Genomic DNA, 144179 nt, shown 5'->3' on the forward strand with positions numbered 1-144179 from the left:
ATCTGACTTCTAGGACAGTATACTTACCTTTATACAAGTTTCCAGTTAAGTTTCTTCCAAGAGCTTGCGAAGTCCTTTTTAGCATCTTTAGTAGCTCCCTGCCATCATTGTGCAACCATATCGTTTCTCGTCCACACCAAACTAAACCCTTCAGCATACACCTATGGTCTAAACATCTCATTAAAGCCAATAATTTTTGGTCTCTCTTAAGAGCGTGTTTGATCTTCCCCTTCGTCTACTTGGAACTCGAAAGGACCGTAGAGAATTAGAAATGTTCTTTCAACTGTTTGGGTTCTAGAAATACTCTTTCAGTATCTTCAAAATGGTTATTTTCTTGTATTGGATGCTGATATTCTGAAGCATCTGGCTTCTAAATTTCGAATTGCTGTCATATTCTAGTTGGAATATACATTTTATATTGGTTCTGATTTTTGACCGCCATGATACTATAATTACTGCTAACTGAAGTTTGTCTTCTGTTGCAGCTGTTGTATTTCGAACAGGAGGAGAATGGTGGCATAAGTCTCGCACTACAGGTAATTTACATATCCTTTTCAACTCAGATTGTATGATAATACCCCCACGTCTTTTGGAGTTCTAAACTTTAGCTTCTTTCAACACAGGAAGACAGCACTAAGAGTAGAAAAGTTACTTCTGCTGGAATGTTTTTTCTTGGCTTCCCTGTTTATCGGTTGGATCGCTCTGCTAGTTCGGTGAGCTATTATTTGAATTACAGTTTTCCCTTATTTGCTTGAATTAAGACATGCAGTTGTTATTCCCAGTATTGTGTATATTTTAGGTGGCAGCTGCTAAGGATCCAGATGCTGCCTTCTTCAAAAAGCTGGATGGATTTCAACCATGTGAACTGATTGAATTGAAACCTGGAACCCATGTATTTGCAGTCTATGGTTCGTTGATCTATTTGCGCTAACTTGGCTCTTGCTTCTTTTTATCTGCATAGGACCCTCCTTCCCCTATCAAACTTCACACTTTTCATTTTGGAATGTCCCACATAAATTTCACACTACGAATTCAAGCTAAAGTAAATGATTTAAGGTGCTCCCGTCGGGCTTATCTCCAATCCTCGCAAGTGACCCCGACTTCGGTGCTGGTCCAAATAATTTAAGGGAAGTTTTTATGTGAGAGACCAATCTTTTTCGGAATTTACAAAATAATCCTACTGTTGCTTAAAAGTCCCCCCTCCCCCTATTTTGTTTGGACCACTTAATATTTTTCGTACCCTGTAAATGCTGAAAATCGTGGTTAAAATAACATATTACCATCACTCTCTCTCGTTTTTCTCCCCTCTATTTGTAACCTTCAATTTGGTTGGTTATATTGAGGCAGCTAAAATTTGACCTGGGAATTTCCGAAGTTATATGTCAGAGTTTGATGTCGTGAGGGTCTTGTTGGAATATGGATTTTCTATTTCCCCTTTGCCTCATTTTTTCTGTTTGGATTGGATGAAATTTTGGAGGATACTTGTCAGTGATCTCTGTCCGTTGTTATTTTCAAGTGAATTCTTCTCGTCTTTGATTTATCCTTGTTTTTTATTACTCGTTGTAACTTTTGTTTCTGATCGATTTTTGGGTTTGAATATTGAATTCTGGGTTCTTTGTTTGATTTTAGTCAAAATTCGACGGATGTTTGGCAGGGGTGCAAGGGAGTGTATGGGTGGGGGGGGGGGGGGTTGATTTTCTCCTTTGTTCTGTTGGTTTTTCCCTTTTTGTTTACCGCATACCAAGGAAAAGTAAGGGTTATCTAGGTCATTTGAATCACATGGGAGCTCTTGTGAGAAAAACAAATGCAGGAGAGATAAACAAAAATACTCACCCCCCCCCCCCCCCCAAAAAAAAAAAAACAAAAACAAAAAAGGAATCAGAGAAGACAAAAAGAACGGAGAGTATTTTTTTCCTTTTCCTTCTCAACACTTCCATTTTATCCCTTTTTCTCCTGCCCACGTCAATTTTTTTAACCGAATATGTGGTGCACCTTGTGAAGTTCATTATGGGACGGAGATCATAATATTTTTCTTTTGACTCTGCATTAATTCATAGATGCAGGTACCTGACCATTTTTTGGTTGTTGTATGCTAATAGGTGACAACTTTTTCAAAAGTGTGAGCTACACAATTGAAGCTCTTTGTGCTTCACCTTTTACAAAAGAGAAGGATGACCTTAGAGAGGCGGAAGCACAATTATTATCTAAAAGGGCGGAACTCTCTAAGTTTGAGAGCGAATACAGAGAAGTACTTGCTTGAACTCTTCCTTTTTTATTTGTTATTTTTATCAATAATGATGCAGGGAAAGAAACAGTATGGTTTTTTAATTTTTTTTTGGGTGGAAAAACAAGTAGGATTGTTAAAACTTACCAAAGAAGTGAAGATAGAACATACCCTGAAAAGAAAAGAAAAGAAAACTAGGGTATTGTATGAACTTGCTCTGCTTGTCTTACATGTTGCTGTATATGCAGGTTCTTACCCAATTTACTGAGATGACAAATAGATACGCAAAAGAAATGCAGGCGGTAAGTTCATCAACACTTGGATCTTCTCTATGAATTACGCTTTCAATATAAAGAGTTGCAACCCATCCATGCATTTGACAACATGGTTCTGCAGATTGATGACCTTCTAAAACAGAGGAATGAAATCCATGCTTCATATACAGTTGTTCCTCCAATGAAGCGTAGCTCAAGTAAAACCAAGAGGAGTTCAGCCAAAGAGTCTAAAGAAGAGGGTTACGGTAAAGAAGAGGGATATACTAACGAAGAGGGATACTGTAAAGAAGAGGGTTACTCGAGCTCGAGAGAAAGGAAGTCTGTTAGGGAAAGACTGAGGAAGAAGAAATGGTTTAACATCCATTTAAAGGCCGGTAAAAGGAAATCATGTTGAAAACCGTTAAGATAGACTGAGAATAATCTACGCTTATACATCTCAGAGTTCGGGATTCTTAGATTTGGGTGTGCGTGATGATGAGAATCTTTAATCCAGCTGCTTGGATTAAAATGGAGAATCCATGTCTGTGACTGTGATTTTATGCAAAAGGTTCAAGATGCAGCAGGCTGTTCTTTCTCATGCAATTGCCAATATGAATTAACATATTGGTTTGGCAATTCTCTTGTAAAGCATTAGTCATTCATTTTTATTGTAAAATTTATTCACCTAGTTCTTTTTCCTTTTTTTTTGTACTCTACTTTTTTCATGAACTCAGAAAATTAGCATCCATAAAATGCATAATTTATTCATTACATGGGTATCCTTAATCCAGGGTTTTTTTCGATAGAAAATATTTGTACCAATAATCCCCATTTTTATTGTGCAGCAACTCGGCTCTGAGCTTGCAAGTGTTATGGTTAGGGACATCAGTGCCCCTGAGTTAATGGGTTTGTCGACAATTTTTAACTTGATATTTACTTACAAAACAGGGGAGGTTATATTACTTTTATATATATATATATATATATATATATATATATACTTTACTTTTATATAGTGATAGGAGAATATGACAAATGAGTAATGAAAATTCTTTTGGGTTACAACTTACAATGTTACATTACAAGAAATTAAATCAAACCATATAAACAAGAAAAACAAAAAAAAGAACAGAACGAAATCGAATACCCTTAACACTAAATCACCATTGCTTAAAACTTGTGTAAATTTTCTTTTAGGTTCAACATTCATTTCATTTCTAGGAAAATAAAAAGACTTTTTTGTGTTTTGGAACTTTTCATCCTAATTAGAATTCCTTCTGAAATCTCATATTGAAGTTGCTGTTTATTCGTTGAAGGCATCACACCTGTGTCTTACCTCTCCATCCTTGTCAGTTCTAATCTTGTAAATACTCGCCTTTAACATCGCCTTAGCAAAGTCGTTAAAGAAAGCTGTTTCATTAGCTGCATAGAGGTCTACTGTAGGCCTGGTTCGCGGGTCATCAGCCATGGCTTGATCCGAGGCAAGGAGTCCTAGCCCGCGCTGGAGGTTCTTGTAGTACATGTTGTCAAACTTTCCAGGGGTCATAACGTCGTTGAAGGCTGCCATGGTTGGGTCTGTGGTGTAGTTGGCACACAACTTCTTGAGCCCATCAGCATATTTTGGGTTCAACTTCGGGTCAACGGGTTGGGTTCTGCTGTAATGGAAGAGCCGGTTGCTGAACTCGGTGCAGTGAGAGAACCCAATTGTGTGAGCACCTATTAGAGCCACCATCTCTTGTACTGTGAACCCTTTGATCTTGAACATGTCTATGATATGAGTCATGGTCATGTTTGGAAGGGCCAAATTGCCAAGCACCCTTGATGCCTATCATCAATTATATGCAATATGTTAGCAACATGTGTTTAGACTATCATCACAAATATTGTTGCACGTAACGATCTTTGTATATCCAACGTTTAGATGATGAATGTACGTATGAGAATAGATCATATGACCGGATTTTCTAATAAACGACAACCATATAGAATCACCCGTGTATGATGTTGTAAATTTTTTGATGAAACATTGAAACCTATAATCATTACATTAAATAATCAAAATAAATATTACTACATTAATATATGTTCTCGCGTCAGACGAATGAGATCTTGCCTTAAGGGGTGTTTGTCTTGTGGGAATTGATGGTTGGAAATGAGAAGATGGGAATTGAAACTACCTTGTTTGTTTTGTGGGAATGCGAAATGAAGGTGGGATTGAGAATGAGAAATAAAGGGGTGTATTCCCTTGTTTTTTTATTCCCATAGGAGGGTAGTGAATTGAAATGGAAATCAAGATAAAAATGAAATGACCAATTTGCCATTAATGAAATCGAAAGGGAGGAAGATTATCAAGGGCTTTTTTAGTATTTTTGTCCAATCTATTTTCATTACCAAACAAACAAGAGAAATGTCCATATTTCTTGAATTCTCAATTGACAATTCTCAATCTATATTCCAACCTCTATTCCCCAAATTCTCATTCTCATTCTCACATACCAAACGCCTCATAAAGGTTAAAGACTTAAGACTGATAACGTGTATATGATAGGTCACATGATTGCCGTGCATTATACTATATATAAAAAGAAATGGTTTGGAGATCGAACCTGGGAAACAAGGCCATCCTTACGTCCAAGGGGAACCTCATAGAAAGGACCACCAGTCATCATAATAAGGTTCCTAGTCGAAGTAGCCAAAATATCCGTACAAGAAACAACACCAGGGCACTCCAACTCCATGGCCGTCTTAACACGAGTGACGAGATCAAATGCGTCACCAGGAAGAGAAAGATTGACATCAGCATCTCTTTCAGCGGTGCCATGAAGATGGTTCGATGCAACGAGGGTCGAACCATCACAACCATCCACCATGCAATCATGGAAGAATACTCGAACCACCGCAGCCGCCGTTGTTGGTGTCTCAGCCTGTTTGGCTGTCACAATGCGGCTGATTATGTCGTTAAAATGAGGGCATGTTTTGTTGTAGTAGTCCAATGTCAGAGTCGGAGGAGGACGAGGATGCCCCTTCGATTCGACTACTACCAACACGAAAGAGATGATCAGGAAGGTAATCAAAACAACGTACAATTTGTTGATCCTCATCTTCTTATTATTGTTATTTGATGATAACAACCCCGCCATTGTAAGAAATGGCGTTTTTTTCTGGTCTTTTGTATGTCTTTATATTTATTATTATGGTTTTTTTTTTCTTCCTTTTGTTTTTTCTAAGGTGAATATTTTGGGTGAAGGGTGGAGAATTTTTCGGACAAGAGTTTCGAGAAAAAATAGATAAGAAGGATAATTTTTTACAATTTTATTTTTATTTACGATTGGAAAAATAGAGGGGTTAATTCGTGGAGGAGAGTAAATAAAGGGAGGGGGTTGGATATAATTGGAGTTTAATTAATTCTTCTTTAGAAAACTAAGACCAAAAAAAACAATGATAGTTAAAAAAAAACTAAGGTGTTGTTTGGTTGGCATAAAAAAATGGGAATTTAGAGTTCTTATGAATTGTAAACTACTCCGTATGTGAGTAGAAAATCTCATAGGAAGTTACTTCCCATATTATTAACCAAATAACTCTAGCAAGTTCCCATTAATTTAATTAAGGAACTCATTTCCTATGAATTTGCATTTCATGGGAAATTCTATTTCCTTTGTGAACCAAACAACACCTTAGATGTATCCAACTACGGTCGACAATTTTTTTCTTTTGTTTTTATATAGAAATTAGTCCCTGCAATAAAATAATGGGTACACTTATCATTTGGTATCACCGCTCGTTACCAGTTTTTTATTTTTTTTGTTTTGTAAGTCATAGAATTTAAATTGAATCATGAACTACAGAATAATCACACATGTAATAATTATGTTTATTTTGAAAACTGACAAAAAAAAATTAAAAACAACATTTTATGATTTTCATATTTTGATTTTTAGTTTCGAAAAAAAAAACAAAAAAGATTCCAATACTTAATTACTCCGTAAGTGATAAGTATATATTGATCATTCCCATGGTAATGCAAACGATCCCTTGATAGATCATTTTATAGGCATACAAGGGCTTTGACTTTGACCATTCATATTCTTATAAGCTAAGCTAGCTTTGACTTGCTACCTTGTTGGAGTACCGGAGTACGGATCTACGACTTTTATAAATAATAAAATAATCCACATGTGAGTTCGAAATCCCTTAAAGAAAGCAGAAACTTATTTCACTATAGCTTTATGAAAAATGATTCAATTGGTTTTTTGGTGCAAATGTGAGAAATGATTCAATTGGTTGGTTATGTGGAGCAAAACATTGACCTTATTTGACGACGTTTTTTCATCAGAAAACAAAAGAGTTAAATTGAGATTTGTACACATATTTTGAACTTTATTATTTATGTATCTTAAAATCAGAATGAAAAAATAGGTAGTAGTACAAATACAACAATCAGAACATACATACATACATAAGAAGCATAATACATTCTCCTTCTTAACCTCTGTTCAAAAATAATCATCACGTTAATAGTGTAATATACTAATATGACTGCACAACCTGCGGCGTGAATATATGAAATCTAGACAGAGGGAGTACAATTTATACAAATAAGGAACATAAAAGTGCGTGCTTGTTGATGATCTCCATCTCCAATTACACCCAAATTAAATAATAAGAATTACAAAAGACAAAACAAAAGAAGCCAACTTAAATGATGGTTGATGAACAGGGGAGCTCCGGGAGCTGCCTGTTGTTCCGCGGTTGCCGGTAAAGGTTCTTCCTCTTGATGAACTCCTTCCACCACCACCGCCGCCACCACTTCTCTGCCCTTCAACCACATGTAGTGTTAGAATAAGATTCATAAGAATAATGCAAATAATAACCATAAAAGTTGCTCCTCTTCTGTGAAAATAAGACATTTTTATGAGCTTTAGTTTTTTTGTATGTGGGTGTTTCTGTTTAATCGTTAATTACTATATATAATTGGTTAACTTAACATAAATAAAAAAATTGAGATTAACTAGTATAATATGCTAAAGGCATTATAATACATTATCAATAGCCTCCTACTTTGACCAACTTAAGATAATATTTATTTTAATTATATATACGGAGTAATTGGAAGCGATAGTATGTGATTACGAAATACGAGTAGTTTTTGCTTGATGGACTATTGAAATTTGAAAGTGACATGACTGACATCCCCGCCTTTGTGGCTCATTTTTTATATATATATATATAAAAAAAAAACAATACCTCAATTTTTATTTAATCTAATACACAGTTTGATTTTCACGATTTCCACGCAAACCTTTGACCATAGATATATATCTATTATTATAGTAGGAACGTTTTCTCTCTCTAAAAACCAATCCTCCCACTTCTCTCTAAACTTCGATCACAAACCCTACCGCCGCCGTCACCCCAAGGCGGCTCGCTGGTGGCCGAAGCGATCCTAGCTCGCTAAAGGTCGCCGGTGAGCCGCTGTTGCCGCGTCCTACTCTATTGTCTCTGTAGATCGGAGGCTCGTAGTTTTTTCGGCGAAGAAGAAGACGGAGCAAAGCTTGACCTAATAAAAAGCTTCAAACTCCTCTCGGTTAACACCTTCTCACCGGATTGTTCATAGGATTAGTTAGTGGAGCCAATTTCAACCGACGTTTCAAGCGAGAGGATTAATCGGATCTGAATTTCTTCAACCTTGGGTGACCTAATTCCAAAGCTATCCCGAGCGCCGCCGCCGTTAAACACGCCGGTAAAAGTTAGGGTTAGAGTTTCTAATTTGGATTAGGTAGTGTTAGCTTAGGGTTGTTGGGTCTGATTTCTTGCGGGGTTTTAGTGTTTTAATGGTATTCCTAGTCGTTGTCGTCTTGCGGTTTCGGTAACCCCGATCTTGACGGTTGGTAAAGACTAGAGGTCTGGTTTTTAGGGGTTTTGGCTATTTTCATCGGTGCTTTCCTAGTTGCCGTCGTTCTTGCGGTTTCGGTAACCCCGATCTTGACAATAAAGGTGTAGACTAGGTTAGGGTTTCTGTGTTGGTGTAGTATAGCCAAATTCGTTGTCCCTTCAGACTTTGTGTGCCAAGGTTTTGTCCCGCTATCGTTCTCCTCGTTGGTGTCAGGTTGTTGTGTGGTTTAATTAATTATTTTTTGTGTGGTTTCCTTCAAATGTTCGGGGTTTGCAGTAGCATTTGGGTAGAAGTAATGATGTTCTTTTCTTTCATAAGTAGTTTCTCTTTTAATATGGTCACTTGTTGTTTAATTGGACTTCCAATGTGGGGTTGTCCATATTGGTTTGTTGTTGAGTTGGGATTAGTTATTTGGTATAGAGAGATGTTGTTAATTGGTATGCTTCCCTCTTCTCAAGAATGGTGTTTGGGTGTTGGAGGAGGTGTGTTATGTGTTAAGGAGGAATCAATTTTCCTTGTTTGTGGTCTTGGAGGTAAAGTTTTGAGTTTCATGTCAGGGATAGGAGGTTTATGTGGGAGGGGGTTTTGGTGTCCATGGATTTTGGTTGCTAGTTGGTCTTTGAGGTTAACTTATGTTAATTCTCAATTTAGGTTAGTGATTAGAATGTTTCTCATCACTTTTAAAAAATCTTATTTGAACACTGCTCTCCTTTCGGAGGTTCATAGTATGCTCCCCGAATCACTTATAGTGATTCATGAGGCTTGTGAGCAATTCACAAGTCATATGCAACCAATTCATGTCATTACTTCTCTTCTTTTCCTTTCTTGGCTATCCAAGTTTCACAGGTGTTCAAGGGAATCTCTCAAGGTTTACCAACCCAGCTATGACTCAATTTCAAATAAGGAAAACAGAAGCGGAATTGGCTTTGGCACGCTATGCATAATACGGCGTTGTAAACAAAGTCACGACAACAACCAGGAGGCTACAAGCGAAGAACGTGCTACCCTTATGGCTTTTAGAAGCTTGTTGTTAGTGTTTTGTGTAACCCTGATAGTTTGTAGTGGTAGTTTGTAATGTTTGTTTTATTTATGCAAATTAAGCCAATGTCAAAAAAAAAAAAAGATATATATCTATTATCAGTAATTTTTTTTAAAGTTGATATTTGGATATAAATAATTGGAATAATTCTAACAAGATTTTGTGTAACTGTTTTTGTTCTTATGTATAGATAACCATTAGTGCTAAAAGCAAAGTGTTGTGATCAAAAGAAAGCGAGGGTGTAGTATATAATTATTACTTAATTCAAATGAGGTTGTTCTACTCCTATACCAGTTTTTGTGAGTGTAGAGAGAGCCATGAATTGAAACTAACCTAGTTGACATTCACACTTTTACACGAATATGCTATTAGTCCGTGCGGAAATGATAAAGGTCGCAACATGCGACCTTTAAGCTGTGTCACAATGGTGACATGGCACGCTTATGTGTCATAAATGTATTTGGAAACTAAAATATTTTGATTATGTAACCTATTATACATGTTACAAAAAAGGTAGGAAATCTTAATATTCTAATTTACAAATTGAATAATGTAACTTTTTATTTCAAAAAAATATTTCTAATTTGTATAGGAAAGTAGAAAAAAATATTTTAATTATTTATATGATATAGGAAATTAAAATAAAAAATACGTTTACTAATTTATACTTAGAAAATAAAAAATACAGTACATTAGAAAATAAAAAATTAGGAAAAGGTTTTCATCTTTATTGATTTATTGGATTTGTTCTTCACCTTCATCTTCCTGTCTACCCTGGCGTAATTCCAATTGTTGATTAGCCTTAATTCCCATTGTTGATTAGGCTTAATTCCCATTTTTTATTGGCGCAATTCCCATCAACAACAATCAGCAATAAAGCATGTTTTTCAATCTCTCTTTTATTGTCATCAATCAATCATCAGCGAGAAGTTATCATCAAGCTAATCAATTTTTTTAAAAAAAATGGGAATTAGAAATTTGTGGGTGAATTGACTTGAAATTGTGGATCGGATTGGCTTAAAAATTAGCAATCGATTATTAACATGTCTTTGTTTTCATATGATTCTGCTTGTAAATTAATATGCTAATCCTTCTTTTAGTGAAATATTCAATAGATGTTACACAGGGCAATAACTATAAGTCTATAACCGTATTAGCCTAAAAAACTTGTCTGCCTAAAAATCATACATTCAGTTTGGTGAGTTGTAATCTGCAATGTAAAACAAATTGAGGATAAAAACGAGTCACATCTAATCATTAAAATTAAAATAATATAAAGTAATGTATAATTATGAATTTATATTACATAAAATATATTATTAGATTATAAATTAGGGGATTTTTTAAATTAAATTGATGTATTTTTTTAATTGCACAAAAATATATTATTAGATTATAATTTTTATTTTTTAATTTGTAATTTATAAGATAAAAAGAAATATATATTTAATATAAATATAATAAATATTTATTTCCTTCTTTGTATCGACTGCCTTATTTATATATTTTCATAGTAAAAATATTAAATTGATAGTAAAAAAAATTTGATGACATGTATCCTACATGGCACCTATTTGTACCAATGAAATGGCGACACGTAAGATTGCGACAACATAATGTTGTCGCAACTTGCGACCTATATCATCGTCCCCGTCCGTGATATCACTACAAGAAATTGTACTATTAACGACGGGAAATTCCGTCGCGAAAGGCCAATAATCGTTGATTAACGACGGGATTTCCTGTCGCGAACCCGTCATAAAAGGGGGCCGTCGTTTTGTCGTTAACCCGTCGTAAAAGACATTTTGCGACGGTTATTCCCATCATTGTTTGGTTGTTAGCCCCGTCGCAAAAGGCTTTTGCGACGGGATGTATGACCCGTCGTAATTAGGTTGTCGTTAAAGATACAAATTCTTGTAGTGTATGTTGATAGAGTGAATAAGTTTCATTAGCTAAACGAATAGAAAATCAAAAGCTCTTGAATGAGATGTATGCACCATGATTATTGTAAGGTGGATATAAAATTACCTAAAAGTGAACAAAAATTACTTTGATATAAAATAAAAGTCGTTTATTTTTTCCACTAGATACTGATAAAATATCTTTATTTACAAAAAACAAAAAACAAAACTTAGAAACACCATAATGTATAAGATGACCATATAAGTATATAATCCTTTAACAACTTACCATTAAAATAAATTTCCATCAACAAATTAATCAAAATTGGTTAAAAGTTACCTGCCAATGTAGAACAATTTTATTGTTAAACGTAGGCTCGTGGCACACAAGACCTTTTGTGAGAAAATTCAATACGAAAACAAAAGAATTAATCATACCTTATTTCATATATTTTATTCCAAAATAGGATTAGGTCATTACATAAGCGTGTTGGAGTTAGTCATAGATTGGAGACCAAAATCATGCATTGTAGACTTCAATTCAATAACATAAGCGCGTTAGGAACTAATTTGGCACGAGTATCCCTCATCTATTACTATATATCTATCTATACTACTCCGTAATATATTAAAAAAGCATTGTGAAAAATGTGGAGACCTCAAATGTAGATGATAACTCTCATTACCATGCATCTTAACCAACCACCAATTGTGTTTTATCTCTTCACATTAATTTATAAATAAAGTTTATGTGAAGTCTAAAACAACTAAAATTTTTGTGACATTTTATTTACTATGGACCATTTTGATAATAAAAGAATAATAATTAAAGCATTATATTAGGATCGACAACCATGAAAAAACATGATGTTGTAAGTCTCATAAATATCAACTATAGAAACTCCCCTAATTTGGGGTTCATTAATTTGAAACACTTAGTTCCACTAGAAAACAAATTATACAAATTGTAAGATGATCTAATTGAAAAAAATATTTGGCATGATAAATGGCGTAGTGCGTCTTTGTAATTGATGAACTTAATGGATGTTATTGACTTTATGAAATACATGTATTTTGGTCAAATACTAAACTCAAGAAAAATTTAAAATTTTAATTATTCAATGTAGCAACCGGGCCATCGCCCGGGCCACACACTAGTTTACATAAGCGTGTTGGAACTAGTTTGGCACGAGTATCCCTCATCTATTACTAAGTATTTTATACTAAAACTGATACTACGAATGACACATGCCATCTTTTGGTGCAAAATTTTTCCAAACCTCTTTCCTAAAAAAAAATATTACTTTTATTTTATTTTCTCTCATTTTTTATAAATCATTATGTATGGAAAAATCATTGGATCACAAAGTATGACAATAATAGATGATATTGGTAATATTATAGTCAAAACACCATATCAATGACAAAATTTATTTTTATTCAATATTTTGGTTAAATTAACATATTAAGCATGTCGAATATTAATTTATATCTTGTGCAGTTGTGTATGCAAGACTTTTTGTATCTTTTTAGTCTTATAAAGTAAATAACTCTGTACGTGGGCATATAGGTAAACTCTTGTGTTATTTAGGAAGACTATATTTCAAAATGGTGAGACATTGATCTTGTGATACGATGTACGAAGTATAATATTTTTTTAATGGGAAATCAAAAGAGTTAAATTGAGATGTGTACGTGTTAACTTTATTATTTTGTAGACTGGAATTGAAAGGCAAAGTAAAAAAAAATAAGTTTCAAGCCAAAGGCAAAACCAAACATGTTTTTTTTTTTTTTTTTTTTTTTTTTTTTTTTTTTTTTTTTGACAAGTGCTAAACAAACATTAAGGAAAGAAAGCAAAAGAAATAGAAGTTGCAGCTGCAGAGGTTGCAATGTCGTGAGCACCTTGAACTTGATCTCGACCTACCTTTTGGATGCTGCACCAGTCGAACATTCTTCCCAGACGCTTAATCTCAGTTATGGTCCAAAGCAGGTTAATGTCAATCGTGCTTTGTTGGAGAAGCATTTCAACCAACATATGAGAATCCGTTAGAACAGTAATATGTCGAACTGTAGCTGTAATGCTCCATCTAAGTGCAAACAAACATGCAAGGACCTCCGCTTGAAGAGCTGACTTCGCTGTCCCTACAGAAGCTCCACCTAAGATCCTATCCGATGTTATCAGAGGATTACTAAGCACCCAACCCATTCCAGCTATCCGAGTATTCTTCTTCCAAGATCCATCAACCTGAATGAAAGACATTATTCCTTGTATCTCTGAGTCAGCAAGTATCACTCTAAAAAAACCCGGCGGATAAACCAAACATGTTAGTAATACTAAAAGTTGAAAACTGCTGAGTACAATAATCGTCATGCATGGCCGATATATGTCTATTGCATAAGGGAACTCTTATGGTAACGTTAAAATTTGGGAAGTTTAATAAAATAGAAAAAAATAAAAGAATAAAATTATTAAATATTGCTTCTTAGTGTGGAGTAGATGGACCATGAATGATATTTCGTCCGTTTCTTATTAGATGACACGTATAATTTGATTTTAATCATATTCACGCAAGCTCACTTGACTTTCTTTTGTGATTATTATTTAACAAAAAATATACGGAGTAGTAATGTTAAGTCTTATTAGATTCATCTTTAATTAATATTTTTTAAATATCAACTTTTTATAAGTTTTTCCGGTTCATAATTGAAGATAATAGCGTTTGAAATCATACATTGATAAATGTGTCTAAAAAATTATATCATCTAAAAAAGAACAGAGAAAATTAACATTGTACAAGTAGGAAGAACATTTCACTTTTTCTATATATAATACGGATATTTTTCTTTTCTAAAAAGAGGAGATCTATACATTATATTTGTGCTATTATTTTAAAAGGAGAAAATTCTTATTTTAATATGGAGTAATATTTATGCATTTATTTATATGTATATTTTATACAATGCATTTTATTGACGCAATACATCGCGTGTGACTAGCTAGCTAGTACGTATGTAAAATTATACTCCTTTTATCTAAAATTGATTGTCACGTTAATTGTTCAATCCGAACAAATAATGTGACTGAATCGAATTTGGATGGAGGGAGTACAAATAGCGAACATTAATTACCCCAAATAATGTAAAAGTATAAAAGAAAAAACAAAAGAAACCATCGTAAAGGATGGTTGATGAATATGAGAGGTGCCTGTTGTAGTATGGTTGCCTGTTGCTGTACGGTTACGGTTAATAATATAGCTTCTTGGAATTGCTGAACGTCTTCTACCATTTCTCTGCCCTTCAACCACTTGTGTTATTAGAACAAAATTCATAAGAATTATAAAGGTAATTACCATAAATCTTGCTCTTAAAGAAGACATCGTATTTTGGTTAATGGCCGGGACGCAATTACGGGACAGAGGATTTGAACTCGTTTATATTGAAGTTAATTTTGTTGTTGTGTTTTTTATTTCGATCTTAATCTTAATTCCTATTTGGTATATATAATAATTGGTTAGCTTACCTTAAATGAGAAAGTTCAATGTTGGTTGGGCCTTTGTATATTATAGTATTGTTATAATTGCCTCCTACATTGACCAACTTACGATTTTTGTAAAATTAATTATTGAAAGTTAAACGTAGTTTGTTTGATGTTAAATATAGTATATTATTCTTAGTCAGACGATCCTTAATTTTTTATATTTTTTAGAACTTTTTGTTACAATGCCAAGAGGCCGCATTGTGCGCCAAAGGCATTTTTGCTAGTGATTTTCTTACCGAAAATTGAGTTGCAAGTGAGTTAATATTTAAAAATATTAATTGGGAGGTTCCCTTAAAAGTTTGAACGACAAAGGAGAGAAAGATAAGAAGTACTCCGTATATAATTTTGACTTGACTCAAAAAGGTAATTTGATCATTTTAATTTAAAATCATAAAAAAAAAAAAAACGGATTTTTAAAGCGTAAGAGGAATAAACTTGGGTCTTTAAACATTCAATCAACATATACGACAAATATGAATTTAAAATAAACAAATGTGTAAAAGTAATATAATGTCGAAAAGTTCATTTAGATAAAGAACGAATAGAAAATCATAAATTTCGTCTTACTCTTACACATGTTATATACTTCGCGTTTCTTAAAAAAAATTCCATTTAAATTATTAATTAATTAGTACTTCATGTCTTCGTGTCACTATTTGTAGATAGAGTGAATAAGTCCGTTACGTAAATGAATTAGAAGATATGATGAGAAAGATGAATACGCGGTTATCTTAGTTGGAGTTGTGAACATGCTGGGTAGAAAATAGATAGAACGTGGACTTATTTCTAACTTAGGCTTGGTTTAGTTTACGAGTACTTTATTTCAGGAACTTATTATTTATTTCAGATTAGTTTAGACTAGATTTAAAGCCCGTGCGATGCACGGGTTAAATTCTTTTTTTTTTTTTTGAGTTTTTTTTTTCAACTTTAAGCGATAATTAAAATAGTGATGGTTTTTATAATCAATGAGTATGACCGTTTAACGGGTCTTTATTTATCTATTAAATTTTTAAAAAATTATCTCTTATCTATTTTATCTTTTACCGGTTCTTATTTTTCTCTTATTATCTTTTACTGAGTTTTATTCATTTTTATCGGGTCTTTATTTATCTATTTTTATTTTTCTCTTATTATCTTTTACTGAGTTTTATTCATCTTTATCTCTTATTATCTTTTACCGGGTCTTTATCTTTTAAAGAGTTACATGCATCCTAATTCAATTCTAGTACATCTGATGTTAATCTCAAACACCTCCATGAGGAGGTATGCTGTGTCTAAGGCCTCAACATGCATCCTAATTCAGTTCTAGCACAAATACGTAACAACAAAAATGCTAAAAAGTAAAATAATATACATAGCCTTGGATTTGCATTCTTAATAGCAAACTGTTCAGTTGTCTATCAAGAATGTCAAGGCTCGAGAAATTAAAATATAGCCTTCTAAGTTTAAGACACTGTGATTATGCAAAATCCCAAAGTTGTAAAAAAAAAGGAGAATAAAAATTGGATGGAATTCTTGACATTAAGCTAATTGAAATTATAATAACTAATTTTAAAAAAAAACATCTAATATCTAACTATCCATGATATTGGGAGATCTTCGGGCCGGTGTCTTTCTACATGTAGGCTTGCAAACCCGGTTATATCAACGTGTAATTTTCACACCTAAATTGTAGTTCGTTGTGTCGGATAAATTAAAGACAATCTTGAGATTGTTTAATCATGTGTGATTAAACGATAGTAGGGGTGATAAGAGGAGGCATAAAAACTGTTAGTAGGGTGGTACGGAGTATTTGTTAATTACCATTAAAAACAAACACCGTTTTTTATTCTTCTAGGGAGTCTAAGAAGTACCTAGACAATGGAATTGAAATCCTCAAAAATTAGTGAATTTAGGGGAGATAAAAGATGTTGAACGTTTGGTGAAGGTTGAGATTATTTTGGTGAAGGCCGTACGAAATATATATATACAAAAAGATGGTAGAAGTTTGTGAAATCTATCTTTATTAAGTAGTCTATTGTGGCAAGACTCTAATATTATTTATTTATTTATTTATTTATTTAATTAGTTAATAACTTAATTATATGCAATGACATGGAGATCCTACGTGGACGCTCTAAATGATCTCCAAAAAACTCCCCTTTATATATATATATATTAGATTAGATGAGAAAAAATTAGTTCATATCAGATTAGATATTGATGATTACTATTATTATTATTATTATTATTATTATTATTATTATTATTATTATTATTATTATTATTATTATTATTATTATTATTATTATTATTATTATTATTATTAAAGATCAAAACAGGTCTGTACAGATCATATTTGGATATGAACCGATATGTCCAAATCATGTCTAAATCATAACGATATGTATAGATCATATCTGATTAGAACCGATATGTCCAGATCAAAATCTATATGTATAGATCATGTGTGGATTAGAACCGATATGTCCAAATCAGAACATATCATATATAAATTAGAACCGATCTATACAGATCATGTCTAGATAACCGATCTATCCATGTTAGAACCAGGATGATCAAATCATGTCCAAATCATAACTGATATGTCGAGATCAGGTCCGATATGTGCATATCAGAATTATCTATACAGATCATGTGCAAATAAGAACCGATATGTCTAGATCAAAAATGATCTCTCTACATATCATGTCCATATTTGTCAAAATCATAATCGATTTGTACACATCATGTTCCAAATCGGAAACAATATGTACAGATCATGTCCAGATCAAAATCGATCTATACAGATCATGTCCATATCAAAATAGATATGTCCAGATCAGAACCGGTCTGTACATATCATGTCCATATCAAATCCGGTATGATCAGATCATGTCCAGATCTTAACTGATTCGTACATATCATGTCCAGATCAGTACCAATTTGTACAACTCATGTCCATATCATAACTGATCTATACAAATCATGTCCAGATCAAAGCCGATCTGTGCAGATTATGTACATATCATAATCAGTATGTGCAGATTATGTCGAGATCAGAGCTATTATGTCGAGATCAGAACCATCATGTCCAGATCAAAACCATTATGTCCAGATCAGATTCGGTATATGCAGATCATGTCCAAATCATGTCTAATTCAGAATCGATCTATTTAGATCATGTCAAAGTATATCTAATATCCACATAATTAAATAATGACTAAAGACAAATAAATAATGTGTAATTTATAATAACAATATTATAAATTTGAATAATATTTATTTATTTGTAAATCATTTAATATTAATAATTGTAGTTTTCATTTAAATCTTAATTATGAAAATTAGATCAGTTCAGATCAAACCAGATCAGATAAGAGAAATAAGGTGAACTAAACGGACCTAAGCTTGGATATCAAATCAAATTTAATGGGAAAGAATGATAAAGGTTACCTATTAGGCTATTACTACACAAAACTTCTACAGTATGTCAAAAAAAAAAAAAAAATTACACAACTTATTCTCCAAATCTTAATCTAATGTAAAGATGGCTCTGGACTCATAGAATGGGCCGGCTCGAGGCGCAACATAACCCAATACAAAAAAAAGTCACGACAGGGGCACGAGAAAAGTCTGACAGGAGCACAAATTTATGGGTTATGGGCTTGGCTTGGGCTTGGGTCGCGTTTTCTTGGAAAAGCATGACAAAAACATTTTAAATTGAGTGAAGTTAAGCTTTAATTACGAAGGGACGACACGAGCTGAGGGCAGTAATCCGGGTGGTGCCTGAGTCGTCCTTTTGATATTTCCAGCACGAACACAACCAAATGCGATACAAAGTGAGTTTAGCTTGGGCTAGACATAATCACGACCTTAGGCAGACGAGTCTGATACAAAGCACAACCCTACAAGACCAACTACCATCTTTAACCTGCTCACATGATGTACTGGTTATTAAAATAACCTACTTCGTATAATGAAAATAACATGCTTTGTTTTCTTTATTTATATATTTATTCGAAATTAGGATAAGTGTGTTGGCGTCAGTTTGAAGCAAACAATGATGGATCAGATATTCAGATGATTATATCTTTCACTCGAATTCAAATCTAGTCAAATTCAGATATGTATACATTCTTAAATTTGATCATTGAATTTGTGTAATTGGAAACAAAATAGCAAATGTACGTAAAGGAAGTAGGATCATATATGCCTAGTCCATTTTCTCTCTAACAAAAGTCAAAACCATACGATTATCCACGATTATACATGACTGCATCACAAAATTTACACAATCTATACAACCAGTTTTACATAGGAAATTGCCATTACTGTGCATGAGGTATCCGAGTACATATGTTACATACAATATATTTTGTATATATACAAAAAATGAACATAATTAAACTCTTTTCTTTCCATGGTAGAAGGACTATTTCCTTGTATGAATGAATGAATCTTCCATCACCAACAAATAGTTAAAAAAAAGTATACAAAAGATGAAATAAAAGAAATGAACTTAAATGATGGTTGATAAATAGGGGAGCTTTGAGATGATCCGTGGCTTCCATGTGTTCCTCCTGTTGTAACAATCACCGGAGTTCTCCTTACTGTTGTCCTTCCGCCTCCCCCTCTTGAACCTCCACCACCTCCACCACCACCCCTTCCGCCGCCACCACCACCACCCTTCCCTTCAACCATATTTATAAGAACAATACTAAGAAAAATACAGATAATAATCATAAATGTTGTTCCTTTTCTCTGAAAAGAAGACATCTTTAAGATTTTAGTTGATATTGTCTTTTTTAACTTATACATTTAAGAATATAAGAAATTGAAATTTATATATGTCTGGAATTTCAATAAACCGAGTAATTGACATTGTCCTAGTTTGACCATTTTGAAAGAATTCAATAAAATATTTTTTAAAATAATTAATTAGCTAGTGATATATAATTTGTGAGGACTTGAATGATTGTATAATGGTCTTAATTATTGTTGGGTTGGCATAGTTGACATAAACAACAATTGGACATGGTTGAGCTCAGGACGCCACTTATGCCAGCTAGGCTACATTTGAAATATTCATATGCATTATTAATTGGAGTTGAATGGTTATAACATACGATAATGAAACCTCAAGTCTCTTCATGATTGAAAAGTTTCATTTCGTGGGTTAATTCTATGGTTATCCTAGGAAATACTCTGTAGCTAGAAGATATTTTGTTGATCTTTCGTATTTGTATCTTATGGGAATTGACATGGGAATTTTGGCGTATTAAGAAAGTTTTGAATCTCCATTACACTCTTTTCACGCGAACCAAACAACTTAATTGTTGTACTTTTATATGAACTTTCTACGTACTCACATTCTTTTTAACTTTTAATTGCAACAAAACATCCGAGTTAAGAAAAATTCAAATATGTTCAGATAAGATAAAATAGATTCAAATATGTTAAGGTAAGATAAAATAGATTAAGTCAGCTTATTCCCTCCTTTGCAATTCCTTTTCTGATTTCCCTTACAGCTCTAATATTAAAGTATCTTGGAAATCTCTGTGGAAAATTCCTTCACCATTCAAGTATAGAATGTTGTTATGGAATTGTGTACACCAAATCTTGCCAGTTGCAGATACCTTATCAAAATATATGTATTCCATTTCCGGACAATGCTGTAGATGCTCTTTTGCTACAGAAACTCACCTGCACTTATTTCGTGATTGTGGGGATTCTAGCATCCTTTGGAATTTCATTTTCCAACGTATTTCAGTGGCCAGGGAAGTGTGCTTACATTCTTTTTTTAATTCCAATTGGCAACGGTGGATGCAGTATAATCTTAGTTTAAGCAAGGACTGGAAAGTTGTTTTCATTGTGGCTGTGTGGCATATTTGGAAAGCTCGCAATAGAGCAGTTTTTTACTTGAAAATGATCAAGCCATTCTCTGTTTATAATGCCTTCTATGTGGACTAGAGGGAAACTAACTCAATGGTGCAGGCTAAGGTTGCAGGTAACTGGTTGTAGAAGGCTCCAGCTTGGAAGCCTCCAGCTCCTGGTTTTTTGAAACTTAACATTGATGGCAGTTGGAAAGAGAAAGATGAAGCTGGGGGTGGAGGTGTTTTTAGAAGCAAAACAGGGAACTGGTATATTGGATTTGCAAGCAAATACAATGCCATTACTCCACTTGCAGCAGAACTGTACGCATTAAGGGAGGGTCTTCAGATGGCACTAGATTATGGGGTGCAGAAACTCGAAGTGGAGACTGATGCAGAATTGTTGATTAAGCTTTTGACAGCTATGGAAGACTATTATCATCATGAGTTAGCTCCAGTTATCAAGGATGTGGCTTGTCTTATGACAAGGTTTAGTTCTTTTTCAATCACTCATCTCCTCAGGTTGTTCAACAAGCTCGCACATTGTTTGGGACAATATGCAATATCTATGGCATTGGGTCATAAAGTTTTTCTCAATCCACCACCGTTCACAGATGTGGTGTATCAAACACAACTCAAACAGGCAAAGGACAGTTTGAAGGAGATGGGTGAATCTTCATCTGGAGCACAGAGCAATACACAAGTTATTGATTTGGAGATCCCACCACCACCAGAGGCAGTGCCGTCCACAACAATAACAACAGAGATTATGTTTGGTACAATCCCCACCAAATTCACAACCCAGTTGGTCAATGTCAAAAGGAAATCGGATGCACAACAAGGACAGTCGTCGAATGTTAAGGAATGAGTTGGGTGTTTTAGTGTTCCTCCTTTCATCTTTAGATGAAATCGTTTAATGAGCAAATAGTCAGTAAAGGGGGAACTGTTTTTTGAGTAGGAATTAGGGTTTATAATCTATCTAGCTTTTACTACTACGGGCTACAAGTTTTTTGGTGTTCCGCCCGTAGCTTTTGTAAGATGGGATTGTGCTTTCATGTTTTAATATAATATAATATCTTCTCTTTTGCCTAAAAAAAAGATAAAATAGATTTAAAGGTGTTCATATTAGATAATTTTAGATAAATTAAATAAGTTCTATCAAACAAATTCATACTAAAATTTGTTTAATTTAGACAATAAATAGATAAAATAAGTTCATGCAATTGTAGACAAATTTAGTCTATTACTAGTTCAATGAGAGCCTAAGTTTCGGAATAATATTAAGACGAATAACCCACATGTGAATTAAGACTATTTGTCCCACGTACATGTCGAAAAGAGAGAATAAGTAACATACTCCGTATAAAATTAGTGGGATACTCCACCTATTACCAATCTATACCTAGTATTTAAAAAGCAAAACCACATTTGATTAGATGACACGTGTCATCACATTTGATTAGATGACACGTGTTATCCATTGTTTCCTCCATCAATTTGGTTTTTTAATTTTATTTTTTCTTTGTTGTTTGATATATTATGAAACTCCAACGGCCTCCCTCATACAACATCAATTCACCAATCTATTAATTCTGCATCTTCCACTCCATCTTCCCGATTAACACTCAATATTAATACACTATTTAATTTACATATATTTTTTCAACCTTCAAAATTTACCTCTATTGAAATCATATATACTCTCTAAAATCACAAGCTCAATAAAAGAACTTAAAAAAATACACTAAATAACCACTATACAACCGCCCGTTCTTTGAACGGGCTCAAAAGCTAGTTGGTGTTAATTACTCCCTCCGTACTTTAATGATTGGTGCACTTTCCTTAATCGGTCGTGCTTAAATGATTGACGCACTTTATATTTTTGGAAATTTCTCCCCTTATTTTATTATATCTTTCTTACACCAAATACCCCTCTATTAATATTTAATTATTTAATCCACACTTGTCCAAGTTACTCGCTTCCATTATATTTTATTTCAAATATTTAATTCACATTTACCCCAATTCTTTTATTATTTAATAAAATTAAATCACCTTCATTAAACTTTGTACGGTCAAAGTGTATCAATCATTAAAGGACGAAGGCAGTATGATGGAATTATGTTAGACTTATTATATTTTCCATCTAAATTTAGCTATCATACTTTGAAACAAATAATAACATTACTCATAATATATGGATTCTTTTGGAAGTAACTAAGAGTTATCTAAGGCTCCGTTCTATTGGACTTATTTTAACTGAACTTATCTGAACTTATTTTGTCTGAAATAAACTTATTTGTGTGACAATGTTTGAAAAATACTTTTTTTTTTTCTAAACTTATATTATTTGAACTTATTTAAACTTATCAGAACTTATTTTATATAAAAAAAACATATTTTGTCTGAAATAAACTTATTTGTGTGAAAATGTTTGAATTTTTTTTCTTCTTCTAAACTTATATTATTTGAACTTATCAGAACTTATTTTACTTAAAATAAGTCAGAATATGTCGACTAGGACAGAGCCTAAATCTAAAAGTCGTAAAAATATTTTTCAAAAAGCCCACATGACTACATGAGGGTTGAAAAGTGCCATAACCACTAAGTAACTACCATCAGAATTTGGGAATGGTGTAATGTATGTTTGGCCATCACATTTGAGCCCATTAGCGCCGATAAATTCGGGCCCCACACCATCCGAAATCTGCTTCATAACACGGCAGTCTGGCCCAAGAAGTTATTGTGAGGTTTGGACAAACAGAACTTTGTGGCCCACGAATAGTAGCCGTTAGATCTGGATGTGCTGCCACAAAATTAATGGCCGATATTAAATATTCAATATCATCCACTTTTTTTAATCTCCTCATGAATCTTACTCGCAGCATACCACAGTGGTTTGCACGCGACATCTCCTGCCTTTTCTACACAAGCTGCGTAAAAAAGAGTGTTACCATGCGCAACATGGTGATGTGAGCTCGGCGAGACATCATGTTGTGATATGTGAGCAAACACATTACAGATTTACATCGCCATTTTGATAGAAACATGTACTATTTCTTTAAAAAAGAGTATCGTTTCATTAAAAAAATATAGTACCATTTCAATAAAAACATGTACCATTTTGTTAAAAAATGTGTCATTTCATTAAAACAGAGTATAATTTCGATCAAAACATGTATCATTTCATTGAATTTCTTTGTTGTTATGCATTTCCAAAAACATAACAAACTGCGATGTTTACTTCCTCCCCTAAATACTCCGTAGTAAATAGTCACACACGAGGAACACCACCTTCCTATGTTGAGAATCCGGCTTTATGCAATCCCCAAATCGACAAGAGCATGGGTTGATTCTGCCTCGATAAACAAGGCTCCTTTTGCATTGCTATCGATCTCATAACGACCATTAACGTCGTTGCGTTGTACTTTAACCTTCCCGCCATTGGATAGAACGGGACTAGGGCTTTACCCAGCACCTTGTTCAAAACGTTGGTGTCGAATTGTTTCAAAGAAGATATGGCCTTTGGAGAAACAAAAGGTCTTGCGTGCACAAGTTGTACAATAAATTTATTGTGCACCAACATAACTTTTATCCAGTTTTCTCTAACTTTTACTCAGTTTTCTCTAACTTTTATACTTTAAAAAAAAGTTAATAGATAAACATTTTAAAGTGTTAAATGATTAGTTTTATACATTATTAGTGATTTTGAATAAATATTTTTCATTAAAATGAAAATTTTTATTACTAAAAAGTAGATAACTTTTACATATATAATCGTGACTTTTAAGCATTTTACGTCAACTTTAACTTCGGTGTACAATATTTATCGTACAACTCATGTAAATAAGAATTTGTGTTGGAGAAAATAATGATTAGAGATTTAGAGGTGATTACTTACTAATTCTAAATATAATGTAGAATCCTTTGAGATTTGGGATTCCTAAAAACTTCCTTAATTTTGATCAAGGGGGTATCTAGTAGATACTTATTATAGCATCTATCCTTTGGGATTTCGCTTCTTATCTTCATGATAATACTATCCATTTCCAGAGATTACACTTGATGTCTTGAATCATTTACAACTTTGTAGTTTGATAAACTCCATATTTTACTAATTTTCAAAGTGCAAATGGATCTACTAAAAATAAAAATCAAAGGAAAAAAATAATTAAACTACACCCTAATTTTCTCCTCTCTAATCTCTACATACATAACCCCTATGTTCCAAAATACTTTGACTTTTAGACAATATTTTTTTAGTAACTTTAACCTTATTTTGTGCAATACGTTGGATTAGTTTTAATAAATATTTTCAAATAAAAGTTTAAGAATGATTCTCTTCTGCTACGACAAAATTAAAAAAAAAAAAAAAACAATGTAGCTCCATTTAAGTAATATCAATATCATCATAACATCATTCCATATCGTGGTTGAATCCACACAAATAAAGGATTAAATAATAAAAATTGCACGAAAACGGAAACAACTTCAATTCAAAGAAACTCTTAGGGAAACAAACATGACAAATTACATGAACAACTCATAAGGGTAATGAATGATAACAAGTTAGGCAATTAGCGTTCAAATCCTTGCTAATGAGTAAACGGTAGCAATGGCGGCGACAATCAACGCCGGAAAAGGAGCAAGTGAAGTAGAAGCACCATGGTCATCAAGAGCACCTGGAGCATGATCATCATGGCCATCGTGGTCATGGTCATGGTCATCAGCTGCAACCGCAGCCACTATCATGATAATCAAACATGCAGCAAAGAGGTAGGTCTTAATATGAGAGTAAGCCATTGCAAAAGAAAGAAGAAACTTTTGAGTTTAATTAATGGCTGTTGATACTTTAATTAGACGTCTAAGTAGTAATGATTGGTATAATAACCATGGGTTTATATAGCGACCCAAAGGCCTGCCAAGAGTTCATTATCCTTTTTTTTTCTTATTATCTTTCTATGTATAACGACATTATGTGTTCATGTTGATGATGATATATACGATGGTGTACTTAAAATTGTACTTTCAATATGTATTGCACAACACGACTTAGCGTAAATTAATTGTAATTAAATCTAATTAGTGTATTTTATTCTTGTATATGAAACTGGATCAACCAATTGAGAGTTGACATATTTTAATTTTATTTTAAATACATAAAAATAATTATATGTCGTAAGGTTGTTGTTGTCACTACCAAAAAAAGAGAGAGAACTAAAATGGTCATCGACTTATGGGGTAATTAAGATTCTTAACATCAAGTAGTATTTGGTTTAGCGATAAAGTTTGTATTTCTAGTTTCTACATTAAACCCTGTATGAGGTAGTCCGGGGATATATGGAGATTAAATTTCTTTATTCTCCTCTATCTCTAGAAAGAATGACCTGCAAATTCGGGCCGCATTGATTTGTGTGAGGTCACGGCCTAATTGATGCATTCTCCTCGATTATGCACCTACTAAGGCTACTAACGACGTAAGATCATGAGCTAATCATATTTTATGTGCGAATGATCTATAAGGACAATATATACTCATTAAAGATGTGGGAGCAGAAATTTTAACTTATAACATTGTCATACACATACTTTTAATCATAACCACTATGCATGCCAAAACCTCATACTTGTATACCTAGTAGTAGTATATATGTATATGACTTGTGTTTTAATTGAAGGACCTATAAAGTGACGAGTTTGTGCTTCACCATAGACTAACGGTCCTTAATTTACATTGCAAAGGACCACCTCAAATTTGTAAGGGGCTTATTGAGTCATGCTCCCTCTGTTTTCTATTAGAATCTGTCTATTTCGATTGAAAACATTTTTTTTAGTGAAAACACAATGACACACATTAAAATAGTTTTATTTTCTTGTTTCAAAAATTACGAAGAAGAAGAAAACGAAAATATATAGAAAGGAGAGATGGATGAAAGATTGAGAGCAGATAAAAAAATGGAAGATAATAGAGAGGAAAATGTTATTTCTTCTTTCAAAAATGAAAATATTTTTCACCTATTAACTAAACACACAAATTAAGGAAACGACAAAATTATTTTCTGTCAAAACAAAATGTGTCATTTCTTCTTTTAAAAATGAAAATATTTTTCACCTATTAACTAAACACACAATTATGTATGTACACACTTAGCCTTTTGACAATATTATACTCATAGTTCCACTTTGACAAACATCAACCAATTGAAGTTGACGTGAGTGGCTAATGGTTTCTTGTTCCTTAACCAAGATATCGGGTTCGAGCCTTGGCTATGAAAAAAACCTCAGCTGGGAGGGATGTTGCCCATGAGCTTACCGATGTACCCATGCAAACTCCCGTGAAAGATTAGTCCACTCGTTGAAGGTGGTGGGAACTCCTTGTAGACTTGTAGAGTTGTAGTAGAACAAAAAAAAAAAATTGACAAATATCATTATTTTATACACAAGAAAAAAACATATTCATGTGTGATTTCGTTAGACTCATTTCATTTTTTATTTTCAAATATATTTTTTTTTTTTACAATTTTTATTGTTTTTAAATATCAGTTATCATATATAATAATTAAATATATTAATGGTTAAAGTTTCACGTTTGTAAGCATGTAAGTAAAACTATATAGATTAAATTAAAACAGAGGTAATAAAAAAAAAAAAAATCAATCTAGGTCGGGAATTTACCACCAAACTTTTGGTTGACGATACTTTTTTTCTCTTCTTAGTTCTTACTAGATTTTGCAAGTTTAATTATACGTTCACAGTTAAACTATATTCTCTTTATTGTAGAGTTTTCTCTATTAATTGTTTATTGGTTCAGTGGTGATTGAGGCTAAAATTGGTAGGGAGAGCCGCGTGTTCGATCCCCTCGCAACAAAATTTGGCCATCCATAACTCGCCCCGAATTCGAATTAGCCCTAAAATTGAACCGGGTGGTAACACACACACACACCAAAAAAAAAAAAAGTTTTCTCTACCAAAAATTGGTTATAAATCGGATTATTGAGTTTAGAGTGTATTTCGAGTCTAGGTCGGGTAATTTAGTTAGCATAATTTATAGGGGTCTTTTTTCTAGCTATAATGAGAAAGCAAAGTGATAAAGGTTGGAACTTGCGATAAAAACATTTGTGTAGTAACTATTTTTTAAAATTACTTAAAATATATTATTAGATTGTAATTTCTAACTTTTAATTTATAATTTACAAAAATAAAAGGATATACATATTTACTATAAACCATTATAAAATTTATTTCCTTCTTTTTGCATGAATTACCTTATTTTAATAGTAAAACTAGTGTGTGGCCCGGGCGATGCCCTGGTCGCTACATTGAATAGTTAAAATTTTAGATTTTTCTTGAGCTCAATATTTGACGAAATGCATGTATACCATAAAGTGAAAAACATCAATTAAGTTTGTCAACTACAAAGACACACTAGGTCATTTATCATGCAAAGTAATTTTTCAATTAGATAATTTTACTATTTGTATAATTTGTTTTCTAGTGGAACTAAGTGTTTCAAATTAATAACACCAAATTAGATATAAGCAGTCATGCAAGGTATTTCTATAGTTGATGCTTATGAGATTCATGACATCATGTTTCTTCATAGTTGTCCTAATTCTTTATTATTTTTTTTCAAAATATTCCATAGAAAATAAAAAATCAAATAAAAATTTAGTTGGTTTAGACTTCATGTTAACATTTATTTATAAATTAATGTGAAGAAATAAACCACAATTGGTGGTTGGTTAAGATGGTAATGAGAAATATCATTCAGACATGAGGTCTAGAGTTCGAACCTCATTGTATTGATTTTTGGTTATCCATGACATGGCATACCACTTGGTGAGTGAATGGTGTGGCTCAAAGGGAAGAGGACCACGTGGCACATATACATTTTCCACAACGCCTTTTAATATATTAGTATAGATATGGCCTTAGATTAGAATTGTAAGTACGCGCGTACGTACGAATGTACGCGAAACAAAAAGGAAATTAAATCAAATACTCCGTACAAATTTATTGGTTATGAATGTATGATCGATCAATGGATCGATGATAATACAATATGGAAAACAAATTCCAACAAACATTTGACACGAAACCAACTTGAACATATATCAAGATCACAAACAAGTTAAAATAGAGAACAAATTAAATCAAAGGTCTGTATCGTCCTTATAGCTCATTCAGACGAAAAATAAAAATTGAATTAAATCAATGCATGCATAATTACGTTGCAAAAGTGCGCGATGAGCTAGTGAGTTTAAGCCCTTGCAAACGAGAAAGCGAATCCCACAAGTCCAACCATCAAGGCGGAAAAGGGTGCAAGTGAGCTCGATGCACCGGTGTCGCCGCCACCTTTCTTCATCATCGGTGATGGAGCCTCGGCATGGTGGTGACCGTCATGAGCCGATACAAACACGGCCATGGCAATCAAACAAGTGACAAACACAACAACTTTCATTTGAGAGTTAGCCATGGCACAACAAAAGACTTGTAATAGTGATTAACACAAAAACTATTTATGTTTTTTTTTGTTATGATTTTTGAAGAATTATATGTGGAATCAGGGATTTATATAGAAGCCATCTAATTGCAGGTCAATGATATTAAATTTTAATTTCTGTTTTTTTTTCTTCCCCGGCCGTCCATTATGACATTGTGCGATTATACGTGGTTGTACTACTTGTACAAATAATTGTACAAATACGACTTAGTTGTGTCCTTGTATGGTACTATGGTGGTATTGGCCGGGCAAACCGAAGCTACGTTGTTCGCTATGGGTTGAAATAAACCGACTCGATTATATTTGTTGGATAAAAGGTAAAGAGTGGGTAAAACTCTTACTATTTCGGGAAAAGATTTTTGTCTCACACTAAAAGGAAGTATTCCGTTTTTTTTTTTCCTTGTTTAAATAGTATAGTGAGTTTTATATTGTTTGAAGTGCTATCCCTTATGTTGTGGGTTAGAAGGAGGCATCCCCTCGCGTATCGCCACCTGTCAATGGCATGTTTTCTGTGTGATGGGGCCGTTACGAAGTCCACTTTACACCTCTTAATTGATTTTGTAAAACAGGTTTTGGGTTCATTTGAAATACACAGAAACATATTATTATTCTTCCTCTCTTCTCAGTTTTCTTTAACTATTGTTCTAATCATATTATGAGTTTTTAATTCGTCTTATTTGAATGCACACTAAAACGGATTACTGTATAAAATCTTGGGGGACAAGACAATATTCTTCAACACGTCACAACTTCACACATAAATCAAATATTCGCCCCACATTTACATAACCATTTTCAGATTTTGCAGTACTACTTCCTGCAATATTTCTACATAAGCATATTTATAGTGCACATGTATTCATAGTCCAGACTTTGCTGCTTTCTCTTGCTTCTACATAAACTCTTTTAATTTGTTCTATAGGCCAATGCTATAAGTACATGGTTTATGTTTATGATGGTTTGATCTTGTAGATATGAGCTGGATAGATAGTGTAGATTATTTAACTTGATAATTTGAATCAGAAAAATATTAACTTGACAATTTTATACATTAGATAATTGTAAGGTACATTTTGATCGATTGTCAATAGCTGGCCGCCCGGCTGAGTTTTGGCGACTTTTTCATCTCATTATTAGTTTGTTGTTTTTTGATCGATGATTTGTTTAGTTTGATGTTAAAGTTGACAAATGTGTATATATGGCAAAATTAACATGAATCAAATCATCCAATTCTAAATTTTTGATATTTCACTTAAATTTAACCGGTACCCACACATATATGACGCGAGTTTAACCTGAATCGAAAATTGATACGAATTTAACTAGCCGGACCTTGGTAATTAAAGTGAGTGATATTGAAATGCCAACATATTTAAGTACAAGCGTATAAGGGTGAGTTTATCCCTAGTCTTGAAGGGAGTCTCGAGTTGAGTCTCAAGCCTAAATCTTGGGATAAGGTAGTAAAAGACTACACTAAGTCTTGAAATGAGTTTGAAAATCCAAGACTCACTCAAGACTCCACTTTTTTTATTCCTCCAATCAAATTATGCCACATCATCAAACTTAATTTATCTTATTTCACCCAACTAAATTATTGATGGTTTATGTAATATTTTGTTTCATTTGCCTTTAAATTTATGTTTTAGATCTTTTGAATTTAATATGTTGTATTATTGTTTCTAATTTGTACGGAACATATGTCAATTTCGAAATTAATTAACATTTTTTTTTCATTTTTTTCTCGAAATATAAATTACATTGTTTTAGAGCCGATCAACATGGGCCTGACCCGCTGGCCCGGCCTGACCCGATCTGAAAATTACCGGGTGTTGGGCAGAAGGCCCGCCCCGACCCGATTTTTTTAACAAATATACGGCCTTTGGACAACGCAAAACAACAATTTTAGTTATAAATTTGGCCCGGTCCGAAAACCCGCTATTTTTTGTCCGAAATAGCGGGTTTTGGGCATACAAAATTTGCCCGAAGCTTGGACCGGCCCGCCCCAACATAATGGATAAATTTTTATGTTCTCGACCCGGGCCACCTTTTGATCGGGTCTACTTTGTTTATATATAAGAAAACTTAGTTTCAATATTATTTGGAAAATGTACCCAAAAAAAGATATATACATAAAATATTTTAAGAGTTGGGTGAGTCTGAGAATAATGTGTAAAAATAGGGTGAGTTTTGTGTGAGTCTGGATAATGAAAAAGTTAGTGAAAAACTTATGTGTCAGAGTTTGAAGATTGAAGGTGAGTTTGGGGATAAACTCACCCTAACAATACCTGGACAAACATTCTTGAAACCAAATTGAATAATGGGTCTGTCAAATGTGACCTGCAAATCGAATAGACCCTCAACGAAATTTTATGCTACGTACCAACTCGATTGACACCTTGATCGTTTTGTAAATGTTAGAGATATAATGAACAATTAGAAGTGGAGACACTTGTACATATAAAAATAAATCGGGTATTCATTAACAAGCCAATGAGTTTTGAAAAAAATTAAAATAAAGAAAGATAGCAATTAGTAGAAGGTACACTCGGTTGCACGTAAAGTTACATGCAACGGATTTGTTTAGAATTTTTACTCCTTTAAACAAAAGTACATATTTACCGTTGAAAAGTACATTTTTACACAAAAACTACATCCGCTTTAAAAGAACGAAAGATGTATGTGCTTTTAAACTGTAAAATTTGTTTTTAAATTATAAAAATGTGTTTTTAAACCGTAAAAATGTGTTTTTAACCCGGTTGCAGGTAGAGCTACATACAACCGGGTGCACGTTCTGATTTGTGGAAAGATAGAAACTTGAAATCTACATAGTATATTACATACACCCGATGCACGGTGCGCCTTCTCACATTTTCACCTTACATGTGAGGATAAAATGTTATAGAAACCACCAATTGATATAAATATACCCTTGGGTGCACGGTGCACACGGATACACCTAATAATTTCATGAAATCTGGCATGAGAAAGAGATAGAATAAGTACGAAAGTATAATTTACTTGAACTGATTCATTTCACTTTCCTTTTACCAAAATAATAACCGGATCAACTAATCAAAGTCAACTATGGCAAATATTAGAGTCAAACAATTTAGGTCCTGTTCTTCTGAACTTTATTTGGCTGAACTGAATTGAACTGAACTTAATGGAGCTGAACTGAACTGAACTGAACTAAACTTAATGGAACTGCAAAAAAGTCCAAAAAAACAGGACCTTATTTATGCTGGCAACTTGGCATAGAGATATGCACGTGAATAGCCACATAAAGCGATTATTAACGTAGACGAGATTCGATTTTAAAAATTGACCAAAAATGTACGAAAAACAATTATTTTTTCATTACGTCATTCCATCGTCCCTCTTTCTTATCTTTCTTTATCACTATTCCAACCTATCAAATGTCAATGCATGATCCATCTCGACCAAGTGATAAATACAGCTCATAAAGTATGTTTTTCTATTTTTTTGGGTGAAATATTTTGACTTTCACACTTGTTAACTTGAAATTTTGACCATTAATATAATTATGTGACTAGTAATAATTTCTGACAACACGATAGCTTACTCCGTATGATTTTTTATTTATTTATATTACTCGTACTAAATTAAAAGATCTAAAACACGGATGAAGTATTTGATATACTAGACAGCTAGAGAAATACATCCATAAAATTCAACATATTGCGGATGTCGCGTTAGTAGAATCAATTAGATGAATAATCACAAGTGGATTAGATTTTTTTTTTTTTCAATCAAGCTAGCGAGCTTGTTGAGAACTTATGATTGGTAAAATCTACACATATCCGGCCGGTTTTTTCAAGCCTTTATCTGTTCCATAGTTTCGATGTCCATATTATAATTTGTATGTACCACTTATATTCGCGAGGAGGAATTCCTAATTGTAACTTTTCCTTATCTATCAAAAAATACTCCGTATTATAGTTTGAATCAAAATTGCGCCTTGTTTATGTCCAAATTTTATACCAAGCAAAAAAATAGTTTGAATGAGAGAAAAGAGGCATCTCAAATCAAAATACTCTGTATTAACTTTTAAAGTCGTAGTACTACATGAAATAGCCACGGTCACGTACAATCAACACGAATAAGTAATAACGTACAAAAGAAAATCAGAAAATGCATTTAATCTATAAATTACATAGTACGAACCATGGAATACGACACAATACATGTGGTGTACGTAACGAAGGCCTTGGAAAACAAAAACAGCACGAAACCAACATGAACCGGAGGAGATCACAATTAAACAAAACGTATATTTACTACGTAACAAATAATTAAAAGATCGAAATTAAGAAGACATTCAAATCCTTGCAACGGAGAAAACAAACCCTACAAGTCCAACCATCAAAGCCGAAAAGGGTGCAAGCTTAAATGAACTCGAAGCACCAGAGTCACCACGGCCGCCATTTGGTGAGTCGCCACCCGGTCCACCATTCTTCATAAACGGCGATGGACCCTCAGCGTGGTGATGACCGTCGTGGGCCGATACAATCACTGCCATGGCAATTATACAAGCCACCAACACCAAAACTTTAACTTGAGAGTTAGCCATGACCAAAATGTATAAATTAACTATGTGTTTGTTTTATTAATATGCTTTGTTGTTGTACGTTGTGTTATATTTGATGAAATATTCATGGGATTTATATAGAAAGCCATCCAAATGATAAGTCAATTTGTTACCAACATATTATATGATAAATTGTTTAATTTAAATATCCAGTCCCGCGATACTTATTCCAATTCTGAATTATTCTTCGCCTTATGTACGTAATTTTTACAATTAACAATTGTATTAGTCAAATGTTTGTTTGTTTGTTTTTTTAAAATGCAAACGACAAGTACCTCTGGCTTTGAATCTTAGCGACTTTTTTCATTTATAATAATAATATTTCATCCGTTCTAAAATATCGCACCATGTTGACTTTTACACTATTCAATATTCATGTTGTGCCCTTTGGCCATTTTTTGTAAAATATACGTAAAAGAAGTGTAATCATGTAGGATCATATTAGATTCGTATCGATATATTCTTTCTAAATATCAATTTTTTATAATTTTTACTTATACATAATTCGAGGGATAACGAGTCAAAGTGATGTATTGGGATCGGAAGTGTGAAGTTAACATGGTGCAATATTTCCGGAACGGAGAAAGTATCATGTCTAATTTCTTGATTTTTTTTAATTGCGTACAATGGAAACTTCTTAGTTTGTTATGTCGTACAGTAATAAACATGTCGTGTACTCTTGTGTATAGTGTTGATTCATACGGAGTACTTCATGTGATTACTCCGTATATAATTAAGCGTGGATGTCCTGAATGAAGTAGTACGTACTCCAGACTTATCCTATGTTAGAGTCTTGGGTGAAATATGTTACTCGTCGTACATGCAACATGCCATTCGTATCGAGTAATGGACAAAACGAACCGTTCATCATTTTTGAAAGAATGAAGGTTGAGGTTGACGTTAAATTTTGAAATATACTTTAAAACAACGTTTGACCAAGCTTTTATAAATGGTTACGTTCCTAAATCACGATTATCTAAGCTTCATTTTGAATTTGACTTTAAAATCCAATTAATTGGGTCATAGTCATGAATTTACATCCTACCAAAATGGATGCACTTAATTGGGTCATATGCTACACGAAACAGTTTTTCCTACCTCACCAAGTTACAATGCTTATAGCCTTATACTAGTGTTTGGGCCCAAGCGATGCCCCACGTTATTATGTGTGAAATTATGTTAATTTTTTTTCACAAGATAATTATGATATATCGTATTAATATTAATTTTGCAAAGGTAACAGGTAAAAAGTTATAGCTTAATTGGATAATGCTCTAGTGTTGAAACTGGTGGTTGCAAGTTCAAATCTTATCCAAAAACCATATTATTTCTCATGTTTTAAATGAAAGTGAATTGCTAGCATGGACTTATATATGTATAGGAGACATATTTGTTGAATTATTAGAGCGCCACGTAGGAAATATAATGGTTTCGACCAATAAAAAATAAGATTTCTAATTATTTTTGAATTAAATAATTGAGTACCACGTAGATAATTAATTAGGTGCCACATAGAAGCCACGTAGAAAATCTAATGATCTCGACCAATAAAAAATAAGATTTCTAATTTATTTTTGAATTAAAAAGATCGAGTGCCACGTATATAAGTAATTAGGCGCCACACATATATTTTAATTAATTAATTACTAATATATACAACTACATCCAAAATCAAACACTCTAATAATTAAAAAAAAATCTAAAATTTTCCTCAAAAAAAAATAAAATCTAATACAAAATTCATCCAAAATCAAACACTAATCTGAAATGAAATTCAATCTAAAATCAAACATTAATCCAATATTAAAACGACACGAACGAATGAAATCTAATGGTTTCGGCCGGCCAATGAAAAATAATATTTCGAAAGTATTTTTGAATTAAAAAAGTCGAGTGCCACATAGATAAATAATTAGGTGCTACGTATTTTTTTTATTAATTAATTACTAATATTACGCATGTACAATTTCATCAAAAGTTTAACATTATAATAATTAAAAAGTAAATCTAAAATGAAATTTAATCCAAAATCAAAATAAAAAACTAATATAATCCAATATATAAAATATAGCCATTGTTATATATAGAGAAGTTTTATTTTAACTTAACAGTTTATTAGAATCCGCGTAAAATCTAGTATTCAATAAATTAAGTGCAACAACTCAAAGCTAGCTATATAATTGTTAGATTTGGCGTAACATGTTCACTTATCCAATCACTTATCCAAGTCATGCACGAACTTCCCAACTAGTAAGTTTCTAAAATAAGGAGAAACGAACAAACCCTTTATTATTTCCTCATTAAAATTACCGAAAACCTATATCCATTAGGATTGGGGTTATTGGTTTAAAAAATACAAAACTGCGACGATGAATAATGTTGTGTTCATTAAGATGTTGTACAGAAGAATATCTTGTATAATTTTTATGTGCTACGGAGTTCTAAAAAGAATTAGGACAATTTTAATATTTTTACGTAGACATCAAATATCTTAAGAGTTCTCTTATCACGGAGATAAGTTCATAGTACGTACAAAATAAGCTTTTTTATGTATTATTTCACATATAAATAAGTTTGTCAATAAGTTATGTTAAATTAAGATACTCCTCTCGTTCCTATTTAAGTGTCCACTTTGGAGGAATTCACGGTAATTAAGGAAAATGAAAAGTGTGTAAGAAATACAATGACTGAGATTGTTTTTTTGGGGAAAGGATAAAATAGATACTTCGTAATTGTTTATTGATAAATTACAAATAAAAGTGGATTGGTGGATGGAAAGTGTAGAATGTGTAAGAAAAAACAATCATGATTTATGGAAAAGTGTATGGAAAAGTGTAGACGTGTAGTACAAAAATGGAAAGTGGACACTTATAAGGGAACGCGATTTTTGGAAAGTGGACACTTAAATAGGAACGGAGGAAGTAATATAAGCTCAGAGAAAATAAGACTACATTCCGTTCCAGATAATCGTTCAGACAAAATTAGTTCTTTTTCCAAAAAATATGGAGTATGGTTTTTATAAGATTGGACCCTAATACGGAGTATGAAAGTTTAACACTAAAGACTTATTCAATCAAGCCATGATATTTTACATGTTCCATTTTAAAAATTAATACTAAGAAGGTAAAGAAATTTTTTATTGTAAAAAGATTCAAACATAATTTATGAATTAATATAATAATTAATTGTTATTCACGCAACCATTCGGGAAATTGCTCATACCAAAATACTACGGAGTAGTTCTTATATGATTATATGCAAGTATGCAACCGATTATGCCTTGTTTAAGTACCTATCAAGTCTGTTTCGGTTTGTTCCTTCAATTTAGTTTTGGATAAAGCCCAGATTTCAAGCTAGCCCAAAACCCATTTTCAATCGACTTTCTCTCTCCTCCCTCTCTACGATTCGAGAAGCGGCAATCTATCCTGCTCTTTTCTGCAATTTCGACTCACACACACTTCCAGAATTCCCAGAAGAAAAAAAAAGCAACAAGATTTCTTCAATGCTTAATTAAACCCCACAAAATTATTTATAAAATTACCCAATTTCAAGCTCCATTAATGGCGTCCACTCCTTCTCCCTCCTCCACAATTTCTCTCTCCTCAACAAAACTCCCATTTCAACCCCAGAGCCACCCTTTTCGTCAGGGTTTGCCTTTTCTGACGACCGTTAATGGGAGAAGACGATGTTTGAAGTTGAAATTCTCCACTGTAAGAGCCTCCGCTAGCAGTACTGGGCGCGGTTCTTCTCGTAGTCGTAGAGTAGTTTATAGGGAGTCTCAGGGACAGAATCCGTTACCCATTGGCCAATTTAAGGAGATTGCAACGGCTCTTGTTCCTCCTGCTCTTTTCCTCGCCGTATCTATCGGTAATTAGCTGCCCTTTTTCTTGCATTTCATGTATTTGGTTGTTTTTATGGTGGGTAGAGAGTAATGATGCAGACGGGATTCAATCCTAGTTTACGAACTAAGCTAACTAGAATTTGGTTGGTTTTTGGTAGGTGATTAAATGGTATTACTTAGGTAGGGTTGAATTAGGAGAAAGGACATCAATGTGAATTGTGAAATGTAAGTTAGGACTTAGGACCATTCAATGTAGCATTATGCATACTCATTCTTGTTCCTATTGAAATTTACTTCCAATTAAACAAGTTATAAGTGTTTGGGATGTTATTGGTATGGGCAAGTTAGCTTCTCGAAATTTAGGAACGCGAATTATGATGGATTTAATGGATAAGAGGAAAAGGAATTGGATCATATGTTTTGGGTCAATTGAACTGTGATTTATATTAAGCTATAATAATTATAGCTCAGAAGCCGCATTGCAATGGATATACAAATATTAAAAATGAGGATTGACAAGTTTTTAGGCGATAGTGATCCATATTATGCACTTATTTGGGACCTCACCTAGGGTACAGACGAATGTGACTGAAAGGTGTCTTATATAGGTATATATGTCAACACTTCCAACTTATAGAGATCAGGGAAGGCTGCAAATTTCTTCAGAGGGTTGTATGTTTGAGGTTTACTAGTTGTAAGGAAGAGCCGAGGAGGTAGGGTTTGATGGAAGATTAGACTAGAATGCTTTTAGCGGAATTTATTTAGATGGATTGGAGTAGTTGGACTGACCAAAATTTCACACTGAAAGGTTACCAGTTACGCCATCTCTCCTTTGGGACAAATGTTTACTTTAATGTTCTAAGCAAGTAATCCGAAGTTGATGTTGTTGGGATCTCCTAATGTGGAGCAGACTTGTAGGGAAGAGTCAGAATGTATCTCAGTTTTGCAGCAACAGGAGGAAAGTGGAGTTGCTTTTCCTCTGTTTCTTCCAAGAAATACTAGGAGATTCTTTGTTTTAGTGTCTTGTGTCCAAATGATAATCTTGACGGGGTTTTTATGTGCTAGCAGAAAATGTAGCAGCATAATTCCATATTTCTAAGTGTTAGGAATCATATAGGGCCAAGAAAGCCCAAGAAGCTCAAGAGATGGCATCTCGTGTTATTTTTTTTGGGATTCAATAACTTTTTTAGCATCGATATGGCCAAGACAACTGAGGCTTTTAAGACTACTTGTTTTCCTTTTGTACGCTTTTCTATATACAGTCCTTTTCTTCTTTCTGTTTTTTGGAAAAAAAGGTAGCTTGATTGTGGCCTAAATTACCACCAACTCACCAAGTAGTTAAGTTATTGCGGGAATAAATGTATCTTTTTCTCGTTAAACACATAAGGACATGAAATCTTGTCCCAATTTTTTTTTCTCTTGCATGAACGAGGAGTTTATCACTTTATCTCTGATATGAACCAAGAGCTTATCTCTTGTACAAGTATGAGCGAAGAGCTTATCCCTTGTTTGAAACTTTGAACGAAGAGTTTACCATTTAATGTCACTACATTGACTGTTGGATCCCTCCCAATACTAATTATAGCACTCCACGTAACTGACTTACCCTAAACCTGCAAGATTCTAACTTTTTTCTCCTAAACTCCAATTTAGCACTAACCATGGCTCTAGTTGCAAATTGAAGACTCTTATCCCTGAAGTTAATTAAATATCACCTTCACTACAATGGTTAGCTGGACACTAGATGACTAGATCATTAGAGGAGCATCTCCCTAACAAAACACTAGTGTTTATAATTGCTAGTTTCTTCCCAGTATACATGAAGATTTCAAAAAGAGTTCACTAATTTGTTCTTTCAGCTCACAGTTTTGTGGAAGGTCGTTGGTAAAATCCTTTTGCCTAAGCCTCCGAAGGCTACAACTAGTACATCAACAGAAAACAAACCTGCATCCTCGGAGATGAAGTGGTCATTTGCTGCTGGGACAAACTTGTTAAAAAATATGAGTCAGAAGATTGAGAGAGATTCAAAGTTGAAGCTCAACGACTTTGCCAAAGAACTTAGGTCTTTCAATATAGTTGATATGTCAGGTACGTCCAGTAATAAAACATTCCTGTCTTCATGATTCTTCATTGAGTCATTGAGGTATTCATAGTTCAAGGTAGTTTCAGTATCGTCTTCTGTGGTTCATCGTTACCTTTATACTTTTTGCCCTTTCTTGTTTTGTAGATGTGGTATACGATGCTGTTCTTTATCTGCCATCAAGGCGTGATAATTCCAGTGTTTTGTTACTGAGATACACTTTGCCAAATTTATTTGCATACTTTTTTTTTGTAGGTCGTAGTTTTGGTGATGAAGGTCTATATTTTCTTGCTGAAAGCTTGGCATACAATCAGGTTAGATATTTGATTGAATATGATTTCTTCATCCTAAATGTTTGGTCAGTTTGTAGACTTTATACTGATATTGATGAGATGGGCTTGATCTTCTATAATGGATTTCTTCTTCTCCTAGCAAGTTTTTCAGCTAAGCCTAGTAACTTCAATGAAAATGTACGAAGTACGTTGAAATACAGAGTCATCATGGATGATAAAAGGTGGAAGATATAGAAATTAAAAAAGATTATCATTTTAGTGTATGTAACTTTTTCTTCGAATATATACCGGAAGAAGTTTGTGTGTTGGTAATCTTGTTATTTTAAAAATTAATATGGAATATGGCATAAGGCGACATGAAGCCAGAGGTGAAGCTCTTGCAAGATCCAAAACCTTAAGGAGGGAGAGAGAAAGACATAGGTAGTAAAATATTCCAAACTAGAACAGGTCAAGGAGGAAGGACCGAAGTTGATGTGGAAAAAAAGAGCCAAGTGTAATGACGGGAAGCTAGAACCAAGCAGATGCAACCGAAATATAGGAAAGCAGGGAAAGAAATTTAAGAAATAGGGTGCTGTTGAGAATCGAACGATTGTTCTTAGGAGAAAAGATACTAAACCAGTTAGTTCTGCTGCCAAAAGAACAAAAAAACAACCAGCTAGATCATGTGTGAATATAAAGCTGACTGACTCCATAAAACTTGAAATTGGGAGGAATTGCCTACACAATCCCTCGCCTCTAATTCCTCCCCTGGTGCTACATGTTTTCCTTTTAATATTCTCTTGTGAGTCTATAACTCCAAATGTTTTTAACTTTCCTCTTGTATTTATTTTTGGTTTTAAGTTTAGATTATCGGAAAAATCTGCTCTCCCACCATTTGTGAACTGCATATGACGTTAACAACATTGTATTTTAGGTTGCAGAAGAAGTAGATTTTTCAGCTAACGGAATAACATCAGCTGGAGTAAAAGCCTTTGATGGCATTCTCCAGTCAAATATCTTCTTGAAAACATTAAATCTCTCCGGAAATTCTATTGGAGATGAAGGAGCCAAGGTTAGCCTTTTGAAATCGTAACATTTACAACTTTATGCGATTAGGATAGCTACATGCTTGCAGGTAACAATTCAGTTAGGCATTGTAGGGATTGAGAAATGGTAATCTACATATAGAAGTTGCACTTCAGTCTTTTTGCTATGTCAGACTAGTCACTTTGCTGTTTTAATTTGCTTTTATAAGAGGGGCGTCTATAAAGTTTGTGGTATGATCAACATACTATCTTGATCAACATAATAGTCACTTAGCTGTTTTGTAGTAGATGTTGCGCATGCAATGACTTACCTATCAAGAATATATTTCCCTTATTTTTATGCTTATCTACATAGATTTTTTTGGATGAGTTAGTGAGTGAGCTTTTATTACCAATAGTAACCAGAATACAAGTCATTAGCGCAGACATTAGAAGTTAAACAATCACCAGAATTTCACCTAGGCTCTTAGAATAACACTCTTAGCTCTACAAAAGTACAAAACCTCAAATTAAATCCTTTCTTGATTAGAAACATTTTAAAGCATTTACCGGTTAGCCTTGCATCTTAACTGTTCTTTTAACCTGCCTAAAGCCTAACTACAACATCAGGATGAACTTTCTTTTCCGGACCATGCTTTATTCCTAGAGTGCCAAATCTGGTAATCAAAACGCTCCAAAGATCAGTCAAGCATACTACACATAAGACCTTGATTTTCCTATGCACTCTGCAGATGCCCCTTACATACCTGCTGAATCTCTCTATTCGTGTGTTATATCCCGTAACCACTTCATCACATGCCCGAAGCACAACACTATACGATTGAAGAAAATATGAGCATCTCAGTTTCCAAGCCACAGAAGGCAAACATCAACAGTACTGACCCTAGTCTTCCATAATGTGTTCCTTGTACTATAATTTAATGCTTAGGCACATTGAGTGAATCCTGAAACCATGAATGCCAAATAATCCCACTTTTTCAAGGCCTTTCAACCAGAAGTAATGACTAGAAGTGGTATTACACTTTGTTGGGTGCAGCAAAACCAGCTTTGAGAGTACTTTTGATACCACATACAGCTAGCTCCAAGTTGGTGGGTCATCGTACAATCCCACCAGCTTTAAGAGTGAAGGCCTTGTCCAAATTTTTTGGTCACTAACCAGTAACCATCAAACCTCTAATTTGATTGTGTTTCCTCCTTGCTTTTTTGGACGCATTAATGAAAGAATTTTCCTGGGGCCATCTTTGTTTCACATGCCTCGGTCTTCTGCCTTAATTAACTTTTCTTTGTAAAAGCTAATAATGTACTCCCTCCGTCTCTTTTTGTTTTTTACGTTTGGTATTTTTCACGCGTTTTAACGAATAATTAATTTGCATTGAAATTCCTCAATTTTTTTATTTAAACGAGATAAATTACGTTTATTTATAATGTTTTCACTTTTATCAAGATTCTGATATTGGGAAATGAGAAAAATTTAATGTCCCAATGCAAAAGTGTGAGAAATTAAATGACCAAATGAATTTGATTGGTTAAAATAATAATTGGACACAAATTTTGATAGAATACTAAGTCATTTATGTGATAGTATAAAAGGAAATGTAAAGAACATTTTGAAATACCCAAAAAGGAAAACGTAAAAACAAAAAGAGACAGAGGGAGTACATTGCTGAAATACTTTCATTGATTTGTTTAAGACTTAAGAGCGATATTCTTTCGGTAAGTGCTGCACAATCTGTCTTGTCTATATTCTACAGAGATCTTATGAGATATATTGTCCCAAAAATAATAAGTGAAAAGGTGTCCAGATCGTATGAGCATCGTGGTTCTGTACTGTGAAGAGCCTCGGTTTTATCATGAGGTTTTAAATTAATGTTATTGTGTGTCTCAGTGTATTAATTAATCAATCCAGTTGCCGCTGGTTTGCCTCCTTTTTTTCTTTCCTCATTATTCGTTTTAGACCTTTAGCACTTGTTGGCAAATATGATAAGTAGTATGTAACAGTGTAAAAGATTTCTCTTGCTTGTTGTGGAGGAAGACTTCTTGTGAGACTGTTCATCGTGGAGTTTTCCTCCCCTTCCTCCCAAAAATATATGTTTTTCCTTGCTTATTTTGAAATGCAGAAGTGTATATGATGAAATATCTACTTAATAATCATCCCAGTGTTATAAGTATAATGCAAACAGAAGCAAATTGTCACTTGGATGCCCTAGATATGTGTTAAGTATGTTACAGATCTTTTTCATTCTCTCTAATTTTTCATTAATATTAATTTTCTTTTGCAGTGCTTATGTGAGGTATTGGTAAATAATAGTGGTGTTGAGAAGCTGCAATTGAACAGTACTGGCATGGGAGATGAGGTCAGTTTACATCTCAAATTCTAAGTTGATATTTATTTATTTGCTTTAAAAGCCTATACTCGGAACTAGTCTCCAATATTTTCAATTTAAGTGCAAAATTTCTTGTCTTAGGCGACTTAGTTCTGAAGCCTGAGGCTCTAGCTGATTACTTTATGATCTTTACTTGGTGTTATCTGATGGTTGGAGCCTTTCATGGCAGCTAGAAGAAGTATTAAAGTTTAAGCTGCTCTTTAGCTTAGTGACTATTAAGAAATACTCTTTTCATGCAGGGTGCCAAAGCTGTCGCAGAAATGCTGAAGAAAAATACAACTTTGCGCATTATTGAGCTTAACAACAACATGATCGACTATTCGGTATGCAGCTAACATTAGCATTCCACATCTGATGTTGTATCTATATCGAACAGAAACTTGAAAATTTGTACTATTTATGTTTTGTGTTCCAAAAATGGAGGTAGGGTTTTGCAAGTATTGCTGGGGCGCTAGTTGAGAACAACACCATCCAAAGTTTACACCTGACGTGAGTTTAAGCTGTGATCTCAACTTGCATTCTGCAAACTCCCTTCTATTTGTCGGCGTCTCTGTAACCCAGCCAACTTCCCAAAAGAAGATAAAGAAAAAATAATCTCTACTTTTTCGTTTTTGTAGTATATTTTTGTGTTAATGATCTCCTGTAATGGTGCAGTGGTAACTATGGTGGGGCTTTGGGAGTTGCTGCTTTAGCTAAAGGTATGGAGGCGAATAAGTCCATACGGGTATGTTTTCTGGTATACTTGAATGCTGCTCGTGGCTGTTTTTCTGACTCCGTTTTAGTTCAAATTTCCTTTGTTAATATACGTATTAATTGTGAAATGCTCAGTATTTAAAACCTTTTCCAAAATAAAAGTGGATGCTTTTGTTAAATTGTGGCATTCTCAAGTCCTTAATCTTAAATCTAAGAAATTAAATATTTCAGGACCTTCACCTGCATGGAAATTCTATGGGCAATGAAGGAGTCCGTGCTTTGATGTCAAGCTTGTCAGCACGTAAAGGTTTATCTCTTTTTCTTCCGTACATATTCTAAGGGTCTTTAGCTCCAGAACTTACTTCATTTCTATCCCCAATTTTCGAGCACTCAATTACTGGTTTAGTTTCCTTTACATCTTTTGCCCTCATCGTTCTCCATGGAAGATAAAAGGGACATCTCTTTCCTTTATTTTTTCTTTTCCCATATTCGAGTTTCCACTGAATTCCACCAACTTTCAGGGAAAATGGTGCAGCTGGATATCAGCAACAATGAAATTGGTTCTAGAGGTGCTTTTCACATAGCAGAATATGTAAAGAACACCAAGAGCTTGTTATGGCTGAATGTTTACATGAACGACATTGGGGATGAGGTATGCTGTTACGAGCCAATTTGTCCCCCACCGTTTATTGTTCACTGGACGGGTTCTTATTATAAAATATTGCTTTGTAATCTGATTGTTTTGTTGAGTGAAACCTCCGCATTCTCTCTCTCCTTCCAATTATGAAGTATCTGTCTCTGTAGAAAGAATAGTGGAAAAGAGACGGGAAAAGGAACTTCTGATGTTTGGATGCCTTAAGTTTAACCCTTTAACAAAGGCATCATGATGCCAAACATCTGTTGTGCTGTTAATTATAAAGTCAACTTCAAGAGAAAAGCTTCCAGATGTTGGTACGATGATGGGAGTTTGTTTTTTTTACAGCTTAACAGCCTGTTCGTTAGGTGGTAATAAATTGACAAACTGGTGATAATGTCAATGATTGTATATGTAATTTTGTGAAGAAAATCTCATGCCAATATCCATGATAATGCTGGTCCATCTCCAAATACCTCATTTTCTTCGTAACTTTTCATTACCATCCATTATGACTTTAAAGGCGGTAGTGGGCGGAAATGTAAATTTATGAAGAAAGACGCATGTTTGGAGATGGAGTTTGATTTTAAAGGCGGTAGTGGATGGAAATGTAAACTTATGAAGCAAGACACATGTTTGGAGATGGAGTTTGATTATCATGGTAATGAAAATGGGATTTCCTAATTCCTTACAACATTACATACCAACTCATTACCGTTCCTGTAATTTATGACCACTTACCAAACATGTCCCAGACATACCTTTTTGTGCTTTCTCTGTATTGCACTGATATCAATTTCATATAGTACTACATATTGGAAGTATCCTTTCATTAATGGCTTAGAAAAATTCAGTTCTTGTTAGGAAAACCCTATTTTTAAGAATTTCTTTGTTAGATCTCCAGCATCTTCTAGTTGCATTTATGTTCATCAGTTTAGGAGAAGTCAATAATTATGCAAGTAATAGATGTTTGCCTCTGAAATCTGAATACTGTTTTAGCAATTGTGCACTTTGCTCCTTCATAACAGGACTGTTTTAGTGTTGTGTTCACTGATACATGTCTGAGTTTGTTTATTTTTCCTGTACTTCTGTCTTGGCTATGGTTGGATCATGATACACACTTTGTTATTAGAGAATAGAAGCTGAACTTGTTATATTACTTAGTATCTGTGTGTGGACGCTGTTTCTTCTTTAAAATTGAGAAATTGTTGAGTGGTTTATCTGATCAGCCTGAATGTTTGCCTATCAACTAGGGGGCAGAAAAAATTGCTGATGCACTTAAACAGAATCGATCAATCACTACCATAGACTTGGTGAGAAAAATAGCATTTTGTGTTAACACAAGTATAATTAATTGGTGTTGAATTATTGGCTTTCTACCGTCTATATATCATAATTTTCAAGGTTTCTATTCTGGAATCCTCAGGGAGGAAATAACATTCATGCTAAAGGAATAAGTTGCGTTGCTGAGGTCTTGAAAGATAATGATGTCATTACAACAGTAAAGCTCACCTCATCCTCTCTTCCCCCGATTACCTTTTACCATTTTATCCCTTGACTACTTCAACTTCTTTTTTCTTCTCTTAGTTGGAAGTTGGCTATAATCCAATTGGACCTGACGGAGCAAAAGCCTTAGCTGACGTACTTAAATTTAATGGGAAAATTAAGACACTTAAACTCGGCTGGTGTCAGGTAAAGTATTTTTTCAAAATGTTAATTTTAAACTCGGCTGGTGTCTGAAAACATGCACTTTTAGATGTTAATTTAGGATATTATCTGGTCATATGTTGCAGATTGGAGGAAAGGGTGCAGAGTACATAGGCGATATGATTAAGTATAACACCACCATATCAACACTTGATTTGAGAGCAAACGGATTGATGGATGAAGTATATTTTTCTTACTTAAATATATGCTCTGAGCATGCTTGATGTCTCTTTTGTCGCATTGTAATATTTTTCAGTTACATTTTTCATTGCAGGGCGTAGTTTGTTTAGCACAGAGCTTGAAAGTGGTGAATGAAGCCCTAACTTCATTAGATTTGGGATTTAACGAAATAAGAGTACAAACTTAAGCTCATCTTTTCATTTCTTTTTTAACAAGAAAAATCTATATTCCCCGTCTTTAATATGGAATTTGTTGTGGGCAGGATTCTGGGGCATATGCAATTTCACAAGCGCTGAAGGCTAACGAAGATGTTGCCTTGACGTCTATAAATCTTACCAGCAACTTTATTACAAAACTCGGACAGGTAAATTCTGTTAGAAGTTAATTTCCTTTTATGTACTTCCCTCTTCTGCTCAATTTGCCATTACCTTACCGATATTTTGATGAAACGCAGAGTGCTCTTAATGATGCGAGTGATCACGTATTAGAAATGGTTGGACAGGAAGTTGCCATATACTTCTAGGTTACTTGTTGCATAGAGATGTAGTTTTAGTTGTCACGTATTAGCAACATCAATTTTTCTCCTAATAAGTTGTAGATTCTTTACGTTTTAGATTTGTTATCCCTAACCATTTTGGGGATGAAAATTTTGAGTTGAGGAATTGTAAACATTTATGGAATATTGTACTTGCATCATGATTGAATTGAAGTGGCAAATTGATGGTTCACATTAAATAGGTTTGGTTTGGAATTTGTATCCCTTCAGTCTGGGTTGATATTTTTTGAAGAAACAATTTGGGTTAATCAAGCCTGGTAGTGTTCGAGTCTATTACCTATTATATTTATGATAAATTAAATGATATTTGTTGTCGTATTTTTTCGAGTTGGGTAGGTTAATATTAGGTCAATTTTGGCTGAGGTCTAAATCGGTTCAAGTAATTTTGGTTCAATCGAAATTAGGAGTTTGTTTTGTCAACTCTAGTTGTTAATCATGGACTAAAATTAATTAGTTTGGTGAAGACTAATGGATTATTCAATTCGTTGGAGGCTGGTTACTTCCCGAATGTTCCGTCTAATTTTACTTGTCCATTTGCGACAAATTGTTCTATATGGATTTTGTGTGTATCATTACACGTGTTGTTACTAGTAGTACTTTTTCTCTATGTCTATGAAACATGAATCTCCAACAAAGTAGGTTAAATGTCATTGTTCATGGTTGATGGTACTCATACGTTATTTGTTTTTTTAAGTTCGCTTAAGATACTCAACTCACATGTTATATACTACATCCGTATTTATTTAAGAGATACACTTGACCGGATACGAGTATTAAAAATAATTGAATGAGATAAAGTAATAAAACAAGTGGGGTTGAGTAGACATTTTAATAAGTAAAACAAGTGGGGACCATGTCATTTTAGGGGGTGTGGGGTTGTGGTGGGTTGTAGATAGATTATTTAATTAGATGGTGGGGTTGATAAGTTACTAAAACTGGCAAGTGTATCTCTTAAGTAAATACGGCCGAAAAAAGCAAGTATATCCCTTTATTAAATACAAATGGAGTATTTTACAATGAAAATAAAAACTGCACACAATGATGAGCGATTTCCTTCAATATTGTTTAAAGAACGGCAAATTCTCAAAATGCGCCATTTTTTAACTTAATTCCCACCATACCGTCCACGTCAGCATTTAAACCGGTCTTTTTTTTAACGAAGCAGCACTAAATCGCTATCTGAGATAGCGGTTGACTTAAGTAAACCGCTATCTGAGATAGCGGTTTATAATCACTATTTATAAATGGTAAAAAAAAATAAGCGCGTTAGGTAGGGGTCAAACCTAGGACCTTCTGCTTATATGGCAGACTCTATCCACCACTGAGCTACAGACACAAATGATGTCACTAGAGGTTACTTCTAAGTTATATTTCTATTTAAACTGTAATTAATGTTAAAAATAATTTACAAAGCAAACCGCCATCTGAGATAGCGGTTTTGTTTAAAAGCAAACCGCTATCTCAGATATTGGTTTATAACATTGAACCGCCATCTCAGGTTTACTTTAAAACGAAACCGCTATCTCATATGGCGGTTCAATGCTGAAACGGAAAAAAAATTATTTATCTTTCTCCCTAGCTTACGTGGACGGTATGATGGGAAATAACTTAAAAAGTAACATATTTAGAGAATTATTGAATCTTTATGCAATATTGAAGGAAATCGCTCCACAATGATCTTGGTGTTGGTTAAGTAATTGTGCCAAACTTAAAATTGTAAACTCAAAAGTTGACGTTTTCAAATTGTTGTTATTAGCTATACGTTATAAAACAAATGACACAAATTACCAATATACCGTGATTTGTTGAGCTTCGTCGTGAGTCGCGAGTAGTGGAAAAGAAGCAAGGACAGTACGGTACGGCTGGCCCCCAAATGCGAGGTCCGTGTGAAAAGCACGTCATTAGGCCCATAGCCAGATTAGCACAGCGAGGCCAATTTAACAAAGGGTTCCTCAACAGTCAACACCAATTATCACAAAGTCAAATATGGTCCATTGCTAAAACCCCCCACATGCCAATTTCTAGGTACAGTTGGTTTCAATGTATTTGCTAATTTAAAGATGCAATATCCGCAAATCAACAAAATAGTGTATATATGAATGTAATAATTATTTTCCTTATCATTAGATAATGTACAATTTACAAATTATTACTTGTATGTTGATGTACGATGGTCATAGCTTAAAAAGTCTAGCCTTGACGACATATAATACTTTTCCTTTTTGACGACATATTATACTAGATTGCCGGTATTGTTGCATTTTTTTGTACTCTACCACGAGGGGCTCCTAATACAATGACCGTTTATGCATATGTATACTGAGTATCTTTTTTTGAGGGAATTCAATAAGTTTGTCTTTTAACCACTAATCTTATTTTGTACAGAGTCTTGTAATACAAGAATTTTGCCTATTTTTGGTCCAGTTTGGCTTTTCAAGGATTTTAAGATCAAAATTCGTGTCATTTTCTCATATGATATAATCATAATTTTTTTAATAAACGTATTATATGAAAGTAATTTAAAAGAAGAAACCAACAAAAATATTCTTGCTTCATAAGATATTTATAATTTTTAACAATTAATGGCCGGACAAATAAAATTAGGAAAATGATAGGCTTAGGTTTGTTTAATTTCTCCAATCCAAAGACCAGTACGGAGTACGTAGCTAAGAGATGACAAATAAAGATGATGTTATCAAATGACCTCAGCAATTAATTTTCATGTTTTACGGCATGCCGCAATGCATAATCGACAAAGTTTGCCGCCTAAGACTTGGTTGGTATTGTCATATGTACATCTATGTTGGTGAAAGGTGAGGAACTCACTTTTTTACTTGAAGGTTATAATTTCGAGTTATATTAACTGTGAATGCTTGTAATTAGCTTAGGTGAAAACTTGTGTAACTGGATTAACTTGTGTTAGGTTTTGGTTCATGAGGGTCATTTCTTCTTACTACTATCTTCGTTCCGGAAAGTTTTTTACACTTTTCATTTTAGTTCGTTCTTGAAAGTTTTTTACACTCTACTTTATTCCATTCTGTCAAATTTGCCAAAAAGAACCTTTTATAACTCAAATTTTGCGAGAAAGAACCTTATATAATTTTTTTTGTGAAAACACACCTTAAAGTAATTTTTTTTGCGAGAAAGGACCTAAGAGAAGTTTCCGGCATTGACTGAGCTTTTCAGGCCATTGACTTGCACGTGAGCAGCACGTGTGGCATACGTTGGCTAAAGACATTGATTTTCTCGAGTCTTGAATTTTCAAACTTAATTTTATTTCGATTTTTTTTTCAACTTTTAGGTTTTAAAGCTTAGAATTTTGGAGGAAAATTGGGTGTAATTAGCAAAATAAAGTCACACGTGCTTCTCACGTGCAAGTCAATGGCCGAAAAAGGTCAGTCAATGCCGGAAATTTACTTTTGGTTGTCTTTCGCAAAAAAAATTACATTAAGGTGTGATTTCACAAAAAAAAATTATATAAGGTCATTTCTCGCAAAAAAATTTACATTAAGGTGTGATTTCACAAAAAAAAATTATATAAGGTCCTTTCTCGCAAAATTTGTGTTATAAAAGGTCATTTTTAACAAATTTGCTTCCATTTTTGACATATAAAATTCACATTCACACCCTTATTTGACCACCACAACATATTACTGGAGTCAAACATAATTTAGCCACTCACGACAATACGTTAATTAATTTTCATCCACTTGCATTGTTGAACAATTTATAACCACTCATTTTCCCACTTGTTATCCTAACCATCACATGCTCACCAAAGTTTCTTAATTACCGTGCAAATAGGTAACCGTAAAGAACATTTAGAAACGAAGGTAGTATTAAAAAAAAATGTACCAATGTGTTTATTATTAAGCATAGACCTCATTGATAATTTTAGTGCGAATAAGCCAAAGGAAAACGTAAATAAGTGAATTACAAAATGGGAATGGTCGGATGGGGATCCGAAACCTAACTTACACAGACCCTCAATCATTTTTAAACAGCTAGTAGGTCAATATATCATTATTAAATATATGTCATGCTTTATGTGCAAAAATTATTCAACACCAATACACATAAATGACATAATGCATGCTTGTTCTACGGCAATTTTCAGGAAATCAGTTTCATTTTAAATTTTCAATGATCCTCATAGGAAATCACAGAATGTTGCAAAATATTGATTTGATATCCAGTGTGATTTGATATGCCTTTTATTCTTTAATAGTCCGTTCTATGAAGGATCAAGGTTTTCCCATTTGATCTTTTTGCGGATTTCAGACCTTTGATCATTAGTATCTATAGTTGTACCTTAATAAAAGTTACATAAAGCTAATATGAAGAAAATTTACATTAAAATGACCCAACAAGGGTGATTAAATTTGATAACGTTCTTCTTGTTTATACCAAATGCGATTTACGTTTCCTGATCACATGAATAGTAAAGGGTTTTTTTAAATCAATTCAACCTGATATATTCATAAGAATCATAAGATTGTGCGATAATCCTGATTCACCTTACATTTTCAAGTATAAATCAATATGATATAAAAAAATATTTATTACCAATATTTGTTTTTTTACTACCAAAAATAGGAAATTTAAAAGGCTAATTAACAAAAAGGGTGAAATAAAAGTTGAAAACAAACCTGATTTATTGCATTTTATGCCACAAAAACCAATCACAGAAAAGAAGATAATTAAAATAGCCAACTAGGATCTTCATCATCTAATTATGTAATCCTTGATACGTCATCATTGCCTTACGTCATTCAATTCCCTCCTATAAATAACATGCTAAGTATATTTTCACTATAAAACAAATCAAGGTGGAAAAAAGATTAGAAAAAACGAAAATGAAAATTGAGGAAAATGATTTATCAATGCCACATGTTGTGGTAATTCCCTACCCAAGCCAAGGCCACATTAACCCACTCCTTCAATTTGCTAAACGTTTAGCCTCTAAAGGCATCAAAGCTACATTAGCCACCACTAAACAAACCCTCTCTTCCATTTCTACCCTCCATAACATCGCGGTCGAGCCGTTATCGGACGGGTTCGAAGATGGCGGCAAACCGGAAGCCGGGGCCGAGGACGTCTTCCTTAACTCGTTTAAGTCAAATGGTTCTAAGTCCTTGGTAGGACTTATCGAAAAATATCGAAACACGTCGTTTCCTGTGACTTGTGTGGTATACGATGCGTTTTTGCCGTGGGCTTTGGACGTGGCTAAGGATTATGGCTTACTTGGCGCCGCGTTTTTTACTAACTCGGCTACGGTTTGCTCCATTTTTTGCTGTGTGGACCGTGGGTTAATTGAGTTGCCAATTAAGCCGGATGCGGTTGGGTGTGCTTTGCCTAAAATGCCCTTGTTTAAGGGTAATGATTTGCCTAGTTTTCTCAAGAAACCTGAAAGCTACCCCGCTTACTTGGCTATGAAGTTGAGTCAATTCTCTAATGTGGACTTGGCTGATTGGATGTTTTGCAACTCTTTTGAAGATTTAGAGTTGGAGGTATTTCATTTAACTCTTCTCTGACTGTAAACGTATCTTATAATATCTCGAACATATCTTTTAATATCTTGTCATATTTTCACAGTGTTTTATATATGTTCATCGTTTATCGAATTAATTTAGTCCGGAGTCCGGATTATCTTAAGTGACTCTTAACTATGATCGCGTTATGATATGGAATTAGACTCTTACCTTAATGAAGGATGATTAGAAATTTTGAATGAGACTCTTACCTAATAATGGAACATGATTAGAAATTTATAATATATGCATTGTCAAGGAAAAAACGACATGAATGACGCAGGTTGAAGAAAAAATTATTGATCATAATAATATAATTGACAATTATATTTTAGTTTTTTTATTTATTAGAATGCATGCATGTAACATGTTGGCAACTTGGCACGTCTTTTATATTAGCATCCAACATGTTTATAATATATGGTAGGTCTTCTAGAATAATTTTGTCACATGGAACTTCTATGATCCAAAAACCAACTCTTAATTTTCTAATTGAAAGTTGTGAAGGTCAATGTTACATTGCCCGAAAATATAGAGAGCTTTAAGTTGGGATACAATAATAGACTGATATTTTATACATATAGATCAATATCACGTGGCCAGCTTAATTATAAACCACTCTCTCATTTTCATTTACTCCCTCCGTCTCTATTAGTTAATCGTGGTTTCAAATTTTCACTACAAGAAATTGCATGTACCATTAACGACGAAAAATCCCGTCGCTAATGGCCAATAGTCGTTGATTAACGACGGGATTTTCTGTCGCGAACCCGTCATAAAAGGAAGTCATCATTAATGAAAAATCTCATTATCAACCCGTCGTAAAAAAACATTTGTGACGGTTGTTACCGTCTTTGTTTGATTGTTATCCCCGTCGCAAAAGGGTTTTGCGACAGAATTATTGGCCCGTCGTTACTAGGTTGTCATTAAAGATACAAATTCTTGTAGTGTTTTTTGGTCTAAACAGGGAGAACAAAAGGAGATGGAGGGAGTATCATTTTCTAAACAACAGTTTGTACATTTGTAGATGTATACAGTATATAATTTGATGTTTATGATTGTAGGTTATCGAAGGTGTAACAGAGAAATGGCCGGCAAAATTAATCGGACCTATGGTTCCATCATCCTACTTAGACGGAAGAATTGAAGGAGACAATGGTTACGGAGCAAGTTTGTGGAAACCATTAAGCGAAAAGTGCAAAGAATGGCTACAAAATAAGCCAAGAAAATCAGTAATTTACATATCTTTTGGTAGCATGGTTTCACTAACTCAAGAACAAGCCGAGGAAATCGCATATGCATTAAAAGAAAGCAACTATTACTTCCTTTGGGTGGTTAGGGAGTCTCAATTTAATAAACTTCCAAAAGGGTTTCAAGAAGAAGTGTCGAGGACACAACGAGGAATGATAGTTACATGGTGCAACCAACTCGAGGTTTTAGCACACGAGGCAACTGCTTGTTTCGTGACTCATTGTGGGTGGAACTCAACACTCGAAGGGCTTAGCCTTGGGGTGCCAATGGTGGGGGTCCCACAATGGAGTGATCAGTTGCCTGACGCGAAGTTTATTGAGGAGGTTTGGGAGGTTGGAGTTTGGGCTAAGGAAGACGATAAAGGAGTGGTTAGGAGAGAAAACTTAAGAGAATGTTTGAAGGAAATAATGGAAGGGAAAAGGAGTGAAGAGATAAGAGAGAACGCTTCCAAATGGAGAGAGTTGTCTAAGAAAGCAGTTAGTCATGGTGGGAGCTCAGACATCAACATTGAAGACTTTGTTCAACATTTGAGGTGTACTAGTTCTACAACTACACCAAATAAGCTTGATTGATGGATTTAGGGTTGATTTTCTTTATAATCAGTGGAAAATAAAGCATCAATATTATTAGACAATTTTGCCTAGCATGGCTAGATTTTACTAGGAAAATGATAGAAGTTGACTTGACTTGACAAAAGTATATTGTTGAGTGCACGATGTACCTCTTCTAGTAAACTATTCAAGACAATGTTAAGGTTAACATCTTAGACAACGACATAAATTATACGAAGTATGAAGTACTATATTCAAGACCATAACAAAAAAAAAGACCATAACAGACAAGGTTACTATTCACGTAGAACTTGACCAAGAAAATATTTAAAAGTATTCGAACCAAAAATGCGGGTGTAAACTAACCAAATAAATAATATCACATGTACGTAGAACATAAATAAATCATTGTTTTAAATAAATCATTGTTTTATGCCAGCTTTATGTCCAAACATACTTCGAGGACATAAAGCTGGCATAAATAAATCATTGATGCAAAAATGATGGAGAAAACCTATTCTAACTTTCACTCAAATAAGTTGTCCTGCAGACGCAATACAGTGAAAAGAGATTAAGAAATATTTTGAACTTATATCTTGTCTCCTTGTGGCTAGAAAAAAAAAACGAGCTATTGATTAAAAATTAATATTCACGTCCAACTGGTCCTGCTACATTCCCTGAAGCGAATGTGACATCCCATAATGGGAAAGAAAAAAAAAAAACCACCCACAAAAGTGGCCGGGGACGTGGTCATGGACGTGGACGTGGATACGAATATGGTCGTGTTTGAGGCCGAGATGGTTCTCTCAATAACTCATATCCCCAACAGAAGTGTTGACAAAGATGTCAACAAACAAGAACAAGATAAAAATGGTACTTGACCAATGTATGTTACCGCTATGGAGAAAAAGGGTATTGGTCTACCGAAACAAGTAGAATTTATAATAGAATTTACTAGATAATATTGAAGAACTTAAATATGTGGTCTTGCTCTTCTCTGAAGAATATTATTTATCAAGGGTGTTATATGTTGAAATGCGAATATACCCTTGACTGTTGTATACAAGTTAAAATAGGTCCGCCAACCTTTTGGAGAAGTACAAGAAAATATAACCTAGAAAACTATAATAGTTTCTAAATCTTGTTGTCAAGATACCCTTTATATCTTTCATGAAACTAGTGTGGTCCTGCAGACACGATAATTGTGAGAAATATTCAATAGAGTTTTTAATTAGTTCATATATTGTCTTTTGGGTGAATGAACAAAATAAAGAAATCCTGAATACCATGATCATGTTCAACTAGGTAAATCATTCCCAGAAGTGAATGAGAAATTGTATGACTAGAAATAATAAAGATAATGTCAATAGTCATGATCGAGAATGTGAAAGTAAAATAAATTATACTCATGGAGGAATAAATGAGTATGAATGTAATTTCAAAATACACATAATGGTGTATAAAGATAATCAAAACATATGTCTAGTAGACATTGTAGCGTGCTCTCCGAACCAAATTTATAAATAAATACATGCACGTATTAGGGGGAGATAGCTCTCAACATAACAAAATTAGTAGTATATGATCAAGATTATAATACAACGATAATGAATTTGGTACAAATATGTGTTCATATCTTATGGACTCGCTTTATAAGCATGAGTACAAGATTACATTATGTAGATGTATACTTTTGTGATATGTACCAAAGTTGTAATGGATACTCTTGAAGAGTACAAACTATCTTCCATAAGTTTTGTTTAGATTGTCTTGCCGTTATAATTGAGACACCAGTTTATGTCGTTATATCACATCATAATATGTTCAAATTATAGTATTCTATAATTACAGTTATCACTTTGAGAAGATAACCAGCAGTTATCGAATGAAATATTTTATATGATATTATATAGGCATGATGTGATAATCTAGGCCATCCGGGTTTAAGAACACCCGTTATGAGAATTTGAAAATTCTTACTAAATAAAATTTTATGTGCCGACACTCCCTCATATGTTGTATATATTCAAAGGCATGACAAAATGATGAGGTTGAGTTGTATTTGAATCGAAATATAATGAATCGATTGAGAAAATAAATACAAGAGATATTAATGATTTAAAAAAAATTGTATAATGATAGGTGATTTGAAGTTTACCGTGATAGTAAGTGGCCTGAAGTTCACCAGAATGGTAGTAGGTGACTTGAAGATCACCAATAAGTTTACAAGTATTTTGTGATTGATTTAAGTATCATAAATAAACATCATAAATCTCTTGATCGGGGCAATCATATACGTCAGTACGAAAAGAGAAAATATGAAGAAAAAACAACTGCATATTATATCTACTCACCATAATCAATGTTGATCTCCAGAAGAGAACAAAAGTATGTAATATTTATCAAAATACACGTTGAAAAGTGTATTATTTAATTGGTGAAATTTTTTATGCCCCATAACATATTGAAAATATTTTCCCAACTTAGGGGGAGACGAGCAAGAATAAGTTGGCAAAATTGAAAGATAATAAATTAATCCCCATATGAGTAAGTGTATATGCCAGCTTTATGTCCTCGAAGTATGTTTGGACATAAATATCTATGACTTGATTGTGTTAAATTGTTACATGTTCAAAGGCATAAAGGTGTATGATAGTCATAGTGCTCGATGTTACATATAGTAAGTGTTGAGAAATATATATCTTGCCAATATTTATTTAAATCTCTACACCTGAAGTGTAGATTATATATATGGTTCCAACATAGTGATTATATGAAAATGATGGCAAGATAATGCAGTTGATGATGTTATTTAAAAGAAAGAAAACACTAATATATAGTGTATGAAATACCCTTGAAGTGGTATAGATATCTGAACTATAATAGATGGCCCATGAGAAAAGATGAATGTTACCTATTGAATAAGTATTCAGATATCATTGATGAATAGCATGCGAAGTATATGTTGAAGAATTTTGATGATACCAGTAGATGATGGAACCGAATATAATGCATATGCGAGAAATAATGGATTTTGAACATGGGATCGTAAATCTATGTCTATTTCGACGTAATCATACCTATAATGATTAAATGAGCTCATGGACCTGAAGTCCAACAAGATATGGATTCGAATATCCACACTGTACAGTGTTTTGCATTTTGAGTCTTACATTCATATTCATGCGTAGTTAATATGTAAATGCATCATTCATCATACATTTAGTTTGTTTTGTGTTTTATCATGATTGATTTTCATTTATCAAGTTATATATGTTTCAAAATTATTATGATGTCATATATGAATATGCATCCAAAGAATGGTAAGACGGATTTGCAACTTTATGAATATTATAAGAGGAGTTTCTTACTCCAATGGGCGAATAGTTGCGAAAGAAGTATATATATAATATTGATTTAATAGCATGTTATGAATCATGCAATAAGAAGAGTTCCTGAAGAACTTATACTTGATGTTCTTACACATCTAGCCCGTTAAGTTTTACATATGAATGTCATAACATTGATCAAATATTATCTAAACTCTTGAAGAGTGTTTTTGAACTGTCGTCTCAACCAGTAGTTTGAGTACTTGAGAATTATGAAATATACATATTAGTTTATTTACGGAAGAATTCTTGTACAAATATGAGTTGATTCAAAATTTTAAGATAAGAGTATGTAATGTCCTTACATTGAGTTTATTTTATGGTCCAGAAGAACCATAAATTACATTATACCATTAGTTGGACAGTGATATTATTATTTATCATGTATTATCATGAAAGTATGACTAGAGAAATTTTGATCAACATTGATGATTACTACTACTTATAACCTCCAGAAGAAGGTTTATATATATGTCCAATATTTAAGGATACATTTTGTAATATTATGTACAAGAAAATATATTTATTTCAGGTATTATTGTCAAAAGTCTGGTGATATAAATACTCACCTAGTGCATACAAGTGAACGTTTGAAAATACAGGATATGTTTTTACATGTGGTGGTACTGCCATTTCTTGGCGTTCCATGAAGCAAACTATTGCAGCTACTTCTTCTAACCATGCAGAAATTTTAGCTATCCACGAAGCTAGTCGTGAATGTGTATGGTTAAGGTCTGTAATTCAACATATACGAGAAGATTGTGGCATATCCACAGGGAAAGAAGCTCAAACAGTTATGTATGAAGATAATGCAGCATGCATTGCACAACTCAAGGATGGATACATCAAAGGTGATAGAACAAAGCACATTTTACCAAAATTCTTCTTCACCCATGATCTGCAGAAGAATGGTGATGTACAGGTTCTGCAGATTCGTTCAAGTGAAAATTTGGCAGACCTATTTACCAAGGCGCTTCCAACTGCTACTTTCAAGAAATTAGTTTGCCAGATTGGATTGCGTCGTATCAAAGATCTCAAGTAATGTAATCATGAGGGGGAGTAGATGCGCGCTGCACTCTTTTTCCCTTAACCATGGTTTTTTTCCACTGGGTTTTCCTGGTAAGGTTTTTAATGAGGCAGCATTGTTCGCGCATTAGGAAATATTTTATTTTAAGAGAGAAAATTTATTTTTGTATAATGGACATCCAAGGGGGAGTGTTATGAAATATAATATGGATGCCCATTACCCCCCATTAATATTTCCGGAATATTCTAGGGTTCAATCAAACCCTAACTATTGTATCCTATATATACCCAGTATTATATGGAATAATGCACACAACCCTATTCTCTCTCTTATCTCTCCTGTTTATTCACAACAACATGTGTTATATAACCACTAATAAGTTCTTCTTGAAAATAATAATAGTTTAATATATTAATGATAAATGGAGGTGCTCGTTTTTTTATTTATTTTTTATTGCATCTATATTGCAGCTCCTTTTTCTAATTGTTTGAATTAAAAAAATCAATAATCTCAACTACGGAGTAATAATTCTTGATTAATGTCCACTTTAAAATAAACTAAATGCTCCAAAAAATTAAAGAAATAGTGCGTAGTACGGAAGCTAAATAATTTCACCTAACTTGTCAAAAAAAAAAAAAAAATAATAATAATTTCACCTAAAATTTACTTATTTTTTACTCCAACCTCATTTCCCTTCTCACTATTTTACTACCATAATCTTCTTTTTTCTTAATTAAAAGTCAGCATGTTAATAGAAAATAAACCAAATTAGCTTAATTAGCTTATAATAGGTCTTCTATTGATTAATTAGACTATAGATGATGTGGATTTTCTTTATAATCAGTAGAAAATAAAGCATCGATGAAATGTATCATTTATGCTTCTTCCTATTCAGGGTCGGCCCTGAGGGGTTATTTGAGGGGCAACCGCCTGGGCCCCTGCAAGGAAAGGGCCCCGAATCCTCAACTCAAGACTGTTAATTGTTTTACATACAAAAATCTGCACATAAACTTCATTATATGTTGTTGCTTTAAGCGAAGTGACAAAGCCCAATTTGTCCGTGTTCGAATCTTGGCCGTGTAATATCAAGTTTTTTTTTGTTCATTTTTTAAATCTTTCTTCTTAACGGTTCATTAGTAGTATGATGTATTGCTCTTAATTGAATTATAACCTTTTGTTTTTGTTGTTGATAAGCGGAATGTTTTTTTCTTCTCATCAGGTGGTTTTCTTTGTCTCTTTAAATCGCTAAAATAATTAATTCTTGATATTAAGTGTATTTTTTTTGCTATGGGGAAACAAATTTGGATAATTTTGTTTTTATTCATAAATATTTGGGTTTTATCTCTTTTTAAACCTGAAAAATGTATTTAAGTTGTAAAAAGAAGGAAATATAACATCCGTAAGGGGCTCTGTTTTTATGTTTCGCCCCAGGCCCATAAAAAGTCAGAAACAAGCCTGTTCCTATTGTCAAGTCAAGTCAAATCAACTCACCATCCGCCAGCAAACTCTATCAAGATACAGATGGAGTAGGAAATACTAATTTTGATCTTGTTGTGCCTTTCTTTTTAAAAGAGTCATTGGGCTTTTAGGGAAGAACCGTTGCCTACTTTTCCCCTTCATAACCTTGCCCCGAAAGTGCAAACAAAAAGTGATAGTTATTCGATAGGAAAAATTACTTTAAATAATCCAACATTTTGACGATTTTTCAATAATAATTCAACCTATGAATTATTATCTAATAAACCAACCTTTTATATCCCGTTAACTTTTATTAGACCCAAATGACCGAAATTCGGAAAAGAAGGTAAACTTTCTTTAAGTTTTTTTTCCCCTTACCTCCTTCCTCCTCACTCCTCTACCTCCATAGCCCCTTTCTGATATCTCCTCTTCTCCCCTCCGTGCTACTACCATAATGTCAGCCCACTAGAAAATCGCCCCAGCCAAGACATCCTATGCTTGCCTCCCTGAAACACCAACCCACTCTTGAAACCTGACCTCTCTCCACCGTCTTCATCTTCATATGCAACCACCACCCTAATTAATTCCATTCATGGACACCCAAACTCCAACTCCAACCAATCTCCCATCAAAACCAACCAAGAACGTCGTGTTTGTCACTGCCCACTGCAACAAGTAGGAGAAGGCGGAGAGAGAAAACTGCAACTCCTCACACCCAAACTACCACGGGCATCACATTCATACCTATCAAACTCGCCGTTATCACCAAGCCTAGCCGCACTACACTTGTGCCACCCTTATTCGTTGGAATGTCGTATCCAAATCAGAAATTTCAGACTTTTTTGAGTAAATTTGGAAATTATTCAGACAACTATTTTGAAATTTTGGCATGAATTACAGTAACTCTGGTGTTTAATATCAAACAAATTAAACTAAATCACAATTTAGCTTTTATGAAATCAAAGGTTTTACATCTAAACAAAAAAATTGGGACTTGTGGTGTTCTTGGTGTAGGTGGTGACTGAAGATGGTCTTAGTGGAGCTAGGTGTTGTGGGGTGTGTTGAAGGGGGAGGAGAAAGAAAGGGACGGCGGTGGTGATGGAGTTGTTGTCATCAATGGCGGTGGTGTTGGAGTTTTAACGGGGAAAGAAGGAAACTAAAAAAAACCCAGAATGAATACAAAAGGAAAAAGAAAAAGAAAAAGAAAAATATTTTTAAAATAAAAATAAATTAATAGTTGAATGACACGTGTACATGTTACCTATTATATTGGGTTGGTGACCGGTAAGGTGCAATAAAAGTTAATGGGTTGGCAAAGGTTGGATTATTAAATAATAATCCAAACGTTGGATTATTAACGAAAAATCGTCCTATTCAATATGCCTTAAATTGATCAAGCCTTTTATTATAACGCCCTAAAGGAAATCTCGCTAGGGTTATCTGTTTTGATCCTAACTTATGGCTTTTCCGCATCAGTCTAGAGAATATTATATAAACTCTCTAGATTATAACCTAGTTGTATCATGTAATATTACTTCTCAATATTAATAAAGTTTTTCTCTCATCTGTCTGTGGACGTAGCTAAGACATTGTTAGAGAACGAATAAAATCTTAACGGGGTTACCTGGATTTGCATTTCCCTACTAATACAAGTATTAAAGAAATGACAAAGCAAATATGACGTTATAATAATGACTTCATGGAAGTAACCTCAGCATATACGTGTATAAACCTAATTTTCGGGTATGGCATGCAGGCCACGGAGCAAATGGCCAAAATCAACCTAAAACGTGGTTCACATCATGTCACACGTCAATACGTCATACTTTCTGTGATAACAAATACAAAACCAACACATATATAATAATGTTTTTCTCCTAATCTCCCTCCTAGAGATCGACTATAAATAACGTTAGCAAATAACAACATTTCCATACCAACTCCCAAATAAATAAATAAAGTAAAAAAAAATTCACATAAAATGAAAACAAAGAAAATGAATTCAACAAAGCCACATGTTGTTGTAATCCCATACCCAAGCCAAGGCCATATAAACCCACTTCTTCAATTTGCTAAACGTTTAGCCTCCAAGGGAATCAAAGCCACATTCGCCACTACCAAACACACAATCTCCTCTATCTATTCCCTCCAAAACGTCGCCGTCGAGCCGTTATCGGACGGGTTCGACGATGGAGTCTACCCTGAAGCCGGGTCCGAGGACTTCTTCCTTAACTCGTTTAAATTAAATGGTTCTAACTCCCTTGCCCGCCTCATTGAAAACCATCTAAACACTGCGTTTCCGGTGACTTGTGTGGTATACGACGCGTTTTTACCGTGGGCCTTGGACGTGGCTAAGGATTATGGCTTATTTGGCGCCGCGTTTTTTACTAACTCGGCTGCGGTTTGCTCCATTTTCTGTTGTGTGAGCCGTGGCTTGATTGAGTTGCCTTTTAAGCCGGACGCGGTGCAATGTGCTTTGCCTAAAATGCCCTTATTTAAAGGCGATGATTTGCCTACTTTTCTCAGGAAACCTGAAAGTTACCCGGCTTACTTGGCTATGAAGTTGAGCCAGTTTTCTAATTTGGATTTAGCTGATTGGATGTTTTGCAACTCTTTTGAAGATTTGGAGTTAGAGGTACGTATTTTTTACACACTTCACTCCTCTTCTTTTCGTATTCTATGTTTTTATACCCATTAGTCCATTACTCCCTCCGTCCCGGAATACTCGTAACGATTTGACTTTTTGCACTATTCACATAATTCACTTTGACCTTATTTTATTCATAGTATATGAAAATAAGTGTTAGCATATAATATATTATTGATATCTTAATATATATTTTCAAAATATTAATATTTTATAAGTTTTTATGATATATAATTGAAGATATTGATGGTCAAAGTTGTGCATTGGCAAGCGTGTCCAGTCAAACCGTTGCGAGTATTCCGGGACGGAGGGAGTACCATTTACTATCATTTATCATCTAGCTAAAAACGTCTAAATCGGTCTAACATACATAATAGGTGTAACCAACCTACGAATACGAAGTATTAAGAAAAAAAATGCCCAAAAAATGAATTTTTCTCGATCATTTCTTGAAGTCTTTTATCCCTAACAAAGCACACAACTCACAACTATCACGTGGAAAAAAAATGAATGAAGCAGGTTGAATTGAAGAAAAAATCATTTATTACACGTCAACTTACACACGACTTTCTCGTTTCCTCATTTATAATTTCTAAACACAAGAGTTTTGACATACTTAATAGGAGTACAATCTATGAAGTACTCCGTATAACATAGTAGTACTACGTACATAACAAGAATGATAATCAGTAGCTAGTTTAATTATAACTAATTGATGGGTTAATCATGCTTGTAGGTTATCGAAGGTATAACGGAGAAATGGCCGGCAAAATTAATCGGACCGATGGTTCCGTCCTCTTACTTAGACGGGAGAATAGACCGAGACATTGGTTATGGAGCAAGTTTGTGGAAACCATTAAGCGAGAAGTGCAAAGAATGGCTGAAAAATAAGCCAAGGAAATCAGTAATTTACATATCTTTTGGTAGCATGGTTTCACTAACTCGAGAACAAACTGAGGAAATAGCATGTGCATTAAAAGAAAGCAACTATTACTTCCTTTGGGTGGTTAGGGAGTCCCAATTTAGTAAACTCCCAAAAGGGTTTCAAGAAGAAGTGTCGATGACAGAACGAGGAATGATCGTTACATGGTGCAACCAGCTGGAAGTTTTAGCCCACGAAGCAACTGCTTGCTTCGTGACTCATTGTGGGTGGAACTCGACACTCGAAGGGCTTAGCCTCGGGGTGCCAATGGTAGGGGTCCCACAATGGAGTGATCAGTTGCCTGACGCGAAGTTCATTGAGGAGGTTTGGGGGGTTGGAGTCTGGGCTAAGGAAGACGATAAAGGAGTGGTTAGGAGAGAAAACTTGAGAAGATGTTTGAAGGAAGTAATGGAAGGGAAAAGGAGTGAAGAGATAAGAGAGAACGCTTCCAAATGGAGAGAGTTGTCTAAGAAAGCAGTTAGCCATGGTGGGAGCTCAGACAACCATATTAACGACTTTGTTCAACATTTGAGATGTACCAGTTCCAGTTCCGTAATGGGTGATGACCATCATGTTCCACAACGGGAGCACGAATACCCATTCCTGGACAAAGCCGGACTTATCACAGTTAAATAATGGATTTTATGATAACAGAATTGTACTGGTGTCTGACAATGGTGCAATCAGTTCTGCATTGTTGGAGTTCTTCTGTTGCTCTAGAGGTTTTCTAAGTTGTTTAATGCTCTAGGGTTTATTGTTGGGCTCACTAGGTTAGACTTAAAGTTAAAAAAAAAAGTTACCTTTCATTATCAAAAAGAGAAAAAACAGAGGGATTTCAATCTCATGATTCTTTTCCATCGAAAATCCGACAATAGTATTTTATGTACAGACTATAAGAATAGAATACATTAAAAACTCAGGTATAATTCAGATCGAAACTACCTCAAAATTTGAATCATGTTACAGGACCTCAGCAACAGGGGATGCATTCCTAGCTCTGCTGCGACCTGTTTCAAGTCGAAAAATGGAAAAATAGCTTTAACTGATAGAATACGATGCTGGCGAGTATGGAGTATAATATACATACAATATGCCAATTGATAAATGGTAATGATGTTGCCAAGTGATTAAGGGTGCAACTAGTTCAACTATTTGTTTTACTTTGGCTAAAAATTGCTCAGTAATTCATTTTGGCAATTAATACTCCAACATGAATATTGACATTCAATGTGTTGTCCAATATGGATATTGACACCAGTTTTAACAAACAAGGTTTTCAGAAAGTGAGAGACTCTTAACACCCGGGCGCATACATGACAATGACAATGACAATGACAATGACAATGACAATGACAATGACAGGGTAGTTTTGGTTTAGTTAATGCAATCGCGTAGACCTAAAAGAAAGAAAATCCTCACCTCTCTTCTTAACCTTATTCCTGAAGCCTCTTTTCCTGCTAAATGCTGTCTCCTGCAATTAATGAAAACAGACTCCATTAGAGATAAATTATGCATATGGAACCTCCTTTGATTACTGTTTCTTTTTATTTCCTTGTTTTTTTAAGAGAGAGGTGGGGATATACCACTGGCTTTCCAAGCATTTCTGCTTCACGGACAGCATCAACAAGGTCTTGATTCTGTTCACTATATAAGCTTGTCACAACACCAAACTGGCCTGCTCTGGCTGTACGACCAACTCTATGCAGAAAATCCACAGCACAAGAAGCGAATTCTGCCTGGAAACACAAAGCAAACAAAAAGATCCATTTTAGTGAGAGACGGAAAAAATAGCCAAACAGAATAAACAACTTCAGATAATTACAGAGTTTTTTATGTGTGCAGATTTTCTGGCATTCAAGCAACCAGAACTTAGCACTATAACATTCACTTAGATAAGCTCAAAATAATGAATAGAGTGGCAAGCAATCAGCAGGAATAGCAGGGACACGGACCGAATGGATAGTATGTGGATTTGAGTGTTAACATTGGTCCTAAAAGAGGAGCTTGACATTCTCTGTCACTGAAGTATACATTTCATAGTCTAAAAATCATACCTCGTACAATGGGATGGAACACAAGATCTCATGTCAAACATTTTGAAGAGGATTTTTGACGTTCTCTATTGATATTCTAAGGATCACACCTCATACAATGGGATAGAACATAAAGTCTACTACGTAAATAGCAAGTTTTGACAGACTTAACGAAGACTACTTGATGCAGGCTTGTCCGGTTTATTAGTTTAGCCATATTGGAGACTAAACCATCTACTTATAAGGCACAATATATGTTTGCATGCATTAGTTTAGTGCACACTTTGATGGGGATCAAGTGGCTGCGTACCCTTATACTCGAAGGTTCAAGATTTACCTGTGCCTCTCATTTAAACTAATGGAAATTGGGAATTTCATTTTCTATACCAAATTACCAACTCAAAATATGCTTATTGGAGCATTGGTTTCTAATAAGTGGTAATAGTAGAAGCATTTTTACAAATGGTTAAAATCCATGAAATCACAAAACTATCAAAATTGAGGCGTTGACTAAAAATATTACCTCCGTGCAAGTAAGAATATGACCAACTTAGAAATTTGACATGTAGGCCAAAATTCTAAAATTTTACACCAGCAACCTCAGTTTTCAGTAATCAGGTCTATCAGGTCCATTGGCTATTAACTTCAAATGGGTAACCTCCAGATACATTTCAATCTTAGCTACAATGTGCTATGAATCAATATTATGGAGAAGGTCACTTGTGGAGAGGGGCACTTCAGGGAGGAACATTACATTTCAGTTATTAGTAGCTTGAAGAATAAATTCAGTTTGTTAAAGGGAAAGGCCTGTGTAGAGCATATGAGAGAGAAATAATCATGTTGAGTATTGTGAAATGTAGCCAGTTAGTGTTATTTGGGAGAGTGCCGTTCCTCTCAAAAATTGGCAAGACCGTAATTGGTGATTAGTCATCTTGATTAGCATTTTCTTCATGTTCTTCAAAGTTCTTCCTACTTGTGCTTATTTCAATCTTGGACAAAAGGTCCCTCTTTAACCTCACTATTCCAGCACACTGGTCCACTTTATACTATTTGAGTATTTGATAATACCCATGTGGTAAAGACAAATTTCTTCCCTGTGCAAAAAGTACGAAAAGGAACCACTTTCAAGTATCTCTCAAATTTTCTTGGTTTCAGATGTTAAAGTAAATAGGAAGATCAATGGGAAACGAGGTAAATTAAACAACATGGACAGGTAAATACTCCACCTGAATAAAAGTACGCTGTACTACGCACAAAGTAAAACACAAATTAAAAAGTCGTTACATGCATGTGTTTTGTGTGAACTTTCTCGGAGAAGAAAAACAGGGAGGACTTCAAAGTTCTTCAATGTGATATTTATTTTACAATTGTTTTCCACATCAAAGATGCCAGTTTCCTACTTTCCTTCTCTTGTTGGGTCCAGATTTATTGAAATATAATCGATAAAACTAAATGATAGCCGTATGAATTCATAATTTTCATGAGTATACTATATACTATGTAGAAAAGTTGGACAGCGATCTCAAATTTTCCCTTACAAAAGAGAGTGATAGAATTACCATTTATTTTAAGACTCAAATGCCCAAAGATATTTTATTGCAATTAGAGATCTTTTTTGAGGAAAGTACCTGAATAACGTGTGATACATTGGGAATGTCAAGACCACGAGCCGCAGCATCAGTGCACACTAGCACGCCACCCCTTTCTCTGAAGTCAACTAAGTTCTTTGTAGATTCTTCAAGAGAGCTGTTCCTATGGTAGCAGAAACATTGGATCCCAGAAGACTGCAGTATTTTAGCTACTGACTCCACTGCATCAACAGTATTTGCAAACACCATTGTCCTATTTACAGCAGCATCAGAACCATACGAATTGGACTTGACACCTTGATTCACTGCATTTACAAGTGTATCGACTTGAGTATCGATAGACACCTCTACCCACCTCTGTTCTAACCTGAAGCACCAAAAAGCAACCAGATGATCCACATCTTAGTAACTCAGTAAACTATTCACAGAGCACCCCTCCCACAAATGTTGCTAGTTAAGTGAAGCCTCTGACAGTTCATTAAAGCAAAGAATTCTTGAAGAAAGTAGGAGGTAGTCTGTGACCCAACAACCAGGAAAACATTACTTTGAACAACGAATACACGTATAAGTAAAGGAAAAAGGATGAAGAAGAAGCAGAATAACAAATTGGTGAATGCATAGTATCTTGTGTAAGCATAATGCACAGGTATAATAGACTAAAATCATTTTCTCCAACAACTTACCAAATCATGCATATACATGCTATTCAGTGTGTGCCACTAGGGAACAAACAAAACAAACCGATTCATTTTTAAGTAGAACTGCCAAACCCTGAAAAACACTGACAGTCAAACAGCCCTGTATAGTCTACACTATGCACTGATGGATCTTCTTGACAAACAGACACATTTTAACATTAACCACAAAACATATTGAAACAGTCATATAGGAAGAAGCAGAAATAACTAGCAGGGAAAAAAATAACCAGATAAAAGAAATGGAAACAGATGACAGAATCAAAAGAATATGTGTTACCTAGGGTTGTGGCAATGCAGATAATTTCCACTAACCCAGCTAGCACCTGGAAACAGCCTTTTTAAGACTCCACCAGCTGTTTGCTTACCATTTACTGGAAGAGTTGCAGCAACAAAGATATACTGCTTACTACGTTCGTAAATTTCACGACTTCTTCGCCAACCCCTTCTCACACCAGAGCCGGATACCTCTTCTGCCAACATTGCACTATCGACAACAATTTCTTCTTCTTCTTCAACAGAAATATCGCTGAGCAGATCATCTTCTTCTTCCACAGAAATATCGCCGAGCTGATCATCTTCATCTTCACAATCAAATGACAATTGGATGTCAGGATTCAATTCTTTTGTTTCCTTAGATGGACTAGTCTTTGATCGTGACAATAACTTCTCATCAAAACGAAGCATATTTATGAGACGGATAACTTGATTCTGGAAGCTGCCACAAAGTAACAGATCAGCTTCATCAAATACCTGCCATTATTGTGCACCAAAAGTAAGCATGAAATGTATAATACTTCTACTAGGCATTAGTTAAAATAAAGTTATGCAGCTGAATAACTTACCACATGTTTCACCCCACGCAAAAAGTTAAATTGACGGTTTCTTTCTCGATCAACGTCATAAAGATAATTCAAAAGAGCAACGGGTGTTGAGACAATAATGTCGGGTTTCTTATGAGGCCATCCCTGCAAGAGAGAATTTCACGTGTGAGAACCGTAAACATAATAATCTTTCCATAAACCAGGAAACCTCACAGCTCAACAAGAAAACTAATAACCATTTTTCTCAAAAAGAAAACAAATACACATTTCACTTAAATATAGTTTCTTGTAAGACACTTCCTGTGTTTTCTGTTAAGTTGTACAATTTTTTTTGTAAAAGAGTCCTCCAACACAAACTGTGACCATTATATCTTTAATTTATGACTGAATGAATTATCAAAGTTGATATTGACCAAAATATACGGTCAAAGTTCACAAACTTTAACCATGGATAGAGAAATGATGCAGCTAAAAGAATGGAAGTATGAATTCTGAAATGCATCAGATACCAAAGAATACTAAAGAACACCACATACAACTATACTAGAGTATCACCTGCTTCCCACATACTGCAGCTGCTCTAAGGAGGGGTTCACCATCGTCACCACAGAGAAGGTTAGCCATGCGAACCACTTGCTCACACAGCATTACATTAGGGCAGAGTACCAGAGAAAGCTGAGAGAGGTGATTTTTTCCAAGAACAGGAGCTTCAATCCCTGGGTCATTGCGTGCATGAAGAAGCTTCTCAGCCAGTGGGACAAGATAGCCATGTGTTTTACCACTTCCAGTCTCTGCAGCAACAACTGTGTCCTTTCCTGATAGTATGGATGGTATACAAGCGGCCTGAACAAGATAAAGTCCCGTTAACATAGAATACGTCATGAAGTATTCAACCTGGTTTGACAACTACTGCAGATAATTCTTGGAACAGGATGTTTTGTTAATGATAGGAGTAGTTAATATTCTATTTAGAATTGAGAAAAAAAAAAGGGGGCACTTTCTATTTCATTTATACTTTCTATTTCTCTTAAATTAAAATGAGGTCTCTACCCTGGAAATAATTTCAATCTTACTTAAGGATGATCTTATAATATATACCTGTCAGTGGGAGGAAGTATGTCTACACCATACCAAATACATACTGCAGGAGAAAGGCGCAGACAGAGTTTATCATTCAAAATGAATGTGCCAACTGTCAAACTAAATCCAAAGTTCTATATTTCAATATTTCATCTACTCCAGCATGCTAATTAAAGAATTAACATTGTTTTAACCGAAAGGTTCTTAGTTTGTTTTGTATATTTTAGTGCAAAGAGAAAACAATATCATTCCACACAATCACAAGGCTCCGTCTAATGACATATAGATAATAAACTTACACTATTTCACCCAATAATTGGAGCGGTTGTTGTTGCGAAACCTTTAGTTGGACTAGGTTGCTGAATCAAAACAAATAGAAGATAGCCAGAGAGATGTCCTATTTAGTCCATCAGTGAGGAAAATAAAGTTGAATGAATCCTACATTTTCTCAATGCTGCGATATTACGGTGACCAAATAAAGTATGTAATTTGCACAGCCTCGAGGTTTAGGTTGAAGACAAGAGCTTAGCAAGAATGGAAACACAACATAAATACAATAATGACTACTGAACAATAAACTAACGCAAGTATGCAACAACTAAATCAACCCTGACTTAATGAAGTTGCCTTCCGGTACCCTTTCAATTAAAGAAACCTAGTCGATTTAAAATTGATAAGTAATAAAGGAGACAAAGTTTGAAGTCAAACAAACACTACTTAAAGTCAGGTTGTGTATCCTAGAACAGCACCCTCGGCATTATTAAAGCTTGAATTGTGAATTTGAGAGGAAGTCTAAAATAGTTTCATGTGGAAGAAGAGCAAGCAAAATCCTTCATTTAAGGGCAGAGGCACAGAGCTGCTAAGCTAATAGCATAAACAGACCTCTCTAAGTGCATGACCTGATTGCCTAATGAAATTTAAACATGTACAGTTCTTTAAGAAAATCTATTAGGCTTAACAAAAGGAGAATGTAACTATTATTGAGATTATTATTCTGACCATCACATTCCAACCCATGCCCTGTCAAGCTAACAACCAAGGAATAAGAGAAAGGAAAATTGTAACATAACAAAAGGATTATAATTATGATATATGGATGTCTCCAATTGGTTTCTGCAGAATCTTGTAGCCTCTAACTAAGTTGTGCCCTAGGAATCAAACAAAGCTTACTACAAAGAGTCACATGATCCTGCTTCATCTATTGCATAAATGTGTAAGCAGAGGTGACAAGTTTTAGACTTGTCCCGATTCATACAAGTCTACATTTAAACATGATGTCTTTAGGAAGCACTACCAGATGGAATTGCTAGAATTGATTTGAAATAGGTTATTCTTTCAAGAGGGATTAAAGAAGGAAGACCATATTAAAGTAACCAGGAGAAGGAAAGGATCGTTGTTCAGTAGCTATCTTCCCATAGAAAAGCTTCTTAACACTAGCATAGACTTCTTCAAGCCAGATAACATAAACATCGAAGAAAGAAAAATGCAGAGAATATACATCATTGAGTTATTCACCATCTTTCTTGCATTCAAAAACCACATAATCTATTACTCGAGAAAGTTTGCAAGAACTAAGATCTATATAGGAGCTCCCGACTCTAAAAAGCCTGGATCTTCGTCCTATCTTTCGAATTCAAACAAGTGGTTTCAACCTTCATTATTCATTTCTGAACTAAATGGGCATTTCGTTGTGATCCTAGTCCTACTACAAAGTTGATTGAGAATTCCGTCTAGAAAAACAGCCCAGGCTTTTTAGAGTTGGGAGCTCTGATTTTTAGAGTTGGGATCTTCGTCCTATCTCTCGATTTCAAACAAGTGGTTTTCAACCTTCATTATTCATTTCTTAACTAAGTGGGCATTTGAGCATTTCTTTGTGATCCTATTCCTACTACAAAGTTGATTGAGAATTCCGTCTTGAAAAACAGCCCAGGCTGGCTTTCACCTTCATCTGTAACTCGAATATGCATCAATCAAAGAGGCTAACATAAGAAATTACTATACATTTTTATCATCAGAAGTCAGATAAACAAATTTTAAAAATTTCAGTTCTTCAAATCCACCTTAAACCAATTGAAATTACAATATATGTAGCTGAATTCAAACACATTGACATGAGAGAAGCAAGAAAATGTGGTTATTCCCAGTGGTCAGGCCAGGCTATTTCATGAAAAATTTCATGTTAGTTTAAAATGAAATGTCCATAGTCTCAATACCCATCTACAGAAGTGTCGAGAATTCAACACATGTACTTTAGATAAAATGGAGGAATCCGAGTAGCATATATTCCCACATCAGGGTAACAAACTAACAATTGCCCCCTCACCAATTCTCATAAATTCATAAAACCCACATCCAAAACAAAAATAATTATTAATTTACAAACTATCCACTAATCAAAAACTACTCAAAGCATAAAACAGAGAAAAGCAGAGAGACCTGAATCAAAGAGGGTTTAGAAAATCCAGCATTATTTAGAGAACGAGAGAGCTTCTCAGATACACGAAGAGAAGCCCATGAAATGGCATCGTTAGCGAAGAAGGTGTCGTCACCGCCATTGTTAAGAGCTTCAGAAGTTGCAGTTGCAGTTGCAAAAGCTTTAATAGTGATGGTGTACCTGTGATGAAGAGGCCTACAAGAAATGAGTTTAATTGGATGATAAAATGGTGGGTGAGGAGAGAGAAATAAGGGTGATATAATTGATGGTTGTCTGTAGATTTTGCAAATTTGGAGCATTTTTTTGGAGATTTTTAGGGTTTTGAATTGAAAAGGATGAAGTATGTCATTCAATGTTTGGGTTGATTGATGATGATGATAAGCAAGTGAGGGTTTTGGGTTTGGGGTTTTGATGAGGTTGAATTTGAAGTCAAAAGGAAAGTCCGATAGTCACCTTTTGACACTTACTTTGTATACAGAATAATCTTCATGCTATAGAAAATAATATAATTTTCGATTCGATTATTATCATGTTTATGTTTAATAAACTCAATTTTGAATTTTTATTTGACCTCAAAAATTTATTCAACCTCGGTTTATTTAGGGGATTATTTGATCATGGTCAATCATGAACGACTTATTTTATTAACTAAGGCGGGCTTATATACAAGCTTTGCGCTTTTAACATTTAAAAATATTAAAGTTGAGTGTAAGGACAATATTCTTATGGTAAAAAGTTTTGTATTTTATTTAATAAACAAACCGTTCAAATTGACAATCTATGAATGACAAAATAACGTATATAACAAACTAATTTATGAGTGACAATTTCTTTAAACTACCCATCATTAAATCTCATAATTCTTTTTGGATTATTATAATATCATTGTTCTCTCATTGTATGCAGTCGGACTTCTACATAATCCACACCTCCAAATTCCAATTTTTGTGTTTTGAAAAATTTGAACTAAAACGTTATGAAGTATGTTTTTACCTTTTGAATCTATTATTGTGAGCTTATTAAGTATCGTGTATGACGACTACCTTAGCAGGCTTACAAATAATACTCTTGTCTAATTTTGTTTGTTTCATTACCTTTGTGGAACCTAAGATTTTTAATTGGAGCTTTAAAGTCAAAGGTTTAGTGAAGAGAGACATGGGATGTCAACTAGCTAGTTGAGGGGGTGGTACCCACTATGAGATCAAATCTCGTTTACATCACTTGTCAATTTGCCCTTTGTGACTATCTCTACAACAATTAAAAACTAGTTTAGTGAAAAGTGATTTGAGGCCAAAGTAGAGGATTGGTGCAAAAGAGAGCTATGAGCCATTGACAAGATCAAACCTAACGAGTGTGTTAGGTGATAAAGGATTGGAAGAAAATTGTGTCCAAAAACTAGTTACAAAAAGCTAATAATATGAGCTTTTTGGTGGAAGACATTTGTAATACTTTAAAGAAAAATGAATCTTTTATCCTAAGTTTATTAAATTAATATCGTGCTTAATAATAATAATATTAGAGACCAACGCTATTGTGTGAGTTAGACGGACACAAAAGTTATCTACGGCTCAAGATATTGGGGCACGAGGTGCTGTGCATATCTTCACTAGGGTCAATTTCGCTATTGCTAAAGTAGTGGGAGCCCAGATAGTATCTCAGCTTTAGTGTTTCAAAATTTGTTTAATATTTGCCTCCAATATTTTTTTAAAATAATAATAATAACAACAACAACAACAACAACAACAACAACAACAACAACAACAACAACAACAATAATAATAATAATAATAAATCATATTTAACACTCTTTACCAAGTTTGTTCAATTTTCTTGTTGGTCATTTTACTCCGTAAAATAACTACGGAGTATTAGTTAACATCGTTTTACCAAACACGTTTATACACATAAATAAAACAATTAGTCAAACCACCTAAATTCGATTAGTCAATCCAATTAATTAATAACTTTAACAACTGATCATCAATTACCGAACATACTAATTTAGGTTGTATGAGTGGGCAAGAGCCTCTTGCTCATTAACCAAGATTTCGTGTTCAAGGCTTTGGGAATGGAAAATATCTCAACTGGGAGGGATGCTGCCCATCGAGATACCCATACAAATTCCCGTAGGAGATTAGTCCACTAGTCAAAAGCGGTGGAACTCCTCGTAGTAGAACAAAAGAAATAAAAAATAAAATCAATTACCGAACATCGCCTCAATCTTTATTACTGCTGCGGCAACTTCATTCTAGTAGAAAAAACTAATCAGCTCCCCAATTTTCTTCCCTGTAGAATCCTCAAACAAAAGTAACAGAACCAAAAAAAATGGCGCCAAAGAAGAAGAAGGAAACCTCAGCTTCACCTGCTTCAGATGGCATGTTTTCTGGGATGTTCGTTTTCTTGGTTGATGCTGCCGTCCAACCTCGCCGACTGCAGGTTCAGCACTATTCTTCCCAAAATTGAAAATGAAAATAAAATAATCGAAACCCCATTTTAAAAATTTGTTTGATGTAATTTAAGTTTTCGTTTTTTGATTGTGAGTGTTAGATATGGAAGCAGAAATTGGAGCAAATGGGTGCTAAAGTAGAAGGGTATTTGTCAAAGAGAGTGACCCATATTTTTGCCATGAATTGGGATGCCCTTAAACGCAAAATTGATTCTCAACGCTTGTCAACTTTCAAAGGAGTAATTCCCTTCTCTTTCTCTTGTGAGTTGTTCGTATTCATGTAGACAAGTCGTACCTTTCTATTTTTAGTTCGCTTGTATTTATGCTCCAAGAAATGGTCTTTTTATAGTGCTTTGTTATGTTGATGTATGAGGAGAAGTTTTTGTTATTGTTTTTAAATTTGATTCATTTGGGATTGTGTTTAAAATGTAGTAGTAAGTTTAAAGTCAAACTAGTTGCACAAGATTTAGGTGGGGTGGGATTTGTTTCTCAATGTCTTTGTCTCTTTGAAGAATTGAATTGTGGTTTGTTTGATAAATTGAATTGCATGCCCATAGTTATCAGCAATTCAAGGCCTAACTTTCGGGAAATGGACCAAATGGTTCCGTAATAGCTTACGAACTGAATGGCATGATAGAGTGTGTTCGGGGCAATACATATTGGAAGGGTTGTGATAATTTCAAAAAAGAAGACTTGAGGTGAAAATGTGGATCTTAGTTTTACTGAGAGGATTCTAATTCTTTTTAGGGATTACATTCTATTTGTAACATGAAGTTAGCTTTATGTTGAGAGAGCTTGGTGCCTTAGTGGCAAGGATTTCTCATATCTTGTAAAACGGTGTAGGTGTGTAGTAACACTCTTTTGTATATGATTATCTTTTCTCTTATCTGTCCTTGACACTTAATGTGCTGACAATAGCAAATCCTATTCTTTTTGTTTTTCAGTTAAGTGAGAACTATTGATTTCTTTTGTCATTATGCATATCCACTTCAAAATAGCTCTTTTGCCGGAGTAGATCAGGCTTGATTAAGGCCTGCAGTAGTTTATGTTGTCTCTTATGGTAGATTTTGCTTTATTTGCAGAATATTCTAGTGTATCAGTGGTTGGAACATAGTTTAAGTTCAGGAAAAAAGGTATCAGAGGATTTCTACCTTCTCAAGGAGGAACCTGTCGAAAATGTTTCCCAACAACCCTCTGCGGAGGTTTCTGGTCATGAAAATGGAAACTCTTCAGGCAGTGAAGAGCCTCAGCATCATAAGAAGCTGAGATCTTCTTCCCCTCAGAATTCAAAAGATTCAACCAGATCTTTTCCTAAAGATTCAAGAGAGTCAACTGCTGAGAGCAAGGGCACTGCAACGAGTGATGATAAAGAATCATTTACATCTAAGAGCTATGATGGGTTTTCTAACAACTTGGATTCACAGACTGCCAATTCCAATGTAGCTGATCTTCCTGATAACAAAGTAAATCTCTTTTCTTTTGTATAATTCTAATACTGTACTATTACTCTGTCGTCAACAGTGAACATGCATGTATATAGATGCATATACTGTATGTATGTTGGTTTAGATGGATGCCCCCAATCACGAACTGTATAAATTTTCTTGTATTGGTGCTCTAGTAAGAGTGCATAAGATTAGAGAATTAGAAGTATTGAGTGGCTGAGAGAAAAGTACTGCATCAATCAAACTAATGAAATCATCTTTTGTACTCCATTTCAGGTTAGCACGTACAACCCACCTGACTTAAACAAGAATATCACTGATATCTTCAAGAAGCTCATAGACATATATAGAGGTAATATTTAGACATAATGTTCTCTGTATAAATGCACTTTGCCCTTAGCTTTTCCGTTTTACTGTTGCTAATGTTTGCTTGTTTAAATGTAAAAGCACTAGGTGACGATCGAAGGTCTTTTAGCTATTATAAAGCCATTCCTGTGATTGAGAAGTTGCCTTTTAAAATTGAGAGTGCTGATCAGGTCAAGGAGTTGCCTAATATTGGGAAGTCATTGCGTGATCATGTAAGCTGACCAAAACGTTTAAAAGTTTTAGCTTTAACCTTTCAAGTTTAAGGGCATGCTTGGATTGAGGGTAATGTATTAAAGGGGTAATAAAAGTCAAACCAAGGTAATTGAAGGTGATGATGAGGATATGAAGTGGTGGCAAAGGGAACAAGGTAGTGTTGGCAAGAAGAAAATAAAAGGGAAGGGGGAACAAATACCCTCATCATGGGGGAAATAGTTACCCACCATCCCACTAGGGTGATTATTACCCTCATTTGGGGGGTAATTACTTCCCCCCTTCCACCCTTCTCCTCACAACACCACCACTACCACAACTTCTCATCACAATACCACCACACCACCCTCCTTGCAACCACCTCAATTCACCTTCATTGTCCTTTTATTATGGTGGTTTGACTTTTATTACCCCCATAACCCATTACACTCAATCCAAGCGTGCCCTAATGGTTAATGACTGCTGTGCTACTTTGATTTCATCTTGTGCACTTTTACTGGTTATGGTCTACAAATAGACATGTCAATTATGCAATCAGAATTTATACTTCTGCTTTATTGGCCTTCATGAAGATTTTTTTTAAAAATAATTTAAACACTAATCTCTATATGTGATTATGTAAAACAACCTTTGTTTTGTCTCTGGACCAATTCTAAGTTAACATACTTGTAAACTTGTCACTAATGTATGTCTTCTGTTGAGAATCCAGTTTTGCAGCTTTTGTTTTGAACATCTGTTCATAAATAATATATATTGAGGGCTGTCAATGAATCCCTTTGTGAGTATGTTATGTTGCATGAGCTAAGACGTATAGAATCATTAATAAATTGCTGATTCCCTTGAAAGTAAACCTTGTGAAATGTTGGGATTATGGTATCTCCAGTTTTATGAGATAAAATCTGACAGATTATCTTATTCATCAAGAACACGGGTTTACCTTCCATTCGCATTTACGTGCATACTGACATGAGTACTTGCCTAACATTCTGCTATTGCGATTTGATCTGGTAAAATACGGAATAGCCATAGCCATAGCCATGTGAGTTTTATACTTTTATGTCTTGTAAGAAATTGTTGTCCGCTGTATTATCTCCTCGAACTTTTGTTAAACTATCTTTTTATGCGTAATAGGAGTAGTAATTTTGCTTCACATTAATCACAGATGACCATGGAGATGTCTTTTCTTTGACATCTGAGGCGTAATTGATTTTCTGCCAGTACTATAATACATTAAGGTGCACTTTTTAACATTCTGCCATGGTCAGTCCTTCAGAATGAGTATCAATCTCAGTTTATAGTTGTCAAAGGATTAACCTGCATTCATGTTTGTCTCTCGAACTGGACCATTGATGAGAACCACAGTAGACTGTGGTGTGGTTGTTGCACAACAAGTCAAATTTTAGGTTGTGTGGTTTTCTGGAGATTTTTTTTTTTAGTGAACTATTCTTTTGTTGTGATTTTAGACTAAAGGTTATGACTTATGAATACAAGTTTTGTTTTTTGTTTCAGATACAAGAGATAGTGTCAACTGGAAAATTGTCAAAGTTAGAGCACTTTGAGAATGATGAAAGAGTAAGTTATCCTATCAGTACCTCAATTATGCTTCCTTATGATGCATGAGTTCTCTTTAGTCTGTATGCTTTAGTTTTAACCTAGTAGTTGATCTTCTAATATCGACATGGCTTGGTTTTCGGTACATGTTATTTAGGCAAGAATCAGGTATTGTAATACTCTCTTAGTCATACATTTTTACGTCCATCCATGACATACTTGCTTCTATGTCATAGACCCACTAATATTTTATTACATCTTTCTTTCCACTACCAACATTTAGGGTGCCACACCTTCGCTTATTCAATTAAAAAGTTCCTACACTATCTCCTATATAAGCCAACCCTTTGGGGGGATAAGCCACAACAACTTATCGCATAAAATATTATCCACAGCTTGGCGTGATGATTAAATTGGACGAAGGAAATACTTCTTATCAAATAACTGTTCATGATATGAATATTTATACAAGTCAATAAAGAATAGAGGACTTATTCCTTCGCGTTATGTATAATTTTAAGATTCTATTTTGGAAACACAAACAAGGTTACTCAAGCAAATGCTCCGTATTTTAATTAGTGTGTGAAAAAAACTTTATTTCTAATTTAATTATGTTAAAGGACAGTAATTGACAACAATTTACTTTTGATGCAAGTACTTATTATAATTAACGCCTAATAAAACCCATTTTTTACATTTCCAATGCAGCCATTATTCAGGCTTGATCTGTTATGTGGCGGAATTTAGGTGGCAAACCTGATTTAGAGGGGTCCCAGTTAGTATAATATATAAAAAATATAGATCGGTTAGTGACAACCTATAGAATAGTAAAAAAGTTAGGTCCTACACTCCTACATGGTACTATGGTACATTTTTTTTGTTTTGATGGTTGATAGTGTGGTACATAGTTATAATAGTTGGCCTAAGTGAGATGCCAAATAAATGTTAGTGTGTATTATTATTAAAAAAATATTCTATACTCCCGCCATCCTCAAATAATTTTCCTCTTAAGCTTAGTGTCACGGTCCGAATGTTTTGACACCGGAACCGTGCTACACACTCTTGCCTTTTGGCGGCAAGGATGCAAGCCTTGTGCGAATGAGTGTTTTGTGACTCGTAGGGGAACGAGTAAGCGTCTGATTATGAATGGGTGCTCTTGCCTATTGGCGACAAGGGCGAGAGGCGAGGGTCGATCGGGGTGCTTGTGTGCGCACATAAGGCACAAGCGGGACCGACGATGAGAATTTATCTGATTGTGTGGTATTTGGGATGCTTTAGAGCAAGTGGCGACACAATATCTATAAAGGCCTACAACAAAACACAAGCAAGAAAGCGATGACAACAATTGGTGAGAAGTAGGAACTCATTCATTCACACCCCCTCATAGAGGTTTATTTTGAATTTGCTACAAACAATTGACTGGAACATAATAATTCCATCTAAAGCCTAGAAAACTATTTAAAAGATCATAGAAAGCAAAAGATAAGCAAAATACAAGAAAATGAAGGTTGAATTCTAACATCCTCCCCCACTTAAGTTGTTGATGACCTCGTCGACTTACAAGAATTACAATAGATAAAGGAAAAGCTCCTATCCTAAATTCTGCATCTTTTTTGCGTCGTTGGTTGATGGCGGTTGCTGGAGTCTTCTTGAATCTTCTTGTCTCTTGGTAGTTTGGTTTGCTTCTGTTGGGTCTTGTTGATTGTTTCTTTTTGGATCTTATGCTTCTTGTGAATCCAAGTCTTCCTTGCTTCTAGTTTCTTGCTCGGAGCTGCTGTGCTTGAGCCTGCATCTTGATTCTTATATATGTGTTGCGAGGGGGTATATGAGACGTCGCCTTTCTGTGTGACTCCATTACTCGCTTTGGTGGGTATCTATGCGAGGTTGCTTCTGGGATGTTGCCTTCTTATGGGACCTCATCACTCGCATTGCCGACAGGTGTCGGTCTTCTTCTTCTTTTGGGGTAACCATCCTCATGGTGCCCATCTTATAGATGACTCCTATTCTCTGAGGCTGCATATCTTCTTCTTCTTCGGACTCACCTGTTTCATTTTGGGTACCTTCGACGGTCATGGCCGACAACTTCTTTTCAATCTCCCCTTTGTGTTTGCACTCCCAACATTTGTGTGGGCCTCGACATAGCAAGCAGTTAAGCCTACTGATGTTTCCCGAGGGCGTGCCGACTTTGGATTCTCTTGTTGATTGGGATGGCGACGACCATGATTTTTGAGAGTCGCTTCCCCCACTTCTTGGCTTGAATCCCCCGACAGAGCTAGACGACACCTTTGAGCTACCTGTTGCGCTCTTAGGTGAGCGCTCTTAGGTAAGTTTGGAGTCGGGCCCTCCAGACTTTCTTTCTCTGAGCGATGGCCCCTCCCAGCGGAGTAGTCCATTAGTCGCTTTGTAACAATCATAGCGGCCGAAAGGGTGTCAACTTTCGCCTTCAATACTTCACGTTGCGCTCATTCTTGTGCCCGTGAATAAAGTTGAATAACCGATCTTTTTCATTCATGTCTCGGATGTCCAACATGCAAGCCTAGTATTCTTTCACATAGTCGCGTATGGAGCCCTTGTGGCGGATCTCATGTAGCTTCATTCTTGCAACAAACTCGGTGTTCTCGGGATAGAACTGATCTTTGAGTTCCTTCTTGAACTCTTCCCACGTGTCTATCTTGACCTTCCCATCTTCGATGTCGGCGTGCTTTCTGGGCCACCATAGTTTCACATCATCCGGCAAGTGCATTGCAGATTCTAAAATACTGTTCCATGTCGAAGAGGAAATTGTAAACTTCCTTCGAGTCTCTAGCGCCGCTGTAGTCTCGAGGCTTTGGAGGTTTGATCTTCGTCACACCACCACACCACCTGAGTTATGCGCACTTGTCTAGTGCATCATCAGCTTGCTTCTGAACAAATCTAAGTTGTTCGTGAAGCGCTTCTTTCTCTTGCATTGAGTTAGCTAGAAGTTGTATCAATCTTTGGATCTTCTTCTCTCATTCTTTGACTACGATAGCTTTCAAACCAAACTCCAGCGTATATCGTCAAATCCTTTGTAATCAACTATATTTTCAATTTGATGAATCCATTCTAACAAATCCCTCGTAGCACGTTATTTAGTTCTCTGGCGCTCTACAAACAAATTTAATGGAATGTGCGGATTTTAATGAAGCTTCTTCCTCCTCAAATCTGTGGTTCGTGACTCCAAATTATATGTATCTTGGTGATCCCAAGCGTAACCATTGAGGATTGGCAGATTGTAAGTGGTTTTAATGGCTTAAATCAATGCATATAACTTAGAAGGACTACCACTTCTAAGGTTGAAAGAGACGTCCCTAGTTCAAGACTAGCACATCTATGTGTTGATTGCAAGATTAGAACTAAAAAAAATTAGATTTCGATGATCAGAAACGCTCATCCTGAATGTGGCGTGAGATCCGTTTTTATAGAATAAGCAGGGAGTACTCCTGCAAAGCATAGGAATTTCACAAGCTTAAGGAAAACTACATCATATGGACTAAAAATAAACTTACAATCATAAGACTAAGATCACACGCCTAAGGGTTTACAAATCGGTCATCACATCATTAATCAAAGCTAATTGACAATAAATAAAAGGCCCAACATGTAAACACCCATACTTTAAGAGTATGTCAAAACCATGTTAGCTAAAAAAAGAAAATTAAAGATATATAGAAAGCCCACTTCGAGTGACTCTTGGAGCTTCTTGATTCTCATCAGCTATCTAGAAGTTGTACAAGTACTTTTTGAAAAGCTCCATATGAGGGGTGAAAAGCTTGATAGCCACAGAAAAACTACCATCCCCACTTGAGCTTGGTTTAATATATGCCTGGCCATCATATCTGATTCCAGTAATGCCGATAAAATTAGGCCGACCCCATCCAAAATCTGCTTCATAGCAAGGCAATCTAGCCCAAGAATTAATTGTTAGGTTTGGACATATAGAAGTTTGGGGCCCACGAACAATAGATGTTAAATCTGGGTGTGATTCCACAAAATCAATGGCTGATCTCAAGTACTCTACATCATCCATCTTTTTAATGGCCTCGTGAATCTTACTAGCAGCATACCAGAGTGGTTTGTACGCGACATCTCCTGCCTTTTCTACACAACTTGCAAAAAAGAGGACGTTGCCACAGTAACCTTGCGGCACTACCATATCCTTTAATCTTGACCGTCCTTCAACTGGTATGTATAGTTTGACATCTTGATCATCTGGTAATCCACGTGCCATGCATACACTGCGCCACACATGCCCAGCTTGCACCTCAAATGTACTTAACTTGTAATTTGTCACTTCTTGAGATGCTGCTTGTTGTTTTATGGCATTAATTTGAAATTTAGTGAGCTTGAAGACACACTCTGTTGCCGTCAGTATCTCGCCTGATAGATAATGTTAAGCACATAAGTCATATCTGTTCCATAATTTGAGTACAAACATCACATTCTATTCATTTCATTATTATAAAAAAGGGCATGATCTGTTTATTATAGAAAGGTATAGGTGTTCTTTTAGAATAATGAATGCTGTTGAACGATATTAGCAATATCTAAATATTGTGGGAATGAAATGCATTGAATTTGTGCTTTCAATTAATTTTACACCAATTCAATGCGGTGCACTTTTTATAAACTGGTCCCCTTGTTTTGATAATGTTGCCATTACTTGGGAGTGTATATGTTGCCAATGTAACAAAAAACAAGATCTTACTTTACTAACTACAATGATGCATATTCTTATGTTGCTCCACGGTCATAATTTCAAGATACCCTAAGCAACAAAAGTGTTCAGTAAAAGGAAGTGAGTATATTAATTGGGAAATTTTGGTATTTACTACCTTAAAAATACACCACTTTGGTAATTACTACCTTATGAAATTTTTATTTTAAATTACTACCTTAAAGTTCCAAATTTTTATTATATACTACCACTTTATAGTTTTCTCATTTTAAAATTAAGATATCTCTTTCGTTTCTTAATCGTTTAAAGTGATTCAAAGTTCGTTATTTTCCTTTTTCTATAGGGATTTCATTGAGAACGACATTTCAAAACAATTCGTTTGATAATTCATAAATATTTTAAAATTTTACAAATAATATTTAATTTGTTTTACCTTTTACAAAATGTTAAAAGCAAGATCCCTATGAAATCCTTACACATAAATGAGAAGAATGAGTTTTGAATCACTTAAAATGATTAAGAAACGAAAGAGATATCTCAATTTTAAAATGAGAAAACTGTAAAGTGATAGATACAAAAAATATTGGAACTTTAAGGTAGTAATTTAAAATAAATTTTTCATAAGGTAGTAAATACAAAAGTGGTGTATTTTCAAGGTAGTAAATACCAATAAATCTTATTAACTGGGACATGAGTCAACTTTGTTGAGAACGAGTGATCTCCCCCCCCCCCCCACCCCCCCCCCCACCCCCGCGCCCCCTTAATTAGTAAGTTTAGATGCTTTATATAGTCTAATATTAAATCTTTTGCATTTGCATTTGCGTTGAATATATCTCCTATTAATAAGATATTGTTGATGTGATGTAGCAAAAACAGTTGGTTGCATGTAGTAATTTATTCCAATTAGAGTTCCGCAAACACACAAAAAATGCATTATTTAGGATTAACACATATAATCCTCTCATCCCCCCGACAAGGCCTTCAGGGATAGCACTAGCAAAAGTGGCTCATATAACATGATACTAGATGAAAATTCACGCGATGCATGTTTCAAATTTCAAAAACATGTACAAAATCCCATAGTATATTAACATTGAAAACATTAAATCTTAAAAGAGTACATATAATAGTGAGGGCATTTTGAGTATTGTATGTGGACATCAAACTCCTCAAGAGATAACTTGAGATTAAATTATTCTCTTTAATTACTGTAATAACACATTTCAAAGGAATTAGTGTGAAATTGTATATTACTTCCAATTCCTTATTGAGTTGTTGCCTTATACTTTTCCTTTTGATTAATGTGAAACCGTATATCATAACGGTGCAAATGTGAACTCATATAGTATTAGTTTCCTTTGCTGTTGATTTGTTACCTTTTTCCTTTTTAATTGGTATTAGCTCATTTTTAAGCAATCCATGTGAAATCGCTGATTACTTTCCTTTTGTGTCTGCTGCCTTCCTTCCTTCCTATTAAATTAGTAAAGTATCGTATTTTAAAGGGAATCTATGTGACGTATATTATTTTCCTTTATTGATGATATGTTCCTTTATTATTTTTCTTGACATAGTTTAATTTCATTTTAAAAGAGGAGAAGTGCGAGATCTTTAGATAACAAAGCTCTAGTGCAGGGTTGGGTTTTGGGAAGAAAAAGTTACTAAAAATCAACGGGTCATTCTCACAATAGAAATATAAGGAATATTTTGGGATGAATGAAAAAAGGAAGTATAAAAAACATTTTGGAATGGAGGGTGCTTTTTTTATTGGAACCCAACTGAACTTATTTTGTCCAACCATAAACGACAATAAAACCCAATTATGGTGATAAAGTTGTTGCGAAGTACATTTATAGTAGCATGAGGAATAGGTTACTAATAGTCATATACTCCACTTACGATTCCATAAACACACACAACATGCATTTCTGGAAAACATACTCACCTGATAAGCCTTTGGGGATCAAGGATGGCAAGGATGGCTCATACTCCAAGTGACGGAACTTAACTTGGGGTGGGACTCGAGGAGCAAGGTAAGTAGCTCTATCATGAATAGGGTGTACACTAAGGTCAAGCCCCTTGGCTAGTCTTGCCCACGAGTTGTTAAAGTGTAATTGGGAAGCTCCATCTCCTACATGATGGTGTTGTGCATAGCCAAGGCATACATTCCCGCAGCTGAAGCGGGTGAGTTGCACCAATAGAAGAGGGAACGATGAGAGCCCCCCTGTGTAGTCACATACGGGGAACACCACCTCCTTGAGTTGAGAATCTGGCCTCCAATACTCTCCAAAATCGGCAAGTGCGTGCGTTGATTCCGCCTCGATAAATAAGGCCCCTTTCGCATTGCAATCAATCTCATATCGGCTATTTTCTTCGTTAAATATTAATCTTCCTGCCATCGGATAGAATGGAACTAAGGCTCTGCCAAGAGCCTCCTTCATAATGTTGGGGTCAAAACAATTTGAAGATGATGTAGGCGGGGAATAGAGAAAGAGAACTTTAGTATGTGTGTAAGGACTACGTACCATCATGTCTAGCTTTGAGAGCCAAAAATGACCTTTTGGGGTCTCCTTAGCTGGGCATACCATGGTTGATTTCTTCACTTTGATTGTGTTCATCTTGTTATAGTTTTGATGAATGTTTTTGAGAGAGAAGGTAGAATACTTATACGAAGTATTATATATTGGAGATGAAAAAGAGATTTGAGGATGTGTCCTTTCCTTGAAATGATAGGGATGTTTATAGCCTTAGGGGGAAAGTGTGCTCTCCATTAGCTAACCATAAGTTTATTATCCAATAGGATACGTAAGATTGCATCCTAAGTTTATTATCCAATAGGATACATAAGATTGCATCCTAAGTTTATTATCTAATAGGATACATAAGATTGCATCCTAAGAGATTGGGCTTCATAAATCCTCCATTTTTGGGTGAGATCTAAGGAATTTTCTAGTCTGAGAAGGTACCAATGGTTGTGTTTTTCACTGAGGAAGCATCACATTGCAAAAAAAATTGCAAAGATATGTCATTGTTGTGTTGCATGCAAAACAAAATAAAGAAACTTTACCTTTGCCCCCGTTAATTTAAGATAACCTCTCATAAGGTGGTATTTGTCGTGGGTAAAGTCAACATCTCAAATTATATCTTTTGTTGAACTTTGCCACATGTCATGTTTTGATTGGGTGTACAATAATGCTTTAAGGATTCAAAAGTGTGGCTATTATATAGACATATATATCCTCCCCCATTTTAGTAGCTAAGTGGTTAGCACTCCTGACCCCAAGGCCTAAACCTAAAATCAAGTGAAGTGGTCCTTGAAAGAGGAAAACCCAATAGGATTTGGTACCCTAAGAAAACACAATTGAAAAAAAGGAGAGAACAAAACTAGTACGTCATACTTTGTTTTGAGGAATATTAAAGTACACGTTCTTATTGTCTGTACCTTTTTGGATACACCAAAAGTACAAGTATTGTACTATATTACATGGTAAAAGATCACCCTCTTTATCTTCAATATGATGAATGAAAATGAAAATCACGGATCCCACTTTTTATGTACATGTATGTTACTTAGAATGTTTGTGTGAAATAGTTAGTGATTGACTCTATCCTTCAGGGAGCCCTGGAGCATATATTTAGCCTTAGGTCCACTATTGCACCCCCTTCAATATTTGCAGGGGATACCACGCGTTGAGTAGAAAGTTCTTTAGTAAACATGTTAGTTAAGTGAAGATGAGAAGGTATGTATCCAACATGAAGGTATTTGTGAGCATTTGAGCACCAAAGTGATGAACAAAGTGATCGTTGATGTTGGTGGTGCTTGTTATGATCATGTTTTACTAGATTCGCTGTGCAGAGACATCTCACATAAAAGTGTGGCGTCATGACGAATAATGAGACAAAGCTCAACAAGGATAAAACGCACAGATAAGGTGTTGATAACAAATATGAGTGAACCCTATTTTCAGTACACAGGAAGATTTTGTGACTGCTAATGGTAGAACAACAATTATGACCAGTTGCATCAGAGTACCCTGCAAATACCTGTAAACTCACACTAAAATGTACAGCATCAGTAAGATAAGTAAGTTCAGGTTAATTCATATTCAAGTAATTGATGTGTAGAGGGGATGGAGATGAAGAAATAATGTAGTGGGAACTCGGGAACCTGACTTACTTTAAGAGCATTGTAGGCAGCCTATGTTATATGACATCCACTAAACCAGATATTAGTTGGAGTTGGGTTGATAAGTCGTTCATGGAAACACCATATTAATCGCACTCGCAATCAAGCAAAAATATTTTACTTTTTGTCACTTGTATGAGAACAATCCTGGGGATTTTCCGATGGTCTTCGTAACACATTTAATAAGGTTGAATACACTAATCGAGATTTGCAAAAGCACGTATTGTTATGTATTTTAATTTGGAAATGGAGTTGTTTCAGGATTTTCAAAAAGCAATAAATGGTTGCTTTATTAAAAGCAGAAGCAGAACGTGTTGCAACTTGGTCCACTTGTATTTCCAGCAATTTGGGTCCATGGGATTTTGGAAGAATTGAAGCATGATCAGGGACGAAATTTGTCATGTATTTAGTTTTTCATAGAGAAAGCTTACACATTAACATAGGATATCATTTTATACGAGAGTCATGATATTGGAGAAATTAAGTTATATACTCGCATTTCCAAAAATCAAGCTGTAGATATCATGAGAAAACCACTTAAATTAGATTAGTTTGTGAAGACTAAGATGATAATCTTATTAGCAATGTTAAATAAGATGAAGATTTAAGTTTGAGCTGGTATATTGGAATCCCATGATATATATTCCTTTATAGCTTGAAAAAGAAAGCATATAATGTGTCACTTGGTCCTTCTGCGTACCAATAATGAACTTTTGACCTTCTTGCCGAGAGGCTTAAATGTTGTTGAATGTTGAGTATGTTACATCTTTAAAGCATGTCTCCACCATGTTCGATAAGTCTTGTAGGTTTTAAGAAAAACATGCTGCGCCATCTAGTTTCCTAAAATTAAGTGCTTGATTTGAGTTTGTTTATTTCAGAGTGCTGAAACTGAATTGTGTGTGTAGGTTTCAAAAGTATTCTTATAGATATCAAAAATGAATTTATTGTTTGCTTTAACTATTAGTTACTTGGGTTACCTAGCCGTTGGATTGCAGTTCATGCAGATTAAATCATAATATTAGGCTTTGGTGCATGTTTAATTCTTTCTGAGCTAAGTTGTTCAGCCACTAGTGTCATCTTTTATGTACAAGGATGACCGGGGGTGATTATGATTTCCACTTATCTGCCTGGTATTCTTTGCTAGTTTCTGCTGTGTTTTCGAAATTCATATGCCTTAAGTCTCTCTTGTTCACTACTTTATTGGCCTGCGGATGGAAGAAGTGGCCACACCCAATTCATTTGGGATCCTATAATTCCGTCATATTGTGTTATTGGAATATCTAGCTTCCTTTCTGGGCATATTTTTAAGAGAACATATTATATGTTCACACTTCTCCATGTATTAAATTTGGAATCTTTTGGTATGTCTTGAAGTGGTTTTGTTACACTTGTTGTATTGATAATCTCTCTGACCATATTTGACAAATCCTTGTAGGTGAAAACAATCTCTTTATTTGGGGAGGTTTGGGGCGTTGGTCCCGCCACTGCTCTAAAACTATATGATAAAGGACACCGTACTTTGGAAGATTTGAAAACTGATCCATCTTTGACCAGACCTCAGAAATTAGGTTTACAATATTTTGATGATATCAAGACAAGAATTCCACGGCACGAGGTTTCATCTTGTGCTTTTGTGACTGTGTCTATTGTCATAAAAGAGCTTCTGTCTTATGAGATTGCTACTAAGCTGTCCCATAAGGATCTTATACTTCAATAACTTATCAGGTTTCAGAAATGGAGAAAATGCTGCAGAAGATTGGAGAAGAAGTTCTGCCAGGAGTAAGTCTGTTGACCTTCTCTCGGGATACCATGAATTTACTACATGGATTTACTGTTTACACATCTTGCTGTTTTCTTGTGTTTCACCCTTTTCCCTTTTTGGGCCAGTGGGCGGGTAGCTGGAAATTGAGGGGTTGGTTGAATTGGTTGATTATCCTGAAATTCTGTTCCTGTGTCAGAGTATGACCACATACCTTACATGTAAGAGTTGATAGTGAGCCTTTTTCACTTTCACATTGTCTTTTTAGGGTGGCTAGCTTTGTGGACTTCACTTTTGGATATGTTTTACTGATATCTGGATTCAACAGTGGGTGTTCTCAGTTTCCCGTCTTTCTCTTTCTCTATTCGCTCTTTTGGTGTATGAGTTGGTGTGCTGGTATTCTTTACTGGGATATGCATGCGGAATTCACTAACTATGTCTTACATACATTTGTAATTGCCGTATTATATGCTACGAGGAGTCGGGGAGAGGGGCGCTTTAGGTAGTATCTTATGAGTTGGTTATGAATAGCTTGGGGGATAAGCTAGGGAGTAGTTAGGGAAGAAGTGCTATATAGAGAGCACATTAGAGATGGCATGTTGAATATTGTTGGGTGAATTGGTTGAGATTTTAAGAGCTCATTGGGAGAGAAATCAAGCCTCTCGAGTCTCGAATGCTTGAATATCGGTTACTTCTTGTACTTTCAGTTTATTAATCAAATCTTCATCAATCTACTGTTTTTTTGGTCTGTTATCTATGCTAATTCATAGCAAATTGACTTCATTTCCTTTTCAGCTTATGGTTTTTTTTTGCCGAGTTGAAGTTTTATATGGACAATTAAACTCTGGTTTACATGAACTATTGAGTGTCTCGATAAACCGTACGTTACTTCCTATTTGATGTGAAGAAGCATGATAGTTGGTTGACGTGTTTGGATCAAACTACAAATGTCTTTAAGTTACTGTCATACAACCTCTTCACAGTTTGAGATAAGACTAAAAGACCCTCTTACAATTGTATGACTAAGGTTGCAATAATCTAAAATATCTAATTCCATATAATCCACTTTAGGTGGGAGCCTTGTTAAAGTCATTGCTGTATGTTGTGTGTTACTCTTCACTCTTCAGTTGACCATTTTCTCTGCATTTCTATCGTTGCTATTATGCTACTTTGATGTTGCTTTTGTTTGAATGTTGAGCTCAACATTTAAAGGGACTTTCAAACAAGTATGAGGAGTTGCACAATGTCTTCTTTCAGGAAGTTGTTAGATGGATAGAATATTTTACTAGGAACAAGTAAACCTGGAAACGTGTTCTGTAACCTGATCTTTAGATTTATTTGCTAGTTGTGGAGTCTTAAATTACAGTATTTGAGCAGTTATTTTGGTTTCTGTCTCCCACTGACTTTACTCTGGTTCCTACTGGTTGGAAGGTGGTAATTTTATGCGGTGGATCCTATAGACGTGGAAAATCTTCATGTGGGGATATGGACATGGTAATTACTCATCCTGATGGGCAGAGGTAATAGTATTCTTATCACAATCTCACCCTCTTAAAATAATACGGAGTACTCCACTAAAGAAAAATGGAAAAGCTAACTCAAAGTGTGTACGGGTTTTAGTAAAATACACCAAACAGAGTATTAAACAGAGAAAGTTCAGAAGAAAGATTGATTTGTGAGGTTATTTTGTTTGTTTTTCTTGTTTTAGCTAACATATTTGGTTTTGCTTAATATCCACCAAATTTTTCAGTCACAAAGGCTTTCTATCAAAGTTTGTCAAGCGTTTGAAGGATATGAATTTTCTTAGAGAGGACTTGGTCATCAGTTATCACAGTGAGGAGGTAAACCTTTCTTTCTTAAGAACATTCCCTTAACCATGTACGATGTTTATTTCTTGCCTGACAACCACTCAATAATTTGGAGTGTGCCGTCTCATGTGATACAACTTTTTTTTTTTTTTTTTTGACAACAATGTATGAGGTAATATTTGGTAGGACCTGAATACTTGAATAGTCCAGGTAGAGAAAGTTATTTTGGATTATGGCTATGTTAGTGTTGAATACTTCTAATTATTGTGTGTGATAAACTTATATGTAGGGTACTGATTCCGGAGTAGACACATATTTTGGTTTGTGCACTTATCCTGGCCGAGAGCTACGCCATCGCATAGATTTGAAGGTATATATTAAAAGTGTGGTTTCCTGCTATCCTTTTCCATTTAGGCCCACTGAGGTGTGTTGTCCTCGTAGGAATAAGTCATACTCCGTACTTGTACATTGCAATGACAAGGAGCAGTTTTTCATTGACTGTATCTATGTCCGAACAAGAGTAGGTGAAAGTTTTGGCATTTTGTTTTTTTCACCTGGTGTTGTTGCTGTTAAAGAAGAATTACTTTCGCTGCGATGGAAACACCCAACAGTTAGTGTTCCCCGTAATAAGAGGAGTATTTCAGGAATGATCAAATCAATTGACTGAAAACGAAATAGGAGGTACATGATATTGTGGATAATGTCGGTAAATCTTTTTTTTTTTTTTTACTGTGTCTAGGTGTTTCCTAAAAGTATATACCCATTTGGGCTGATACATTGGACAGGCAATGATACAGTGAATAGAAGGTATGTGTTGGTTTGCGTTTATGCGATTGTTCAGATTGTCAATCATTAATATCATTAATCTCTTGTGTTTCACCTTGTTTACTCATCATTATAGTGGTGTTAATCATGTCAGAGAAGTATTACCGCTTGCTCACAAAGAGTGGGATGTTTTATGTAAAGGAGGAAAAAACGACTGAGTGTTTGTGTGAAATCTGTGTTGTGTAGGCTGAGAATACTGGCAGAATCGAAAGGGTATCGACTTGATGAAACAGGGTTATTTTTTGCCACTCCAAGTTCAGGCAGCCATCGAGTAAGGATTAATAAGTTGCTACCTAGTTTTAAACTGTCATGTAGTATAGTTGATCTGTTTTTTCTTGTATAGTTATGAATTAAGTTGTGTTACAGGGTTCAAGAGGAACGGCGAGTTTGCACTTTGATACAGAAAAGCAGGTGTTTGAATTCCTAGGTTTTCCCTGGCTGGAACCACATGAGAGGAACCTTTGATGTGTGTGTCTGTTGTACTTGTACATATGTAATTTTGTAACCTGGTGAAATTTGGTAGTTATGTTAGTTACTTAGTTGTATCAGCATCCAAGATATGCAATTAGTTGGTTTGTAAACTAGACTATGTATTTACATTTTGTTAGAAAAAATGTACAGGATATCAAGCTAGTAAAATTATGTTTTTGTTTTTCTATTCAACTGAACAAATGTAGATAGCGCTTCCTCAAGCAGACAGATAATCTCTTCATTACTTGTGCCAGGAGAAATTTTTAAGAAACAGGGATTGTTCAAAAGAGTTAGCAATGGTCAACTGGTCATGTACTTAGAGCAAGGCCAGCCATCGGTTGTGGCATGGCATGAGGTGAGAGAAAGGGAAAATTAATAATAAAAAATGAAGAGGGAGATGAAATAGGGAGAAAAACAGTGATGACCGGGTCGTGGCCATGACCAAAATAATAATTGTGGCATTTCATTTCAGCATGACATGTGTCATTGGGTAGTGGAATAAAAGAGAGATAATTTATGGTGAGGTAGGTCAAAAGTAAGAGAAATAAAATGGTGACCAAAATAACTTGGGCAACCACTGGGAAGGTTTGGACATTGTTGGTCATAGGTTTAGGTCATAGGTGAGATAAAATAGTAAATAACAATTGTTTATTTGATGACCAACAAATTTGGGTCATCCATTGGTTACACTCTTATGTGCAACGGTTGAGCACAAGCTTAGGGTTTAACTAAGAATTTCCATAACTAATTTGACTATGGTTAAAAAGTTCTAAGATTTTTTCAAAACCTAATTTGACTATGTTCATGTCAAGAACCACTTACCATAATGCTAGACCTATGTGTTGGGGCGGGGTCTATTAAGGGCCTTGACCCGACGCTGGAAATTATAGGGTCAAATCCGATCCTCTAGATAAATGGGGTGGACCCTTAAAGATTTAACCTAATTTAAGATTAATGTGCCCAAAGCGGGCCTCGATTGGCCTTAAAAGGATTTTTTTTTTGAGCTCCTAAATCTAGGACGGTCACTTCTTTGCACCTCCATATTCGTCGTTACCCCTACCGGGTATCATCTACCTCAAACATTACTAACAAGAACTACATCGGATCCACCAACATTCAAATCAATACAAGTCTACAATTAACTTGAGTATCACCACTAAGTCCATGAAAAATGAGTCACGTTGTGAAAAGTTTAGTAAAAAATCCATTGACACAAAATGGGAAAATTAAATGGTTATAGAATAAATGGTTTCGTGTGTCCCGTGTTGGACACCGTGTCCGATCCAAGTACGTGTGTCTGTGCTTTGTAGTCTGTAACTAAGTATCACTTTTCGACTATTATGTGAGTTAGATAGGACTAACTTTGTATATGGAGCAACAAAAGAGGGAAGTATTATTTTTAAAGTATTTCCTTCATCCCAAAATAAAAAACACACTTTCCAATTAGGTACTCCATATGTCCAAATAACACATTCTCACTTCCTCACAAGTGCCTTATTATCTAATCCATGTTATAACCTTATCTTGTTCCCGAGTAAATTATTCTAAGGTAATTTTTTATCATTTGAATTTTTTTAAAATATATTTTTGTTACCGGCCTTAATTTCATTCTTAATTTCAAATATCTCGTCTCAATTCATTTGAAACGGAGAAAGTAATACTTTATCGGAAGGGGACTCCCGAGCCCGAGCCTGAGCCCGAGCCCGAGCCCGAGGGTGAAACAAAGAGTTCCTCTAGTTCTGTACAGTCTACATTAGTAACATTACCATTTGATGTTTATTTTCATAAGAAATGAAGGAGAATTAACAGATAAGGCGCAAAACCAAGAAAAATGGCTTGGAGCCTAGCACTTCCTGCTTTATCAATTGCTGCATTTGATAATTCATCAAACTTCATATCTTCTGCTACATTTTGTTCTTCAAATTCTCCCTTTTCCTCTTTTTCTGCTAGTTTCTCTACCTTCAACTCAAAGCAACAATGGATTCTTCCCTTACAGAAAAGACCTCACCCCACAAAACAACTCATTTGCAAGGCAGCTGAGTACAAATTTCCTGACCCAATTCCTGAATTTGCTGAATCTGTAAGTTCTGAACTCGTCTCAGACGATCTGACCAAGTGTTTTTAATAAGATATTGCCTGTTTTCTGTGGAATTCTCATGTGGTATTCTTTTCTGTAATTTGATTTGGGATAAGCAGGAAACAGAAAAATTCAAGACCCATCTTCAGAAAAAGTTATCAAAGAAAGATATTTTTGGAGACAAATTGGACGAGGTTGTGGGTATCTGCACTGAGGTAATTAGGCTGATTAACCCATTGTTAATTTTGATTCAAAGGGTGAATTTTGTGCTATTTGGTTATGCATGTGCATTAATTGGAATTTAATCTGGCGATTATTCTTGTTAAGTTGTAAATTGAGATTATTTGAAAAAGATTTGAGAAATTGCCAAATTGGGATGTTTGATTAAAATGGCAATTGAAAGCATTGTTGTTGAATTTGGATGAAAAAAGTAATATGGTGATTTCACTATTTATTGTTGGAAGGCATGCTGTGTCAAAACATTTTCCTAATCCAAATTTCGAGGCGAGTTGAAGCTTCTAGGGTTCTAATCCGGCTCAGTTATGTCATTACTCACTATCATCCTTGTAGAAGATGTAGTCAAAACTATAGTTATTGTAATCCCTAATATTACTCCTTGTCAATGTAAATCCCTAATTGTTAGTCAAAGAATATCTCTAATTCCTAGGATTAATCTACGGTTAGTTGTTACTATTATTTTTTTGGTTCACTACGAGGAGTTCCCACCGCCTTCGGCGAGTGGACTAATCTCCCGTGGGAGTTGTTACTATTATAGCTATATAATGTAATTCATACAATGTAATATATTCAAGCTTTCCAATTCTCTACACCATTACCATAAGCTTTTAGGATAGTGCTGCAGAGTGCAAATATATGAAAGGACTCTCAGGCTTATAAAACAGTTATATGAATCTATACATAAGACTTTAGTAACTTGTACTTCTACCGCGTACTAGTGTAAGTTACGGTCTATACTCCATGGAAGATGATGAACATTGTTCATCAATAGTGCAATAACGATTAGACTCGGTTTGCTATGGATATGTCATTCTGAAGTATGAGTTTCATTCTTTTGTTGAACTTATTACCAGTAAGTGGACTGTTATATTATTGTCAACAGATCTTGGATAACTTCTTGCACACAGAATATGGGGGACCAGGGACTTTGCTGGTACTTCCTTTCATTGATATGGCTGATACTTTGAATGAACGTGGACTACCGGGAGGACCTCAAGCAGCTCGAGCAGCTGTCAAATGGGCTCAAGATAACGTAGACAAAGACTGGACCAAATGGACAACCGGAAACACCAAGTAGCAACACCTCGCCAAAGTTTCAGTTTAAGTATTTTGAGATAGTTTTAGGCCAGGAATTTTGAAGATAGTTTTATTATTTTATTTATCTAGTTTGTTTGATTTATGTTCTTGTGAAATGTAGAACCACCAGGCATAATTAGAACGTAAAGCATCAGGCTTTTAGAAACACAATTAAGTAAATCGTACGGAGTATGATTTATTTATTAATGAAATTTTGCAATATCCAGATCATTAGCTATGTCGTTTCTCTTCCTGCAACATTTTACATTTGATACAACTTTGGCATACTGAAAACCTTGTGAAACAGAGAAAAAGTTCTGGAACAAGATCGAAATAATAGGCCGAATGGTATTTTGGCTTCTTCAATCACCAAAAGTCACAAACAAACTTAGAAACTGATTTTTCAGTTAACATCAAGTTACACTGCCAGAGATTGAACCTCATACCGTCATACGTAGTATTTACAACTAATAAACTCTGCCTTTCATCAGTTCATGTCACTATTTAGTATTTACAACTACTACATACTTGTACCATAAGACTGTAATAACTTTTTCAAGAACACTGCACGGTTATGATGCACGACAACATCATGCAAAACCATCTACACATTTGACTGGCGTCGCTCCAGAAGTTCTTTCCTGTCAATAAACCGCTCGAGCATCTCTGGTTCCTTCAAAACAAGACATTCTTCCTCCTTTCCGCACAAGTCATAGCGTCTTTTAGCAATGTAATCATAGACAGCATCCCTCACTGGAGTTGGAATTATCATCAGAGAACTCAAAGCTGAATAGGGGAATGGCAAGTATGACAGAACTTTCAATGCAGCTGCAATATATTCCAGATCCAATGTTAGAACACTATTTGACACTTGTAATTAATAGTAGAAGAAGGATTTAACCAATGACCATAGAAAGTGTTACCAAGATACAAAAACTTGGTTGCAAATTTAATTGAAGACACCACCAAAAAGTGTAAAGAATCAAAACACTTCAACCGGTTACCAAACCAAATTACCAATCACGAGAACCTGAAAACACCACAGTGCATGGGTCTACTTTTGAGCATGATTTTGTGTTCTCAACCACCCACTTCTAAAGAGAATGTGTTTCACACTTTCAGAGCTATAATCTAGTTGCGCTAACAAACTAAGTCATTAACCTCATTGGGTTACCTCGTCTATGTCAAATAGACAACGACAAAAAGAGAAAGCCCAATTTTGCATGTAAACTGACACCGCCAAGTACTACAAGCCATATGCATACAATTCAATAACTACAACCCCAATGCAGACATCAATAAACTGAGTAGGACTGTAGGAACACACTTTCTATGATAATACAAAGCTGGGAGAAACAGAAACAGAACACAGATGGTACAATTATCACTGGCTAACAGCTAGTAGACAGAATGCTTCCAGGGAGATGAATTGACAAAAACTTGAATCGTAAGGCACGAAAACTAGCATGGTAATAAATCAGCAGTTCAATCTTACAGCTTATGCTGCAGGAAGAAGAGGGTCCAAACCTGTGGAAGCTTGATGGTATTGTCCTAGACCTTCGATGAATATAAAGCGGCGAAGCACGTCCTTTCTTTCCATATCACAAAGTTCCATATATGGTTCAGCAGTCTTAGACTGAAGGCAACAGAACTTGATCTTCCCATACTTATCAGCCTTGATAATCCACTTCACACCTGCCAACAAATGAACAAGAAAATAAGACTCTCTGCAAAAGACTGTACATATGTTAATCATGCTAGTAATGTTGTTTCAAGTTCGGTAACGAGTGCCCTTAAGTAGATTTAGGTCACCTTTTGGGTCAAGCCCATTTTAACTGATTTTTAGGTCACCTCTTGAGTTCATTCTAACAGTTTTTTTTTAGGTGTAAGATTTTTGTTGAAGATCTTAATAATGATTTTTTGAGCAGGAATGATTTTTGGATCGAGTCAATCTCTAACAAGTCTACTACCCATGTATGCATAGAATGATAGAAGAAGAGTCAAATATCAATAATAGCTAATTCAATTACTCAACAGTCAGGTTTCTTATTGATGCTTAATTTCCAGAAAGTAACATCAACTTATCAATTCATAACTCTTCTTGGCCAGGGCCGGTTCTGGGGCGGCGCGGGGTGAGCGACGGAACAGGGCCCCATATTTTAATTTTAAATATAGTGTAAACAGTTTCCTAAATAACATAAAAACTAATATGGAGCATTGGTTAAGGTAACATGATAATGTATAAAAGGTATGGGGTTTGAATCCCCTTGGCAATAAAACTGCATTTTTGCATGATTTCCGGACATTGACAGGTGTCCTTCCTTTGACTGAGTATTTTTTTTTTCTTTTTTTTTTTTAATTCCGCGGAGATTACTATGCAAACAGTTGGGATTCCCAATTAGTCGATTACTGGAAAACAAACATTCATCCCTTCTTCTCTATTCTCATAATCTCATCCAACTTTGAATATATACCTTTCATCTCCAATTTAATTTCTCCTTCAAATCGTTATCAAATCTCGTTTTCAACGGATTAATCTTCAATGTTACAATAAATTGATTATTAAACCGTTATTTCTCACCCTAATTTCCCTATATGTACAAAAAAAGTTCTTCAATTTTTAAAAATAAAAATACAAACTTGATTGCTCTAAAAATCCAATCTGATTTCTTTTTAAGTGATTCATTAATGTTTGTTTTTTCTTATGTTTATCATTTCGACAAATTTTTTAAGGGAAGTTTTTTGTTTTATAAAAATTGATTTTTTGATTAAAGTTTGAATTGAGGGCCCATTTTAAAAAATTGCACAGGCCCCATTGATAAGGCGTAGTTATAGCCCCGGCACTGTTCTTGGCTAATAAATTTCTATTAACCCATTAGTCAAAACACCTAATACAACCAGCGATTGTCTAACCCGCTAATTTTGACACGGCTTGATCTTACCCAGGAAAACATACATATAATGAACTTCTTAATCGGTTGGAAAAGGTCAGACCAAAAACCAAGTTATGCAATAAGAAGAATAAAACGTGGCAACGACGTAAATGTCAAATTAGACAAATGACCTGTAATTTTGTATCGCTTTAAACATCAATTATGTGAAATTCTAGGGTTAGATAGAACCAAGTATCCAACACCAAAGAATTACCATCAAAACAAAATAGAGAGTACTCCAATATGATAAGCAATTACACAAGCATTCTTCAATTTCAATGCAGTACTAATTCAAATCATTAAAAAGTTATGAATGAACAACAATTGCATTTCCAAACTTATTGACGAAAACATAATTAAATTATTTTCCACATTTACGCCAAAATTGAAGAAAAACATGAGATTTCTAGCAAATGCAATATTAATACTAGAAATACTAATGCTGAGAGTTGTGAAACAAACTACAATTTCATTTCGATTTTTTCTGACGAAAACATCAAATTGAATAATGATTGAATTCCACATTTATACTAAAATCGAAAAATTCATGAAATTTCCAGCTCAAATACATTAACAGAATGCAGAAAAACAGATGAACAATGAGAGAGAGAGTACCGGTATGGCAGAGACGACAGACGCCGTCAAAGACGACAACACGCGGCTGAAGGAGATCGGGCAACACAACGGGCTTGAAAGCAGTAACTGGAGGCGTATGGAGGCGGTCGATTCCCTCATCATAGTCGTCGGCAAGTTCAGCCACTGCACCGGCGGTGGGAGAGGACAGTGGATGTGTCGGAGGAGGCGAAAGCTTCGAAAGGGAGGAAAACACCGGCGGCGGCGGCGGTGGTGGTGGTTTTGATTTGAGAGTGAGAGCTCGAAGTAGAACGTTCCGCATTGGACTAAAGCTCATTCGACATTCGGTCATGGCCTTTGATTTCTTTTTCTGGCGGAGTATTTGGTTTCTGTTGTAAGGGAAAATGGGAGGAGAGAGAGTGAAAATTTGGGAAGATTTTTTATATGGGCCTTGGCTTGCTTGAGCCCCAAGCCTCCAAGAAATGTCCTCACTCCTCACTCCTCACTCCTCACTCAACCTAGTTGATCGCTTAAAGTCTTAAACCCCTAACTTTCGCATTAGAGGATTTTTAGAGTGTAGTGTATGAATTTATAAATATAAGTATGGAGTAATATGCTTTATACTTTGTATGTTATATACATATTAAGTACAAATAATAAATTTATTATGGCATTTAGTTAATTAACTAAGGTCAACCTTTGTCAAAGATTGGAATTTAGCAGAACCCTAAAACGTTTGCATAACATTAAAAAGAAAAAGAAAAAGAAAAAGAAAAAGAAAAAGGATACGGGTATAGTTTCAGTCCAAGCTTCAAATACGCTAAACGAACAGTTTACAAACCTTAATAAATCGCATGATCGATTAAGCACAAAGTAAATGGATAAAACTCTTCCGACGGTTAATCAATACGGAGTACTATTTTAATACAGGACATCCCAAAAATGTACTCCGCCGTATAATGTAACAAAATTGTCAAACAGAGTATATATATACTTGATATTTAGTATCTGGGATCTGTTGAAAATCTGGAATCTTGTTCCAGTATCACCACAGGCTTTGTTTCTCCATATCGATATCTCACAGTTGTTGCTTCCATGGAATCAATTCTCTCTAGATATGTAACTACAAAGTTTGATGTCACAGGGCCAATGATGCTGATTTTTCTGAGTTAAGTTGAGCCACGCAAATTCATATCCATTATTCGCTTGTAAACCAATGTTTCTTTTGCTATTGACGGAAGATGGAAAGCTAATAATGTGGTTCCAAAAACTCACTTAGCAACATCTACAGCTAAGAGAAAACCTCTTGTACTTCACCATCTGTAACAGCAGAGTAACAGTCAGCCAGAGACCAGGAATTATTTTATACTCCGTATTATATAGATCGGAAAAGAGTGTACCGCACCAGCAAGACTAACGGCAAAATTTGCTTGTGCATCAGCATCAGAGTTAAATTCCTGCAAAAAATGTCATTTTACATATGAATAATTTAGACAAACTAGCAACATTTTTTTTATTGTCTGATCAAATCATTTTATAGAAAAGCCACAATGCATCAAGCAACTGTGTTATAGTCTTGTACTGGTAGTTTAATTTCCATCTTATCACCACCAATACCATCCATTCAGATTTCAGGTAATAAATATCACAAAAGAGTTGTTACGCTAGAAGACTAGTAAATGGCAGCATACCCACCCTTAAAACATGACTGATCTTAAAAGAAGCAAACTGCTCCATCAGTTTCTTTGCCTCTGCATGCAAGATAGACATGTTTTCATGCTTGACCTTCCATAAACCCTGAATCTGCATTTCAGAGGGTAATGTCAACTCCTGAACTAATGAAGTATCTGCAAAACTAAGCATAAAATTTAGAAAATTGCATGAACAAGTCGACGACAAAAAGATAGCAACGTGGAACTTGTTCTCTAGAAGAAAGGAAAGAGAGAAAGCAAAACCTGCATGCAGACAAGTTTGCTGTCACCTTGCGCTTGAATAGTTGTATAACCCATCTCACGAGCTTTCTTTAACCCTAAAATAATAGCTCGATATTCAGCAGCATTACAGGTGGCAATTCCCAAGCCTTGACGTATTCTACAAATCTATATGGATACTTGAATCAGAAAGAAAAACTAACAGCTGAACATTGGAAAATCAAATTAATTATTTATGATATTAACTTTATACCAAGGTTCCACTTAAAGTTCGAAGCACAGCTCCAGCACCAGCTTGTCCAGGATTTCCTTTAGAAGCACCGTCAAAATGAAGAACACAGGTTTTCTGTACATCACAAACAGGCAAAGGATCAGGTTTCACTACAGTATTTAATTAGTAAGCACCACCAAAATATTCCATTCATCAACCTCATACAACCAAGTGATTATAAAAAACTGCACATATTCAGAACCAGACATTCATATAGTCATCGTGGGTCCAGACCAACTCAAACATACTCACAGTATCAGAAGGCGCGTGATCCAACTTCTGAAGCTTGCTTAATTGATCAATAGAGGTTGACAGCAATCCAACATCCTCCTGCAGAATAACAAGTGCACTGTGAGAAACACTTGCGACTATTGGTATTGACAATTTTCCAATTTAGCAACGACATACCGAAGTAGCCATTTGTTGATCATTGACACATCAGAATTTTACGGGGAGCAGATGGTAAAAAGATAATTTGTATTCAAATGATAGGGATCAAAGGTAGTAAATGAGGAGCTCAAAACACGATAGTAGAGTACATATCAGTCCCATTTTCAAATAACTTCCTGAGATATGTGCTTAACAGTCCAATGGAAGCCAGTAGGTAGGTATACTCTTCAACAATAATGACAGTCCTCTCCAGCCAAATTATTCATGGCAATCCAAGGAACCAAAACCACATTAACAGCTTCCTTATTTCATTCCTTCCCAGAAACACCAAACCTCTGTATAAGCCCCTTACAACCTTTGTAATGAACTAGCCTAAGGGAGACGGGTACTGTAGGCAACGCATAATTTAGTTGTAAAATTGTCTTGACAACGAAGGAAGTTAGTTAGTTAGTTCTTAGAAATGTTATATATACTTCCCAAAAAGTGAGAGAAGGCAAGCAGAAAATTGCTAGTCCATTATTTTAGTTTTAACAGATTTTATTTTGGGAGTTCAGGATTGTAAAATTCCAATCAACTATCAACTTTTCCCCTAAATCTTCAGCACCTTCCTAATTCCTAATTTCTGATTTTCCAACTTCCAGTCTATGACAATCTTCTCCACAAAAATTCTGAAGCCATACTGTGGAGAATTTAGTGTTGTTACCACAGATACACATAAAAAGGGCTACACAGTTGTCCATGACTCCACCTCCAAAGCCATAGATTCAATCAGAGTCACAGTCCAAGCAAGAAATACATCTTCGAAATGTCAGGTGGGTGGGACGGGGGATGCAATAGAAGCCATGGAAAATTATGACTGGTTGTTAATTTGTTATTTTTCATTCTAGACATTATATATACCCATGTCAGACACTAAAAGCTCTGACAAGGGTACGGAATCCTTACCAGACAGGGGAAGACACTACATTTTCACCCACACTTCTAATACCTTCAACCGCAAATTTGTGAAGAAAACATGTAAAAGGAGAGGAAAAGAGGAGAATAATGAAATATAGCCTGACATACAGTCTTGAGATTATTACAAGTTTAACAAGGACTACCAAACAAATCAATCTGAAATGAGTGTATATTTAGTTTGTAACCTAAAAAAGCACATGCCAACAGTCGTTCAAATTTGGTCAATGTTCTATGATTGTTGTGTCCCCACAACAGTTATATAAAACACATGGAGCCTAAACATGTCTGACACTCGAAAATCCTTTCCCATGATATGAAAAGCAAAAATGATTGCCACAAACTGGGCCACATTGATCTCCCCCTTACAAGTACTTACTAGAGTGAATAAACCTAAGGCTTAGCAAGTAAAGAAAGTGAGTCAGACTGCAACACAAATTTCAAGGGCCAACTATGTATAATAAGCAACAAATTTTCCATCGCAATCATTCATCAGAAGAACTCACTACATTATCAAAACAATAACCAAATGTCTCAACTGAGGCTCCACCGCCCCAGCCTACGTAGAATAAAGGGAGACAGAAATACTTAGCTTCACCCTTGCATGAATAATAGCTGTAATTGCATTAGACCCTAGAATAGAAATGCATAAAAATGTCTGCAACTTGACAAGAAATAAAAAAAGCAGGGAAGGTTTGGTTGAAGAGTCTTAGGAAGATAATTCTAGGTGGTTGAGAACTCTTGGGGGAAGACTCCTAGATGGATACAGACTTTACGGATACGGCAAGGAGCAACATTCAAGTGTCTTCCCAGGAAGTGCTTATTCTTATATAAACCAGTGTCCCCACCATACTGACGGCTTGACGCCAGGAACACGTTCTCATGCAGAACAAAAACCGTACTTAGGCACGTAGCTAAGAAGTATAAGGTGCTCATTAGTATCACTTTGAACTCTTGATAATTTCAGCATAGAATAAGACCTTGATGAGCCAGATCAAATTAAAGCACTCCAACAGTTTTACAATGACTGGTTGAAATGCTTAAAACTTTCTTCACTGTTACGGTGACACTTGAACATCTAGATTACAAAAAATCACATAATAAAAATTATACAGTAAAAATAATTTATAAAACCAGTTTTGATCAGTGATAATTTACTTAACTAGTTAACTTTCACTTTGCTTCTGTAAAAGACTTCAAACAAGATAAACATTGATAAAGCAAGCAGGAAATTTCGTGGAAATAAGCAAGAAGAAACGTTTGCATCAATAGCCATCTTCCACAAAGAGTCGTGATATCATGATATGACTTATGACAATTCATTCATATCACAAAGAAAATGTTTAGGCTAGACCAGAAATGTCAGGATATGTCATAAGTAACTGGAGAGAACGTAAAAAAAACAAGTACTACTCGTTGCAGCTTAATTTACTGCTAAAACTAACCACATTTCCAGGTTCTAGCACATCGTGAGGCCTCTTCTGTGGCAAATCCGTGTTGGATGTCTCACCTCTGGAAGATGCTGGTTCCTAAATAGCAAAGGAAATAGCACTGCATTATTCAACATCCACCACAACACTATTGAGTTCAAACTTCAAACTGTTCTTACGGTCTTACCTGAAAAGGACAAGGAACTAGTGTGCCAAAAAGATCGTCTTTCAGATCAGAAGCTTTGATGGTATATAGTGCATTGTGAAGCCCACGGGAGGCAAGATATTCCTCAGCATCCTTAGGCAGAGAATATCCTTTATATACACTAACTGGAGGGTCTGATATCTGCGCCATTAGAAAGAACAGTAGGCTGACATTATTTTACTATCCTGTGAGACGCCACAAAAATATAGCAAAAGCTAAAGAGAATTTATGAAAATTGTAAACTGTTTCCATCTCAAAACAAATGGTATCAATCTAAAAAGTGCAACTACCTAGAAAACAAAGCCTTGAATGTTATTTTTTTAAGGGAATACTATAAAACAATTACAACCTCAGAAAAAGAACTTAAATTGAGGTAAACGCACAAGTGCACTAGTGGGATATGTCAGTTGCAAGCATACCCCCATCAACAACATAGAGACTTGTAAACAATTTCCCAATAGAAATTCCTACAACTATCACATAGTCGTAACTACTTTGTACGAGGTATTCCCACATCTTCAGAAACTCATACAGAATATGACACTTGAAGCCAGAAATACCTTATCGATATGTTAAAGGATGGGGATTGTCTTACAGCTCTTACTTAGGATATACTTCGTATAAGCAATTTGTCCTTATTATGCATATTTCCTAGTGGATACTATTATTATGAGATCTATGGTATAGTCTGGATGAAGGTCTACCGATCACGGGAACCTATCTGCACAAAGCCACTAAAAACCCATTCCTTGGGAATTCAACAAATGGTAAAACCCCAAAATAACAACGAAACCACTCTTATCACTAAATTTAAGTCTTAGCAAAGATTAATTCGGATGTTAATTCAGTATAACATAATCAATGTTGAGGAACGGCGAGCAAAATCAGCTTTCTCTAAGGCATAAAGTGCAGAAAAAATCATTCTGCTACTTTCAAAATTTCAACCACGAATGCTCGTAACCAATGTATACTTTGTCAGCTTATCGTATCACACATTTCCTACAGATTTACTGATGAATTCCATCCTATTCATTGTACAAATTGTTGCAGCCAATTTCAATCTAAAATATAAGTCACTCTACAATTGGCATTGCACCCGTATTCAAGTCCGAGGCAATGCTCTTTTTTTAAAAGCAGTATACCCCTCCCCATTATTTATACCTTGTAATGATCTATTGAGCTCCCAGTCCAGTATACACTGTACACTACATACACTTATCGAATCTCTTCTACAGGATATTACTGCAGGTTTACGGTTCTTCATTTCTCACCCCCTCCCCCTCCTGAGATAGGGCTTCATGAATATTACTGCAGGATATTACTGCAGGTTTACGGTTCTTCATTTCTCACCTACTTTCAAAACTATTACGAGTTTAACATAAGCTGTCATTTTTATAATGTAAACACAACATTATAGGCAATTCCATATCATAAATACAATATTACATGCCAATTTACAATGCCAGTGTATTTTAATCAAATTAAACCAAATAATGTGTAATATTAGCCAAAAGAACTTATATTTGAACCATAATGAGTAGCAATATCTGCATATTATATTTAAGCACACTTGAAGATAGCAAAAAAAGGTACTTTCCCCAATCCAAATAAAAACAACAGTTAAGCTAAATTATTCAAAAAAATTACTAATAAAATTGAAAATTGAAAACAAGGGCAGGTAAGTAAAATCACCGAAGAGCTAACTTGATCTTGGCAATCACTCAAAGTCTTATAAACACCAACAATATCCCCCTTTCGAACCACGAAAAACGCCTCCTTCTCCTTATCGTCCTCCATTACCGCCTCCGGCTTCGATTTTTTCTTCGAGGGAACCTTCCTCTTAGTAGAATAGCACTGAATTGCACCAATCCTTGAAAACACAGATGCTGGTGATGATGAATTCAAACTGATGGATTTAATTCCTGGGTGATTAATACTCCTTTTCCAAGATAAATTGGAATAACAACAAGAACTACTGCAACCCACAATTGAACGAGCTGATTTTAGTAGAATTGATGAAGAGTATGAAGATATTTGGGATAACAAGCTATTCATCACACTAAACTATATAGGAGTATACCCACCAAGAAATGGGTTAGTTTTGATGCCAGAAATGCACGTTACCATAAGGGAAAGACGGCTGAAGGGGCGGCAGAGATGGGTTTCCGGCGGTGGAAATACGGCGGATGAGGAGAGAGGGAGAGTGTGCAGTGAGAACTGAGAAGAGGATCAGGGATGGGGTTTTGCCGTTTTGAGGTTTCTGGGTTTATTAGGGGTTTATAGGAGCCGTTCCGAGTTAATCCGGTTGATTGGGAAAATTTTCCAATTAAATGGCATTTTCGTAAATAATTGATGCTTTTATTATGAAAATGCCATTAAGTTTGAGTTATAGTACAGTGACATGTCATTAAATATGGGTCATATGTACGGTCATTATTGTATTTTCATAATACATCAACAACTCGCAATATACAATAAGCTTTTATTAATAAACAATCCACAACTATAAATATATAGTCAACGATAGTCAACGATAGTGGTATACAATCAATACCGAGTAATATACGGTCAATAACTACAAATATACAGTCAACACCTAACAATTTTCAAGAAAAATATTTACGAAAATGTCATTTGATTGGAAATTTTTTCCAATCACTGAGATTAACTCGGAATTTCTCGGTTTTTAGAGTTCAAAAATTTTATTTTTATTTGATTTTTTTTTTCACAACCGTTCATTTCTTGTTTGATCGATCACATTGACGATCTCTACGACGATTAATGTTGGCTGACCCCAAATTACTGTTGTTTATTGTAGTTGAGCAACTTTTTTACAAACTACAGTGAAGTTATTCTTCGCAAAAGCTAAATAAATGCAGTAAAAAAACCTAAATGTAGGCTAACTGAATGACCAGTGTATTATCCCCGCACGTATAATTCTTTACCAAATAACCAAATTCATAATAGTAGTTTTGACGACAGAATGTATCTTCTTGATCTTATTTGTTATGTGCGGAGTACTGTATTTGTTAAACTCAATTTTTACACTATTCACACTACGATTTTGGCCATTTTTTACGATATGTACGTAATGAAATTTTATTCATGTGGGGTCATGTTAGATTCATATCGATATATATTTTCTAAATATTATTTTTTTATAATTTTTACTTGCACACGATTTGAGATATTAAGAATCAAAATAATAGTTAGAGGAATAAAAGTCAACTATGATGCAATATTTTCGAAACGGATAAAGTATGACTTCTTACGTATGTAATTGATTGTTCTTTAAAAAAAATATGAAACCAAAAAACTTACAAGACAAAAATATTCTTTTTCAACAAGTGACCAAGTTTATGGTTTATCCTTCTCGATTGGCGAATGCTTTCGGAAAATCGATTTTCCGAACGGGTGGTGAAGGGTTCTAAAAATTATTTCCGGAGGTTTGTCAAGGGATCCGGGATTTCTATCGGATAGTTGTTTAATCAGTTGGGAAATTTAATCCGGTGGATTTGTTTATTGTCGTCGCCTCGTTGGCATGCAGTCCAGTAGTCTTCCTAGAAATATATAAAAGGCTCTGTATGAATTATAGGCCCAAACATTACCTAAGTCGAGCCTGCCCATCAAAGTTATGTCAAGTTTGAACCTTGTTGTTTCCATTAAAATTTCGTTTGGTTGGGTGTAAAATATTTTTGATGTAAAATAATTTTCATGGAAAATAATTTACAATGGAAAGCACAATACAAAAATTAGTTTTATGTTGTTTAGTTCCATATAAGAATAAAATAAAATAAAATAAATGAAAGGAACAATAAGCAGGTAGTGAGAGGAGTGTACAAGAGAGATAAGGAAAATGAAGGAAAACGGTTTTTTGAAGGGAAAATGGTTTTCCATCATTGGGAGAGCAATTTTAGGAAATGATTTTACACTCCTTTGCTAAATTGAACAATGTAAAATTGAAAATAGAGGGAAATTGTTTTCCAGGATTTTTTTTACCGCCAACCAAATGGAGCTTAAAGTCAATGTGCACGATTATATTGTCTTTCTTTTGATACACAAACTTATATGTGATCCGAGTTAGTAGGCTACACAGCTCCTATTTTAGTCCATTTCATACTGGGTAATATTATTTACACGTTACCTTTTCTATTTTTGGACACAAAAATTTAATACATTACCCTTCTTATCCCACAATGTTTACAATTTTCACTTACTTTATTCATTTTTCTTACATCTACCCTTTTTTTTTACACATTTCTCTTACTTTATCCATATTTTATTGTATTCAACCAACGTTCCCATTTTTGTCTTAATATTTGTGCAAATATCAACCGTAAAGATCTTTATGAAACGGATGTAATATATTATTAAAAACTTTTTTAAAAACTGATATTTGAACAATGTTCATTAAAATTAATGCAACAACATATTACACAATGACATTTGATTTTTATATATTAGTAACAAAATTTGGTCAAATTAATGTATGAATATGCAAATGTCAAATTGTTACAGGTATTCAAGAACGGAGGGAGTACTATTCTCGAACAGGTGTAGAATTGTCTTAGGCCAATAGAAAGAAGTCTCTTATACTGAAGCCATGAAGTTGTTTCGATTCTCTTAGAAAAACCATATGTGGTGTAAAGAACACTCGGATGCCCCGAAACAGATGGAATGTAGTTGGTGTCAAGCCCATGAAGCCAGTTTGATCTGGATCTCACAAATGAGTTGTGCACAAGGTGTATAATATGATTAATATCTTTTCGCAAACCAATCAACTTAATTATCCTAAGCTAGCTTATGGTCTTAGGACAAAATTATTGCATATCAAGTACGGAGTATCAACTTTCCGCCATTCTCTCTCTCTCCCTCTCCCTCTCTCAAACCCTAGCCTCCATTAATGAATTTCGAAGGGTCTTCCATCGATTTTATCGGTGAAAAGCCCCGATCTTTTTATTTTGTTGTTTTTTTTAATTTTGTTTGATTTTTAGGATTTTAATAATACTTCCTGCTTGTGCGAGGAATTGTTCTCCCTTGAAAGATAGGGATTTTCTTCTCCTTTTAAAAAGAATTTTCTTAGGATAGAGGATCCTAAATTTCTGGTGTACGAGGGAGAATATTATTTAGTTTCGTAGGAGAAATTGATTCAGTGATGAAGATTTGTGCGGTGTCGCAGCAGATGTCAATTCTACATCTACAACCAATTGAATCTGATTTAATTCAATATCAAAATTACAGCAGATCAAAAGACCCCCTCGTTGAAGGTTGTATCAAACAACGATGTATTAGAGGGTATATAAGATGGTCGATACGCAATGATCGTAGTTTTGCAGAAAACGAGTTTTATTTGATTCGATTTGTTATGTATTTGATAGATTCAGATTTCTTTTGTAGATGTCTATGACTTTTTGTTAATGAATTAATTTTAGTTAAAAAAAAAAGTACGGAGTATCATCTAATCATGTAATAAAAAGACCTTTAAAATTTCAAAGGCATTTATAATGTCACTACTCACTGGTGTAAGAAAACTACATCATGTGACCATATCTCTAGATATATTATTAAATCATTAGATTAGATTTTCCTAACTTGAGTAAGCTTTTAGAGTTCTAGGTTCTGTTTGGTAAGCATTTTCAGTCACCTTAAATTATTAGGTGTTAATATTATAAGTTACAAAAGGTCTTGTGCGCACAAGGTGTACAATAAATTTATTGTACACTAAGATAACTTTAACCGTTTTTTTTGTAAATTTAACCTAGTTTTGATTAACTTTTATATTAGTAAAATAAAATTGATAGATAAATATTTTAAAGGGTTAAATGATTAATTTTATACATTATTAGTTATTTTGAAGAAATAAGTTTTACTAAAATGAAAAAATTTATCATTGAAAAATAGATAACTTTTACATATATATGCTTAACTTTTAAGCATTTTGAGTTAACTTTTACTCCGATATACAATATTTATTGTACACCCATTGTAAATAAGAATTTAACTTAAACGACTAGGAGTGTTTGATACGTAACTGAAATAAAATATAAGATAGAGAAATTGACTGAAATTGAAACGTGATCCAGACTAACGTCTGGATTTCAGGCGCTGAAATTTTCTTTAGAGAGGAAAGACTGTAGCAGCAACATCATTTGAGTTCCGTATGTGATATGTCCTGATGTCCCTATTGTTTACTCCGTAACAAGTATCCACTGTACTCCTCCTTGAGTACGTCACTCACATCACTCCCTTCATTCTCTTGTCCTCATATTGTATATGAGTATATTGGCATCAAAAAATAAAAAGTATGGGCCAAAAGAAAAAGTAATAAAAAATAAAAATTACTACTAGCTATATGTATACATCGTATGGGAATAATCGTTCTTATAATGTCTATTAACATAAAATTTCATAATTAGTATATTTATTTTATTTATAATTGTTCTTATAAAAAATATAGTTATAGATCTAAAATATATAGAATGTAAATTAAACTATTAAAAATTTTAGGTGCTTAAGAAATTAGTGGTACCAAACATGTAATACAAACATTTATCTTATCAGTTTCAGCAATTTATCAGTTTCAGGTGATATCTTATCAGTTTCATCTCAATTTCAGCTAATGTTGTCAAACAGAGCCCTGTGATCAACTAGCTTGATAATGTGGGACAAAGTTGGATAAATCCGCAAATTAGATGGTACAGGCGTGTGCACGTAGCTCTAGGTGCACCGGGATCAAAACGACCAACATTAAACATAAAACGCGCGTTTTTATTAAATTCCCAGAAAAAAGAACAATGCCCTTGAACAAAAGAACAATTCCCCTAAACAAAAGAACATTAAAGGCTCTGTTCTTTTCAGCTATGTTTATCGCGTTTTTATTTGATTCGTTGTTATTTTTGCGATATATATTCTTCTGGGTTTTATATTTTGAATTCAAACTATGAAGAGGAGAGAGAAAGTGTGAACTAGGTTTTCTTAAATGGGTTTTAGAGAGAGAAAGTAATGAAAATCCCCAAAAATTCGTTGATTTTTCTGCTTCAAAATCAAATTAAATTGATTTTTCTTCTTCAAACCTGAATTCTGCAGCTGGTAATCTGATTTTGGGAGGTAATTTTTCAATTTTGTAATAATAAATGGTATGTTTTGATGATTTTGATTTTGTAATAATTGTGTTTTTGATGATTTTGACTATGTTGATGATTTTGATTGTGTAATAATCGTGTTTTGATGAATTTGATGATTTTAATGAATCAAATTATGTAATAACACGCTGATTTTGTTGAAATCGTTGATTTTGAAGATTTTGATTACGTAATTACGATTTTTTTCCCAGAAAAGAACATTTTTACCTATTAAAGGAACATATGTTCGTATTAAAAGAACAGTTTCATTATGCTCGTATTAAAAGAACAGTTTCATTATAGTAGAAAAATAGACCATTTGCGTTTCATAATTTGTTATTTTATTTTACTGTGTTCTTCTTTTTTATTATTTTCAATTTTATTTGCGTTTCATAACTTGTTCTTTTTATTTTATTGTGTTATTTTTCTTGTTACTTTTTATTTATCTTTTGTTTCTTTGATTGCGTTCTTTTTCTTGTTTTTATACATGTTAACCTATTATTTTTTTCAGATATTAAGAATAATGTGCTTGATAATTCATAACAGAATGATGAAAATGATGATTCCGAATCATATGTTATTGTGGGACAAAGTACTTGACTTGTTCCTTTTAGTCTCTATATTTGTTCTTTTAGTCTTTTCATTTGTTCTTTTTATAATACTCTGTTAAAATAACAAAATAAAAACACGTGCACAGTTCTCATTATGCACTCTTTAACAATTTTTCCTTTCTCCTTCTTTGTTCTTCAATTATTTGATTCTACTTCCTATTTGTTCATTTTCTATTTTTCAGCAACTATATATATAATAATTGTACTTATGAGTCATAACCATTAGTCATTTTATAAATACATTTTAGAGAGAGAAAGAGAAGATGATTTATATTCTCTCAACATAAGAGAGATTTTTTGAAAGAGAAAGAGTTAGATGGTGAGTGATAGAGTAAAAAAAACATTTTCTCCTTATTCTCTCTCTAAAATTTCTTCTGAATGTTTCTTGTTTGTTGAAAATGAGTGAATTAAGAAAAAACACTAGTTCAATTTGGTTAGTTTTCGAAGCAAGAGAATCTCTGGAGAGCGTGATATTTTCCGAGGATTGAGATCAGTTTTTTAAGATTTATTAAAAGATATTGATGTTCCTGATACATGTTGATCAAGTGATTAAGGTACGTTTCCTTGTTCTTTCCTCTAATGTTCTTTTTCAAGTTGTTATGTTCTTTTCACAACTTTATTTTTACTGTGTCATCAACATAGTTTGTTCTTTTAAATCAACATAGTTTGTTCTTTTATATCAACGTACATAGATTGTTAAAAAAGAACATATAATGGTTTGAAAAGAACAAATAACACTTAAAAAAGAACATAGTCCGATTTGTGGTAAAAGAACAAAAATACTTTAAAAAAAAATATAGATTTAGTTTTAAGTGCATCAAAAAATCTTCGTTTCGTCTTTTTAATTAGAACATAAAATCGTTTGAATAGAACAAATAACACTTAATAAAAGAACATAGTTCTGATGCGTGGGATAAGAACAAAAATACATTTAAATAAAAATATAGATCTAGTTTTAAGTGCATCAAAATATCGTCGTTTTCGTCTTTTTAATTAGAACACTAAGTGGTTTGAAAAGAACAAATACAACTAATAAAAGAACATAGATTTGTTGTTCTTTTCGTCCCTTTCATTCTGTTCTTTTGTTTGATAAGGAAAAAGAAAATGTTGTTCTTTTCCATGTGTTTTGTTCTTTTTTCTTCTGTTTTGTAAAAAAGTTGTTGTTCTTTTTTTAATTATTTTGTGTTCTTTTTAACTTATTTATGTTTTTTAATATTTAATAACATTATCGATAATATTTTTTTTTTGTTTTTCTGTTGTATTTTTCACACGATGTTCTTTTTGAAAAATAATTGTTCTTTTTATAGTTTATCAGGAGAGAGAATATGTTATTTTCATTTTTGTATATTTTCTTTAGTTTTTTAGCATTAGTGTTCTTTTCAGGTTTTAGTTAATGTTCTTTTCGTTTACTTTATTATGTTCTTTTTGTTTAGTTTGTTATGTTCTTTTTCGTTTTCTTTTAATGTTTTTGTGTTTTGGTGCAGGTGCACGTAGATCTACGTGCAGGCCCCTGCACCATCCGCGCGTTGGGATAAATCAGGGAACCATTAAACAACATACTTTTAATTCTCTCCTTAACAAAATTAGTTATGTTGATCAAGAGATGACACGTGGCAAATACTGTTAAGACTTGGAGGGTGGACAAACATTATCCCTTTATGAAGAGTTCTTAAATGGGCTTTAAAAGAGACATGATTATGGTATTTTCCATAGCTACTTGTATAACTCGAAGAGCACATTGCATTATTTGGCTCCTCTTTTCTAGACTTATGATTATATGCACTACGGAGTATTTGGTAGCAGTAGTAGTAGTAGTAGAAGGTAAGTTTTAAAGCTATAGGTTTTACGTTAGAATCCTATATTGGACTAAAAGACTATAAAGTCCACAATATCCACTAAAGCTATCCGAGTTCATACCTTTAATTTTCAATTTGTAGTTTTTTATTTTGTTTTTTGGTTTTGTTCAATGTATCAATGACCACATTAATTACCAATTTATCAAATAAGAAAAGCAATCCCTTGTTAGTTGTTAACCAATCGCATATGTGGGCTACTTGATCGGATCTATTTGTTTTTGATCTGATCTGATTGAGTTTGAAATAAGTAGAAATAAGGTGAACTAAATAGGACCTTAGTATACAAATTTTCCTGACTAACTTCAACCAAATTAAACGTATGTGTTTTTCTCCTACTATACAGTAGACCTGATTAGAAATTGAATCGGACCGGGTTTTAATACAAACTCAATTTCAAACGTGCTGATAGAGAATCGACCACACTATTTGGGCCTAGAAATACGATATTGGGGCTACCCAAATTCACTTTTTTTTTTGTCCCGGCCTAGTTGTCCATGACTACCTTCATTTTACAGTCGTACTAAGCCTGTTGTAGACGGTAGTGAGTCTAAAAGAATAGTGATGGTATAGATGAAGTTCGATCTTAAGGTCAGGTTTATATGCCATTGCCTTTTGCTAACCAACTCTAGAAATAAAGGTACGATATGTATTGGAGTATCATGCATTGCAGCATCAAACAGTCATAGCTCTCAGCAAGATCAGCCACACACAATGCAAGATAGCAATGCCACATGGGAAGCCTTCTAACTAACTTATTCTAGAAGCATCTTAAGTATAACAAACTCAATGATTCTGTTATGGAATCAGTTAGGCATTCATGATGTAATAACTAGCATTAGATGATGATGTGTACTATAGGCACGATATGATTGGTCATCAGATTGTATGAAGCAATCTGATTGGTTAGCATACATCATAGCTCTTGTATATATACCAATCTAGCTGCTGTAATAATGATCAATCAATACAATAAATCTCTCTCTCTTTTCTGAGTTCTTTAGAACTCTAACATGGTATCAGAGCAAGATCACTGATCCTGCTTCTCTTTGCTTCTAAATCTGGTTAACAGATTGTGTTCTTCAGTATTTCTTTTGATAACAAATCAAGAAATTCCAAATTTCTCTTCGAAAATTCAGTAGAATTGTTTGAAGATTTTTCATCACAATGCCTGGAGATCAACAAACTGAACCTGCTACAAATCCAAATTCAGCCTATTACTTGAGCAACAATGATTTGAATGCTCCCAAATTGGTTAATATAGTGTTTGAAGGTAAATGTTTCAATGATTGGAAACGTTCGATGATAATAGCTTTATCAGCAAGAAACAAGCTGTGTTTTGTTGATGGTAGCTTAAATCAGCCAGCTGCAAACTCTCCTAATTTCAGAATATGGAATAGATGCAATGATTTGGTCATTTCCTGGATTTTAGCTTCTTTAGAACCTTCAATTGGCAGAAGTGTTTTGTATCTCAGAACTGCAAGGGAGATATGGCTTGATCTGGAAGAAATATTCTGTCAATCTTCTGGTCCACAGTTATATACCATACAACAGCAATTGAATGATCTTAATCAGGAAGAAAATGAGGAGATCTCAAGTTTTTTCACTAAAATTAAGCTATTATGGGATCAGCTTGATGGATTAGATCCTATACCAGCCTGTGTATGCACTGGATGTAGTTGCACACTCACCTTGAAATTGCTGAAAATACAGCAGAACTAGAGATTGATTCAGTTTTTAATGAAACTGAGTCAGAAGTTTGATCACTCCAAAAGTTCAATTCTCATGATGAATCCACTTCCTACCATTTTGAAAGCTTATGGATTATTGCTTCAGGAGGAACAACAGAAAGGAGTTTACATTAACAAAACACAGCCTACTGAATCAGCAGCTTTTGCCACAAGGAGATTCAATGAAAACAATAAGCCATATAGAAATGTGTACACACCAGGGAACAACAATATTTCACATAACACAGCTGGTCAAGCTAGAAACTACAGCTACAACAGGAACAATTTGTTCTGTGAGCATTGTAGAATGAAGAATCATACAATTGACAAATGCTGGAAATTACATGGCTATCCTAAAGACTTCAAGAACAAAGGCAAAAGAGTAGCAGCTGCAGCTCAATTGGAAGATTATGCAGACAAAGATAAACAAAGTGAAGAGGATTCAGGCATGATACATGCCACATTTACTGAAGAACAGTACAACCAGTTGATGAAATGCTTTAACATTCCCCAAGTTGCTAAACAAGTTGAGACACATGGCTCTAGCTCACTTGGTTTGGCAACTAGCTCTCAATACAAAGGTACTTTCTGTCTTTTCTCTGATTTTAAAAGAAAGTGGATATTAGACAGTGGTGCTAGTGATCACATGTGTTCAGATATCACTATGTTTTCATCTATTAAAGCTATTCACCACAGAAATCATACTATTACAATACCAGATGGTAAAGAATTACAAGTTACTCATCAAGGACAGATTAATCTTGCTGACAACATTGTTCTACAGAATGTTTTACATGTTTTTGGATTCAAGTTTAACTTGATTTCTATCTCTAAATTATGTTCTGATTCTGGATACTCTATTTCTTTCACCAATGATGAATGTTTCATTCAGGACCTTTCCAAGAACAAGCTTACTCTGCTTGGTAAGTTGGAAAAGGGATTATACACTTTCAGTGAAGATTTACTGGTTTCTGGCACTCCTCCAATTCCACAGACTGACTATGCCTTGTCTAGCCTAGATTCAGCTGCTGTAGAAGAATCTAAACTCTGGCATCTTAGACTAGGGCATTTACCTTTTGGTAGAATAAAGAACATCCCAAATATTGATGTTAAAGGTTGCTTAGCTGAATGTTTCTGTCAAATCTGTCCATTGGAAAAACAAACTAGGTTTTCATTTCCAATTAGTAGCATCAAGAGCACTCAACCATTTGAGTTGCTACATATAGATGTATGGGGTCCATACTCTATTCCTGATCATTCAAAGTGTAATCAGTTTCTAACCATTGTTGATGATTTTACCAGGATGACCTGGACACATCCTTTGAGAAATAAAACTGAATCAGTTTCTATTATGGCTCAATTCTTTCTCTATGTTGAAAACCAGTTTGGTTTATCTGTCAAAAGTGTTAGATCAGATAATGCTCTTGACTTGACTGAAGGTGATATGAAAGCTTTGTTTCTTAGCAAAGGAATTTTACACCAAAGAAGTTGCAGTTACACACCACAGCAAAATGGTGTGGTTGAAAGAAAGCACAAACATCTCCTTGAAACTGCTAGGGCACTTTCTTTTCAATCTAAACTACCAGCAAAATATTGGAGTGATTGCATTCTTACTGCCACCTATCTAATTAACAGAATGCCTCTCAAAAGCATACAGTTTTCTACACCCTATGAGAAGCTCTTTAAAGCTCTACCTGATCTGTCTCATCTCAGAGTTTTTGGTTGCCTAAGTTACACTACCACTCACAAAGTAAACAGATCAAAATTTAATCCAAGGGCAGATCCCTGTGTTTTCCTTGGGGATCCATCTGGCCAAAAGGCATACAAACTCCTCAATCTTACCACTCACAAAATCATCATCTCAAGAGATGTCAGATTCTTTGAGAAACATTTTCCATTTCATTATTCTTCATCACCAACAACTACCTATCCTAAGAAATTCTTCTTGCCACTTGTTACACCCTTTTCTACCATTCCTCATGATCTTACTTCTCCTTTGCCAATTTCCACACAAACAGATTCCATTCAATCTCCACCTCTACAAGACACTTTTCTATCTGAATCACCTTCACCAGAATCACCTCAATCAGAATCATCTCAACCAGATCTATCTCAACCAGCTTTAACACACTCTAAATCACCTCCAATACAATTATCTCACCCAGAAATCTCTTTTCTTTCCTCATCTCCTCCTGAACCTCCCAGAAGATCCACTAGAATCATTAAACCTCCATCTCACCTACAGGATTTCATTTGTTCCAAGCCAACCAAGCATTGGTGCAATCTGGTTGCTTTTGATCATCTACCTAATCATCACAAAATTCTCATTGCAGCTCACATGGATTTTGTGGAACCTACTTCATATAAAGAAGCTGCTGGTGACTCTAAATGGATAAATGCTATGGAAAAGGAGATTAATGCTTTGAACAAAAATCATACATGGGATTTTGTACCCCTGCCTAAAGGAAAGAAACCTATAGGGTGCAAATGGGTTTATAGAATCAAGAATAATGCAGATGGTTCTATTGATAGATACAAAGCCAGACTAGTTGCAAAAGGCTTCACTCAAAAATATGGCATTGACTACACTGAAACCTTCTCTCCTGTGGTCAAAATGTCTACTGTCAGATGTTTAATCTCTCTTGCTGCCAGCAGAGGTTGGAATTTGTTTCAACTTGACATCAACAATGCTTTCCTCCATGGAACTTTGGATGAGGAGGTTTATATGAAGGTTCCTGAAGGTGTTCATGCTCCACCAGGCCATGTTTGCAAACTCACAAAATCCCTTTATGGTCTTAAACAGGCATCTAGACAATGGTTTGCTAGACTTGTTCAAGAACTTAAATCTCAGGGCTTTCATCAATCAAAGAATGATTATTCTTTGTTCATTAGACATACTGGCTCAGATGTTACTATCATGGCTGTTTATGTGGATGACATCATAATTACTGGCTCAAATGTTGCTCTTATCAATGATATTAAAGCTCATTTGCACAATACATTCAGCATCAAAGATTTGGGGTTTCTGAACTTCTTCCTGGGTATTGAAGTCAGCAAATTACACTACAAGAAAAACGCTATTTTGCGACGGAAAGAATCAGTCGCAAAATTGCTCAAATCAGTCGCAAAAATGGGTTTGCGACTACCCGCGACCAATTTGGCTCAGTCGTAGAAAGCCTTGTCGCAAAATCATTTTCGCGACTACATTTTGGGTCGTCGCAAAATCTGCGACTACATTGCGACCGTAGCGCGACTGCCTACATGCTACTGAATCAAGAATATTTGCGACCAATATTGCAGTCGCAATTTCCTAATTAAGAAATTAAAAAAAATAGAAATCAGCGTTAATTGCTGATTTCAAAAATTAAAACTGAGATTAATTTTGATCCACAAATCTTACGATTTCAACAGATTAGAAAAGAAAACTTAATATTCAAGAACTCTCACTCAAATATTATTATCATATCAATCGAAAACCAGATTACACAAAAAAAAGTAACAGGATACATCCAAGATATATCAGATCCAACTATTAATCTATTATAGCACAACTAAACCAAAAACTGCTACTTGGTAACCTTTATACCTAAAACGAAAATCGGAAATTCAATCTAACATTTACAATAACAAAATTTAGCTTTATAACTTACATACAAGTTTAGATCTACTAATAAAATCTTCTAATTTTACAAGAGACTACTATAAAATTCTAGATCTATATGCTTATCTATTTTCTTTACCAATTCTTGTTGCAAATTATTGCTTTGTTCCTTGAGTTGCGTCGAGTTCTTCGAACTTGGGTCATCGACCTCGTGCTAAAGTGATGGAGAAGTAGATTGAGGCTAGATTTTAATTTCAAAGTTTTTGTTCATAGAAATGCATACAAAGAACAGAGGAGAGAGGAAGAGAAATATGGCAAGAGAGAGATTGGGGGCGGCAAAGTAAAGAAAGAAGTGGAGTAGTATGTTTCATTTTCTTTTTTAGGTTTTTGGTTAATGGGGGTTATGATGAAGTAGCACTTAACACGTGGAGGTTGAGTAAACATTTGTTACTTATGATGTTCTGTTTAAGGCGACACTTTTGAGGTAAAATATCTATTTTTTTAATTAAATATATTGCGACCGACTGGTAGTCTCAAATGCAGTTGCAAAAACTTTTAAAAAATTAAATCTTTAAATAAAAAGCTTAGATAGTGGGAGTAGTTGCAGAAAAATAATGTCAGTCGTAGATTTACGACTACGAAGCGACGGCCAAAAAGTTAGTCGCAATTTTGCGACTGTTGGTCACTGGTTGTCGCGGATTGTATTTATTGCGACTGAAATTTGAGTAGTCGCAAAATATCAGTCGTAAAATGGCGTTTTTCTTGTAGTGAAAACTACTGAAGGATACATCCTTACCCAAAAGAAATACACCAAAGAACTTCTTCATGAATGTGAGCTTGACATTTCAAAGTCAGATGTCACTCCATTTCCTATCAATCTCAAACTTACCTCTGAAGGCCCTCTCTTTGACAACCCTGAACTCTACAGGTGTTATGTGGGAAAACTCAACTTTCTCACACACACTAGGCCTGATATTGCTTTTGCAGTGCAATCTCTCAGTCAGTTTATGCACTCCCCTAGAATACATCATGTTGAAGCTCTTACTCATACTCTTAGGTATGTTAATCACACAGCTGGCCAGGGCATTCTTCTTCACGCTACTGATCAACTCACACTTCAAGCATTTTCTGATTCAGATTGGGCTGCATGTCCTACAACTAGAAGGTCTGTTACTGGCTACATTCTTCTCCTTGGCAATTCCCCTATTAGTTGGAAATCCAAGAAGCAAACAACTATTTCAAAGAGCTCCTCTGAAGCAGAATATAGGGCTATGTCCCATGCAGCAGGAGAAGTTACTTGGATAATTAGATTACTTGAAGAACTTGGTGTACATAATCTCAAACTAGTTGTGCTACACTGTGACAACCAGTCTGCATTACACATTGCTCACAATCCAATCTTTCATGAACGTACCAAACACATAGAGGTTGATTGTCATTTTACAAGAGATAAAGTCCTTGAGGGTTTACTACAACTAAGCTATTTGCCTACACAAAATCAGCTAGCTGACATTCTCACCAAAATTCTTCCTAATACTCAGCATAGACTCTTATCTTCCAAACTTGGCATGGTTAATGTTCCACCAGTCCCAAGTTTGAGGGGGGGTATTGGAGTATCATGCATTGCAGCATCAAACAGTCATAGCTCTCAGCAAGATCAGCCACACACAATGCAAGATAGCAATGCCACATGGGAAGCCTTCTAACTAACTTATTCTAGAAGCATCTTAAGTATAACAAACTCAATGATTCTGTTATGGAATCAGTTAGGCATTCATGATGTAATAACTAGCATTAGATGATGATGTGTACTATAGGCACGATATGATTGGTCATCAGATTGTATGAAGCAATCTGATTGGTTAGCATACATCATAGCTCTTGTATATATACCAATCTAGCTGCTGTAATAATGATCAATCAATACAATAAATCTCTCTCTCTTTTCTGAGTTCTTTAGAACTCTAACAATATGTGATGGGTCCTTGTATGAAGTTATACATGAAGTGAATGCAACAAAGTTATTCAACGAAAACTGACTGCATATTTCACCATCTATCGGAGCGTCCGATAATTTAATACATTTAGACTTTACTTTACCTGCTATAATTAGAAAAGGATTGAAACCCTAAAAAATCATGAATTGAAAGATGCAAAACATCGAACCACCTTCCATCATCCTCCACCTATCACTATTATTGTTTTGCAAATAACATTGTTGATTTCTCAAAACTTTTTTCTACAGTTAGTATCATGTCACACTGTCTGATACTTCGTACTTATTAACTATCAGATCATGTCTATTAACATGTTAGTTAGGCAGAAAAATCAGCATGATACGTCATGTCATGTGGTATAACTGTTAACTAACTGTCAAACAATCTTTTAAAAAAATTTGTATTTCTTCTATAGGAAAATTAATAATGTTACATTTTATAATTTGCTGAAAATGATGTTCCACTTGTTTGTATACTATAATAAGGTCTACATGTATTACTCCTTATAATGTATAGATTTCTTAATCATGCTATATGACAAATTATTGCTCTGCTAGAGACCTACTAAGCTAGCTACATGTGACACATCAAAAAATAAAATATATAGAAAATTTATTTATAAGTAGTTTTAGAATATCAAATGATTAAAAAAAATTAGGATATATACTATTGGTTGAACAATTGAACATTACCCCATCCCTCATCCTCAGGGTAAGGGTGTGGGTGTGGGTGTGGCCAAATGATATTGACCAATAATATTATTGCATTGTTTTTTGAGGTATTGATTGTGTAGTCTGTGTACAAAAATCATTATGTATTCGCGCGAGTGTATTTAGAGTTAAGTTTATCTAAATATTACTATTTGTCTAATTTTACATTTTTCAAAAGAGAAAAAACAGCCATAGTTTAAATATACGTAGTATGGAGTACCCACACTTTAAGTGTATATAGATATACGATGGAGGGGCTCGTGAGTCGTGATTGTGACGACATATATGTAAGTATCATGTATTCATGTATGTGGGTTTTAAACTCGTCACTATTAGGTAGGCTAATGTTGAGGAAAAATATAAAGAGATGTGACTTTAGGGATATGTATATTTTGTTAAAATGAAATGAGTACATTTTTAATTATGTGACTAGCTCTCAATTACTATATCTTTAGTCCTTTTCGATCACAATTTCAATTGAGAAATTTCTCATTTAGTTAGGAGAAACTACATTCAATTGGGATTGATGGTTGTTGTCATACTATATACTACGTACCTCCGTTTCAAAAAGATCTTTACGCTTTGAAAAATGTGTCCAACAATCAAAACGTTGACCATAAATTCTCACTATTATATATCTATAAAAAATTATCATGAGATATCTTGTTAGATTCATCTCGAAATGTATTTTATAAATATCAACTTTTTATAATTTTTTGCCATACGAAATTGGATATATTAACGGTCAAACGTTGCACCGGAGTCCGTGCAAATAGTAAGTTTAAATATCTTTTTGAAACGGAGGTAGTATATATTAGGATCGTAGGCAGTTATTAAAACTGTTGGGTTATATACTTATATTTACCAAAGTTCACAAAATACATATATATTTATTTTATTTATAAAAAAATTCGAACGAAGAAAACATATCTAAGTCTAGGTAACATCTTCCGAAGATTTTGATTTGTTTACACATCGATCGTACATCACAATAAATTTGATATATCGAACGACACGAGTACTACTCGCGTTAGAATGTGACTCGAGTGAAATGAGCAACAAACCAACCATGCAAATTCCGTATACGAAATACTCCAATCAAGGAGAAATAGTACTCCGTATACGAAATACTCCCTCCGTCAATCAAGAAGTCAATTCGTCATTCTTTTGTGTTCAAAGATGCTGTTGCAATTTCATCAATGGAAGCTCCTAATATTTTGGAGAAGGATTTCTTGTATTGGGATGCACACCCGTCAGGAAGTCTTTCTATTAAATCAGCATATGTCTACCTCCAAAAGTTGAAGAAATTGAGAACTGAGAATAATGTAACTCAAGATCATGGAGTAGTCTACAAGCTTAATTTTGTGGCGTCTTCACACGTTACCGAAGTGGAAATATTTTATATGGAGACTATCTTATGAGGGGTTAGCAGTTAAGGAACAGATTTTTCGTAGAGGTATGGACGTGGATAAGATTTGTGATGAGTGTGGTGAGCCTTTGGAATCGACAGAACATGTTTTTAGATTCTGTGTATTATCGAAACTAGTGTGGCAGCAGGGGTTATTGAGTATAGACTCAGACATCAACAGAGATGTTCCAATTACAGATTGGGTCTCTAACTATATCCAGCTCTTTTATAGCATGGACGGAATTAAGAGTGACAGATTAATTTACTTTGTAATCACTCTTTGGGAACTTTGGATGGCTCGCAATAACAGGATTCACAGAGACCAGGGTGTTGATCATCATCAAATCCTATTACAGGTCTCGAATTCAATGGAAGTACGTACACATGAAGTTTCTGAACGACAACAACAATATCGTAGCTTTTTTGCATCCTCCAGAGCTTAGTCATCAATCTCCACCAAGATTTCATTTTGTCTCTATCGGTTCTGAGCTCTCTGAAGAACCAGAGCACACTTTGTTTTCTGATGCAGCTTTGCAAGGTGGCTCAAAACGAGCTGGAATACTTTGCTAAAAGTCCATCGGATCTTTATATTGGAAAAGGCGGTTGTGACTTTGGTTCGGCAGTTTCCGCCACTCATGCTGAAGCTTTGGCATGCCTGAAGTGTCTTTCATAGGCAGCAGCAAGAGGTTTTACTAACATTGTTGTTTGTACAGATTCTTATAACTTGGTTTCTCTGTTAAAAGGAGACTCGATTCAAGATATAACCATAAAATGGACTCTCCAACAACTCCTGCATCAAGGATCAACATTCAAATCTTGCTTGGTATACAAGGCGGACAGACAGGTCGTTGAAGCTGCGCATCATAAAGCACAACTTGGTATCCGACTGGCGGTGTCTTCAGTAGATGTTTTTTAATTTTTTCTCCTTTGTTTCTTGTTAGTTTCATCTCATGTCCAGAAAAAAAAAACATATTTAGTACTTCGTATTTCCATAACTTTTTCAATACTAAAAGTAAAATTAACTCTTTTTTTTATATAAAAATCCAAAAAAAATATATACTTTTACTTTACCTTGCCCTATTGACGGTTTTGTAAATTGAACATCGTCAATTCTAATTTAATTGAGGTCAAAACCTTTATTCAGCTAAGAAAATCCATTATCATGATCTGATTTGTCTAATTTTGAGCTTAATTTATACTCCTTAAGAAATATGTAGCTCGATTATGATTTGATACACTTCACTTCATAATACAATTGATGGCACGACACACGTACGTACTTGTGTTACATCTTTAGAATGCGACTCAAGACTCAAGAGTGAAGTGAAGTGAGTGACAAAATCAACCAAATTCCAAAACATGTTGTTACAAGATGGATTGTAGAGTCAATCAACGAAAAACTAAGCTAATCTACTTACAATACCGACACATTTTGGAGCAGATAAATTATGTCGAATATTTTCAAAAAAATTAAACAATTTAGAAATTACGACATTGATTAAGAAAATTGTAATTTATACTGCTCTTTTGGCTTATTCACTACGAAAAGCAAAAAAAAAATATAGCAAAGAAAATAATAAATCTTGTTTCATTTTCTTTTTACCGTCTTCTATTATTAGTTAATTACGACGTGCATATATACACGTCTGGTAGGAGCACATTTTTACAAATTATACACGAAAGTAATGAAAATTATTAGGTACACCGTGCACTCAATAATATTTTTATACATGTTGGTAGTCCATATTACATTTTCTCCTCACATGTAAGGACACCCGGGTGTATGTAATATGTTTAGTTATTAGGTGTATCCGGGTGCACCGTGTACCCAATAGTATTTCTATGCCCATTAGTGATCCCTATTGTATTTTCTTCTCATATGTAAAGTGAAAATGTGAAATGGTACATCCTACTTCCGGATACATATAATATGCTCTAAGACACATCAATCTAGTGAACTAGAGTAAAAATAAGAATTGATTTTGTAAATTGAACAATGCACGTCAATTTCTAATTAAATTGAATAATGTCAACTCGAGTAAACATAAGAATTGATTTTGTAAATTGAACAATGCATGTCAATTTCTAATTAAATTGAATAATGTCAATCCAGCATCATCATGATCTCATTCGTCTAATTTGAACTTAGTTCATACTCCGATCCGTACGAATTAGTATATAGATTGATTTGATTTAACACACTTCACTCCGTATAAAAGTTGGTCGAACGACACACGTACTACTAGATTGCGACTCAAGAGAAGTGAGTGACAAAACCAACCAAATTCCATAACATCCTTGTTACAAGGTGGAGTAAATCAAGGAAAAGCTAGTATCAAAATACATTTTATAATAGCAGGAGTACATGTTATTATTAACCACTAGCTAATTTCAATAGCAACACAATTTGTCGCAACTAGGAGTGTGTTCCGGATGAGAGCTGAACATATATGAACTTATCTCTATTATACAAAAATGCTATTGAGTACTTTGATATCCACGTATATCGTTTATGTTGTCCCCATTCACTTAATATAAGTAAATCGTATAAAAAACTTTAAAAATACAAGTATTAAATAAAGATCTCTCATCCCCAAAAAAAAAAAAGAAAAAAAAAAAAGAGAGTAAGGATCTCTTTATTGGTCTATTACGGAGTATTAAATATGTAGAGACGAGTAAACACAAAGTTGTTATTAATTATAAAATTTTAAATTCAATGGTACATACTCTCTTTATTTCTTTTATTCTTCATACATTGACTTTTTTGTTTTTTTTTTCACTCGATTCACCCTTAAGGTTAATCCTGATTCGAGGCGAGTTATGAGTGGATAGATTCCAGTCCCCTCTCAATTGTTGTTGCGGGGGATCGAACACGGGGTCCTCCCTACTAAGTTCAGCCTCAATCACCACTGAACCAACATGCAATTGGTTACATGTGACGTAAATCAGTAAAGGATGAAAATATTGAATATTAATATAATTATAAATAGATAGAAAAATAATAATTAAGCTCACATGAGTTTAAAAGAATTAAATATGAAATTTTATGCACGCATCGCGTGGATAAATATTAGCTAGAACTAATTAGACCTGATGGCGAGACAAAAAAAAAATTGGAGTAGTAGACATGGTTAAAACTTAATAAACATGATTATTAAAGCAATTTATTGACCTGAATAGACATGATTGCAACTTTTTCCAACTTATTTTAACTTATTAGAACTGAAATATATTTTTTTGAGGGCAAAAGGGTGTCTCTATATATCAAATATTTTCAAAAGAAGGTAAGAAAACATAGAAATTATTGACAATAATTAAGAAAATAGTACTCTTGTTATCTTGTAGTCAAATTGGCTAGCTGGATGGTCAAGAAAAAAACAATTAGATGTAAGTCAAACCAAGCAGTGATTGTAAGGTTTGACTTTTCTTCAGAGCCATTGAATAGTACCTATTAACCGTTCATAACCGTTAGAATATGTCTTGAATCGATCAACCCCCTTATTGCAACGTTTCAGCATGGGATCTGTTATTCTGGACTAAGGTTATCTGGTTTAGGCTTATTTTCTGGGTTTTTCCGCATCTGTCTAGAGAGTAATATATAAACTCCTTAGGTCATAACCTAGTCGTATTCTGTAATCTGTACTCTTTAAGATCAATAAAACTTTCATCCCCTCTGCCTGTGTGTTGTCTCTTTAATTTTGTCCATACTTTATTATGGGGTAAATTTTTACCCAGTAAACTCACAAAATAGAGAAATCCTTAACTCGTGTGCATTGTTTTTCTCAATAAAACGAGGCTTGATTACAACCGAAAAATATATGTGTTTGGTCAATCTCGTTTTCATTTCGTGTTGTTCGCAAAATTGATCAAAAATATGTAAAAATGTAAAATATATAATTGCATAATATGACAAATTAAATTAAACGGACCGTATTAGGGATTTATTATTATTATTATTATTATTATTTTATGTCTGTCAACTTGGTGTTTTCTCTTTATTCCGTATGTGTTTGTGAAGTTTGTTGTTCCATGCCAGCTCTAGCTTCTATTTATGGGGGCAATAAAAAGAGGACCAGGAAGTAGTTATATACGAGTAATATACCTAACCTACCGTACGCCTTGTAATATTGACCTGCGTAAAAGCTGCTATTTTAGTTACGGAGTATTATTTTACCTACTTCTGAATTTCATATAGTCATATGTTTGAATAAATCATAAATGTAATGTAATGATTCATGAATGAACACAAACGTGAGTGTTAATTGACTTGTTTATTGTGTCGAGGGGGATTTTAATTATACTTATAGTTAGTTGGAAAAGGAAATTGATAACTTGAATATAATGTTTCCGGTAAGTTAGGAGATATGAATGTAGTTTTGTAGACACGATTCAATCGCAGTAATGATTTTGTTTTAGTTATCTAATGCGCGTCTTTTTCAATTAACCCTGATTTTATTATATTGGTTTCACCGTACCTTTGTTAGACATAGAGGCAATATAGCTATAGAGCAAGCTAGAATTTTTAGAATGTAATGGCGTGTAGATCTAGGAAGTAGGAATCAACGAAATTCTAATGGGTACATTGTGTGGGTGCCTTAGACCGAGAAAGTCTATGTTAAAAGTGACTTGCGTTCAAAATAGACACAAGTGATCGACTCGTATCGATACTAATTAAGGACTCCATGACCCTTGATCCATAGCTATTATTGAGGCATGTGAATCGATCATTTGTAATGTACATCAAAAGTTATGATCAAAATTCAAAATAGTGCGTGAAGCTAGCTCTAGCTAGCTTTCATTTTCCAAACAACTAACTTTCATAATATTCTTCAATGTGTCTTTAACTTAATGATCCTCTTAGCCTTCCAAATGTACGTGTTCAAAAGACCTAAAATCATACAAAAACATCAAACATCCATCCATGAAAATGATCAGGATCGTCCTTTTTGATGGCCTATAAGCGAAACAATAATAGGGGTTATAGCCTTATAGCCTTATACTGTGAAATGGTATAAGGCTAAGGAGAAAAAAGAAAATTGCTTATAAAATGGGGGTCTTTACAACGTAATCTTTTATACGAAGTATCTTATTTGGACCAGTTTAACTGGTATTGAGCCTTTTTCTATGGCCCTAAAGTGACCGCCCCTTGTGCTCTGCCCCGGCCGAGGCTAAGTAACATTCAACTATAATGCAATATTTAAAGAACAGATAAAGTATTAACTTTTACAACTACTTCCTAATTACTTATTACGGAGTATTCTCTATTCTCCTACCGGTTCACTGAAAACACAAATATTTCTATTTTAGGGAAGTTTTACTTCCCACTTGCTATTCTGTTTCTTACCGGTTTACCCTCTTGCTTCAATATAACATTTAACTATTCTTTGTTAATACTTTTTTGGGTCAACTAGTAACCCATAAAGAAATATTGAGGGAGTATATACTTCCTTTGTTCCCTAAAAATCGCACAAAATTTATTTTTTACACTATTTACACAAGATTTTTAATCATTTTTGTGATTTATACATAAGAAAAATTGTAGTCATGTGGATCGATCTTATTAGATTTGCATCGATATATATATTTTCATAATTCGGTATATTGAAGGTCAAAATCATGTGTTAGAGAGCGCAAATCAATTATGATGCAATATTTAGTAAACGGAGAAGGAACAACTTATAGGGTTGTAATAAACATTTAATGCATTTTGTAATTTGGACTTGTTACAAAAATGCATGTCCAAATTATAGTGATCGCTTTTATTTTTGAAAAATTTGGTAATATTAATCCAATTTTTGGCCGATTTTCTTTTATTAATCCCATATACAACATATTTTTTTTTAAAAAAATAATTCCACTTTTACCACCCAATGACTTTTATTGGGCTTAAGTGACCAGTAACCGATGGAAAAGTCAACGAGATGGTGATTTGACGATGATGACTGAAAATATAGGGAGAAGAGAGAGAGAGAACTGTCACGTAGAGACATATTACCGCCTATAACAGGTTTATGACATGTTGGACACAATAAAAGTCGTTGGGTAGTAAATGTGAGATTATTAAAAAATATGTCTAGATGGACTTAGTAAAAGAAAATCAGCCAAATATTGGATTAATATTACCAAAATTTCCTTTATTTTTTCCCCCAAATTTCATCACTTTCGGGCTCAACTCTTCATCCATCTTAATTCCAAAGGCGAGCATCTCCTGACTGTAAATGCTATGGTTTACGATAAATAGTTCTTAACCAGCACTTTCTCGTCAAGCTTTAAAAAGTTTCCAAAAAGAATACAGAGTACTCTCCAAGAGAAAGAAGACGACTAGCTACCTTCTCATTTTTATTTATCTTAGCTGGAGATAAAATTAATAACACTCAATTCAGAGAAGACGCAATGACCCAGATTAGCTACTTATACTTTTTTTTCTACATGAGTTAGGAAGATAAGAGTAAGAAGAGAAGGCTAAATTATTCGGTGTAGTTGATGTTTAAGAAAACGAAGTTAAATTACGGAGTAATTAATACCGTCGACATGCATCTAAAGAAGGGTGCCCCCACTAAGTGTGGAAACTGGAAACTAAACCAAGTTTAAATAAGGATATTATGAGAAAGTACATAGCTAAGCATGTGTCAACTCGTCAAGTGTGAAAATATGGAATGGGATTAGCATGGAGTTAGGTGTTGTTAATCCGTATTTAAGCTCGGAGGATGTCCCATGTCTTTTTTTTTTTTTTTTAAACAAGAACGATTCCCCATTTCGTACAAGCTAAGGATGCCCGTTCATATTGAATCATGATGAATGGGGTTTATGATAGTTTTTTTTACAATGTAGTTTCTGTTTTTGTTATGAATTAAAGCCGTATTAATTCAATAAAGATCGAAGAATTTTGATTTGTGTTTTTCTTTTTGGGCAATAAATGAAGAACAATAAATACTAAAATAAAGAACACTAAATTTATCGTAGTTCACTCATAAATGAGATACATTCACTTTTGGGAAAGGGGATTAATACTGTATTAATCACTTTAAACTATGAGGATGTATTACAAGTAGAAATGATGTGAGAATGAGTTTAGATCCACTTCTCTCTCTAACTCTCTTATGTTTTTGTATTTCTCTCACTACAAAACTCACCACACTTTCAAAAATAGGTTTAAGTTGGTATATATAGTACAAATAAGAAATTAAATCAATAGAGTAGAAAAGGCCACGTAGGCCAAACAAAAAGCCGAGAGAAGATCCCGCTCAGTTGTGCGCGCGCACAAGCCATTATTGTGCGTGCGCACAAAAAGCCCAAAAACTAGAAGTAGCTCCGTTGAAATTTATGTGTACGCATAACCTTAGTCTTGTGCTTGCGCACAATACAGAAGAAACAAACTTCTTCATTTCTTTTCTTCATTCCTTCAATCTCTCTCACATTTTGCACACTTCATACTGCGTATTATTTAATCTAACTAAAAGATAAAACTATATACCTATTTGTTTTTTAGTATACTCAACTCTCAACAAACATTTGGGATAATTTTTAAGGGACGGAGTGAGTAGTAGTTTTGATGCTATTAATAACTTTTGGGCAAGTAAGCCTAGAAATTAAAGATGACATTAGGAACTCAAAGTTTAATAAAGAATAACTCTCTTTATTTGCTTTAGAAAATAACTCAAAACTAAAGCTTCTCTCAACCTCTCAAAACTCTCTTAAGTTATGCCACAACCCGACATATCCTTATATATTGAAAGATTAACCAATTACCTAATTCTACTAGAGATTTCATACACTTAGAACACTCCTAAATATTTAGATAAATCCTAAATATTTCTCCTAATCCTAGTTCTCTAAGTGACCGTAGCTTGCTAGGATTAGGACTCCTTATAACTCATGGATTTTATTGTTTCAAGGTTTATGTGTCCTAGCCTCTCATGCCATTTGCTTGATTCACGGGTCGTTGTTGAATGTAGGCACATATTGGTGCCTTTTATCCCCATATGGACCTTCTACAATCGGTTTCTTGAGCTAATTGCCTTGACAAGAAATTTTCCATCACGATCATGCATCGTTAGATGTTCTCCTCTCATTCTCACATCACAGCCTGATTATGTAGCCCGCCCAAGACTGATGATATTACTTTTTAAATCTGGAATGAAGTAAACATCATACATCGTTCTTGATTCACCATTCCTGTCAATGAATTGAATTAATCATTTCCCTTTGATGTCTATGCGTGAATCATCACCAAATTTCACCTTTCCGGTAATGGAATCATCAATCTTGGAGAAGTACCGTCCATCTCCAGTCATGTGGTTGCTAGCTCCATTGTCAAGGTACCAAATATTCTCATCTCTAGTGTTTACTTCATATTTACTTGGTACAGCCTTTCCCTCGTTCAAGTATACCACCTCGTGCATCATAAGCTCATCTGCGTCTTGTGTATCATTGTTGTCATCCTCTTGTGTTTGTTGCAGTTTAAGCAATCGATCTGGACAGTTTGAGGCATAATGGCCTCTGTTTTCGAAACGGGAGCATACTAATTTTGACAGTTCTCTTGCTCCATTGAATCGTCCGCGACCTCTTCCCCTATTATAGAACCGTCCTCCGCGACCTCTACCTCTATATTCACCATTGGAGCCGCGATTTGATTGAGTTTCCATGTTTGCATACATTAATTTGCTTTGATCTTCTTGAGTCTCTTCTTCGTCGCAGACACGTTCTTCATAGGCTTTTATACGCCCTAAGATGTCTTCGAACCTCGTGGTGTTAAGGTCTAACACTTGTTCGAGCGAAGCCACAATGTGTATATATTTCTTGCGAGGGAGGCTTTTAAGGAATTTTTTAACAAGTTTTGGCTCTTCAATATTTTCTCTTAAGGCGGCTGATTTTGATGATATTTTAGACAGCTTTCCGGCAAAATCATCAATTTTCTCGGTGTCCTTCATCTTAAGTCGATCAAAGTCAGCCATTAATGTTTGTAACCTAGCTTCTCTGACTCTTTCTGCTCCTACATGTCTCGCCTTGATGGCCTCCCATACCTTCTTTGCTGTTTCTAACTCTGCAACCTGCAGGATAAGCGCATCGGGGATTGATTGGAATAACAGGGTTGTGGCCATAATGTTTTTCTCATCGTCGTTCGATTCCGTTTCTGTTTCAATGGTTCCCCGGACTTTATGTACTTTGAGTAAGATCTTCATTCTCATGGCCCATACCGTATAATTTGTTGAGTTCAGCACGGGGCATTGTATTGAAGAAGGTCCTCCTCCTTCTCTTGTTCTTCCCGTTGATGTCACCAGGGTATCCCCCATGATTTGTGTCGCAAGCTCTGATACCAAATCTAGAAATTAAAGATGATATTAAGAACTCAGAGTTTAATAAAGAATAAAACTCTCTTTATTTGCTTTAGAAAATAACTCAAAACAAAAGCTTCTCTCAACCTCTCAAAACTCTCTTAAGTTATGCCACAGCCCGACATATCCTTATATATTGAAAGATTAACCAATTACCTAATTCTACTAGAGATTTCATACACTTAGAACACTCCTAAATATTTAGATAACTCCTAAATATTTCTCATAATCCTAGTTCTCTAAGAGACCGTAGCTTGCTAGGATTAGGACTCCTTATAACTCAAGGTTTCTTCAAGTTTAATTCAACAGTAAGGGAGTATTTTTCGAGCGTAGGCCCTGTAGTATTCGCCTAAATCATCTAATAGGGTCAGTAGCAAATAAAAAATTTATGTGAAACTCATACAACAAATTAAAGATATTGATCAAATTTCATCAAGCATTCGAGCCTACACACATTGCATGCTTATCTTTACAAAAATAAAAAAAACGTTAAGTTATGAAAGTTTAAATTACGTTAGATATTATAGAAGCCACACTTATTTTGAAACGGAGAAAGTTAGTTAAAGAAACACTTATTTAGGAGCATACATAACAAAGGATGGAGTAATGAAAATATTAAATATATGTCGTGAAAACAGACACATATCTCTTAATTTAGAGAATTACTAGTCTTATATGCACCCGATACATGTAAATATAAGAAACAGATTTGTGTTATTATATTTAAACCTGAAATAACGTACATGTAAAAAATATAATATAAATGCGATGCGTGCGAATATAAAAAAACATATAAGTTAGATAGAGCCGAACGCATATCAACAGATTGATTAAAATGGTAAGAATTTATTTAAGGGGTTAGATTGATTAAAATTCTTCTTTGGGCTTTTCCTATTGGGTAGGTTGTTATTATATTTTCTATTCTATAAGTATGGAGGGTATTTTAGTAATTTAAGGGGGACCCCAAAAGTGGATTTACTAAAATAACATTACCTCTTCACTTATATAATAAAGATACAGTATATAAGATCATCTCCAATAGGGGATCAAAAGGAGAAAAAGTGTTGTTAAAGAATTAAGAGCACCCATTGGACGAGTTATAAAAAATGAGTGCAGTTCCCATATTTTATAACTCTTCTCAAAGATTTTTTTTCCCCTTTACAAAGGAAAGTTTTTTTTTTTAAAGGAAAAAAAATCCTGAAAGAATATTCATTCATTAATAAATGAAAATTTACTTTTATTAGTCTCACCATTTGATGTTTAAGTTTTAAAAGGGTTTCAAAAATAAGGACTCGCCATTGTAATAAAAAGAAGCAATTATAAAAGATTTTTTATCACCAAATGAAGGTTCACCAATAGTAATGCTCTAATTACATCATAGTTTGGGAACTATGTGAAGGAAAAAACAAAGTTCATTATGTAAAATCTTGACTTAAATAAAACCTTATTTTTTCAAAAAAATACCCTAATTATATTAGAAAGTTGAATCATCGTCCTAAAAAGGTTGTGTCTATAATTTTCCCATTAGTTATACCTTACTTCAATTTAGAGAGTAGTAATTTATTTATTTATTTACGGAAAAGTGAAATGATTTTTTCCAATGGTAGGGGCATGCATAAAAAGAAAGAGAAGATAAATGCAAAGTAAAAAAATAATTTTTTTATGAAACTTTTTACAGCCTTTGTAAAGTTCCAAAGGAGCTACCCTAAAGAAAGTTGAAAAGGAATAAAAGTTAAGTGAATCATATGCTCAACATACATATAACTCTACACTTTAAAAAGTGGGAGATCAATTACTTCCTTATGAATAGTAACTGCATATATTAATAAATCATTTTACTTCTTTTTAACTAATTATATCCTAATTTCTTTTGTAACTAATTTATCAACTACCTTTATTAAGGGCAATAATTTTATTGAGACCTTAATCTAAACACTTCACTGCATATTTCTTAGGCACTCCCTCAACTCATATTTCTTAATCTAATAATCTTACTCCTAAGTACGAAGTATATTTAGAGCTGAGTACATGTACCAAATGTCTTTTTTTTTTATGTACTAACCTTGTCGGTTTTGTTTATTTACGATTTAGTACAACAGATCAATAAGAAAAGAACCGATTCAGAGTACACCTAAGTATACATATAATTAGGAACAAGATAAAAGTTCTCATATACGTTTGCATGTCATTTTTATTCAAATGAAATGTAGAACACGTACTGTGTATAGTATCGAATTTCGAGTATCCAACTTGTCAACTCCTTTTTTTTTAAAAGGAAAAATACATTGAAATTAGGATAACATTATGTCAATATTGTATCCTAATTTATCTAAGGTAATAAAATGTAGAACATATATTACGTATTAGGGTGTTCAATTTTCGAATATAGGATATGAACTGGTCCAAAATTTCCTTATCGGAAAAATGTGATCCGAATCCAATCCAAATTCTCGGATCGGATACCCGAAAATGTGAAATCAACCCGAATACAATTTTTTTTTTTAAAAAAAATTAGGGTGCTAGAACCTATTGGTGCCAAATTTGAAATTTCCCGCCACAGTTGCGCGCAGCCAGCTACTAGTTTGCATTTAAAGTGGCGAGCTTCTGTTTTTTGGCGTTGTAAACAGTGTCACATCAATACTTAAAGGTCCAACACTTTGGGTTCGAGTAGGTTAATCTAAGTTTGTTTTGAAAGTTATATAAGGGTATTTGATGACAATTAGTGATTGTCTTATTCTAATTCGTATTTGTAAATTTTAAACTTTGTTTTACTTATGCACAATTAAGCCTATGTCAACAAAAATATAAAATAAAAAGGCATATATTTGCACCAAAAAGGAAATATATATACGAGGAAAAGGATGTGATAAAAATATGCTTGCACAATTAAGAATAAGCACAACCTAGATGACTCAACCATGTTATATTCCATCCCCCCCCTTTTTTTTGCAACTTTATAATTTGGATATAGCAAAAGCCACGCACTAATGTTAGTTGTGTAAAACATGGGTCGCTCAAAGTGACTATACTTCCAATTTCTTTAGTGATCAATATCATCATTTTGGAGCATCCAATGCAATGCACCTTCTAATGATGAACAAATTGTTTTCATGTTAACAATATTTATACTTTTATAGCCGTGTTAGAATTTGTCCCTAAGTTTTTATTTTAACGGGTAGAGAGTACGGGTTGGATTGTTTAAATCTCGTTCAAATTGGAAAGATATCCTAAATTCGTAATGTTTTCAAGGGTAGTAGACTAAATCACAACACATATAGCAAATTGGAAGTAATGTGCTTGGTTGAGGCAGGGAAAAAGGTTATAATAATCCTAAGAAAATGATGTTCATAACAAATCAAGATAGAGATGATTCTTTCGTGGATTCAACTACGATGATTCAGATGAAACTCTGAACGAATATCCCATTGATGAATCCTATTGGATGTTGGGTTATGATCTTTGATTTGATCTTCATCGTGAAGTGAATGCTAATAAATAACTAAGATCAATCAATGTTTAATAGACATATTGATTCTTTGAAATGACCTTAAATCAAATCTACGGGTGATTATAATACATTACGGAATTTCATTGGACGTTGGATTATATTCGGATGCTTTATTTTGATTATTACCGTGAACTGGATGCAACTAAGATAGATCGATGTATAATTAGATTGACCTATTCTTTAAAATGACTTTAAATCAAAATTTCGGGCGATTATAGTACATTTCACCCCCTACATTATGAAAGTTTAGATACGATATATCAGTAACCATATTCCTAATAGAAGTATTCCTAATAAAAGTATAGTCTTAATAGTTAATACATGTGTCATGTGTGTGTGATGGCGGTCACTGTCACTTGGAATTAATTACATTAATCTAATACCTAATTAATTAATTAGAAAATAAAAATGGTGTAAAAGTCAAATAAAAATGGCATAGATTAATATTGTAGAAGAGGCAAAGAGGGACCAAAAAGATATACAAGTAGATTAAACCGTTTGGCAATTGAGCCAAGCAAAAAAGGAGGGGTAAGAGGAGCGTCCTACGTTTGGCTGTAGCACAAAAAAGCAGCCAAGAAATAAGCCAACGGGAATTAAAAATAAAGTTGGCAAATCACTGCACATTCTTTGCACTTTAGTGTCAAACTTAACATATCACTCTACATAAAGCCAAACTATTTTAAGCCCACCTCGGTCAATAATCAACCATATTTAACTAGTATTTCCATCATATGTTAGATTATGTGAAACTCCTTAGTTTAAAGCGTAATTTGGATTATATACCTGGGTACATAGTGCTCATTGTGCATCCTGTTGAACATTTATTAAAAATCTAATGAACATTGAGAATGATTTTAATGTACATGTACTAGCTAGTGAAATATTTAAACTATATGTTCTATGGATTTGATTATATGTTCATTGGCTATATGTTCTTTGGGTATGAACAATATGTTATTTGTATTTGAAATATATGTTCATTTAAAAACAGGGTGCACAGTGAGCATTGTGCACCCGGATGCATAAACCATATTTTGGTTTAAAGTGTATTTGACCGTTCACATTTATAAGAGTTGCATACGCTAGTCGTACTAATTAGTAGTGTCTTGGTCAAGTAGAAATGATTACACCTTACAACCAAAATGTTGACAATTCAATGCCCACTAAGGGCACTTAGCTTTGAGCCTTTGAGGGAGTGTTCCCCTTACCATCTCATCACGTGCCGGATTGACCCGTGTGGAGTTCCGGTCCGAAAAGGCACTTTATCTTACCTTATAAAAAAGAAAAAAATTAGTCGTACCGGTGCTGTAAAACCTAACATGTGATAAGGATAATAATTACGTTCTTTGAAGAGACGGTCATGTCTATTACTCCGTATATTATAGGTTACACCGTTACAACGCTAATTTTAAGAAATGACACTCCTTAGTTAATTTTCTGGCATTTAGAGTGACAAATAAACAAAGTTTGTTACATACGCGATGGTTATTCTAAATGATAGATTTATCGCCGAATAAAAAGAAGTGGCCAGATAATAGGAAATGGAAAAACAATCAAGTAATTTCCCGTTGACAATAATGTAGTCACCACTCATCACGTGCCATCAAACCATATCAATAATATTTAATTGATTGAAAATCAAAACTTAGTTAGTTGTCCTTTTACATAAAAACAATAAGGAAAACAAAAGGTTTTGCGCGCACTAGGTGTACAATAAATTTATTGTATACCAAGATAACTTTTACCTATTTTTTTTGTAACTTTAACCTAGTTTTGATTAACTTTTATATTAGTAAAAAAATGTAGATAGATAAACATTTTAAAGAGTTAAATGATTAATTTTATAAATTATTAGTGATTTTGAAGAAACAATTTTTATTTAAATGAAAAAATTTATCATTAAAAAATGGATAACTTTTACATATATAAGTTTAACTTTTAGACATTTTGAATTAACTTTTACTTTGGTGTACAATATTTATTGTACAACCATTTTAAATAAGAATTTGTGTAACGAAAATACGAAGCAATAGTAATCCTTATTGCTAATCTAACCGTAATGCTTATCAGCTTATTAGTTCAATAGGTACTTCGTATTGGACTATGTGGTTAGCTAATAATCAAAATCCTCCTTTTCCTTATAACTCTTATGAGGCTAAAAGTTATTATTCCCCAATTATATTGATGATTAATACACTTTATTTTGTAACAGGTTTGTAACCAAATTACAATTACAAATCAAAACATCATTATGTAATGGAGGAATTAATATCAAATACTTACAAAGATACCATAAAAAAATCTATGTAAATAACTATTGTCATTCATTAAACTCGTACTATAACACTCGTTTAATCCAATAAGTTGCGCGTACATATATATTACACCCTAGAACATCTACCTCGTGAAATCATCATCAAAGGAAAGATGTTGTTTGTCTATTCTAATTTCGTTTCCTCCTGAATACCTTGTATTAAAAAATTAGTATTTCACACTAGGTTATGAAAATACTACGTATGAACTTATGACGTGTACAAAAATCAAATTTTATTTTCCAATGTTGATTAAAAACCATCAAAATGGAAACATACACGGGGTAGAAAATTTCCGAGATGAATGGTACGTAGTATGTTGGTATCGAACGATTTTACTTGATTTTTATACGTACTCATGTCTCCTATACTTGTCCTCCATCAACCTCAAGTCCTCAAAATATCCATTAAGTAATTTATAATCAATTTTTCTGTTTGCATGGTTTGATCTAAAAGACAAAATGGGTTGCGAGTTTGCGCAAATTATTCGTTATTTTTATTAGATTTGCAAAGGTAAAGGCCGCCCTACCACTATTTTCAACTACTTTTCTCCCCAATCAAACGAGATATATCCAATTAATCAGCAACTTTTGTGTAAGACCGTCTTACCGAAAAGACCACTTTGATTGCTTAACTAATTCGTACAATTGCTTAACTAATTAGTTTAAGTGCTTAACTAAATTAGTTTAAGTGCTTAACTAAATTAGTTCCATTATTTAACTAATTTCTTCCCGTGCTTAACTAATTAGTTTGAGTGCTTAACTAATTAATTTTATTGCTTAACTTATATGACACTAATGCAGTTTTTGTGTAAGACCGCCTTATATAAAAGTTTGTACCAATTAATTTAGGGAACAAAATTAATATTTATTAATTTTATTAAGGCTACAAAGAAACAAGAAGGATTTAAATTAATACTTTCTTTCCTCTTTAATCAATATAATTAGATGGTGGCCTGGTCTTATTTTGCAATCGATCTATACTAGTTGGCAAATTATATTAACACATTAAATTTGATTAACAATAATGCATGGATTACTAATTCTATTCTTTTTAGGTTGGATCTTATCTTATGTTTTAATTATGAAGATAAGGTAGATCCTTATATATTTTATGATCTTATAAGTTATAACAATCAACAAAGGGGAAAAAAAGGTTTAAGTGTCTCCCCTCATATCTTATAGAACACTCTCTTTATGTATAGTAATATTGCTTAGGTGGTGTCCAATGTTATGTTAAGAGAAAAAAGGTAAATCAAAATGAAGGAGTAAAAGTGGTGAATTGCAACATTTATACTCCGTATATGTACATAAACCATGCATGAGCCATTGAACCCATTTCCCATTTTAGATGGGCTTTAAAAGTAAGAATAACAGATTTTTCAATCCAAAATTCACCTAGTTGCCTTTACTGTGGCTACAACTTTATGGTGGGCATGTAAAAAACTAACATGATCGAGTTAAAACAAACCAAAACTAAATACAGATCCAGAAAGCGTATAAAACGTTTCATAAGAACTCTCATATTTGGCTAGTTCTACCGAAACCCAACCCGACCCGCTAAACAATGTAAATGTGTGTTATTTTAAATCTAAAATTCGACATAAGCCCTACAAAATTCGATTAGAACTGAACTAAATTTGACATAGTTAAACGAATACCTTGAAAGCCAACCAAAAATTAGCTTTAAAAGATAATTGGAAAGATTGGTTCACCGCCTTGAATCCAATTTGGCACGGATCCGTGTAACTTGATACAGGACCACAGGAGAACCATCCCCAAAAGCTAGCTCAAGGGGAGGAGAGCCCATGATCCTATTATAAACCCCACATCAGTCACCCATATGACTGATGTGGGACTTAAGTCCCATAACCTCACAATGGACCGTAACAATCCGACCCGCTTGACATGTCATAAATTATAGCTCTGTTTTCGATAAAAACTCAGTTGTGGAAGGAAAAGATTCGTTGGGGTATTATAATTTTTCATTTTAATGGGGAGGAAGTGAGGAAATCAACTGTCACGGTCCGAATGTTTTGACACAGGATCGCATGACGCTATTACCTATAGGGCGGTAAGGGCGCAAGTCTTGTGTGAAAAGTGTGTCTAAAGGCATGAGGGGGCACGAACGAGTGTTAGCTTGATTTAGAATGAGCACTCCTGCCTATTAGCAATAAGAGCGAGGGTCGATGGTCGATCGAGGCGCTTGTCTAGCGGGAGCGACGACGAAAATATATCTGTTTTAGGAGACTTTGTTGAGCCTGAAAAGCTTAAGAAAGAGCGAAACCACAATATCTATGAAAACTTACAACAATGCTAGTAATTAAGTAAAGACAACTTGTGATGAGAGATCTTATGTATAATTGTATAGTACTAAATCAACCATTCCTCCAAAAAAGAAAAAAAAATGTAACGCACCAACAAGAAACTATAGAAAGGGGCCATATTCCACCAATATTACGGGAAATATAAACTCAAATTAATGATTTAATTTTCATTCCCCTCAAAAAAATGATTTAATTTTCATAGGCAAAGGGAGACCAATATTCTCCATATATATACACTACCAGATTCACATACAACTTCACCCCTCACTCTCCCACTCTCACTTCTCCCCAACCACCCTTACCGCCACCTCTTTCTCTCTCTTCTACACCATGGAATACGACAGTTAACTGAAAACAACCGTTGCCGCCACCACCACCGCCAGGATGTCATTATCTTATGCTGATTGCTTCTCCGACTTACTCTGTTCCGAGGAATCCGGCGACGTTATATCCGCCGGAGGTTCCCCGGAATTCTCGTCGGAGTGTGAATCGCCGGCGATTAACGAGGAAGATGAGTCAGTAATTGCCGGATTCATCGAAGAGGAGCGAAACTCATTTAATATCCTTTTCGCCTCCGGCGATGGAGATTCTGTATCTGTTTCTCTCTCCGCCTCCACCACCACCACTACCACCACCTCTACCTCCTTCTCACTCCTGGATTCTACCTCTCGCTCCCGCTCAGTTGCATGGATTTTCAAGGTAAACAAAAAAAATGATTACAAAAAAAATTACGTGATTTTTGCTAATTTAAACTGCTCTGACTTTCCGATTCTCGATCATCATCCATCGGAAACGTGTATAATACATGCGCCGGTAACGGCTAATGTGATTTCCGACGGAGGATTGAAAGGTCACTGTTCCAATGGCCACGTCATATTTTTTAATATTGCACCCGGCGTGATTTTATTTTATTTTTATTTTTATGAGAAAAATAGGTGGAAAAAGGTGGATCTGTTAATTGAGCCGAGCGTATTAAAAATGATTACGGAGAGAGTGGCGGCGCGCCTTAGTATTACACTTTCGCTTTTCCTACTTTTTGATAATTACTTGCGCTTAATTTTATTCCTAAAGAAGTTAGCTTGATTATTTATCTAATCTTTTCATAATCCTGTTAATCCACGGCTTTTTTTTTGTACGAACTAAATTAATAAAAAAAACTACCAGAATCGTTCTACTTTCACACTTTCATTAGGGTTTAGCTATACTGTAGATGAAAATGACTGCCTTTAGATGTTAAAAATGCATTCCAAAGATAATTAATATCGATTTGGGAATGCATGGCACAACATCATGTCAATTGCCGTTATTATGTTACTAATGTTCGTTTAGTATTTAATTTTTCCACTTTTAACTTCTTATACGGAGTAATTGACATTTTGGTCAACAGTGAGTATCTTTTTAATTTTGTTTATAGTTAAGGACTTGTCTACGTATTGCAAATTATACTCTCATACGGAGTACGGAGTACTTGGTAGGAGTATCGTAATCGTAGTACGGAGAATATCTTTTGGTATAAAATCTTTATCTTTTTTTTACTAAAAATATTAAAAATAATAGGATTTTGAATTGATAAATACAATTTAAAAATGGTATTAAACCTAAATTTCGTAACAATCAGACTTTTCATACATTTAAATTTAATTACTCTGTAATTTTTTAATATTTTTAGTTTTACTCGTAGTTATTTATCCATAGTTCTAAAGCTCAAAGTTACTCTATGTCTATTTAACATGAAAATTGACAATTACTTTGTAGTACGCATGTTTTGTATTCATTTTATTATATTTACAAAGTTTTCTTCTTAAATTAATAAAGTACCCCGTAATAATAAAAAAAATAGAGATATACCCCTAATATAAAAAATTAGGTAAAAATTAATATTATTACTAATGATAAAAGAAAAACAGAAAAGATACTCCGTAACTGAATTTGGTACTCCGTACAATATTTTTGGATGGAGGTTGCCACTAGTTAAATTGCTCTCACGTGCCACATTTGATCTCATGTCTACATCGTATATGTAGTATTATACAGAAATACTCCGTATGTTTGTTTATACTTCTATGATAAATACTCCGTACTTCGGAATTGTTATACGGTGTAGTTACAAATAAGAAATACGGAGTACTTCACAGTTCACACGTAATATATCAGTATAATCTGTGTACAATTACGGAGTATTATTGATAATGTTACACAGTGTAATACACGTACGAAATAAGCCTAAAATAAAATAAGTACATAAACACGATAGTATAATACCCAAACATAAAAATGGATTGGTTGGTGGGGAATCTCTTTTTTTTTCCTTCTCTTTTTGTCTAGACCATAAATTTCGATTCTGCTTTTGGGAACTGAATTTATGTTTATTTAATTGTCTTTTGGCTTAATTATATTTTATTTTATTATTGTTAATATGTAAACAGGTGAGAGCGTTCTATGGGTTTCAGGCAGAGACAGCATACCTCGCTGTCAACTACTTAGACCGTTTTCTAAGTTGCCATCATCTACCGGTAAGTTTTATTCATCTTTATTAGTGTCGTTGAAATTTTGAAACATACCCACACGTACTCCGACACAATTTAGTTGTTACGTTACTAGTTTAAGTTACACTGGATATTGCTATTTGTTAGTGGAGTATTACGCTACTGATTGAAGTAGTACGCTATGCTTTTGGGACTCGGGATAAACATATCAGACATGAGTACGTGTTCAAGTGCCCGACACGGTTATTTTTGAAAAATGCATGATTTTAGTCTAAAATGAAATGTCAAAGTGTTCATATCCATGTCTAAATATCGTGGGTCTGTTAACATATGACGTGGCTATTATATGGGAATGGAGTGAGTGAGTTTTATTAAATTAATATTATACTGAATAAAAAATGGGACCTAGTTCATAATTGAAGTACTTTCCCTAATTTTCTTCCTCCTGAATTGAATTAAATTCTCCCCCGCTCCTATATTATCTGTCTCAATTATGCCAATTTCTGCAATGAATTTAAGTGGATGACCATGACCAGACTATTCATGAAAAAGATTTTAGCTACTCACCGACCCTTTATAAATATATAAATATATTTCAGGTCTTTTTGGCCTACCTGTCAATTCCCATAATTTCATCTGGGATTACGACTCTAGGATACTATACAGTATATTTACGTCCGATACATGAAAATGTACACACGTAATA

The 144179-nt window shown here is 34.4% G+C and overlaps 14 protein-coding genes across 18 annotated transcripts in view; 8 read left to right on the plus strand and 6 right to left on the minus strand.

Moving 5' to 3' along the window:
• LOC110782881 (chaperone protein dnaJ 16) overlaps window positions 1–3264 on the plus strand; it is a 7608-nt gene extending 4344 nt beyond the window's left edge. The window contains exons 5-10 of the mRNA XM_021987125.2: window positions 486–536; window positions 624–713; window positions 800–908; window positions 2100–2248; window positions 2473–2526; window positions 2621–3264. Coding sequence (XP_021842817.1) covers window positions 486–536; window positions 624–713; window positions 800–908; window positions 2100–2248; window positions 2473–2526; window positions 2621–2893 — 726 coding nt within the window. The 3' untranslated portion in view covers window positions 2894–3264. The remainder of the gene's footprint in view (window positions 1–485; window positions 537–623; window positions 714–799; window positions 909–2099; window positions 2249–2472; window positions 2527–2620) is intronic.
• Window positions 3265–3514: 250 nt separating this feature from the next.
• Window positions 3515–5769, minus strand: LOC110782806 (peroxidase 41-like). The gene is made up of 2 exons (XM_021987056.2): window positions 5085–5769; window positions 3515–4303 (listed from the first exon to the last, which is right to left on the minus strand). Exons 1-2 carry the CDS (start codon window positions 5616–5618, stop codon window positions 3782–3784), a joined length of 1056 nt encoding a protein of 351 aa, XP_021842748.1. The 5' UTR covers window positions 5619–5769; the 3' UTR covers window positions 3515–3781.
• Window positions 5770–37136: 31367 nt separating this feature from the next.
• On the plus strand, window positions 37137–47385 carry LOC110782882 (uncharacterized). The gene is made up of 17 exons (XM_021987126.2): window positions 37137–37680; window positions 39521–39742; window positions 39990–40048; window positions 40941–41078; window positions 43332–43406; window positions 43676–43759; window positions 43864–43925; window positions 44091–44160; window positions 44361–44436; window positions 44651–44781; window positions 46017–46076; window positions 46190–46264; window positions 46351–46455; window positions 46557–46652; window positions 46745–46825; window positions 46913–47014; window positions 47105–47385. Exons 1-17 carry the CDS (start codon window positions 37374–37376, stop codon window positions 47171–47173), a joined length of 1812 nt encoding a protein of 603 aa, XP_021842818.2. The 5' UTR covers window positions 37137–37373; the 3' UTR covers window positions 47174–47385.
• A 4586-nt stretch (window positions 47386–51971) lies between these two features.
• LOC110782808 (UDP-glycosyltransferase 74B1) lies at window positions 51972–54777 on the plus strand. Its single transcript, XM_056834895.1, has 2 exons — window positions 51972–52716; window positions 53802–54777. The coding sequence occupies exons 1-2, from the start codon at window positions 52063–52065 to the stop codon at window positions 54558–54560; spliced, it is 1413 nt and encodes a 470-aa protein (XP_056690873.1). The 5' UTR covers window positions 51972–52062; the 3' UTR covers window positions 54561–54777.
• A 7563-nt stretch (window positions 54778–62340) lies between these two features.
• LOC110782884 (UDP-glycosyltransferase 74B1) lies at window positions 62341–64650 on the plus strand. Its single transcript, XM_021987128.2, has 2 exons — window positions 62341–63048; window positions 63797–64650. The coding sequence occupies exons 1-2, from the start codon at window positions 62395–62397 to the stop codon at window positions 64616–64618; spliced, it is 1476 nt and encodes a 491-aa protein (XP_021842820.2). The 5' UTR covers window positions 62341–62394; the 3' UTR covers window positions 64619–64650.
• A 115-nt stretch (window positions 64651–64765) lies between these two features.
• Window positions 64766–73076, minus strand: LOC110782883 (DEAD-box ATP-dependent RNA helicase 22). The gene is made up of 8 exons (XM_021987127.2): window positions 72640–73076; window positions 69679–69966; window positions 69145–69267; window positions 68580–69052; window positions 67644–67971; window positions 65566–65718; window positions 65402–65453; window positions 64766–64989 (listed from the first exon to the last, which is right to left on the minus strand). Exons 1-8 carry the CDS (start codon window positions 72934–72936, stop codon window positions 64943–64945), a joined length of 1761 nt encoding a protein of 586 aa, XP_021842819.1. The 5' UTR covers window positions 72937–73076; the 3' UTR covers window positions 64766–64942.
• Window positions 73077–74852: 1776 nt separating this feature from the next.
• Window positions 74853–92584, plus strand: LOC110782885 (DNA polymerase lambda). Its single transcript, XM_021987130.2, has 14 exons — window positions 74853–75073; window positions 75185–75322; window positions 76166–76546; window positions 76805–76880; window positions 76976–77106; window positions 78614–78676; window positions 88970–89149; window positions 89260–89313; window positions 90725–90813; window positions 91044–91134; window positions 91391–91471; window positions 91841–91908; window positions 92113–92197; window positions 92293–92584. Exons 1-14 carry the CDS (start codon window positions 74963–74965, stop codon window positions 92389–92391), a joined length of 1647 nt encoding a protein of 548 aa, XP_021842822.2. The 5' UTR covers window positions 74853–74962; the 3' UTR covers window positions 92392–92584.
• Window positions 82395–85954, minus strand: LOC110782886 (anthranilate N-benzoyltransferase protein 2-like). Its single transcript, XM_021987133.2, has 2 exons — window positions 85294–85954; window positions 82395–83053 (listed from the first exon to the last, which is right to left on the minus strand). Exons 1-2 carry the CDS (start codon window positions 85934–85936, stop codon window positions 82395–82397), a joined length of 1302 nt encoding a protein of 433 aa, XP_021842825.2. The 5' UTR covers window positions 85937–85954.
• Window positions 92585–94159: 1575 nt separating the features above from the next.
• On the plus strand, window positions 94160–96019 carry LOC110782889 (protein PLASTID REDOX INSENSITIVE 2, chloroplastic). The gene is made up of 3 exons (XM_021987136.2): window positions 94160–94477; window positions 94594–94689; window positions 95595–96019. The coding sequence occupies exons 1-3, from the start codon at window positions 94229–94231 to the stop codon at window positions 95787–95789; spliced, it is 540 nt and encodes a 179-aa protein (XP_021842828.1). The 5' UTR covers window positions 94160–94228; the 3' UTR covers window positions 95790–96019.
• Window positions 96020–96116: 97 nt separating this feature from the next.
• On the minus strand, window positions 96117–99787 carry LOC110782888 (uncharacterized). Its single transcript, XM_021987135.2, has 3 exons — window positions 99337–99787; window positions 97316–97483; window positions 96117–96616 (listed from the first exon to the last, which is right to left on the minus strand). Exons 1-3 carry the CDS (start codon window positions 99644–99646, stop codon window positions 96393–96395), a joined length of 702 nt encoding a protein of 233 aa, XP_021842827.1. The 5' UTR covers window positions 99647–99787; the 3' UTR covers window positions 96117–96392.
• A 301-nt stretch (window positions 99788–100088) lies between these two features.
• On the minus strand, window positions 100089–106745 carry LOC110782891 (uncharacterized). Of its 4 annotated transcripts, none has more exons than XM_021987139.2 (10): window positions 106600–106745; window positions 106168–106450; window positions 104458–104616; window positions 104286–104369; window positions 101749–101826; window positions 101479–101571; window positions 101250–101393; window positions 100990–101097; window positions 100700–100751; window positions 100089–100614 (listed from the first exon to the last, which is right to left on the minus strand). In XM_021987139.2, exons 2-10 carry the CDS (start codon window positions 106270–106272, stop codon window positions 100586–100588), a joined length of 852 nt encoding a protein of 283 aa, XP_021842831.1. In that variant the 5' UTR covers window positions 106273–106450; window positions 106600–106745; the 3' UTR covers window positions 100089–100585. The 4 variants fall into 4 exon arrangements, with proteins under 4 accessions (XP_021842831.1, XP_021842830.1, XP_056682691.1 ...); XM_021987138.2 differs by having other exon boundaries at window positions 106560–106742; XM_056826713.1 differs by having other exon boundaries at window positions 106180–106744.
• An 8482-nt stretch (window positions 106746–115227) lies between these two features.
• LOC110799525 (uncharacterized) lies at window positions 115228–115782 on the plus strand. Its single transcript, XM_022004793.2, has one exon. The coding sequence runs from the start codon at window positions 115228–115230 to the stop codon at window positions 115780–115782; it is 555 nt and encodes a 184-aa protein (XP_021860485.2).
• A 15919-nt stretch (window positions 115783–131701) lies between these two features.
• LOC130465663 (uncharacterized) lies at window positions 131702–132799 on the minus strand. Its single transcript, XM_056834516.1, has one exon. The coding sequence runs from the start codon at window positions 132797–132799 to the stop codon at window positions 131702–131704; it is 1098 nt and encodes a 365-aa protein (XP_056690494.1).
• An 8301-nt stretch (window positions 132800–141100) lies between these two features.
• LOC110782892 (cyclin-D1-1) overlaps window positions 141101–144179 on the plus strand; it is a 6375-nt gene continuing 3296 nt past the window's right edge. Inside the window, exons 1-2 of one of the 2 annotated variants that reach the window (XM_021987140.2) lie at window positions 141101–141686; window positions 143414–143500. In XM_021987140.2, coding sequence (XP_021842832.1) covers window positions 141372–141686; window positions 143414–143500 — 402 coding nt within the window. In that variant the 5' untranslated portion in view covers window positions 141101–141371. The remainder of the gene's footprint in view (window positions 141687–143413; window positions 143501–144179) is intronic. The other variant, XM_021987143.2, reaches the window with a different exon arrangement.

This window comes from Spinacia oleracea, chromosome 1 (assembly GCF_020520425.1).
Source record: "Spinacia oleracea cultivar Varoflay chromosome 1, BTI_SOV_V1, whole genome shotgun sequence".
Lineage (NCBI taxonomy): Eukaryota > Viridiplantae > Streptophyta > Magnoliopsida > Caryophyllales > Amaranthaceae > Spinacia > Spinacia oleracea.

What these genes read in the sequence shown, in the direction of transcription:
- LOC110782806 (XM_021987056.2), bottom strand. Translation starts at nt 5,618, where the DNA reads ATGGCGGGGTTGTTATCATCAAATAACAATAATAAGAAGATGAGGATC. An exon ending in AGGATGGCCTTGTTTCCCAG is followed by an intron (nt 4,304 to 5,084) that starts GTTCGATCTCCA and finishes AATTGATGATAG; the next exon opens with GCATCAAGGGTGCTTGGCAA.
- LOC110782882 (XM_021987126.2), top strand. Translation starts at nt 37,374, where the DNA reads ATGGCGTCCACTCCTTCTCCCTCCTCCACAATTTCTCTCTCCTCAACA. An exon ending in ATCCAAAGTTTACACCTGAC is followed by an intron (nt 43,926 to 44,090) that starts GTGAGTTTAAGC and finishes GTAATGGTGCAG; the next exon opens with TGGTAACTATGGTGGGGCTT. An exon ending in AGGCGAATAAGTCCATACGG is followed by an intron (nt 44,161 to 44,360) that starts GTATGTTTTCTG and finishes TAAATATTTCAG; the next exon opens with GACCTTCACCTGCATGGAAA.
- LOC110782808 (XM_056834895.1), top strand. Translation starts at nt 52,063, where the DNA reads ATGAAAATTGAGGAAAATGATTTATCAATGCCACATGTTGTGGTAATT. An exon ending in TTGAAGATTTAGAGTTGGAG is followed by an intron (nt 52,717 to 53,801) that starts GTATTTCATTTA and finishes TTATGATTGTAG; the next exon opens with GTTATCGAAGGTGTAACAGA.
- LOC110782884 (XM_021987128.2), top strand. Translation starts at nt 62,395, where the DNA reads ATGAAAACAAAGAAAATGAATTCAACAAAGCCACATGTTGTTGTAATC. An exon ending in TTGAAGATTTGGAGTTAGAG is followed by an intron (nt 63,049 to 63,796) that starts GTACGTATTTTT and finishes TCATGCTTGTAG; the next exon opens with GTTATCGAAGGTATAACGGA.
- LOC110782883 (XM_021987127.2), bottom strand. Translation starts at nt 72,936, where the DNA reads ATGCTCCAAATTTGCAAAATCTACAGACAACCATCAATTATATCACCC. An exon ending in CTGCATTGCCACAACCCTAG is followed by an intron (nt 67,972 to 68,579) that starts GTAACACATATT and finishes TTGGTGCTTCAG; the next exon opens with GTTAGAACAGAGGTGGGTAG. An exon ending in GAATAAGGTTAAGAAGAGAG is followed by an intron (nt 64,990 to 65,401) that starts GTGAGGATTTTC and finishes GACTTGAAACAG; the next exon opens with GTCGCAGCAGAGCTAGGAAT.
- LOC110782885 (XM_021987130.2), top strand. Translation starts at nt 74,963, where the DNA reads ATGGCGCCAAAGAAGAAGAAGGAAACCTCAGCTTCACCTGCTTCAGAT. An exon ending in ACTCATCCTGATGGGCAGAG is followed by an intron (nt 90,814 to 91,043) that starts GTAATAGTATTC and finishes CAAATTTTTCAG; the next exon opens with TCACAAAGGCTTTCTATCAA. An exon ending in TCAGTTATCACAGTGAGGAG is followed by an intron (nt 91,135 to 91,390) that starts GTAAACCTTTCT and finishes ACTTATATGTAG; the next exon opens with GGTACTGATTCCGGAGTAGA.
- LOC110782886 (XM_021987133.2), bottom strand. Translation starts at nt 85,936, where the DNA reads ATGGTATGCCCAGCTAAGGAGACCCCAAAAGGTCATTTTTGGCTCTCA. An exon ending in GATCCCCAAAGGCTTATCAG is followed by an intron (nt 83,054 to 85,293) that starts GTGAGTATGTTT and finishes ATTATCTATCAG; the next exon opens with GCGAGATACTGACGGCAACA.
- LOC110782889 (XM_021987136.2), top strand. Translation starts at nt 94,229, where the DNA reads ATGGCTTGGAGCCTAGCACTTCCTGCTTTATCAATTGCTGCATTTGAT. An exon ending in TTCCTGAATTTGCTGAATCT is followed by an intron (nt 94,478 to 94,593) that starts GTAAGTTCTGAA and finishes TGGGATAAGCAG; the next exon opens with GAAACAGAAAAATTCAAGAC. An exon ending in TTGTGGGTATCTGCACTGAG is followed by an intron (nt 94,690 to 95,594) that starts GTAATTAGGCTG and finishes TATTGTCAACAG; the next exon opens with ATCTTGGATAACTTCTTGCA.
- LOC110782888 (XM_021987135.2), bottom strand. Translation starts at nt 99,646, where the DNA reads ATGACCGAATGTCGAATGAGCTTTAGTCCAATGCGGAACGTTCTACTT. An exon ending in CTGTCGTCTCTGCCATACCG is followed by an intron (nt 97,484 to 99,336) that starts GTACTCTCTCTC and finishes ATTTGTTGGCAG; the next exon opens with GTGTGAAGTGGATTATCAAG. An exon ending in ATACCATCAAGCTTCCACAG is followed by an intron (nt 96,617 to 97,315) that starts GTTTGGACCCTC and finishes AATATATTGCAG; the next exon opens with CTGCATTGAAAGTTCTGTCA.
- LOC110782891 (XM_021987137.2), bottom strand. Translation starts at nt 106,530, where the DNA reads ATGAATAGCTTGTTATCCCAAATATCTTCATACTCTTCATCAATTCTA. An exon ending in ATCACGCGCCTTCTGATACT is followed by an intron (nt 101,572 to 101,748) that starts GTGAGTATGTTT and finishes TGTGATGTACAG; the next exon opens with AAAACCTGTGTTCTTCATTT. An exon ending in AGATCAGTCATGTTTTAAGG is followed by an intron (nt 100,752 to 100,989) that starts GTGGGTATGCTG and finishes CATTTTTTGCAG; the next exon opens with GAATTTAACTCTGATGCTGA.
- LOC110799525 (XM_022004793.2), top strand. Translation starts at nt 115,228, where the DNA reads ATGCCTGGAGATCAACAAACTGAACCTGCTACAAATCCAAATTCAGCC.
- LOC130465663 (XM_056834516.1), bottom strand. Translation starts at nt 132,799, where the DNA reads ATGGGGGATACCCTGGTGACATCAACGGGAAGAACAAGAGAAGGAGGA.